General features: G+C 34.7%; 22 protein-coding genes, 3 long non-coding RNA genes and 1 pseudogene across 33 annotated transcripts; 10 read left to right on the top strand and 16 right to left on the bottom strand.

Annotated features, from left to right (window-relative positions):
• The first annotated feature begins 420 nt into the window (after positions 1-420).
• On the top strand, positions 421-4,249 carry LOC108811251 (protein phosphatase 2C 32). Its single transcript, XM_018583292.2, has 5 exons — positions 421-1,021; positions 1,155-3,355; positions 3,442-3,555; positions 3,632-3,896; positions 3,973-4,249. The coding sequence occupies exons 2-5, from the start codon at positions 1,322-1,324 to the stop codon at positions 4,122-4,124; spliced, it is 2,565 nt and encodes an 854-aa protein (XP_018438794.2). The 5' UTR covers positions 421-1,021; positions 1,155-1,321; the 3' UTR covers positions 4,125-4,249.
• A 142-nt stretch (positions 4,250-4,391) lies between these two features.
• LOC108811252 (uncharacterized) lies at positions 4,392-8,388 on the top strand. 3 transcript variants are annotated; one of them, XM_056988136.1, is made up of 14 exons: positions 4,392-5,062; positions 5,135-5,434; positions 5,522-5,701; positions 5,889-6,024; positions 6,109-6,443; positions 6,654-6,783; positions 6,877-7,008; positions 7,101-7,145; positions 7,230-7,309; positions 7,399-7,495; positions 7,570-7,659; positions 7,746-7,862; positions 7,945-8,104; positions 8,248-8,388. In XM_056988136.1, exons 1-13 carry the CDS (start codon positions 4,644-4,646, stop codon positions 8,095-8,097), a joined length of 2,214 nt encoding a protein of 737 aa, XP_056844116.1. In that variant the 5' UTR covers positions 4,392-4,643; the 3' UTR covers positions 8,098-8,104; positions 8,248-8,388. The 3 variants fall into 3 exon arrangements, with proteins under 3 accessions (XP_056844116.1, XP_018438795.1, XP_018438797.1); XM_018583293.2 differs by lacking the exon at positions 8,248-8,388 and having other exon boundaries at positions 7,945-8,240; XM_018583295.2 differs by lacking the exons at positions 7,570-7,659; positions 8,248-8,388 and having other exon boundaries at positions 7,945-8,240.
• LOC108811255 (probable plastid-lipid-associated protein 10, chloroplastic) lies at positions 8,106-9,721 on the bottom strand. 2 transcript variants are annotated; one of them, XM_018583299.2, is made up of 8 exons: positions 9,501-9,721; positions 9,301-9,420; positions 9,089-9,223; positions 8,915-9,010; positions 8,766-8,846; positions 8,604-8,690; positions 8,449-8,510; positions 8,106-8,361 (listed from the first exon to the last, which is right to left on the bottom strand). In XM_018583299.2, the coding sequence occupies exons 1-8, from the start codon at positions 9,645-9,647 to the stop codon at positions 8,244-8,246; spliced, it is 846 nt and encodes a 281-aa protein (XP_018438801.2). In that variant the 5' UTR covers positions 9,648-9,721; the 3' UTR covers positions 8,106-8,243. The 2 variants fall into 2 exon arrangements, with proteins under 2 accessions (XP_018438801.2, XP_056844119.1); XM_056988139.1 differs by having other exon boundaries at positions 9,528-9,719.
• A 1,792-nt stretch (positions 9,722-11,513) lies between these two features.
• On the bottom strand, positions 11,514-13,895 carry LOC108811253 (uncharacterized). Its single transcript, XM_018583296.2, has 3 exons — positions 13,637-13,895; positions 12,047-13,437; positions 11,514-11,958 (listed from the first exon to the last, which is right to left on the bottom strand). Exons 1-3 carry the CDS (start codon positions 13,802-13,804, stop codon positions 11,676-11,678), a joined length of 1,842 nt encoding a protein of 613 aa, XP_018438798.2. The 5' UTR covers positions 13,805-13,895; the 3' UTR covers positions 11,514-11,675.
• A 142-nt stretch (positions 13,896-14,037) lies between these two features.
• Positions 14,038-16,270, top strand: LOC108811254 (uncharacterized). 4 transcript variants are annotated; one of them, XM_018583298.2, is made up of 7 exons: positions 14,038-14,329; positions 14,404-14,788; positions 14,862-15,162; positions 15,260-15,496; positions 15,590-15,753; positions 15,844-15,886; positions 16,027-16,270. In XM_018583298.2, exons 2-7 carry the CDS (start codon positions 14,567-14,569, stop codon positions 16,113-16,115), a joined length of 1,056 nt encoding a protein of 351 aa, XP_018438800.2. In that variant the 5' UTR covers positions 14,038-14,329; positions 14,404-14,566; the 3' UTR covers positions 16,116-16,270. The 4 variants fall into 4 exon arrangements, with proteins under 4 accessions (XP_018438800.2, XP_056844118.1, XP_018438799.2 ...); XM_056988138.1 differs by having other exon boundaries at positions 14,039-14,329; positions 14,411-14,788; positions 15,844-15,921; XM_018583297.2 differs by having other exon boundaries at positions 14,039-14,329; positions 15,844-15,921.
• Positions 16,271-20,422: 4,152 nt separating this feature from the next.
• Positions 20,423-21,456, top strand: LOC130496196 (uncharacterized). Its single transcript, XR_008935263.1, has 2 exons — positions 20,423-20,623; positions 20,949-21,456. It is a non-coding gene; the product is annotated as an uncharacterized LOC130496196 (long non-coding RNA).
• Positions 21,457-22,202: 746 nt separating this feature from the next.
• LOC108806753 (uncharacterized protein C594.04c) lies at positions 22,203-23,623 on the top strand. Its single transcript, XM_018578939.2, has 3 exons — positions 22,203-22,479; positions 22,567-22,830; positions 22,955-23,623. The coding sequence occupies exons 1-3, from the start codon at positions 22,255-22,257 to the stop codon at positions 23,438-23,440; spliced, it is 975 nt and encodes a 324-aa protein (XP_018434441.2). The 5' UTR covers positions 22,203-22,254; the 3' UTR covers positions 23,441-23,623.
• A 315-nt stretch (positions 23,624-23,938) lies between these two features.
• Positions 23,939-25,616, top strand: LOC108810150 (probable inactive purple acid phosphatase 14). Its single transcript, XM_018582281.2, has 4 exons — positions 23,939-24,248; positions 24,509-24,915; positions 25,070-25,347; positions 25,433-25,616. Exons 1-4 carry the CDS (start codon positions 23,975-23,977, stop codon positions 25,614-25,616), a joined length of 1,143 nt encoding a protein of 380 aa, XP_018437783.2. The 5' UTR covers positions 23,939-23,974.
• Positions 25,617-28,215: 2,599 nt separating this feature from the next.
• LOC108809175 (B3 domain-containing transcription factor NGA1) lies at positions 28,216-29,747 on the bottom strand. The gene has a single exon (XM_018581308.2). The coding sequence runs from the start codon at positions 29,331-29,333 to the stop codon at positions 28,437-28,439; it is 897 nt and encodes a 298-aa protein (XP_018436810.2). The 5' UTR covers positions 29,334-29,747; the 3' UTR covers positions 28,216-28,436.
• A 6,100-nt stretch (positions 29,748-35,847) lies between these two features.
• Positions 35,848-37,738, bottom strand: LOC108809874 (soluble inorganic pyrophosphatase 3). Its single transcript, XM_018582009.2, has 9 exons — positions 37,700-37,738; positions 37,468-37,603; positions 37,354-37,382; positions 37,211-37,276; positions 36,794-36,901; positions 36,636-36,701; positions 36,416-36,536; positions 36,245-36,326; positions 35,848-36,177 (listed from the first exon to the last, which is right to left on the bottom strand). Exons 2-9 carry the CDS (start codon positions 37,601-37,603, stop codon positions 36,135-36,137), a joined length of 651 nt encoding a protein of 216 aa, XP_018437511.1. The 5' UTR covers positions 37,700-37,738; the 3' UTR covers positions 35,848-36,134.
• Positions 37,739-38,125: 387 nt separating this feature from the next.
• LOC108813185 (protein CCA1) lies at positions 38,126-41,169 on the bottom strand. 2 transcript variants are annotated; one of them, XM_018585663.2, is made up of 8 exons: positions 40,966-41,169; positions 40,792-40,896; positions 40,537-40,648; positions 40,392-40,453; positions 39,933-40,127; positions 39,717-39,845; positions 38,741-39,634; positions 38,126-38,659 (listed from the first exon to the last, which is right to left on the bottom strand). In XM_018585663.2, the coding sequence occupies exons 2-8, from the start codon at positions 40,828-40,830 to the stop codon at positions 38,315-38,317; spliced, it is 1,776 nt and encodes a 591-aa protein (XP_018441165.1). In that variant the 5' UTR covers positions 40,831-40,896; positions 40,966-41,169; the 3' UTR covers positions 38,126-38,314. The 2 variants fall into 2 exon arrangements, with proteins under 2 accessions (XP_018441165.1, XP_018441166.1); XM_018585664.2 differs by having other exon boundaries at positions 38,741-39,628.
• A 780-nt stretch (positions 41,170-41,949) lies between these two features.
• Positions 41,950-42,810, top strand: LOC108810770 (uncharacterized). The gene is made up of 2 exons (XR_001943177.2): positions 41,950-42,357; positions 42,507-42,810. It is a non-coding gene; the product is annotated as an uncharacterized LOC108810770 (long non-coding RNA).
• A 1,165-nt stretch (positions 42,811-43,975) lies between these two features.
• Positions 43,976-45,578, bottom strand: LOC108806556 (protein CURVATURE THYLAKOID 1B, chloroplastic). Its single transcript, XM_018578699.2, has 6 exons — positions 45,240-45,578; positions 45,009-45,148; positions 44,826-44,912; positions 44,667-44,729; positions 44,342-44,379; positions 43,976-44,258 (listed from the first exon to the last, which is right to left on the bottom strand). Exons 1-6 carry the CDS (start codon positions 45,397-45,399, stop codon positions 44,201-44,203), a joined length of 546 nt encoding a protein of 181 aa, XP_018434201.2. The 5' UTR covers positions 45,400-45,578; the 3' UTR covers positions 43,976-44,200.
• Positions 45,579-46,493: 915 nt separating this feature from the next.
• Positions 46,494-48,697, bottom strand: LOC108811465 (transcription factor bHLH70). The gene is made up of 4 exons (XM_018583512.2): positions 48,125-48,697; positions 47,273-47,815; positions 46,867-47,196; positions 46,494-46,778 (listed from the first exon to the last, which is right to left on the bottom strand). Exons 1-4 carry the CDS (start codon positions 48,155-48,157, stop codon positions 46,707-46,709), a joined length of 978 nt encoding a protein of 325 aa, XP_018439014.2. The 5' UTR covers positions 48,158-48,697; the 3' UTR covers positions 46,494-46,706.
• Positions 48,698-49,311: 614 nt separating this feature from the next.
• Positions 49,312-50,763, bottom strand: LOC130496251 (metal tolerance protein 1-like). Its single transcript, XM_056988183.1, has one exon. The coding sequence runs from the start codon at positions 50,576-50,578 to the stop codon at positions 49,481-49,483; it is 1,098 nt and encodes a 365-aa protein (XP_056844163.1). The 5' UTR covers positions 50,579-50,763; the 3' UTR covers positions 49,312-49,480.
• A 516-nt stretch (positions 50,764-51,279) lies between these two features.
• LOC108812716 (uncharacterized) lies at positions 51,280-52,627 on the top strand. Its single transcript, XM_018585052.2, has one exon. The coding sequence runs from the start codon at positions 51,390-51,392 to the stop codon at positions 52,530-52,532; it is 1,143 nt and encodes a 380-aa protein (XP_018440554.1). The 5' UTR covers positions 51,280-51,389; the 3' UTR covers positions 52,533-52,627.
• A 1,090-nt stretch (positions 52,628-53,717) lies between these two features.
• LOC108812715 (meiosis-specific protein ASY3-like) lies at positions 53,718-55,652 on the bottom strand. Its single transcript, XM_018585051.2, has 6 exons — positions 55,451-55,652; positions 55,172-55,372; positions 54,945-55,090; positions 54,724-54,849; positions 54,521-54,642; positions 53,718-54,399 (listed from the first exon to the last, which is right to left on the bottom strand). Exons 1-6 carry the CDS (start codon positions 55,505-55,507, stop codon positions 53,894-53,896), a joined length of 1,158 nt encoding a protein of 385 aa, XP_018440553.1. The 5' UTR covers positions 55,508-55,652; the 3' UTR covers positions 53,718-53,893.
• A 2,170-nt stretch (positions 55,653-57,822) lies between these two features.
• LOC108812720 (uncharacterized) lies at positions 57,823-58,821 on the bottom strand. Its single transcript, XR_001943495.2, has 2 exons — positions 58,686-58,821; positions 57,823-58,179 (listed from the first exon to the last, which is right to left on the bottom strand). It is a non-coding gene; the product is annotated as an uncharacterized LOC108812720 (long non-coding RNA).
• Positions 58,822-60,259: 1,438 nt separating this feature from the next.
• LOC130496252 (meiosis-specific protein ASY3-like) lies at positions 60,260-60,923 on the bottom strand (annotated as a pseudogene).
• Positions 60,924-61,269: 346 nt separating this feature from the next.
• Positions 61,270-62,600, top strand: LOC108812718 (uncharacterized). Its single transcript, XM_018585053.2, has 2 exons — positions 61,270-61,302; positions 61,390-62,600. The coding sequence occupies exons 1-2, from the start codon at positions 61,286-61,288 to the stop codon at positions 62,495-62,497; spliced, it is 1,125 nt and encodes a 374-aa protein (XP_018440555.2). The 5' UTR covers positions 61,270-61,285; the 3' UTR covers positions 62,498-62,600.
• Positions 62,601-62,853: 253 nt separating this feature from the next.
• LOC108812719 (ABC transporter B family member 4) lies at positions 62,854-64,152 on the bottom strand. Its single transcript, XM_018585054.2, has 3 exons — positions 63,553-64,152; positions 63,411-63,466; positions 62,854-63,313 (listed from the first exon to the last, which is right to left on the bottom strand). The coding sequence occupies exons 1-3, from the start codon at positions 63,661-63,663 to the stop codon at positions 63,178-63,180; spliced, it is 303 nt and encodes a 100-aa protein (XP_018440556.1). The 5' UTR covers positions 63,664-64,152; the 3' UTR covers positions 62,854-63,177.
• A 494-nt stretch (positions 64,153-64,646) lies between these two features.
• Positions 64,647-66,577, bottom strand: LOC108812714 (metal tolerance protein 1). Its single transcript, XM_018585049.2, has 2 exons — positions 66,384-66,577; positions 64,647-65,939 (listed from the first exon to the last, which is right to left on the bottom strand). The coding sequence occupies exon 2, from the start codon at positions 65,906-65,908 to the stop codon at positions 64,739-64,741; it is 1,170 nt and encodes a 389-aa protein (XP_018440551.1). The 5' UTR covers positions 65,909-65,939; positions 66,384-66,577; the 3' UTR covers positions 64,647-64,738.
• Positions 66,578-67,140: 563 nt separating this feature from the next.
• Positions 67,141-69,225, bottom strand: LOC108807065 (two-component response regulator-like APRR9). Its single transcript, XM_018579303.1, has 6 exons — positions 68,859-69,225; positions 68,602-68,763; positions 68,361-68,491; positions 68,153-68,257; positions 67,829-68,076; positions 67,141-67,755 (listed from the first exon to the last, which is right to left on the bottom strand). Exons 1-6 carry the CDS (start codon positions 69,010-69,012, stop codon positions 67,242-67,244), a joined length of 1,314 nt encoding a protein of 437 aa, XP_018434805.1. The 5' UTR covers positions 69,013-69,225; the 3' UTR covers positions 67,141-67,241.
• Positions 69,226-72,713: 3,488 nt separating this feature from the next.
• LOC108806374 (uncharacterized) lies at positions 72,714-74,940 on the bottom strand. Of its 2 annotated transcripts, none has more exons than XM_018578467.2 (7): positions 74,789-74,940; positions 74,465-74,685; positions 74,212-74,350; positions 73,967-74,117; positions 73,821-73,857; positions 73,390-73,741; positions 72,714-73,307 (listed from the first exon to the last, which is right to left on the bottom strand). In XM_018578467.2, the coding sequence occupies exons 2-7, from the start codon at positions 74,660-74,662 to the stop codon at positions 73,192-73,194; spliced, it is 993 nt and encodes a 330-aa protein (XP_018433969.1). In that variant the 5' UTR covers positions 74,663-74,685; positions 74,789-74,940; the 3' UTR covers positions 72,714-73,191. The 2 variants fall into 2 exon arrangements, with proteins under 2 accessions (XP_018433969.1, XP_056844164.1); XM_056988184.1 differs by having other exon boundaries at positions 73,967-74,108.
• Positions 74,941-75,970: 1,030 nt separating this feature from the next.
• LOC130495883 (uncharacterized) lies at positions 75,971-78,294 on the bottom strand. The gene is made up of 6 exons (XM_056987459.1): positions 78,225-78,294; positions 77,697-77,964; positions 77,384-77,510; positions 77,009-77,296; positions 76,697-76,927; positions 75,971-76,429 (listed from the first exon to the last, which is right to left on the bottom strand). The coding sequence occupies exons 1-6, from the start codon at positions 78,292-78,294 to the stop codon at positions 75,971-75,973; spliced, it is 1,443 nt and encodes a 480-aa protein (XP_056843439.1).
• A 13,351-nt stretch (positions 78,295-91,645) lies between these two features.
• Positions 91,646-93,967, top strand: LOC108811694 (NAC domain-containing protein 43-like). The gene is made up of 3 exons (XM_018583784.2): positions 91,646-91,965; positions 92,305-92,591; positions 93,181-93,967. The coding sequence occupies exons 1-3, from the start codon at positions 91,779-91,781 to the stop codon at positions 93,784-93,786; spliced, it is 1,080 nt and encodes a 359-aa protein (XP_018439286.1). The 5' UTR covers positions 91,646-91,778; the 3' UTR covers positions 93,787-93,967.
• The last annotated feature ends 18,268 nt before the right edge of the window (positions 93,968-112,235 follow it).

The following is a 112,235-nucleotide window of genomic DNA, read 5'->3' as shown; positions in this document are numbered from 1 at the left end:
ATTCTAAAAGCTTTCATTGTGGTTTTGTAAAATCCATACTCATTCCGTTTTATAAAAGATATTATTTTAACATTTTTCACAAATTTTTTAAAATTATATAATAAACTAATATATTTTTATTTAATATAAGATTAATTAAATAGTGATTTACATGAAAATCTATTGGTTATTCAAAAGGATATAACATAGATTAATGTATAAAATTACAATAAAATTTTGTAATGATATTTTTTTATTTAAAATGACATATTTTATTAAACAGAAAAGTATAGTCTAAAAAAAAAACCCTTAAAAGACGGTCTTCACTTTTTGCATTTTTCAACGCAATTGCTAGAATTTTTACTCTGTTTTTTTCTTTTCCTTTTTCCTATTTGTTTATCCTCTTTCTTTTTTTCCAGCGTTATTGTTTTTATTTTTCTTACCCTCCCAAACCATTTGAAAACCCCGAGAAATAGAGAAACACACCTCTTTTCTTCTCCCCTGCTTCACCGATGAGCTAAATAATAGAAATTAACAAAGTTTGAAATTAACCACTCTTAATCTGCTCAAAGATTTATCGAAATCAAACCCATTGCAAGTTTCACACTCCTTCTTCTTCCTCCTCCTCCTCCTTCTCTTTTCAGCTCCTTGGATTCTCTTCTTTGTCGATTCTGAATCTCGGTTTCTCCGTACATCTCAAACAAGGCAAAAAAAAAAAAAACTTTAAAACTACGGTTCTGGGTTTTAGCTCCTTTTTTTTTCCTGAAAAGGTTGGATCTTTAACAGCTGGTCGTATCTGCATGGTTCAATCTCAATCTGGGTCTTCTCCCTTCTTCCTTTTTTTTTTAATTTATCATTTTTAAAAATGGGTACTTTTTGTCAGATTCTCATAGAAACCCAAAGCTCTTGTTTTTAAGTCTCTACTTTTGCTTCCGATGTGTTCTATACACTCTCTCCTCTCTCCCGCTTCTTTAGATCTGTTTCCAGATTCCGCTTGATCCATCTCCCTTACTCAAAGCTACTGAAACAGTTGTGATAAAAGGTCAGATCACTGTTAAAGTCTCTCTCTCTTTAAAACTCCTTTAAGCTTCAATTTCAAAGAGAGCTCTGAACCAAAAGAGTTTGGGAACATTCAGCTGATTTTTAACTCAATTTGATGCTTGTTTGTGTTTCAGATGTCCAGAGATTGAACCTCAGATGATGATGATGATCTTTGTAGGGTTGTGTTTGTCATGTGTTGTGGTGGTGGTGGTTGAAAATTGCTGAAACTCTTTTAAGAGTTTTTTTTAATTGTCAATGGGATTGTGCCTAGAAGGTGTTCGTCGTATTGCCTGAGTGAGTGATGGGAAACGGAACTTCCCGTGTTGTCGGCTGTTTCGTGCCGTCTAACGAGAAAAACGGCGTCGATTCGGAGTTTCTGGAGCCTTTAGATGAAGGTTTAGGGCATTCCTTTTGCTACGTTAGGCCGAGCATCTTCGAGTCTCCTGATATTACTCCTTATAACTCGGAGAGGTTCACCATTGATTCAAGCACGCTTGACTCCGAGACTCTCAGTGGTTCTTTCCGAAACGAGGTCGTTGATGATCCTTCTTACTTGAATAGACACAACAGCAAAGGCTTGGGGGAGACAACCTTTAAGGCAATCTCAGGCGCTTCGGTTAGTGCCAATGTGTCCACGGCTAGGACTGGGAATCAGATGGCATTGTGTTCAAGTGACGTGTTGGAGCCTGCTGCTACGTTCGAGAGCACGTCTTCCTTTGCTTCGATTCCTTTGCAGCCGGTCCCTCGTGGTGGCTCCGGACCGTTGAACGGGTTCATGTCAGGGCCTTTAGAGAGAGGTTTTGCATCTGGTCCTTTGGATAGAAACAACGGTTTCATGTCAGGGCCTATAGAGAAAGGAGTCATGTCTGGACCTCTTGATGTATCTGATAAATCTAATTTCTCGGCGCCGCTTTCTTTTAGACGCAGAAAGCCTCGGTTTCAACGGTTTATGAAAAGTGTGAGCGGACCAATGAGGAGTACATTAGCGAGAACGTTTTCTAGACGGTCTGGAGGTTTAAGTTGGATGAATCGCTTCTTCTTGCATCCAGAGACTAGGGTGTCCTGGCCTGGAGGGAAAGAAGGTAAACTACATGGTGAAGACCACCCGGAGAGTTGTCTAGAGAGCAACCGTCACTTGCAGTGGGCTCATGGGAGAGCTGGAGAAGACAGAGTTCATGTTGTGCTTTCAGAGGAACAAGGATGGCTTTTTATAGGGATATATGATGGGTTTAGTGGACCAGATGCTCCAGATTTCGTGATGAGCCATCTGTACAAAGCTATAGACAAGGAACTGGAAGGTCTTCTCTGGGTTTATGACGAGCCATCGGAAGATAACCCATTGCAGCCAGACCAGGAACCTCATTCCACACAGAGTAACTTGTTTGTTCCAGAAACTATCAGTGAGCAGCATTCAAAGTCAGTGCAAGAAGGAAGTGAAGATGTTATGACTGATAGTAAAAGTAGCCTTGAAAATGCAGACACTCAGATTGCTGATGGTCCACCTGGAAACTTAGCAGGTCCTGGGAAGAAAAGCACGAGACTTTACGAGCTACTTCAATTAGAACGGTGGGATGGAGAAGAACATTCTCATGGAGGGAGTGTGGCTGCAAATGAAATGACCAACCAGGTTGAAAATCCATCTACTTCAGGTGGAAATGATCCGTGTACCAACGAGAATACCGTTCTTGATGAGATTCCAAACTCGGGTCAAATCCATGGGACTAAAAAATCGCAGATAAGCTCAAAGATAAGAAGAATGTATCAAAAGCAAAAGTCTTTACGGAAAAAGCTGTTTCCTTGGAGTTACGACTGGCACAGGGAAGAAGGGACGACGACTTGCGTTGAAGAGAAGATAGTGGAGTCATCAGGACCAATTAGGAGACGCTGGTCAGGAACCGTAGACCATGATGATGTGCTAAGAGCAATGGCTAGAGCACTAAAAAGCACTGAAGAGGCTTACATGGAAATGGTAGAGAAGTCTCTTGACATAAACCCGGAGCTTGCTCTGATGGGTTCATGTGTTCTTGTAATGCTGATGAAAGATCAAGATGTTTACGTGATGAATGTTGGGGATAGTAGGGCTATCTTAGCTCAAGAAAGGCTCCATGATCGTCATTCTAATCCCGGGTTTGGAATTGAGGAAGGGATGGGGCATAAGAGTAGGTCAAGAGAATCACTAGTGCGTATGGAACTAGATAGAATATCAGAAGAATCTCCAATACACAATCTAACCACTCAGATTAGTGTCTCAAACAAAAACAGAGATGTGACTTCTTACCGGTTAAAGATGAGAGCCGTTCAACTCTCAAGTGACCATAGCACAAGTGTGGAAGAGGTAACTACGCTTATGATTTGCTGCCAACTCAATCTTTGCTCTTGTTTGTCAAAAAGCAGAGATGTAACTTCTTAATCTGTATTCAGGAAGTTTCAAGAATTAGATCCGAACATCCAGAAGATGAGCAGTCCATACTCAAAGACAGAGTCAAAGGTCAGCTCAAAGTCACTCGAGCTTTTGGTGCTGGTTTTCTCAAAAAGGTACCTCAAACTTTCATAACCAAACTACTTTTGTTATGGGACTCGTCCATCTTCTGAATAGTTGATGTTGTTGCAGCCGAGTTTCAATGAAGCTTTGCTTGAGATGTTCAGAGTAGACTACATTGGAACAGATCCGTACATCAGCTGCGAACCGTGCACTGTCCATCACAGGCTGACTTCAAGCGACCGGTTCTTGGTTTTATGCTCTGATGGATTGTATGAATACTTCAGCAACGAGGAGATAGTTGCTCACGTGACTTGGTTCATAGAAAACGTACCTGATGGTGATCCTGCTCAATACCTCATTGCAGAGCTTCTGTCTCGTGCAGCCACCAAGAACGGTACAGTTTCAAATGATCGTCGGTTTTGTTGAAAAAATGAAACCAGCATTTCCATGTGATGTGTGTGTATTTGCAGGGATGGAGTTTCATGATCTGTTGGATATACCACAAGGGGATAGAAGGAAGTACCATGATGATGTCTCAGTGATGGTTGTGTCTCTTGAAGGAAGGATTTGGCGATCGTCTGGACAATATTATCCAGAGAGAAAACCAAAATCCAGTAGATGAATTTAACAAGCAAATGAACCAAAAAAAAAAAGAAGTTAAGGTTTAATTGGGTTATTGTTTTCAAACAATCTTTCAATTTCCAAAAAAAAAAAAGTAAAAGAAGGAAAGGCCTAAGTCTATTTATATTGCTTCCAAAATCTGATATCTGTTCTCACTCAATATGGAAAATTGGTTTAATGTAGTGGTTAGCGAATGGTTATAGTTTCTGTCTAAATCTATTTCCAATTATTCTGCATCCGAAAGAAAGAGTTCTCTTTTGCTTCTAGAGTCTCTGAGAGAGCAAGAGGGTTTCTTTCTCTTTTGCTTCTGGAGTCTCCGAGTCAGAAAGAGGATTTGTTACTCAACTTAAGCCTCTTGATCTGTTATAGAGTAGAGTCGTTGTGAGCCGTTAATTCACGATTTCGTCTGTATTCGTATTGACTTGTTTGGGCGGAGGAAATGAAAAACTCTTTCTCCAGCCTTCTTCCTTTATTCAATCAATGGTCACCAACCTGAATCTCTCGTCTCACCAAAGTCAGTATGTTGTCTCTTCGAAGCGTAACTAGCTTCGTTGCTCTTCCATCGCGATCCAAACCATCTCCGTCTTTGTCTTTGCGTCGTCCTCGATCAGTTTGTTGCCGTCTCACCGAGCCTGCAGCAGCTTTTGATGTAGTAGTAGTCTCTGGAGAATCAGACGGAGCGATTGCTAGTAGCTTCACTGAGCTTCAAAACGGTGGCTGTGGCTGGAAGGTGGAACCAGAGCAGCTTCCTCCCACGGGTGAAGGAGGAGTTGAAGAGGATGATGATCCGGAGGAGGAAGAAGAGAAGATTTCGAGTGTCCATGTTCCTCGTGAGAAGTACATCAACGTCTCCAAGTCTGATCTCGTTAACTCCATTGTAACGACCTTACTTGATTCACAAGACGGAGGAGACGCTGATATCTTTCTCCTCCTTGCCTCGTAAGCTGACTTTTATAAATATGCTTAAACCTAAAATTTCATCTCGTTAGTTTAAAAACTCTCTCTATTTAGGTGCCTGGACTCTATCCTTCACGCGGAGCACAAGAGGGTTTTAGAGCAAATGAGAACCGATTTCGTTGCCACTCAATCTCTTGAGAAGGTAAACATTGGTGGTGACAGCGAAGAAGAAAGCTCTACTTCAGGTGGAGAGATTTACTCGGACGAGGAAACTAACTCGGAAGCAAAGAAATCTGAACCTGAGAGTGTTGTTAACGGATACGAGGGTTTATCATTCCCTTTGGCTGATGGTTTTGACATTTGGAACTTTTTGATTTCTACTGGCAAACAAGCTAAGAGACGTTCCGCTGAAAGGTATTTAGTATAAATATAAATTGGGATATTTGAGGATCACTATGACATGTAAGTCTTAGTATAGATTGGTGGTATTTTTCAATGCAGTGTTAGTGCTGCGACCCGGTTCCAGCGTTCCTTTATTCAGCTTCTGGACAATGCCGGTTTTGAAGAACTTTCAGCTAGGGATCTGGCTTTGACTTCGGCTCTCAATACGGACTACCTTCTTACTTTGCCTGTTTACGTTGATTGGAACAAGGCATCAGAGTCCAATGCTATTGTTTTTAGGTAAATTTAATTGCTTTTGATGCGTTTGTACATTGTGCTATCTAGTTTTAGATACATAGCACTTTTATTACCTCTTGGGTCAGTGTAGAGCGTCTTTCCTGGTTGCTTTTGAGTCATGTTCGGTTTGCAAAACTTGGCGTCTTGTGCTCCATTGGAGAACCTGTTTATGAATTTATCTTATTTACAGGCGTGGATATGCAACTGAGAAGCAGAAGGGTTTGTTGCTTGTGGAGAAGCTAGACTATATCCAGTCTATTGTTCTACGAGGAATCTTCTCTACTATTTCAAAACCCCTGAGAAAAGTTGGAAAAATTATAAACAAGGTCTGATGCCTGTTAAGTGAGGCAAATACTATGTTATTTAGTTGATAAACTTCACTAAGATTTTTCCAAATTTTTTATGAACAGGCATTAAGTGAGGCTTCTCAAACTCAAGAAATTCAACATCTTTCAGAGAGAATGAAAGTTTGGCTCAAGGAGCTGTCTCTTTTCAAGGAATCATATCTAGACCTACCCCAAACCTCTGATAAATTCTTGGAAGGTGAGTCCCTCTCAGATTCAGTACTACCGATGCGGGTAGCAGCAAAAAGAGCAGTCAGTCGGTATGAGGGGCTTCTCACACCTGTTGGTCCTCGAGAAAAGCTCTTCAGAAAGTTGCTCACCTGGATTGGTCTCATTTCTCCTGCTTATGAAACACCATTTCAGCTACCTAATGATACTAATGCATCTGAACCTTATCTGAGGTGTGTGTCTTTCTTATTCCCAAGTCATCTTTCTCGCTAAATAATGTGTTTTGGTCTCTGGTTGCTGAGCCTTTAAGAATCTATGTGTCAATAAAAAAAGCATGAAGTTTGGCATTTGATTGCTCAAATGAACCTAAAAAACAAGTGTGAAAGTTCCTTCCATATGTATTTAAGACTTAATTTATGCCGGTGAACTTTTGAAATTATCAGGCCAATATCCTTGTCAAGGATGACACTAGGTGATATATGGAAACCAGCTTCAAAGAAAGCTTGCGGAAATGATATGTGGAAAAGGATTAAAACTTCTATTTCCATTCTTTTATCACCTTCAACGCTTCAGGTATTCATCCGAATGAATCATGAGCTATGTCCACACACATGATCACAGTTTTTAGATGACTCTTTTGTTTGTTTTTGACTCTTTGGTGAATAGGAGCCTGCCTTTGAGGAACTGATATTGCTTTACACGATGGATGCGGGTGAAAAAGGGGATAAGAATGAAGATGAAACCAGATCATCATTACAACTAGAGATATTTGAAAGAATCCCAATTCCTGATTTACCTGTAAGAATATTACATCTACATCATGACTGTCTCTTCTCATAGCTTTTTTTACTGTAGTTTTCACCACCATTTTTTTGTCTGTTTTAATCCAGGTTATTTTCCCTCACAGGAAGCTTTACTTTCGCATCATAGATACAGTAAGTGTGGTTTGCATGATTGCACTCAGTTTTTTACTGATCTTTATATCTCTGTTGACTAATTACTTAGGAATCTTTTGTTAGGTACGTCTTGATATCGCCAGTATTTTGGGACTTACGGCATACTTTGTGAACTACAAGTTTGAGAACATCTCATCATCTCCGTATGTCTTCTTTATACACACTCTTCTCTATGTCGCTTGTCATACGACTTACTTCCTTTTTTTTGTGCATCACATTATTTGTAATATAGATCAGCATTTTTTCTTGATGTGATCGCCGTAACTGCTCTGGTAATCTACGCAACACGTGTGGTTTTGGGCTACAAGCAGACATGGGACAGATATCAAGTGAGTTTGTTAGGAAACCCAAGTTCATACTCCCTTTACTACTGTTCTGATTTTGAAAAATCTCCCTTCCTCAGTTGCTAGTAAACAAGACGCTTTACGAGAAAACCTTAGCCAGTGGCTTTGGCTCTGTTCACTTCCTTTTGGATGCCTCAGAGCAGCAACAGGCAAGAACTACGCCTTAGAGAGGGGGGGGGGTTCTATAGTATCTTTAACTTTTTACTTATCATTTCAATTACTCGCTTATCTACAGTACAAGGAGTCAATATTGACATATGCAATCATCCTTCAAGCCGGATGCGAGAATATGTCATACCAAGGAGTTCAAGATAGATGCGAGAGATTCTTGTATGACAATTTCAAAATAAAGGTCTCTGTATAAAACTTTGAGCTCTCTCTCATAGCAAAACATTACTAAGTAGCTGCTGACTAACTCACTAAACTACTTACAGGTGGAGATGCGAGTAGCAAAAGCTATAAGCACGTTGGTGAGACTTGGTCTAGTAACAGAGACGCTAATCGATGGCAAGACCAAGCTACAAGCTGTTCCTTGTCCTCAGGCTTATGTCTCTCTTAAAGAAATTTGGAACGGTCTGCTTGGTTGATCATCCAGTAACATTTTTTTTTTGCTTTGTTGTAACAATATCTCTCTCTAGTAAAAAAACCCGAATAGGTTGTTTATACATAAACAGAATCAGCTAACATAATAATGTTCAGAATCTGAGTTTTATAGATTTTTTTCTTCTAATTCTCAGAGCTGAAGGGGTTGAGATTTAGTAAAGACAAAGACTCCTCCACCTCCAACGGATCGACCCAAGAGCATGTTATTATCGAGATAAGAGAGGTAATACAATCCACCTACAGACCTCCTGCAATAGAGAGGAACATCTTATTAGCATACATAGTCTTATCTTGAATTAAGTTATGGAAACAAAAAACAATACTCTTTTATCTACCTTCCTGGACTGGTTGGTGTTACTGGAATTTGAGCATTGAAAGTACGTATAAACTGCAGAATCTGAAAGAAGAAAAAAAAAATCGGTAAAGAGTTAATTAGCTTTTGGTCTAAATCTTGGTTTCTAGGGCAGAGAGGGGTTTCTCTCTAACTAACCTGAAGGTTTAAAAATGAGCGTGGAAGAATTGCAGGTGCGAGAAGAGATTGAACCTGCTCGTTTATATTAATGTTTCTAACACTTATCTGCAAAAAGTTAAGTTCAGATTACTTGTGGCGATAGGCTATAGTGAATTGAAAGCAGACAACCAAGTAACCAACCTCTTCAAACTGAAGGTAGATGTTTCGACTAGAGACCTTATCGAACTTGGCAGTAACAACGAGTGTTGCACCTTCTTGCTCCTGCCATTTGGATGATTCATTTATATCAAATGTGAAGAATTGAAAAGGGTAGAGAAGAAGCAAGAAACCTCTAGCAAGCTTGGAAGACTCCACTGAACAACGTTCCGGATGATCCCACCGTCTGATCGATCTCTGCACTCAAACTTCTGAAAGATCTGACCAACCTGATCCAAAACAAACTATTAAAAACACAAACTCAGAACAATGTCTCTATCTGTTCTATGTTCATCAACAACAAACACCTGAAAGAAGGGAAATCTTGAGGCAGCTTCAAAGAGAACAACAACATCAGGAGCAGACGTATACTGTAGCCTCCATGTTCCATCTAACTTCATTAGATCAATGGCTTCACCGCCATTAAACCCTTCCACAGTCACCTGAAAAGTTCCTACCCAAATCCAAACTCATTAGATCATACAGCAACCATATGTATCCTCACACGCAATTACTGTACCAGAGCCTCCTCGATGACAGAGCGTTGATCAGAAGTGGCAGTGAGACCTCGTTGAGTTTCTTGTACAGCTCTGAGTAGATCGTGTTTCTTGTATTCTAAGTCAAGTTCACTGTCCACGACCTGAGTGATTATTTACCCAAACATACTCAAATCAATTTGTTTCAGACGAGTAAATGAAAATGTGAAGAGACACAACAAACCTTAGCTGTCGTGTCTCCAGAAGCTACCTGACAAGAAAATCTCTTTCTATGATCGGTATTGAAGTTTAGAGCAAAAGGTTTGCTTCTACAAACACGAGGCGTTGAAAACAACGCCGGGCAAGAGATAGTCACAGACGCAATCTCCATCACTACACAAAACCTGCGATGGTGAAAAAAGAAAAAAAGAAGAAACAAACTCTGTTTTGTTTTTTTTTGTCAATACATTGTATTATTTCTCTCTTTTTTTTCTTTAATTATAAAAGATACTAGATTTTGACCCGCCCTTGAAAGGGCGGGTATTATTTTCACTTTTATAAAATATATCATTTGTTTGTAATTATTGAATGTTTTTATCTTATTAAAATCTTCTTTATAATAAGTTCGACATATAGATTCTCTCTGATAAACTATGTGTTTTTGGCTTTATTTTATTCTCTCTCTAATAAATATATTTATTTGGCTTGTTGTTAAAATAAATAATTTTAGAACGCAAATGTATAATATTTTTATATTGATATTTTGTCTAAACAATGTGACATATTTCTATATTAATTAAATATTTACATTGTAATTTAATTTTTTATACAAATAAACATATTTGTGTAGTTTGTTGTTAAAAAAATGATTTTGAATGCAAATGTACAGTATTTTTATATTGATTTTTTTGTTATGTGAAACCATTATTTTTTGTTCAAATATAAATCATTTTCAAATACTTTCGTTATTTGAATATTTTTAGTTTCCTATACATCAGAACAAAATTCATGCAGATCCGGGGGATTCAATTTGAAACTCACACATAAATTTATATCCAAACATGGCCTAATATCAAAACCAAAAAAATTTATACCCGAAAAAATTGACCAGTACTTAAATGGGTACCCAAATATTTATTTCTAACGGATTCTGTAAACAAATAAAAAATATTTTATGTGTTCGACTAAATTAAGTGAAATATAAAATTTTATTCAGTAATATTTGTAAAATATTAATAATGATCAATATATGAATATCGATTTGTTTCAATAAGTTATGGAATTGTAATTAATGAATTTAAATTGATTTGAAATGCAGTGGTAGAATCTGTAAATACAAAAAATACAAAAAAGAAGTGCCTAAAAAGAAATATCAAAACCCAAAAAATATATACCCGAAAGAAACGACCCGTACCTAAATGGATACATGAATGTATATGCCTAACTGATTTTGTAAACAAATAGAAAATATTTTTATGTGCTTGGCTAAATGAATATTTACTAATATTTTTACAATATTAATAATGATCAACATATGAATATCGATTTGTTTAGATAATTTTTGAAGTTTTAATTAATCAATTTAAATTGATTTTAAATGCAATGGTAGAATCTATAAATAAAAAAACACAAAAAGGAAATACTAAAAAGAAATTTCAAAACCAAAAAATTTATACCCGAAAGAAACGACTCGTACCTAAATGGGTATCAGAATGTTTATGCCTAACTGATTTTGTAAAAAATAAAAAAAAAATATTTTTATGTGATTGGCTAAAATAGATGAAATATTTTTAATAGTAATTTTACATATTAATAATGATCAATATATGAAGACATCAATTTGTTTAGATAACTTTGGAATTATAATTAATTAATTTAAATTAATTTTAAATGTAGTGGTAAAATCTGTAAATAAAAAAATTACAAAAAGGAAATACCTAATTTTTTATAAATGCAATGACTAAATGTGTAAATAAAAAAAAAGTAAATATACTGCTATCCATGTTTCCAAACAATTCTCATTTAATATTGTTATCCATGTTTCCAAACAAATCTCATTTTTAAACTGCAATTCATGTTTCCAAACACTCCAATTTTGTACTTCAACTTTAATAATATAGATGTACTCATTTGCGGGGGAAGTCGTGGCCGTATAACAGCCTCATACTGAACCAGTTCGAGCTAAACTGAGCAGAGGATAATCTCACTTTTGATCAATGTAAACCGAAAAAGCTATCAATGATTCCACGAGAAATAAAAAAAAATCAAAATGACTCAAGATTTTTATCAGTATCAAATCTTAGGAGAGTAGTAAGAAACATGAAATTATGACATGCTTAAAAGACTAATAAACCAATCATAATGGCAAATGTACAACAAAAGTGTATCTCTCTTCTCATCTATCAGCATATAACAAAACTTAGCCATTGTTGTCTGGTTGGTGATCAGCATCATCAACATCATCTCCCTCTCCAAGATTAACCCAAGGAAGCATCGACTCTAAAAACACAGCCAATGGATTCCTGTTCGCCACATCACGTACCGGCGGTGGTGGTGCTTGCTGGTGGTGCCCTCCTCTTCCTGCAGCCACTACTTGCTCTCCTCCTCCTCCCATTCTCGGATCAGCCACAAAGTTCTGTAAGTTGTCTGGAGGCAGAGTCGGCACCGAATCAGAGAAATCATGTATTGATAAATGAGAGTACCTGAAAAAACAAACCATATGCGATTGATCATCATCAGCTCTCTAAAAGCCCAAAAAGGAAACTTGAGAAACAAAAAAAAAACACTTACTCGTTATGCTTAGCAGGGAAAGCTTCTTCCTTCACCCTCAAGAAGTCCTCCGCGTCGCTTTCCTTCTCATCCAGCGACTTAATGAGTAACTCAGCAGCACTCCTTAGCAGCTTCTGAACATCTGGAAGCCTCCATATAAGGTAGTTCCTCTCCACGTATATGCTGATAAGATGATCCAAGGAAGGGTTCTTCGACTGGTCAGATCTGAAGTAATAGTGTTTAAGCATCTTCGCCCACGCCTGGTCTTTCAAAGGCACCTTGTCCACAAGCTTCTTGAGCACTGTCGGGTGAAGCTTCAAAGCCTGCATCATGAGATCCAAAGAGCTCGACTTCGAAGTATCTAAAGAAGAAGACGGAGACTCCGTCTTCTTCTCGAGGTAAACCCTGGCTATAGCAAGCGAGTAAGAGAAGTTGGGTAACAGCCACAAGGAGTTCTCGCTATGATACTCCTCAGAGAACTCCTCCAGCCACGCGTACTCCTCTGCTCTCAGAGCGAAATAGTCAACGCAGAACAACGCACCAACAGGATTGTCTGTGTCAAGCGAAAGCAGCAGCTTGCAAACCTCCAACGCTGATCTATGACAGCCGCGCCTGTCCATGTTCCTCATGTGAGAGAACAGCGTGGTGAAGAAGGGCTTGTTCGTGTCGTGAGTGAACTTCAACCGGCAGTTACCGTTGAAAGGAGTGAACATAGGGTGCCACGCACGCTCCAGACCGTACAAGCATTTCCCGATGGCGTCAGCAGCCATCTGATGGTCGCCAGCGAACTTGAAGTAGTCTGCCATGGTTATGAGGGAGTCGATGTGGTAAGGGTGGTTGATAAGGACGCTAGCTACACCGTTGAGATCGTGGAGATTCTGCGCGGCTTGGAAGGATCTCTGAGCTTGCTCGTATGAGGATGAATGGATGTATCTGAAGTAGTTGTAACCGTCTTTGGTCTCGAGAAACTCCATGGAGAAAGAACGGTCCCAGCGAGCCCAATTCTCCATCGGAGTGATCAGAACCGTCTTTGTGATGTGATGGACTCCACCACGTCTTCCCCCTCTACCACCACCTTGACTGCTGCTACTCTCAAGCGATCTAACAACCTTTGAACCATACATTCTCCTCAACTCGTTTTCAAGATTCAGATACTTGGGATCTATCTCCAACACTGGTCGTGAAGACGCAGCAGGTTTTGTTGTTTCCTGAGCCTCTTCTTCTTGCTTAGAGTTGGCATCCAGAGAGAGTGCTGCTAAAGTGATTTCAGGCTTCACCACCACGACGTTGGAACGACTTTCTTTGCTTTTCTTCTTTTTCTTCTTCTTCTTCTTCGACTTGTTCTTTGAAGGTGGCTGCACGTTATCATCAGCATTTTCGTCCTTCTTCTCCTCTTCATCTATCTCTGTCTCCTGCAATCAAACCAGTGTTAAAAAAAAATGATAACTTTAAGCATTTATGGATTAGCGACCAAACCTTTTACACTAGTACAACATTAAACATTCAATTTGAATCATTTAATAACAACCAAAATCCAACAATCAACACATACATACAGGCACGATGATTCCAGATACTATATAATGGGAACAAACAATCTAATAAACAGACCTTTTTGAATTCAGGATCTTCATCGCCTTCTTCGTTCAAGAGATCGAAAGGATTAATCGAAGAAGAACGCCCACCAAGATCCTCTTCTTCTTCTTCTTCATCGTGATGATTCTGGTGCTTCGATTCTTCATGTTCCTTGAGCACCTGCTTCAACAACCTCCCAGACATGTCTTCTCCTCCTCTGCTTCGTCGATTTAAGACGGCGACTAGAGTAGATATAATATCTCTCCCCCCGACGAAACCTTTACAAGTAAAGAAAAGGGGTATCTTTCCGGTTTATTACTTAAATTGATTTATGATGGTTTAATCTTAATCTTAAAAGATTGGATATTAGGTAGGTAAAGCCCACAAAATCCATTTAGGCCCATTGGTTTGGTGTATATTATTAAGGAAACCCTAGTATTAACTAGCGAAGGAGGACATTGTGAGAGAGAGAGAGAGAGAGGATGTCGGGGAACGGCGATGGGGCGAAGACAGCTAAAATAGAGGTGTGGTGGGACATGAATGACTGCCCGATACCACGGGAGGGGTATGATGCTCGTCGGGTCCGTCCAAGTATAGAAAGAGCGTTCAAGGAACTAGGCTACTCTGGTCCTGTCTCCATCACTGCCTATGGCGACCAAAAACAAACCCCTTGCCACGTCTTGCGAGGGCTCTCTTCCACTGGAGTCACTGTTGCACATACCAATTCCGGTTAGTTAAAGGGACCTTTTATTATTATTATTATATATATTCTCATCATCGACCATTATTCACTCACTCAACAGAAAGCAGGCGGTCAGTCATGTATCGGGATATGGTGGAATGGCGAGGTCAAAATCCACCACCGGCTACAATAATGATCATATCCGATCAGTTGGAAGGTGACTTGTTATGGGATCTGACCCGTCTGCAACAGCGCACTAGATACCACCTTTTCTGGCTTATTCAATGAAACCTTGGAGTGATTCATTGCTTTTCCGTCAAGCAAATTGGCGGTGGGAACAATTACTAAGCGAACCATTACTACTTAATGTTGTGGAGGAGGAGGAGGAGGGTGGAGGATTATCATTATCTCCTGCCTGCATGTTTTATTGCAAATCGTGTGATTTTAATTGCAAAAGCCTGAAGAAATACAGGAAGCATCTCTCGAGCTATGAGCATGGACTAAAAGTAAGCAAAAGCATCCTCTCTCTATATATTATTTTGTTTCATAATCTGATCATCAACCAACTTGCTCGCTCAGGAGGCTGTAGATCCTCCGTACACACGACTCTTATGTGTAACAAAGAATTGGGCAAGGAACCACCCGGCCACCCCTGAACACGCCACAGCTAAAATACTGGTCTTGTGGAGCATGAAAGACTGTCCGATTCCTGAGGGGTATGATGCTCGTAGGGTCCGTCCAAGTATAGAAAGGGCGTTCAAGGAACTAGGCTACTCTGGTCCTGTCTCCATCACTGCCTATGCCAACCATAACGAAACCCCTCATCACCATCTTTCAGCGCTCTCTTCCACTGGTGTCGATTTTGCACATGTCCTTCCCTGTTAGTCCCCCTTTTCCCTCCCTCTCTCTTATATATATATATTAATTAATAATTAGGGTTATTAATTTTTAAACTATCCAACTTGTTTCCTTTTCAGGGGTCGCATACAGTAGCATGTATTCAGATTTGGAGGAATGGAAATTTGATAATCCTGCTCCGGCTTCATTTATGATCATATCGGATAAAGTTGCTTCCTGCAAGAACCGTTCATCAATTTATTGCACGGCTCTACAAAGGAGCAACTACAACTGTTTTTTGGCTTATTCAGTTAGGCCTTTTGAAATGCCAGTCCTGCTCACTTCTGCAGAATGGCTCTGGGATAGCTTACTTGCAGGTGTTTTGTTCTCTCATCTTCCTTCCACTACTACTACATTACACCACCAAACTAATTATTATTCTGAGCTTTTTTTATTTGTTTCCTACCCAGTTTCAGAGACAAGAGGAGGAGGACACACTCTTCAGAAGTGCAGTGGAAGTGAAATGGTTGTTGCATCTGCCGCCGGTATGTTTTGTTGCAGATTGTGCTACTGTGATTGCAAAAGCCTGGATGCTTTCAATAAGCATCTCTCAAGTTATAAACATACAAAGGAAGTAGGCATCCTCCCTCCCTCCCTCTGCATCAATAGATCCATTTGAGCAACAACCTGTTGTTTAACTCTTTCTGCTCGTCTTGTCAAACAGGAGCACAGAATGCTTTCGCATATGCAATCTCTACCTCGCGAGGGTATGCTCTATAGAATATCCAAGTACCATGATAGGGCAAGTTTTTTTTTTTTTTAATTAAATGATATAGATTTTCAACAGAGAACAATGTGACACATGTCCAAAATACTCATATGTTTCCATTTCATATACATATTGTAGGTAGGATATCCTCCCAAGAAGACCATACGTATGAAGAAGAAGAAAGCAACGTGGAAGGGTTTCGTCCCAAGACCATTACGTTTTACTAGACGTTGAAATTGTGTTTACTAAAGTGAAACTCGTATCTTCCTTTCTAGTCTTCTATGTTTTCCCTTTGAAGTATTTATTTCTCGTTTCCCTGTTGTTTGTTCTCGAACCAATGCTTGCTTAAATTTAAATAAAACTGAATGGATTTTTTTTTAGATTTATTGAATTTCTGTTTAGTAGTAGGATTATGTTTTAATGTGCAATTTAATCATATTTTAAGGTAAATCAAAAAGGTCTCCCCAGTGAACTTCTTTGATGAGAGCGTTCTTGCGTATCAGACTCGGAGTGCGTGAGAGATATGGACACGACACCGAGGTTGTCTTTCACATAAACCATATCCACACACAGTTACTGTACCAGAGCCTCCTCGATGACAGAGCGTTGGTCAGACGTGGCTGTGAGTCCTCGTTAAGTTTCTTGAACAGCTCTGAGTACATCGTGTTTCTTGTATTCTAAGTCAAGTTCACTGTCGACGACCTGAGTTATATAATTTTACCAAAACATACTCAAATCAATTTGTTTCAGACAAGAACCAAAATTGTGAAGAGACACCAAACCTTAGCTGTCATGCTCTCGTGTCTCCAGAAGCTACTCGACATGAAAATTTCTTTCTATGATCGGTATTGATGTTTATTAGGCCAAAAGGTTTGATCCTACAAACACGAGGCGTTGAAAACGACGCTGGGCAAGAGATAGTAGCAGACGCAATCCCATCCATCACTACAGAAAACCTGTGATAGATAAGCTTAACGAAGACCCAGAAAACAAAAAAGACTGAAGCTTTTAAGGAGCTTCTAATTTGGACCGCAGAGAAAGTTGGTTCATTTTATTATTATTATTGAGAATCTGATTGATTAACTTAGAATCCTATGCTTTCTGCTAAGCTAATAATTAGAGTCACTGCTAATTATCTCCTCCTTTTACTTGTATAAAGTAATCTCAATCACGAATTATTCACTTTGATTATGACTCTCTTAACTCTCCCCCCCCCCACGCTCTGTTTTTTACCACTATTTTGTCATCTTCTCTGCTTGAGAACAACTTGCATTTATAACTTTGGACTAGGTGATTCACCCGCATATATATGCGGGAATAACATTTTTCTAAAATCTAAATTGTATTAATATTTATTTTTGTTTTGATTTAGTTTCATATTTTATATTAATTTAGTTAAGCATGTTATTTGTGAGTTATTGAATTGTATATACTTGCTTTTACATAATATTTAATTATGTTATGATATTCGTTTTGAAAATTCTAGTTTGATTTTAATCTAGTGTAGTTAGTTTTTATTGTTTGTATGGTTATTTCAATTGTAATTTTTATTTTTTTTATTATCACAATCACTTATAGAATTTATAAACAAACAAAATTGAAAGTTAAAATTTATTGTTTGAAATCAGTTTAAAATTGCATTATTTAAATTAACTTTACACTTAAAAGTTACAGATAAACATAAATTCAATTCTAGCTACCTAATGTTTTAAAAAAATTTCTTGTAAATCACATATTTGGTTTTCTTTGTGAAGACAAGACTAAATAGAAATTGCATGCACTGCATTCCAAACTGAAATATCGATTTAGGCGGAGTAGCAAACATTACAACATTAAATTTTTAGTAGGCTCTATTACATGTTATAAATGTTTCTTAGAAAAAATGTTTAGTTAACTAAGTTACTTGAAGTTTTCTTACATTATACATTTTACATTATAATAAACATAAATTCAATTAAAGTTACCTAATGTTTTAGAAAAATTTATTGTAAATCATGTATATATTTGGTTTTATTTTGTGAAGCCAAGACTAAATAGAAATTGCATGTACTGCATTCCCAACTGAAATATCGATTTAGGCGGAGTAACAAACATTACAATACTAAAGTTTTAGTGGACTCTATTAGATGCTATAAGTGTTTCCTCGATAAAATGTTTAGTTAACTAAGTTACTCGAAGTCTTCTTACATTATACAGTCTACATTATGATATTATTTGATCTTTCTATACCAAAATAATAGGAGTGCATTTTTATAGAGAAAAACATATTTTTTTTTGTGAATAAAATGGAATTTTAGATATTGAAATATTTATTTTGATGGTTCCAACTTAAATATTTAGTTGTTTATTTATATAAAGATATGAACACCCATGTATTATTAAATTGAAAATTTTTAATTATAAGAAAAAATATTGTAGAAACTAAAAAGTAATTAAATAAAATTTAATAGTAATTATGATGTTTAAGTAAGGTGAAAATTTATAAATAAGATTCTTTAAAATTATATCCTTAAAAATGTTTCTAATTAATGTGACCAAATTTCTAAATAATAAAAATGTTTTTAAAATATATTTCTTACTAATTTGATGTATTTGTTTATTAATGAGATATTATAAATTATAATGTCATAAGAAAACTGATTTATCCAACGTTATTTATGAAAATAATTTATATTTTTTATGAATTTGAGATTTTAAAGGGTATTCATTTTTAATAAAAACATGTTATAAATACAAAAACTGTTATATTGTTATAAATTAAATATATTTCCTTTTTGATATTATATTCTTTTAATATATATAAAATAATTAGTTTTATTAAATTATAGTTTTATATATTTTTAAAAAAATATTTCTATTAAAGATATTATTATTTATATTATATTCCTTTTTGATTTACATAAAAATCGTTTTATTATATAAATGATATTTATAGATTTATATTAAAGATATTGTCTTTTATATTAGATTCCAATTTTGAGTTATATAAAAGGAAATTCTTTTTTTTTATTAAATTACATGTTTAAAAGTGTTGTATATTTATTATAGATATTTCCTTTTTTTATAAAAAGTGATTTGAAAAAACTATTAAAAATTTAATTAAAATATTAATAATGATATTTTAATAATAAACTTTATTCCAGAGTCAATATGAGTCTGTGTGTTTGATGACAAATTTTTTTTTTATTCAATAAGTTTATCACTGTAATACTGATATTTTTCTTAATATCAAAACTATTTTTGTTAACTTTCCTTTTTTAATCACATTATATATAAATAAATTCTATTATTATAAATTCATTTTAAGAAATTTATAAATATTTTAGTTATATATGTTTACTAAAAAGGAAACCTTTAATTAACAGAAATTATGAAAAAGGAAAATCAATTCTAATATAGTAATTATATGTAATATTTTCAATTCATTAAGGGTATCATCGTAATCAACCGCCATAGAAATTAACGTGAGCGCGCCACGTAGAAAACTGACTTCTCAAATAATATTATAGAGATTAAACTAACCATTACTCTCATTTTTATATAGTTAATAGTCACAAATTTAAAAACCATCATCATCTATTAATAATATGAATCCAAATTAATTCCAAAGGTTGTGTTGTTTCATCTAAAAAGTTGCATTTGTTGAAAAGAAGTTGTTATTATATTTGTGTCTTTTCAAGATCATTTCTCAAATATATTAGTTTTAATTAAAAAAAAAATTATTAACATGTCTTTTTTTTTTGGCAAACAATTATTAACATGTCAAAGGATGTGTCTCCTATGTTGATGTATTCTTTTGTCATGAAATGGTTTTAAAATAGTTTTGTGTAACAATTTGTTTTTTTTTACGATAAAAGTTATTATTATCCAAGAAAGGGGAATGTGTTGTTCGAACTTGTTAGCTGTATGATTCAAGAGGAAGCTTACAAACATTGTTTAACAATTTGTTTTATGATTCTTAGAATATGTCTTTGTAAAATCTAAAATAAATGTTTAAGGATATATTTTTGATCCTAAAAGTAGAATTAGTTTAAAAGAAGTTGTTAAAGACATATTCTTAGATATTCTAATAAATTTTAAAAATAAATAAAGTTTTTTATAAATACACAGTTTTTTTTGAAGAAGAAAACACAACTTTTAGATAATTTAGAATGAAACGTTGCAACTGTTAGTGATGAACAATTATAATTTTTGGTGATGAACCATTATAATCGTTGGTGATTATAGTTTTTGGTGATGAATCATTGTAACTTTTAATGTTAACCATTGCAATGTTTAATTGTCAAAAGTTACAATCTTTAATTAGTTTCTTATATAAATAATTGTGAACAATGACAAATCCAAAAAAAAAACCTCACCACAATCACAAATATATTAGAAACTAAAGATAGTCTTTGTTCAAAGACCAGTTAAAAGGATTAATTTTATGCTGGGAACCAGTAAACTTCAAATAAACAGGGATGCGAGTATAATATATAGCTTTTTCGAAAAGTCTTTGTTTCGAGGAGATTGTCGTTGATGCACACACCGACACAAGCATCGACCAAGTCAATCTAACCGGGGGAAATCAAGATGTTACTATTATTTTTTTTGATGCGTAGGTCGGAATTTCAGACAATCTGATGAATGGAAAAAAAATAATGATAATAAATTTGGAACGCTCAATCTCACTCAGATTTGTTATGGCAATACTTACACTTAAAGATTTTTATTCTAGATTTCCAATTTTTCCCTAGTAAGCTATTCTTTGTTATTGCCGAATCATATCTTTGCTATTGTCATGTTTGTCCTGATGAATCCTCTCTTATCTTATGTTTGCTATTCTCTCTTATGTTTGTCCTGATGAATCCTCTGTTTGCTATCTCGATCTTATGTTTGCTCTATTCTGATATCAATCCTCTCTTATCTTATATTTGCTATTCTCTCTTATGTTTGTCCTGATAAATCTATAGAGTATGTATGAATAAGATCATTCAGTTCCATAAAACTAAAAATCCTCTCTTATCTTTGCTATTGTCGAATCCTTATTTTATTGTCGACTTCTCTCTATTTGGTTGCAGGACCTGCTGGTGCACACGGCAATTAAGCCGCTGATAAATGTCTCAAAGATTTCATTAATGATTTGCCTCATGATATGCCTCCGCACAACATGCTCATCATTAGCAATGACCATGGCTTCAAGCCTTGGTTGGATAAGTTGAGAGCTAGAGCTAGAGTTAGAGAACAAGAAGCTAGCGCTCGCGGCTGAAAAAGAAGCAATGAAGTACTTAGATAGCTGGAAGGTGCACACAAGGAATGGAACTGGAACAAAAAGTTCATTCCTTTTCATCGTCTTCTTTATGAGAACCAAAAAGATGAAGAAGAAGAAGATGAAGATGGCCAAGAAGAAGAAGAAGACCAAGATGAAGAAGATGATGAATAAGAAGAACAGGCCAAGAAGAAGAAGAAGGAGAAGATGAGTAAGCTTAGGAACAATCTTTTGTATCTCTGCTATCACATGAGACTTGTTTATCACAGTTAAGTCGGAAGGTGGATTTGGTCAAGTCATAGATAATATGGTTTTTGCTAGTTGTGGTCAAGAACAAATACTAACGGAATTTTTAAAATTTACAGAACAAAAAACATCAAGAAACCTAGTCTTTTGTTCTACTAACAGATGTCATTTCCTTCTTTAGTTCACGATTAGTGCATAATCGAACTCGTCCATGGTTGCAGGCGTAAAGATGTAGGGTTATTCAATCATAATTTGGACCGCAGAGAAAGTTGGTTCATTTTATTATTATTGAGGATCGTATTGATTTGTTTAGAATCCTATGCTTTCTGCTAAGCTAATAATTAGAGTCACTGCTAATTATCTCCTCCTTTTACTTGTATAAAGTAATTTCAATCACGAATTCACTTTGATTATGACTCTCTTAACTCTCCCCCACGCTACTCTTGAATTTTTATCATTTATTTGTCCTCATCTCGGCTTGACAACTTGCATTTATAACTTTGGATTAAAGTGACCATTACTCTCATTTTTTATATACTACTTAATAGTCACAAATTTCAAAACCATCATCATTACGACAGAAAAAAATCACATACCAATTGATTTGAATAATTTTGTAATCACCCTTTAACGAGCTTTCTCTATAGTTTAATTCTATATTTTTTTTTTTAAAGTTTCCGCCAAAAGTAGAAATAATCAGAAGACACTAATCATAGCAGTGATCAAAGTGGGCCCATACACGCCACACAGAACCCAGCCCAAAAGCCCAAAGAGATTCTTCTTTGCTCATTTTATAAAACTGAACTCTCCTCTCCTCTCCTCTCCTCATCATCATCGTCAACAACAACGTCTTCCAACAATCTGCGAAGAAAATGAATCGTAACTTAAGAAACGCCATTATTGCATTCCTTGCTCCACTCCCTTCGATCGTCTTCTACCTTTCCTTTCTCCGTAGCTACTCTTCAACCTCCGAACCCGAGCTCTCCTACATTCATTCATGGTGTTCGAATCACCCGCTTCTTCTCGCAAACCTTCTCTTCTTCTTCAACGTCAATTTCCTCTTCTGGGTCATCGGTTTACTCCAATCCAGCCACTGGGTACTCATCAATTCTCCTCATTTCTCAAAGTTTTGAAATTTGATCTCTTTCTAAAAATGTCAGTTTGATTCTTCAAAATTTTGGCAGATGATCGATGTGTATTGGACTGTGATACCCGTAATGCTGGTTCACTACTTCGCGACGCATCCGTTGGGACAGTACAACAAGTGGAGATCCATGATTGTCGTGATCCTGACATGGGTTTGGAGTGTTCGGTTGACTCATAACTACTTCCGGCGGGAAAATTGGGAGTGGGGTGCGAGAGAAGACTGGAGGTTCAACGACTTACGGAAACAGTACGGGAAACACTGGTGGTGGCTCTCGTTCTTCTCCGTCTACGTTTCTCAGCAGGTAAAGCAGTTTATCCACAAACTGTTCGATGAATTGCCTCAACGAGCTTTGGATAATGAGTAGATTCTTTGTAGTTATAGGCTATAACTATTGTAACTTATACTTTTTTGTGAAAATTGATCAGATCTTCCTCATTGGGATTTGTCTACCTTTATACACCATCCACGCCGTTGATGCGCCTTTGAATATTTGGGACTTCGTTTCCTCGGCTATCTGTTTAACGGGTATTGTCATGGCCTACTTCGCCGACACGCAGCTCCACGAGTTTGTAACCGGAAACCAGAAGCTGAAGGAGCAAGGGAAGCCCAAAATCCCCAATCTAGACACGGGTTTGTGGTATTACTCAAGGCATCCTAATTACTTGGGTGAACAGTTGTGGTGGTGGGGTTTGGTCGTGTTTGCTTGGAACCTTGGGCAAGGATGGACTTTGATAGGTGCGTTGGTCAATACTCTGTGTCTAGTCTATGTAACAATCCTTGTAGAGCGTCGGATGGTGAAACAAGAATACAGAGCTGAAGCTTATAGAGCGTATCAGAAGACAACTTCTGTGTGGATTCCATGGTTCAAGAAGTCTCAGGTTACTGCGGCCAGTAAAGATAAGAACACTTGAATGTTATTGGCATGATTAGTCTGTTTCAATGGGGTCTCGACCGATCCTTCAATTGTGTATTATTGGCATTGTTTTTTTTTGTCTTTATTGTGTCTTTGTGTGTTGTCTACGAAAATTTGTATTAAAATGGGTTTGGAGATGGGTCTAAATAGTGTTATTTATATATGGAGTTTATTTAATTTATTTAGCTTGAATATTTTTTCAATAAATAAGTAAATAATATTTACGATTCTGTTTGTAACCGATAATGATAGTCTAGTTGTTTTTTCGTTATATATTTTCAGCAAAACTAAAATTAAAAAGCATATGCCAATAACGATATTCTAGTTGTGTTTTTTCGCTATACATTTACAGCAAAATTAAAATTAAAAAGCATATGCTAAATCAGTTGGATATTGATAACTTATACATTAGAATATACCTTAAGAATATTTTATCAAAATCTTCGTAAAAATCAATTCAAGACTCTATAAAAACAGAGTCGAATGTGATTAACTTCTTTCGTATTCATTTAATCTTAAAAACACACACGCAATGGAAAGAACACTAGCCTTTTTATGTGTTTCTTTGATCTGCCTAAGTCTCTCGGTTTCACCTGTAGACGCCTACGGTAGAAGCCAACTTCGGTTTAATTCAAATGGCCGGTTTAAAATTCTGCAAGTGTCAGATATGCACTACGGTTTTGGCAAAGAGACGCAATGCTCAAACGTAACACCGGAAGAAAGTCCTTACTGCTCTGATCTCAACACCACCTCCTTCATACAACGCACTATCGCTTCCGAGAAACCCGATCTCATCGTCTTCTCCGGTACAGACTCATACACACAAATCAACTTTGTTTTTGTTTCATAAAACATTCTCTCGCGTATAGTGTGTATTCGTATTTTCAATGTACTTATATATATTTCGTCAAAAAAAAAATGTACTTATATATAACATAATTATATTTCTATCAATGTTATTTTAATTTATCCATGCACAGTTGAAATTTTTTTCTTATCATTAATGAGTATATAGGATACATATTGTATTATGTAATTATATCATTTGTTGGTTCTCTTAACGCAGGAGACAACGTAAATGGAATGTGCGAGTCGGGTGACGCGGCGAAATCAATGGACATGGCATTTGCTCCGGCGATCGAAGCGAAGATTCCATGGGTGGCCATTCTTGGGAATCACGACCAAGAATCAGACATGACAAGAGAAACATTGATGAAGTACATCGTGAAAATGCCTTACACGTTGTCTGAAGTTAACCCTTTCGGTTCTTGGCTATATCCCATCGATGGCTTCGGGAACTACAATCTACAAATCGAGGGTCCTTTTGGGTCGCCTCTCTTCTTTAAATCCCTTCTCAATCTTTATATGCTTGATGGTGGAGATTACGTTAAACTCGATGGGTTTGCTTTTAGTTATGATTGGGTTAAGTCCTCTCAAGTGAACTGGTATGAGCACGCTTCCAAATGGCTAGAGGTAAGCCACAAAATATGTATTTGCTTATTGAGGATATGTGATGACTTTTAGAGAAAAATAAATAAATGCTATTTTTTATGTATAAAAATTATAATTTATTTTATATATCACACACCTCTTTGAATGTCAAACCGAGTTTGCAATTTTGTAACAGATGGAACACAAGAAATGGCCATTTCCACAGAATAGTACGGCACCGGGGTTGGTTTACCTCCACATTCCAGTACCCGAATTCAAACAGTTCAGCACACCGTCATATGGAGTGACTGGAGTGAGACAAGAACAGACATCTTCTCCACCTATCAACTCAGGTTTATTCACCAAACTTGTCGAAAGAGGTGAGGTCAAAGGTGTTTTCAGCGGTCACGACCACGTTAACGACTTCTGTGCCACACTTAATGGAGTCAACCTTTGTTACGCTGGTGGTGCCGGGTACCATCATGACTTAATTTGACTCAAAAGCTTTATAACCATTCTTATAAACCCTATTTTTATTAATTAATGTGACACACTTTAGGTATCATGGGTACGGAAAGACTGGATGGGCAAGGAGAGTAAGAGTAGTTGAAGCTCAGCTTGAGAAGACTAAGTATGGAAGGTGGGGAGCCGTTGATAAAATTACAACGTGGAAACGACTCGATGATAAGAATCATTCTTTGATTGACACTCAACTTCTTTGGTCCAAGAACACAAGTAAGTAATGTCATTTTATTAAACTATTCGACTTTATTCTACCAAGAATTCGAGTTGGTTCTCTGATCTTAATTTGATGTTTTTGTTTTATTGCAGCTGCTGATAAAAATTATAGGTTTAAATGCAATATGATAAAACAGCACTGATCATTGATTAAGCGGAGGACATCTTGTAGACTATTATTAGGTTGCTTTTGGTTTTATTATTTTATTTTTGTTCATTATTATGATTTTATCTGAAATAAGACAATTCAGCTTCTAATTTCTTCATTTCTGCTACATTTTACGTTCTATTATTATTAATACAACATTTGATTTTTATCTATCAACACGAGTCAATGTGAACCTCCCTGAGGTCAAAATCAGGCTAGAATTTCAATTCACTTTAGCTCGTCTAAACGACTAGACATTTGACTGTTTCCATTAAAGACGGCATGTTGTTTTCTGAGTTGTTCGAGAAGGCCTGGCCTCCTCCAACTAGGGTTTCCGTTTTGACATTGTCTGATCAGTATAACTTTTTCACTCGTTTCGAGTAGTCTTCATGCACATCCACTAATCCACCAATCGAGATTTGATGTTATCTTAACCAATCTCTAACGATTTATATAATCGACCACATCATATCAAATTGAGATAAACACAGACATCAAATCAAATGTATATTTACAACTCGCTAAATTGAAAACTAACAATGATGTATTTATTTAGAATATTTTTCCCACATATTTAAATTTACAATCAATGATTTTTTATATACTACTAATTGTTTTGTTCGAATTTGCGGGCTTAATATTTTTTTAAAAAAATTATAAATAGATATATTATCAATTTAAAAATCATTAGAATAAAAATATTTTTATGTTTTTGAAATATTTAATAATTAATTAAATATTGATTTTTATGTATAATATTTTTTATTTTAACAAAACATCTTTTATTACATGAAATCAACTTGAAATATTCATATATACATAAATATATTTTTAAAATATTACGATATAAAATATTTTTGGAATAATATAATATATAATCTTTTAGATAATGATTGAATACCATACTAATGAAATTCTTTTTTAATTCATGAGTAATTATATTAACAAATATAACTTAATTATTTATTAAGAATAATAAATACTTTCAACTTTTTAAATTTGGAACAGAAAAAATATTTTATAAATAATAGTATAAATAATTTTAAATATTTTGCCAACTTTTTCAGAAATTATCACAATGAATGATTTTGATTGTCCTAAAAAATTATTATAAAAGATAAATGATTTATGATATCTTATGTGATATATATATATATCGATTTAATATTATTAAACCAAATATAATATAAACATATATGTAATACTTTAATATTACTAAATTATTGTATATAAGTTTGGTTGTCTTTAAAAGATATTAAATATTTTCAAAATAATGATAAATTATTAGTTAAATCACTAAAATTATTTACAAATATTAATAATTAAGTATAAAATCTGACTAAACATATAATTACAGAGAAATGATAAATAATCAAATTCACTTCTCAAATAATAGTATAGAGGTTGTTGCCAATCTTTTTAATTAAAAAAATCGGCAATCTCTTTAATTTAAAGTTGATAATCGTTAAAATTCTACTAAACAAGTGTTTGATGATAATGTATTGGTAGTAAGACGTAGACGTACATATATATATATGCGGCCATATGCATTTTTGAAACGTCACCAAGTAATTTCCAAACCTTTTTGCGATTAATTTAGTTAGCTATACTATATAAACCCTAAATTTAAAGCTTCAGAGTAGCGAATGTATGTTTATAACAAGACCATGTCATAATTAACCAGGATATAAAACTAGTAGATGCATCTATGTACATGAGTATTATAAATATAACATTCATTTGCATTAATTGTGTTTCTGCAGTGATATCTAAATGTAGATTGCAGCGTCCAGACCAAGAGACGAAAAGAGAGACCCAAAATACAATATACATACCTGACAACAATTTTATAATTTTCATAGCCTTTAGCTTTTATATATGGTATATTAATTACTGCATCAGAAAAGATAAGTGAAAACAGATCATACTTTTTTCAATCGCCCCAAGATGTAAAAGAAAGAAAAACTCTTCTCTTTTCTCGTTTTGCTAATTCAGACATCACACAATTATATATAGATGTACGTTTTTTATTATTGCTTTGGCACTGCCCACCTCCTGCAAGTCTGCCTGCCTAACTAATATCCAGCAATGGGTTCAGAGAAAAGCAGCAGCAGCCATATTTACCAACCAAACATAGAAATCCATAACCAAATTAATTGCAGGGACAATAATTAGTGATGCACATATACCTGCAAATTGCAGCAACGTATCTATACAGAGAATTCACTTTTCCAAAATAGCCCATCAAACTCTGAAACTTTCTGACCTTAGAGAGATGCAAGAGAGATATGGGTTTACACTGATCCCAATCATATTTCATGTCTCTTCTTACACATCTCACTTATTAGGTATCTGTGTCCAGTTTTTTTCACTCTATATACAGCCTTTGCAATACTACATACCATAACCTATGGTATGTTTTGCAAATGTATAACAGACTAGCAATTGATATATGATATCATGAATGTAGATGCATCTATGTACACAAATCAAATATTCTCAAGAACAACTTAACAGAAGACTATTAGAGTCCATATAACTTATCTACATATGGACAAACATACCATTTCTCGATAAAAATGTATAATCAAATCAATGCATTATATATGTTGTCATATATATATATATTTATATAGAATTTATGTTTAATTTTAAATACCAACTAATCTCATCATCATTACTGATCCAAATCAAAAGGCAGTGAGGACTTTCCTTTCTTAGAGAAGTGATCATCTTCACTGCTGCTTCCAAGTCTCAGCTGAAACAAAGAGGAGGACGGAGAATCACCGCCACGTGGCAAGCTCCTAACGGAAGATGAAGATTCTTCCTCCATATCTACTCCAAAAAGCCTCAGCCTCTTCCCGGCCGTTCCAACAACCGCCTGGCTAACCTGAGCTCCTCCGTGCAGCATCACCGGCACAGAATCAATCACCAACGGATCAGCCACCACCGCCCTTTGATCTACCAAGTACCCGTATCCAAATTCTCTCGGAATTTGAGGATAATTATAACCACTGTGATGATGGTGATGATGACGTGGCTGCTGATAGTTGTAAAGATTGTAACTAGTCGCTGTCGGAAAACCGTAAAACCTAGGAAACATAGATCCAGCAGCAAAGTGAGCAATCGATGTCGGATGGTCAGGGACTTTAGGTCTTCTCCTCCAATCGATAAACAAGCGGCTGTCTCTTCCTGAATCTCCGACACATCTCTGGAAAGAGACAATATCTCCGGCGTCTAGCTTCTTGTCTTTAACGAAACGGCTCCAACCTTTAGTCATGACATAGCTCTGGCTACTGTTCCAGTAAGAGTAACGGAACCTCCATGACTTCCCTGCGAGATCTTCGAAGTTTAGAAGCAAACCTTTCTCGTTTGAGGTTGAATCTAAAGGGAAGTATCTCTCTGCGTATTGCTTTGGGATCACGAGCCGGTTTAGTTTCCCTACGTCGCTTGGAGTCACCACTTTGTCGAACATGTGCTCCCTCTCTACTTCTTCCATGGGCTTCTTGGCTTCTTCTTGTTCTTGTTCTTCTTCATCTTCTGCTTCTCTAGTAAGAGACAAGTTTGTCATCATCTTCTTTTGATTAATGAATGGTATGGTGTCAAGATTTGGTTTCTGACTTGAATTTGATGATTCCAACAGCAAGCGGATGGGGGGGGGGTGACTTTGGGATTGAGAAATGAGGAGAGAAGCAGCAAACCCTAATTTTTGAAGGAGAGGAGGAGAATTGGAGGAGCAAAAAAAGGTTAAACTAGTGATGTGATTGATCTAATTATTCATGGATAGAAAGTTGGGTTTTGCCTAACTGATGATCACCACGATCTCTCTTTCTCTTATCTATGTTTCACTGTGTTTATGCAATAGCTATGGCTCTCAGAAATTTAAATGAAGAAATCAAATCAAAAAAATATTGTTAATATTTTTAGAAGAATGGGAGGAAATTTTTTGATTGATATAATGTTACAACTTACATGATGTGAATGATGGAGATATGAGCAAGTGAGAACCAATTTTAGAGGGACCCCTTGAATAATCTGGTTCAGTTCATGTGACCATTGTTTCTTTTTTCTTTTCTCCTTACATAAAATATTCTTTTAATCAATTTCTCATACACTAATATCTTCAGTTTGCCAAATTTTAAAAAGAAATCAGATTTGTCCAACGAATATATTTTGTACATGGTTGGGATATGAGGAGGAAAAGGAGATGGTAACGTCAAGGGCTTAGGAAGAAAATTTTGTTTTTTCTTCTGAATAATTTGTAATTTTTTAAAAATTAACAATCATTAACAATTAAAAAATCTAGCATAATAAATGCTAAGCATCGAATGGAGAACTTTTTTATGGGTTTGCTGCGCCTTTTGTTTTTTTTTTCACAAAGACAAAGATTAGCATGTTGTTTTAGCCGTGGTCTTTACTGCTGACTTTTTGTTATGGCTCTCTTTCTCTTAATTTCTTCTTGGTGTGCATAACATTGTGTGTTTGTTACATGTTTTTACTACTACGTCTAGGCATAGACGTTCGGATTGGACCGGTTTTTTTCAGGTTTAGGTTTTTGAGATTTTAAATATTTGGATTCAATAGGTATTTTTAAATTTTTGGTTCAGATTCAGGTCGGTTCTTCTCAGTCCGGGTCAGTTCAAATTTATAATTAAAAATTTGTAAAATACCTATAATTTTTGGATTCATATCGGGTCAAGATCGAATTCGGGTCAAATTCCGATATTTAGGATCTGAAAATATAAGAATACACAAATTTACTCAAAATCATGTATATCTAAAATTTTATAAAACAATTTTAAATAAACTATTAAAATATTTTTAAATTCTAAACTTTACATTTAAAACTTTATATTACTTAAAAATGTTACAAAATAATAACAAAGAAATGCTAACAAAAAATATTTCAACGAAATCATAAAATAAAATATAGAAAATAAACACAACAAAACATAGTTTTTAGAGATTCATGTTTTAAGTCGGGTATGAATTGATTTTTATCGTATCAATTTTTGGGTTCAGATCTATTTAGATCGGTTCTTTTCGGTTCCGTTCTTTTGGATAGAAAAACTTTAAATCCAATAACTACTTATAAATTTTTGGATTGGTTTCGGTTCAGATATTTTCACGGTTCCAGTTTCGATTTTCGGATCCAATTAAAATGTCCACGCCTAACTACATCCGTATTGAAGACTTGCTGTATACTTTTCTCCACTTGTAAGAGATTCTTTTTATAATAATCACAAAGTTATATCTTCTATTTGTTTTTAAAGTCCAAATAGATATACTATCCCGCACATATATGTAAACATTAAAATAATTCATAGATTTTAAATATATCAATTACAACGAACTATTAATCAGTGTATCAATTGTTATTTATGTCAAATATAATTTATATTTTATTATTTTAATATATTTTCTTGGTATGCTCCTTGTTATTTATATATAAAACTTAATAATAATCAAAATTCAAAATTATGGACTTGATCATATATATCATTCTTGTAATGATACGAAAATATTAACAAAGGAAAGAAGTCTATCGTATTTGTGAGTATAATGTGAGACTGAATTCTTGTTTTGAGTTCGAGTGCGAGACTAACAAATCTTACCACAAGAAATCTATGTTCTTTTTTTTTCTGATCGTCAAAAGATTAGAAAAGCTTAAAATGAGCATTAAACCTAAAATAGTTATATAATTTAGTTTTTGCCTAAGAAATATTTTTAAGGATTCTTAAAATCGGCATGGACATATATTATCTAGCTATTTAAAGTCAAATAATTTTTTAAGATATAAAAAGTGTTCACTAAGTCACTTTTCATTTCTGGATTGAGAATATATTATTTATTTTGTTGTTGTATCTTTTCAAAGTTATGAGGTTAATTAAAAGTATCTATCAAGTATCAGTCGCCATCTTATTTGGTTCGGCCGATTACTTTTTTTCTTCAAAAAGAACAAGCCTGGACAGTTTAAACTTCGGATAAACAAGCTTAATCACGTTGACAATTTTATTCTGAAAGAAAGAAAGTTTCATTTTAAAAATAAAACAGTGTATATATAAATATCTGTAAAAATTAAGTTACATTGTAGCAGAGCAGACCCTGAAACTTTAGGAGTTTGTGACAATATCTATATAATTTTTTTAAAAAATTTGGGAATCTAAATTTTTTTGGAGAATTTATATGTGTGCAATTTTTTAAAAAAATTTCGGAAAATTATTGCAAATATTTCACGTAGCATGGTTGAAGACCTGCACAGTAGTAGTTTTATTTGTTCTCTTGATTTGAAATAGTGATTGTTTGCAGGATGATTAACAAAAATATATAAAATATCAGCAGAATTAGCAATAAAATCAAAATTAAAATATACATATATGACTTAATATTTTATTATTTAGAATTTCTATTAAGATAATTATAACCAGAATATTTTTAAAAAAATCATAATAAGCATCCAGGGGAGAGAGAAACAACAAAATATAGGAACCTCTTCAGTCAATCAAAAACTAATAAAATAGACTTGGTATCATATTGACATATTGTTCTCGGACCGGCCAAAGAATCTTATAGAGTTTATGGCTCAAGATATATAACTTTTACGTTAAACGATAATAGATACACTTGTTTGTTCCAGCGCATCGTGCTAACATCTTGTAATGACGTTCTTGTTTTATCCATGTGACACTGAGCATAGTAACAATATTACATGTTACTCTAGAACATGATTCTTGTCAATCAGACCCTTACAAGTCCTTAGCAATTAGATATATATTAATTGTTTTCCGTATAGTTAATCTTACATATAAGGTTCTTACATACGTGGTCCTGACAGAGACTAAGCACCCTTCGTGTCCAGTCGTCCAATTTCGGTTAACACTTAACAGTAATCAACGGCTAGCTGGATACAGTTAAAGTTTAGACTTTATTAAAATAGAATTATAAGTCTATTTCATGTTAATGGACGTTATTATAGTCGATGACTACTTAAACCACTTTTTACTATCAGTATCTCACAGAATTTAATTGACGGTTTTTAGCTTTTTTTTAATGCGATCATAGAATTTGATTATAGGAAAATTTAAAAAGTTGAAATTATAAAGCATGCAGTAGGTAGTGGACATTCATAAACGTGGTCCAAAATCTCATCCTTAGTACATAACTGGCTGGACACAAAAGCCTCTAGTCGATACATTGTTTTCTTCTGTTTTATCGTGTTATTGATTAGAATTTTAATCAACACTACATGACTTTTCGCATCTTAATCTGAATTACTATAATGGTATAACTAATTGTATTTGATGATATAAATTTTTATATATAATTAAGTATCTGCATTGCTTATCGTCTTTCTTTGTAACTTTCTATATACAACGGATTGTGTTTTCTTTAGTGTGCATCTTATAATATCACACCATGATTAATATATAATTGATTGAAATATTAGGCTGGATGTTATATATCAGCAAAAAGAAATACTACTCATCAAATTATTTCAAGATTTGCAAAAATAGCGAAGCACAGCAAAAGGCAATTCGATTAAATCCTTCTTTATATAAATGAATACAATTCTTTTTGTTCTCCTTTCTGTCAATGAACTTAATATATTACCATCTCTCTATGTCTATAGTTTCTTGTAGAGAGATAGAGAGAATAATATAATAAATATCAGGAAATTACGAGGAAACCATAACGTCGTCCTTTTAAAAGCTATGCCCTATTAGCCAAGGGGACCTCTCTACTTCTAGACACCCCCACTCTTCAATTCCTATCAACCTTTTTATAAATTGTAAACATGAATCTAACTTTAAACTTGTAGGGGGAGACTCAGCTTTTCAAATGGTTAATGCCTTAACGAATCATATATTTGTTATGCTATACTAAAATATCAATAGCTCAAAAAATTATCAATAGCTCGAGTAGTGTAGCTAGAGACTAATGAAAAACGGAACAGATTGATAGTTGTACTACTGTTACAAAACATATTGTTGCTTCTTTTGACAGAACAAAATATGTAGTTTGGTTTAAATTGACACACAAAAACGATCGAGGTAGTTTGCTACTCGTTGTTTTGTGGGATTAAACTTGTATCGCTAGTGAACCAGATTAGCTTATGATAATGATGGAGAGTAGGTATATGTATACATATATAAAGCATATGATAATGAAAAAAGGAAAATATGGGGCTTAGGGTTAGGACCACTTTGTAATTGTATACCTAAAAATCCAGATCACTCGGACACTTATGAACTCTTTTCTTGTTTAAACAAATGTCCACTCGCCTGGAAAACTCTTTTTCCCTCAGAGTCTTCCCCTCCTTTCAAATGGCAAGTCCAATCTGTATACATATATACCTTCCTTATTTGTAAATTATCTCAAATCCCAAGCGATCCTCTTTTTCATTTAAATAAAAGTTTAATATTAACTCAAAACCTTCTTTATCTACCCAACCATTTATAGCAACATACATAAGTATCCAGTCTATACAATTACTTTCATGTGTATGATGACCTTATTGATCATTACACATGGCTATAAATAGTTTGATCAGTCGCTTGCGATGACAAGAAAGCGCATAGCCTTTAGAAAATTAGGGTTTCCCTGTTTTTATAAAGAGAATTATAATATAAATAAGTTGTATGCATCTTGGACCGACGCTATTTCCGTAGAGTCACTCGTGTTAATATAAATCGACCATTATTGATTATGAAAAGGGTATTGATGATAATAATAATACATATAAGATCGGTCGCCATCGAAGAGGTAGTGGTGAAGTGGAAGGCGGTCCAATTTCTTAAATGAAATTATTTTGGTTAAACATAAAACTATAAACAATGGAGAATCGGTGGTACGCTAATGGCAACAACATGCTCCAGTTGTCAATTTGCCCCAGAGTCTGACTACGACTATCTCTCTCTCTTGCCGGCCTTCTCTTTTAAAAGAAAAGGGTTAAACATAATTAGTCTTTTAAGCATGCATCTTGAAAAGTTTATATACAAAAAAATAAAACGAATAGACTATTGTTCTCAACAATATTAGTATTATTTTGTGGTTTATGCGAGTAGTAAACTGCAAACCCAAATAAATATCAATAACATTTTTTTGACAAAGAAAACCAATTAGTAATTCATATATAGCCTCTTTATTATGTCATCATGTTTTGCTTCCCTTCTCTAACATTTCATTATTTAGTGATAGTGAAAATGATAGATTTTGTTTACGATGTAAATGCAAATATATAAGGTGGGGTAGGTTTGTAGAGAAGGATGGATACAAATGAAATCAACCCGCTCAGGTTGTCTCAACTCTGAAGGCCAAAAACACTATTTATTAATTTTGGATGCTTCTTTTTTGCAAAAGGTTAAAAAAAAAGAGAGACAAGGTTTAGAAAAAAAAAAGTAAAAAAAGAATTATATATTTTCACATTATTATGTATAGTAGTATACATTTACAAAAAAAAAGTAGTATTATACATTTATATTACTAATGAACTTTTGTATGTGTATGCATTGACTCCATACTCCACATATATAAAAAGGACTCTGCAGTAACTGCGATAGTCAGCTTCCCTGCAGCTCCTATACTCACAATTAATCATTCATTCAATTCACTGTTCATACCCTTAGACCTTGATGAGTGTATACGTATATACACACGTACAAATGTCGGTCCATATTGTACAAATAATTTCGTCATTTAGCTGATTAAAAATAAAGTGAGGGGACTCTATAACATATAGAGTGGTCCCTAACAAAGAAAAAGTGAGGCCCAAAATAAATACGATATGATGATAAATGGAAAAGCCCATTCTCTGTCTATATATGTGCACCTCATGTTTAGTCGCTTTCTCATTTGGATCCATCCACACACGATACGATACTTTGCCAACTAATTAAAAACTGTTTGTGTTCTCTGTACTCTTTTGTATACTAGTAGTGTACAGAGAGAGATCTTTCGTTATGTATCTTATTTTCCTCTCCTTGGTATTATTATCTTTTACGTTTACGTGTGTCACTGAGTCTAGTGTAACTTTACTTTCGGTTCACGTATGTGGTTTTACTTGGTTTCTAAATACTCGTTCGTTACACTGGTTATTAAAATATAAAAGAGCCAGTTTATTTGGGCCATATGAGCTTATAAAGCCCATTAGTATACAAGTTAACATGACAAGGAAAGAATGAAAAATACATTCGTCCTTGTATCAGTTTCAAATTATACAATATAACAAAATTGCAACATCTCAAGAAAGAACAACAACAAAAATAACAAAGAGAAAACTGTAATATTCAGATATAATTATTTAAAACAATATTCTGCTGCCAAGAATGATCCCTTTTGCCGTATGGGAATATAAATATGCAGCTTGTGCGTACGTTCATCTCCTCAAGCTATGGAGAATGTACTCAGCGTATAGGTCCCTGTGTATATTACATTAATTCATTTCTACAATCATTCATTCATTTGATAAAAGTTTGCGAAGCTTACATGGAGTACTGGATTGCTTCATGTGCCTTTTCCGATGGCAAGAAATCGTTGACAGCCACCTCCTTGTGCTCGTTCTTCTTGTCTAAAACCATAACACAATACATGAAAACTTTAGTTATTCTTTTTTCTTCTTACAATTTGATCAAACTAAATAAAGAAAAAGGATGTTACAGTCTTCAAAGAAACGACGAATCTCTGAGAGACGGTGAGGAGCGAGTTGTTTGATGTCAGTGAAATGTCTGTACTCAGGATCATCAGCACACACCGCTATAATCTTGTCGTCCATCTCTCCCTGTAATAATATTACTAATTTAGTGAAGAAGTTTCTAAAATAAGAAATAAATCTTGTTAAATAAAAATGTGTGCATCTTTTGATTGAAGAGGAGGGAACCTGATCAATCATGGGCATTAATCCAATGGCTCTAGCGCGGAGAAAACATCCTGGAAGCACTGGTTCCTACGTACACAAAGTTTAAACAGGTTAAAAACTATATGAGGTAAATGAATGATACATTAATTAATTTCTCTGGTGATTTTTTTATTGTGTACCTGCATGAGGACAAGAACATCGAGAGGATCATTGTCTTCACACAATGTCCTTGGGATGAATCCATAGTTGTGAGGATAAACAACCGATGAGTACAAGATCCGGTCAACCTGAGATTGAATTGGATGTCATCAATCATAATTCTTGGTAGGCATGCAGTTATTAACCGAACCAAACCTGCCAAACTGAACCGAAGTGTTTGGTTTTGTTCGGCTCAGTTTGGTTAGTTAACGGAACAAACCAAAAACCGAAATGAAATGTTTGGTTTTTTGGTTCAGTTCGGCAAGTTTTCGACTAGACCAAACCGAACCAACCTAATTTTGAACTAACAGACCGGAAAACCGAACTAACCGAACCGCATGTCTAATTCTTGGTTAGAAAAGAAGATCAGAATCAAGGGATCATTTCATTTCACTTACCTTGATAAGACCGGTCTTTTTGTCAAGTTCATACTTCACTTTGCTTCCCTTTGTGATCTCAACCACCTGACCGGAGAGACTCTTGTTAAAAGACTTAATATAGAAACGCAATAAAAGGTTTTTATTAGGTGTAAGAGACATACCACATTGAAGACCAATGGAGCTTCAGGACCTGCAAGGAAACTCACAACTTGTGTTGAGAATTAATGTCGAATAATAATCAGATATGACTAATTAACGGTTGTTTGAAAAGATACCGATCTCAAGGTCGTGCCATGGATGTGCAGCTACAGATCTCTTGGACAGAGTTGAGAGAATCCTCTCGTTGAGTTTTGGAGCAGGACGAGGAGACCCGTTTGATTCCATCGTTTCTTCATATGTTTCTTCACTCATCTGTTGATGATCATATGTTATAGAACACGATTTTCCAAAACCATTGAACTTAACGTTGAGATCTAATAAATCAAGAAACAATAGTATATACGTTACCTTTGGATCTTTACAAGGGACCAATAAAACAAATGTAACTTCTGCGAAAAACAAAGCTCGCGTTTAAACATATATATACACGAGAAAACAGAGGTTAATAATAGCATATAAGGACTTGGTCAACATCAAAATATTGAGATACCAGAGATATTCTTTCTCTGCCTTTCGATTCCTTTGCTCTTTGCTCCTCACGTTGTTTTAGTCGTGATTCGTGACAACCAATCACAGTCACGTTTTTTTCTTTCCAAGTGCACGATCTCGTAATTATTTATAAAAAATAAAACGTTTCTTTACTCTCACGCAAAGCGTTTTCGACCTACATATATGTTCAAAACCATCAAAAAAAAACTTAACTTCCTCTGTTTTTAAAGTCACTATTCACCAATATACTTAACTTCTCTGCCAAGTGTCATAGGGTTTTTGAAGGAGAAATTAAACAGTTTATGATTTGTTTGATAATACAGAACTACAGAGTCAAACGTTACAGGAACACTATGGACATGGGGAAGTGTGTGTGTGGACAAAATACAAAAGCCCTCAAAGACAAGATGAAAATGTATCAGTTTGAATTTGAAACAAGAGAACAAAGCACACAAGAGAGTTACAACTTTTTTTTCATGTTGAAGTTTGTGTTTCCAACCGTATCCGCTTGGGATCTTTCTGTTCAACATGGATGGTGATAGGGTTGGTGTTGATGACTCTACTACTCTCTTTGGCTTCCATTGAGCATCTTTTGTAAGGTTTGAAACCTGTTCTTCCTCTGCTTAGCTTTGAAGCACCCAAAAACGCTATGTTTCTGTTCTCTTCTTCATCATCAGCTGGAGTTAGTTCAGCTGTTGAGTTAAGATCAAGCTCCATTGGATATCTTTGTTGTTGGCCATCCTCTCTGTTTTCTCTCTGATATGAGAAACTCTGTGGCAATACTTCTCTTGCAAAGAGAGCTCGAAAAGCGATTCGACCCTGAAAAATACATATATTAACAGATTAGACTGAGAAAAAGGATTTGAGGAAAGTAAGTTAAATCAGTTTAGTTAAAGGTACCTCATCTGATACAGACTTCCATGGATCAGCTAAGTTAGAGCTGACTCTACCGCGACGTGCATTGGACTCTGACGTTTGTGGATTGTTAGTAGTGTCTGCATTCACTTCTTTCACTTCATCATTGGTGGTGCCATCATTCTCTTGCCTCTCCAAAGCATCTGCCTCAACATCATCACTACTCGAGGGAGTGTTTGAGCCACACGAAGACCTGTCAACTTGTTTTCTATCTCTCGCTCCATCTGATCCTTTCGCATCAGTCTCAGTTGCTGCTGCTGCTGCACAAGGATGATGATTCTCATGACAATCTGGTTTACTCCCCCCATTTTTAGTCTCCTCTGATTCCAATGAAGATCTAGCCTTTGACGCCTCGGAGTGCTCTTGATCCATTGTCTTTGTGACGTTTACTTCACCGGAAGAAGGTCCATAAGTAGTAGCTGGAGGGTGACAGGTCAAACCACCTGAACTAAAAGGAGGAGCACAGAGAGGTAGCAGTCCATTGGCAGCCCACCAAGCACTTGCAGCTGCAACAGTGGCTGCAGCCATGGCAGCCAGATTCCCTTGTGTGCCACCACCACCACCACCACCACCAGTACTAGGAGGCCAAAACGTTGAGGCGAAAGTTGCAGCTGTATATAGAGCTGGTGTCTGTAAAAGGCTTGACATAATATGGTCAGGAAACGACTGATGATGATCATTGCCTGCAACAGTGTGGGGATGATGATGATGACTAGTCTCGTCTGGCTCAGAAGGAGCATGTGACAGAGAGGTTGTTATGGAGCTCCCAAGTGGAAGTAGCATAGGGATATGGCTTGGATAAGTCTGAGGTGGTCCTCCTGCTTCTATATTTTCACTGTAATTGGCTGAGTTTGACTCCTTGTTGTTATTCCCCTGTTCCTTCCCTCACATATAGTTTCATGAAAAGTACTAATACTCTTTAAACCTCAAGTAGCTATGTAAGATTGTTTTTTTTTTTTACCTCTTCTCGTGAAGGTAAGAACTCCCTGAAAGTGCTCGCTTTTGATGTCTTTATGGAAGATGCAGCAGAGAGGTGTTGATGAGTGAGACAATCTGAACAGTTGTCTTCCTGCGGATATTCATTTTCCATCTAAAAGAATAAAAAAACAAAAGCACACCAATCTGTATTAAATACTACAAACAAGATGCCAATGTTGATTGAGCATGAAGTTTTCACCTGAGGAAGCGAAACATTTGCTGATCCAGGGGAGTCTTTACCATCATTGAGACCAGGTTTTGAGATGGGGAGAGATGCAGATCCGGTCTTTCGAGGATAAGGATTGTTAGGTTTACGTTTAGGGCGTGGAGGAGGGATAGCTATGTCTAGTGCTTGAGCCACTGGTACACCTTTAGCTTCAGCCTCTTTCTCTACCTGGAGTTGATCAAGAGAATATATGGTCTTGTTACCCTCTAGACAAAACCCAAACAAACATATATACATATACCACATGTGTGGGATTCACAACATATAGGGCAAACAAAACGATTTAGACTCTCTAAATCTACTGCTCTGTTACCTTTCATCTCTCATTATTTTTTTCCTCGCCAAATCAAATAAGACTTATTATTTCTCATAACTAGTACGCAACCTATCTCTTTGACAAAAAGCAAGAAAAGCAGAACAGAAGAGAATTACCTTGGAGAAAAATTTCTGAGCATGGCTTCTAATCTGCACAGCAGTTTTCGTTGCCACGTGTTCTGTCCAAAAGAAGCAAAATCAGTTTGAAGAAACAACAAAACAAAACTTCTACGAGACAAGAACATTTAAAAAAAAAAGCAACCTTCGATCTTCTGCCAGGCTCTACCATAAAGCCTCAAGGCATCAAGGAATCGGTTATGTTCTTCCTCAGTCCATCGTTCCCGTTGCTTTGTTATCGTATATGGCTTCCTCGTCTAATATTCATTTCATTTCATTACAACACCACACAATAAGAACCCAAAAAGAAAAAAAACTCATACAAAACAAAAGTTTCCATATTTGGTCTTTTCTAACCTTAACAAAACGTTCGCCTACTAAAAATTTAAATTAAAGTTACCTTAACAAGCAGATCTTCTCCAGACGAATTAGTCTCCATCACTATTCCTTAGAAGCTAATACAGACACAGCTTCGGATCTTATTCGACTTCAGTAGTACACAAATCTGACAAACGAATTGATTTAGAAACTAGAAGCGCTTGAAAGACAAAAATAAAAACAATCTTGAAAGTACCTCAGCGAGATTGATGAGAACACTTGAAAAGAACTAGCAGAGATCGGAGACTCGAAGAAACAAGCTCAGCCTGGAGTAGCTGAAGATCCCATAGTTATCTGAAAATTTTGCTTTCCTGATTACTCTTGAGAAGAAAACAGTAAGAAGGAGAAGAAGGAAGCCAAGACTCTCTCTGCTGCCCCTTTTGATCAGAAGAAGCTGTGGGGGGGAGGGGAGATTGGAGAAATCTCAGCCACTATAATTGATTTTTCAGATTTTTTATAATCTCAGATTTACTGGAGGCTACAAAAGAAACTACCACATGTCAACATATTAGTGGCTGATGCCTTGATACAGCTTTTTATGAGTTTCCAATCTCGTCCATCTTATGCCCAACTTGTTCACAACTATCTCCGCTTGTAGGCCACGAGTTCAGGGCTGTCGGAAAGGTTAAAAAGGTCAAAGCGCTATAATATCTTGATATTGTGGGACCTGCAGATACCATATCTCTCTCCCACAAGTTTCTCGACACGTGTAGACTAGAATCATCTGTGGACCCCCTTGGTTGGGTATCTAGAGAGTCGGACATAACTTCTCGATACGCGCATTGGTTGCTTCACGGGCTATATACTTAAATGGGCCGGACGCTTTGATGGACTTAGTTAATATTTTTATCCCTTTTATTAGAGATAAATGTTCTTAAGTTGTTTCAAAAAATACATTATTGTGTTATCTATACAAATTTTTTTTTTTTAAATTAGAGAGTAATGATAAAATTGTACTTCGAAAATAGTTATTACAATATTATTGGTTCAAAATTACAGAAAACAGTTAATTCCAAAATAATCTATATATATAAAGTTGACAATTCTGGCACTTTAAGCCATCCACGTTTCTTTTTAGAGTAGGGGGAATGATGACACGTGTCGACTTGCTATGCTATCTGTGATTTTCACGCGTTTCCGTTTCTTTGCGCGAGTGACAACAAAATATTCTTTTCAGTGGGCCTCTTCGCTCGACTACAATCATTCTGATAAACTATAACCAACAATTAAGTATGGCTTCAGACGAGTGATTATTTGGGCTTCTTCTATTATTAAATAAAGCCCACAAGTATCAGCTTTCTCTTCAATAATCGATCAAAAGAGAACTCTGTTCAGAGCCGCCGTCAAAGTACACCTCTTCTTTATACAACCGCCTATGACGATCCGTAAACATGTGACAGCTAACGTCTGCTTATTGTCGATTGGAGTTCTTCTTAGGTTTCAAAAACTGGCACCATTACGGAAGTCGAGTGCATTTAATCATCATCTTTAACGCTTTAATTAATTCCATCTCCCCACTCTTCATACGATCTCTCATACAGTCCATTCTCTTTTGTCTTCCATTGTGTGAATCTGCAGCTATAAATATGTGAGTTTGTTTACTTGAAATTCATCAGCTCATTCCTCTCAATCATTATCACCCACACCTAGAATTTTTTCTGTTTGGTAGAAGATTTTTTTAGCCTTCAGTTTTTGACATTTTACAGGCCACTTTTATTTGGTTGAATGTGCTTTCAGTTAGTAACCTATTTGGATACACTTGGTGAGGAGGGAAGCAAATCCAGAGGTAACATGTGCTGGAAAGAGAACCGAGAAGTCTACGGTATCAGTAAAATGTATATGCTTAATCTTCAACCATATTGTGTTCATCATGTAAGCATAATCACTCAAATCTCTTTTGATTGATCAGTAAAGGCATTTAGTAACCTATGAATCTAAAGTTATGATTTTTTGACACAGGAGAGTTGTGTAGATTTGAAAACTTGGAAAACTCTTTTTGTGACATTTTAAATGATATTGGGTTGACTTTTGTATGGTAGAAGAGTTGTAGAGTCATGAAGCTTATATCACTTTTCAGGAACGTTCATACTTGCAAACGCCAACCTAAAAAGTAAACTGATATGTGCAAAGGTGTTCAATAATTGATATGAAAAAGCCATCATGATTTTAATTAGTTAATTATATATGAGATATCTAAAAGGTAATTTGTCATTTTTATATAGTAAAGTATGATTTTAATTAGTTAATTATAAATGAGAAATCTAAAAGGTAATTTGTCATTTTTATATAGTAAAGTATAATTTTATTCTACACAGTCGTAACTGCAATCTCACAGATTGATATCAGGAAAATATTCTTGGACAATCTAGAGTGGAAACAAATTAAGAAAAAAAAAAGATAAATGAGGAAGTGAGGAAATGAGGAAATGCATTAAAATTACCCGGAGTAAAAGTTATCATGCTTATGTGATACTTGACATTGACAACTTTATAGCCTATGAAAAAAATTCTACATGTCACCGTGACAACCTATAAAACATATGTATCTTATGTTACTACTATAAGTCACAACCTGTAAAAGTGTATTCATGGTGTAAATAGCACAGTGAGGTTATCGTACCAAATAAAATGTCAGTAACCAGACCTTACGTACTCAATGAATAAAAATATATGAAGTCTTCCAAAGTATATGATTGTATACTATGAACGACATATACAATATAAAACAAATACAAAAAAAAAATACAGATGAAAGAAAAAAAACATATTGAATATATAAATATTTATATATCTAAGATAAGATCCTAATGCAGATACAAGGAAGATATGATCAAACTAATACGAAGATAATGATGTGCTTTCACTTGACTAAAACTAACAACGAGAAAGATAACAGTTAAATTAGTACAAACGTAAGAAAACATGTTTGATAAGAAATACAGGCATAAACATATAAACAATCTCAAAAATAAATCTCAAAAGAAAACATATCAAAATTATTTAATTAAAATGTCAAAATTAAATAAATAAATATAAAGCTGACAAAATATACGAACCCGGCGAATACCACTAGTATATTTATATTTTCTATGTAGGTGAATTTTTTAAAATATAAATCATTTTAAACTAAAGAGAATTTGATTAGTCTATGGGGCTGTCCATCTCATAGACAGTTTGAAGGGCAAAAGTATGAAACCTCTGTAAAAATGTACCAAACATCTCATATATATATAGTCTGAGGAATTTACAACATCGACACAGATGGATGTATGGATGATATATTTTTGAGCTAAAAAGACACCTGAGACAAAGAGGATGTATAATTTATTTAGTTACGAGAAGGGAGATTGAATGAAGGATGTGGGATGTGTTAGATTCATTCAATTTATGAATTGCCCACCCTAAAAGGCTTCTTCTTCATCATCATCTGGTTCAGTTGCTCCCTATTATGTCTCTGTATGTGTCCTTCACTTTCTGAAACAGAGTCTCCCTGAAACATTACCATAGATTCCATGAGTTTTATTTTAACAAAAACTAAAACAAACAGAGGTTACATAAAGGAGTTTGTCTGACCTGTCTGGCTTGAATATCAGGTTCTTGTAAGCAAACCACTGTGTTAAAAAACAAACACACACATTAAGGTCCATCACATAAAAAGAATAAATTCTTAAAATTTAAGAATCACTCATGAGAAGTAGCAACTAAAATCAATTAATAAAATCAGATGTCAATGTTGAAAACACAAACTTGCATACTCCAATGAATCAGAGGACTAGACCTAAACCCAATAGTAAATGATTACAAATTGACTCTAAATCTTTAAAAAAGGTTCGCTAACTCTGATACTGATTCAAAAATTGTATAAAAAAAGAAAAAGATGAAACAAGTAGAAACTCACCCCAGTGTAACCAATGCCAACAACTTCAAGAACACCAGGAACCAATGGAAGCCTGTCGATAGCCTGTTTCACCACACAATATTCAAAATTTGGAACCAAATAAAAAAGGAACTGAAACACTAAAGAGTTTTGAAGATGTAATGATGATTCTCTCCTCACCGAGATGACACCAGCAGTTCCCCAAAGAGCCACAAAACCAGAAACTGCGAGAGAACTAACTGCATACTTATCCTCCACTTTTTCCCACTTCAACAACAACAAAAAAAAGAAAAAAAAACAATCCAATTCAAGTTCACAAACCAGAATAAATTAATGGTTTATTGTAAAAGAAAGAGTCATTACAGCTTCTTGAACGGTCTTGACGATATCCGGTAACTCTGTACTCGCAGCTTCGGTATTGGCGGCAGGAGCTTCGACTTGGGTAGTGGCAACAACTTCAACATCGGCAGCTCGTGTCAAAACGTTCCTCACTATCTTCCGACCTTTGCAGGAAAAAAACAAAACCCATTTCGAAAGTTTACATTTAAAAAAACTCTAAAACAAATCAGATTTAATCTCGAGTGGAGAACCGACAGTAAGCAGTGGCTTTGGCGGCGCGGGTCTGAGACTGAAGCGGCTGAGGAGGAAGTGTCGGAAGGGAAATACACGAAGGAGAAGATGCTTGTCGAGAAGGAAGAGGAGGAGCTCTTGAGTCGATGATTGTCGAGGAAGAAGAGACTGAAAGTGAAGCCATGGCTTGAATCGCAGCAACAATGTTGTTGATCAGAAGTAATTAGTATTGTATTAGTGGAGAAGAAGTGTTTTGAGAGATTTTTTTTTGTGTGCAGGTTGCTTGTGGAGATGGTTTCTCTGTGAGTAGTCGGGAACGATTCCACCACTCGTTTTGGGTTTCTCGATCAGGATAGTGCTCACGTGGCGGACGTATAGGTGAAATTGGTGTTTATGTTGGATAGGAATAGGATTTGGTTATTTTCAAATTGGGCCAAAAGTTTAGATCGTTTTCTTTTGGAGGGATAAAGAAAATAATTATACAAAATCATCACTTGATTGGATTGTACAAACCCAGTAAGTTATTTTCTTCAAACCAATGTGAGTATACAATCTTAATTTGTTGTTTTATAACTATAAAACCACTAAGCCAAATATATAACATTAATTGTGTCATCATTATCAGCGAAGTGTTAGCTTATTAGCTTATTCCATTATTTCAACATACATGAATATGTAATGGTTTTTCCGTATTTTCTTTCTTATATGCAATGATATTGTGACAAAAGAGTTTGATGTTGTGGAAGAAGCTGCATATGAGAGTTTGATGTTGTGATAGTTAATTTAGTCTTAATTTTGTTATGTGTAGCCTATGAAACTAAGATATAATTTTTTTTTACAAAGAATATGTTTTCCAAATAATAACTAAATTCAAATGGTTCAGATTTCTCATTATTGAAAATGTACATATCGATTTAAAAAATTTAGTCATTCGAAAAATTAGTGTATTATTATTATTATTCATGGGAAATGCTAGATGCTGTTTTATATTTTTGTACAACCTTAGTGGCGATTGAAGGAGAAATTTGGTTATTTGTACACAGCTTGTTTCTGAATGTCAAGAAATTTGGTTTAAATTTAGGCTAAGTTACAAGTTGGAAATGTATGATATGACTAGAAACATCATGAAACGGGCCTTGTTTGTATATAACACAAAGACATGTTGGCTTTTCAATCTTTGGACCGATCAGTTACTTGAACATTCACAACCCAATGCCGTATGATGTTTTTGTCAAAAGGAAAGTCAAACCCCAAAAAAAGAGGCAAAAGCAAAACAAGAAGACAATGAATCATGAATACGAAGACACGAAGGTCAAAGTTGATATACATCTATCAAATGGGTCCCTAATACTGTAGAGTACCCCCTCTTAAACAAAGTCAAAGTGCCATGCCGAGAAGACTCCAATTACATACCAACAAAAAAACACAAAACGAACTGACTATTATGAAAGAACGTTACTTTTTTGCTTTTTGGGTTTCTTTGTTTTTAATTCAGCAGTCGAATATCTGACGAACCGCCGCCGTTATCTCATCGGTTGACCCCAAAACGCAGTCGTCCTCCATCTGAGAAGTAACAAACAAAACAAAAACAAAAGATTAAATCGTTGTTTCTCATTTGTGTTATAAGATGTTTACCTATTCAGTATAGTACCTTGAGGTTGAAAGAATAAGAGACAGATGCATTGCATGGAGATGTAACGTTGAGATGAAGCACAGTGAGCCTAAGCTTCTCTAGCCAAATGATTGATCTAAGAAGCTGTCCTTGTTTCTTCGGGCATTGTATCTTGAGATTGACGTGACTCTCTATCACCGTGGCATCTATTCTCAGTTTAGTACTACTTTGCTCTTCGTCACACGCACGCAACGAAACGTCTTTGGTATCAGTTTGTTGAGTTATCTTTTGAGCTTCAAGTGATTGCAACTGTTGCTCGAGGATCTTCACGAAGTCTATAGCTCCTCCTACTATAGACGCTTGGTCTCCCTATGAACAAAACTTGTAAGTACCATAATGTTGTTGATAAAAGGTTGAGACTTTGTAAGTAAGTTATATATAATACCCTAAGGATGTAGGAAGATGGGATGAGAGAGCGGAGTGAGTTGAGATAAACGTTCATCTGGCGTCTGCGGTTGCGTTCAACCGTAATGTGCGTCATCCTCTGACTCTCCATCTCTTCCGTGTTCTTTGCTGGTTTGGTTCTCTTTCTCTTTCTCTTCTCTCTGCTCACTGATGATGCTACCGAGTTGTTGTTTCCGCGCTTGCGTTGTGGGTTTAGCTGAATCTCTTCTTGGGTTGAGATCATGGCTTCGTTGATTCTTTCAAGAGATGGGTTCTGATAGTTGTAGTAGTTGGGTGAATGAGACAACTCTGGAACTTCATGTGGGAGATAGTTTCCTAGTCCCCAAGGCGGCTTCTCTAGTGTCTGAAGAGAGAGTAGTGCTAGAAAGTTTGGGTCTTTGAAGGGCAACACCGCAGCAGAAAGGTCTTCACTTTGTTGCATCTTTTGTAAGAATTGATCTTCTTCCTCAAGTTCAAATCTTTGATCCTCTCCTGATCCTTGAACTTCTAAGCTTCTTCTCACAATCACTTTCTGATTCAAAGACTGCAAGGAGAAAAGTAAAAACAGAGGAAAGTGAGTTAAGTGAGAGAGAAAAAGAAAGAAGTGAAAACTTTTAAGAGAGAGTTGCAGTGATAATTGGTTAGTGGGTCAGTGTGGAGAAAACAAAACTAGAATGAAAAATGGAATGTTTCAAAGAGAGGGAAACAGTTGAGAGCAGATTTGTCAAGTGTTTTAGGTATAACAGACATCCACAGCATTGAATGCAAAACCCATTCTGGACTCTCATTTTGGGAAGAAAGAAATTAAATAAAAACGTTCCAAATTTGAGGTAAAGATAAACATTACACTTACACAGAGCTTGTTTTGTCCTTGAATCTTCTCCATAAACAAATCTGAGAAACCTCCCCTATTATCAGTATCACACTCTTGTTTGTATCTCTCTCTTTCTATCTAAAAATAAATGTGAGGAGTTTTTAAAGAAGTAAAAAACAAGAAACTCATGTAAAAGCTAAAGCCGTTAGCTTTATATATAGAACAGTGGTGTTAAATTGCTATGAGGATGTTAAAGAGAAAATGGGAAAACTGAAAGTGAGATATGAGAGAGAAGAAAGGGAAGTAAACAAAGAGGTAAAAACAAAAAGGTAAAAAAAGAGATGCCAATAGATGTTTGTTTTGAGGAGAGTGAAGATGAGTTGGGGAGTCTGAGAAGATGAGAGAGAGAGAGAGAGAGAGAAAGAGAGAGTCTCTGACAGAAGAAAGGTCCCTCAGAACAACATTATTGGCTGTAGCAGTTTTGTCTGGCAGCGAAGACAGACAGTTGTGGGGACTTTGGTTAATACTCAGAAGATGATGACGAAGATGAGAGCTTCCATTTGTTTGTGTCTTTACCTAAAGCTAATGAATAAAAATTGAAACTTCGAGTGTTTGCTCATTCTATCTATTAACGCGTGAATCCTGGCTTCTTATCTGGTAAGCATACAAGTGTTGATGCCTTGTCTTTGAGGGTCTTAACTAGTGTTTGTCACTAAAATATCTTTATACGCTTTCAACAAGTTTATTATATTAAAGTACTACTATGCATAGTTAACTGCAATATCTACACGTTTCCAGATAACTTATAGTAGTTTGTTATGGATCAAATCATCTTCTTTTGAGGACAAACAAGAACGTAGATAGCAGCTCACATGAAGAAACCTTATCCATGTTCTAGTCTCAGTTGTGGCCTCTGTTTACCTCACGTGTTAAGTCTAACACAGACAAAACTAGTCTCTTTTTTTGCTCGACGAGATCCTCAGATCCAAAACACAAGATTATCAATCTGTCTGCATTCTGTAGATCTCGTTCATACTAATAAGAACCAGAACGGTCTAAGCAAGTTAAAAAAGACCCAACCTTTACATATAGAAGCCTTATCAACAACTAGTTAGGTGTTTTGAGATTTCATCTCTCTGCGTGTACTTGCTGATGTAACTTACGAGTTCTTGTTACCGACTCTTAGGACAAACATGGCCCCCACTTGTGACATTTCATTAAAAACTCTAAAAAGTCAATCAGATCCTGCTTCTATCACACATTTCACAAGTCCCCTCCTGTGAACTACTAGGAAGATGATGAATCTAACTAAACGGCAGAAAAGTTGAGTTGACATCTCTTGTTCTAAAGCAAGTTGTGTCCTTTCAACACTTTATAAAGAGACAAAACTAATACCTAAAGCAGAGGAAAAAAAAAAAAGATAGAAACTTTATTGTTATTAATATAGAGAATACTGAATACAAAAAGACTCTTGAGATGTTGTTTGCATTTTTGCATATGCTTTAAGCGTTCGATTTGTATAGTGACATGACTGATATTATACTCTCTCCTGATGTAATCAATGACCTTGTTGAGCACCATATCTGCATCTGCTTCTGGTGTGATGTTGACATGGCAAGCAAGCAGCACTTTCCCCACTGTGATAGCCCAAATGTGAAGCTCATGAACAGCCACCACTTCTTCCATTTCCAGCAAACCCTTTTCCAGCTTCGTAGCGTCAATCTCTCTCGGTGTGCTCTCCATCAACACTTCAAGAATGCTTCTAATCATGTTGATGGTTGTCCCCAAGACAATAACCGAGAAGACAAGAGTGCAGATCAGATCGACTATCTTCCATTCCGGCTTGTACCAAATGATACCTCCTCCAATCATAACACCAACGCTCTGTATGGAGTCACCAAGGACGTGGAGGTAAGCTCCCTGGACGTTGATGTTCCTCTTTCTCTTCTCTGATTTGTCCAGCAACTGCTCAGTAACATCCCCATGGCCATGAGCGTGATGATGCTTGTCCTCACCATGACTCTGATCATGATGGTGGTGGTGATGGGTGGTAACAGTCACCCCACCGTGACTGTGATGGTCATGACCATGGCTGTGTCCATGACCGTGACCATGATCATGTCCGAGCAGAACAGCCATTATGATATTCACCAACAGCCCAAACGCAGCGACAAGGAACATAAGAAACCCATTAACCTCACTGGTCTCAGTAAGAAGCCTGAGGATGGCTTCATAGACAAGAATCCCTGTAAGCAACCAAATGAGCTGGATAGAGACAAGAGCTCCGAGAATCTCAATCCTGAAAAACCCATAAGTCTGCCTCGGAGTGGCTTCCCAGCCAGCAGCCCACAGGGAGATGGCAAAGGCAGCAACATCAGAGAGAAGATGTGCTGCATCGGTCAGTATAGCCAAGCCATTGGCTTTGATCCCACCAAAGACTTCAACGGTCATGAACAAAAGACACAACACAACGGCGATACAGAGCTTCCTCATGGAAGCATTGCGTTCCTCTGCATCACCAGAAGCATTGTTGGGGGCTTGAAGGCTCCATCTGAAAAGTTTTTTTTTAAGAAAGGCCAAGTGAGAATGAGACAATAACAACAGTACTATTAAAACCACAAAATTAGTTACCTTTGTAGTAAGATAGAGGAATCACAATGCGTGAGAAGCTCAATAAGTCGCTCTTTTTCTGTATCAAAAAAAATAAATAGTGAATAATATCAGACTTAACAAAAAAAAAAACTTGGTGGGCAAGGCTATTTCTCTGTATTAATGGAGATGTATTAGGAGGAGAAGATGGAAGATCATTAGTTCTCTCATTTGCTAACTCGTTCTCTTTGTAACACCGTATACACATACAAAAGACTGAAGTTAGTAGAACTAATAGTTTCAGCTTGGGCTTGCATAGCTTTATACTCTTGCCCCTTGGCTGCAAACTGAGTTTGCTTTGTCCCGTGCTAAAAATCACCTAGTTATAATTTAATTTGGAACAGTAAAAATGAAACGTATTTATTAAGCTGTTTTGGTATTAATAAAATCAGGAGGCGGGCAAAGCTATTTTTCGGTATCAATCCCGGCCCATAAAAATAAATAGTGGATATCCTACCAAAATCTTGGTGCGCAAGGCTCTTTTTCTGTATCAAAAAAAATAAATAGTGAATAATATCAGGATTAAAAAAAAAAACTTGGTGGGCAAGGCTATTTCTCTGTATTAATAACGGAGATGTATTAGGAGGAGAAGATGGAAGATCATTAGTTCTCTCAGATCTCTCTTGGCTTTTTGTTTAACAGCAGCAGCGCACTCATGTCTTTGTTTCTCATCAGCCGTAGTCTCCGCCTTGGAGTGAGAAGATCCTCCTCCTCTGTTTCTCTTCTTCTCTCTAACGCCTTCTCAACTAATTCCTTGCGGCAAACCCCTCCTTGTTCCATCATGGGCGTAAGTGCTAATGAACACGGCGGTCTAGGAAGACTCGGAGTTGCCTATGCTAATCATGAACCTCCCGTGACTGAACTGGACAAGATGATACCTTTGGAGTTGGTGTTTAAAGAATATGATGATGAAAAAACCCTAACGATAGGGGCATCTCATGGGTGGGTAGCTACTCTCAAGGAGGATGGAATCCTGCGTCTACAAGATGATTTTAACCCTGTGGCATCGGATGCAAATCCGAAACGTATCCCTCTGCCTCCTCTTGTGACTCTTCCTCATTGCCAAACCAATATCATCACCAACGTGTCAATGTCATCATCTCGTCCAGAGGATGATGAGGACTGTGTCGTGGCTGTCAAGTTCTTAGGGCCTCAGCTCAGCTTTTGCAAACCAGCTGGTGGTCAGAGTAAACCACCGGAGTGGACCAACATTAAGATCGAAAACCCTTGCTTCTTCTCCTCTCGTGTCATGTATTCCGAGAAAGACAACATGTTTCGCATTCCCGGAGCTGGAGGTCACCTCATTGGGTCATGGGACCCTTGCAATCCCAGCGACGACCCCAAGCTGCACAAAGTAGTGTTCCAAAACCTTCCTAAGCATCTTCGCATGGCTACACGTCAGCTTATGGATTCGTGCTTCACGAGCGAGCACTTGGTTGAGTCAAGACCCACCGGTGAGACTTTCTTGGTTAAGCAGTACAAGAAGACAGCCAAGAACGAGGACGGTGTTTCCATACTGAAAACAGAATTTTTATTGGTGCTCAAGCTAGACGAGGAAGGAAACGCTGTCTACACTCAAGACATGGGAGATCTCAACATGTTCCTCTCAATGTCTGAACCTTTCTGTGTCACTGCTTCTTCCTTTCCTGGCCATGGCATGTACGCTAACAAAATTTACATCTATGATTATGATGATATGGGAGTTGTGTGTCTTGATAACATCCCCTTCCAATTCTATAGTGTAAGTGGTCCACATCGTGTCCCTTATCAGATTCCACCTCAAGATATCGAAAACTAGTTTTGTAGCTTTCATTATCTCTGTGAGATTGTTATATGTATTAATTCTCTTTGGAGAAATTTCTCCTATACTACTCTCTGAGACATATATTACTTTTGAACTAATTAAGGAGCCATATATACATATGGTGACTTGAGACTTCCATGTTGGACTCTATTGAGAGAAAGAAAATCAAGAAACTGTTATATGTAGAACTCCTTGTTAGTGTCCAACTACAAACACACTAAACGACATCTAAACTAAATAACTTTATATATAATTGTAGCTTTTAGGTACCACGGGTTACTAAAATTGTTTGCTAATTGATGTACGTCATGGTAAATTCGCATACATGTAATTACTATATGAAATTTTAACAATACATTTGTTTTAAACTTTTTCTAATTTGGTTTATAATTTGCAGGTGCGATTCTCTGTTTTGTTGCTTCCTTAAACTTGCAATAAAGCAACCTAAAGTAATTTATATTTAATTATATACAACAAAAATTCGAAAAAGTTAATGCTATCATTAAAAAAATGAACGTAATAATCTGAGCCTCAACACCACATATATTAGAGAGCCAGCATCTCAAAAACAGAGATTCAAAAAAAAAAAAAAAAAAAAAAAATATATATATATATATATATATATATAAAATACATCATAAATTATAAATCCTCTCTCAGGTTAGATGACAGAAGGAGAGGAATATACTCTGGCGAGAATGTCAGTAGATCCCTTTCATGACCATGAAGAAGAGCAATCACAACAAGAACAGTCAGAGAAGGTTTAGTGAGGAGCAGATCAAATCACTTGAGATGATGTTCGAGTCAGAGACAAAGCTTGAGCCAAGGAAGAAGGTTCAGTTAGCCAGAGAGCTTGGCTTGCATCCTAGGCAAGTGGCTATATGGTTTCAGAACAAGAGGGCTCGTTGGAAATCAAAAGAGGGTTGCAGATGAAGCAAGAGAAAGGTGACAAGCAATAATAATGAAAGTTAAAACACACTATGAAAAGATCACCTGGATAGATAATTCTTTAAGCTATCCCTTAAAATCATATAATGCTGTACGTGAGTTGTTGAATTTTGATTATAGTTTGTCTTGAAGCAAGAGGGAAACTTTAGTTTATTTTAGAACATTTTGGAACGTGGAGTTAGTTTCACAATTATAGCTGCTAAATATTAAATATTTGATATGTGTTTCGCATTGAAAATGATTGAGCCCACTTAGTCAATCCTATTGAACATTGGTTTTAAAAGCAAGAACAGAGGAGTCTCTTAAAAAAAAAAAGCACATGCATGAAACAAGAGAAAGCAAACGAAAGCTGACTAGCGAAGGCATGAAATAGGGACCAAAGCAAATCATATCAGGACGCAGAGCAACTACTGATTCTTCTTCTTATTCTTCTTCCCCTTCTTATTTTTCTCCTCCTCCTCTTTCTTTTTCTTCAGATATTCAGCTTTCTTCCCACGCCAGTAAATTTCATAGTCAGCCATCCTCTTCGCTCTACCAGCGTGTTCCTCAGCTTTTTCTCCAGCTTCAGATGCTAGCCTCTCATACTCTTCAGCACCCGCTGTATCGTTTCTGTCACGTGCCGCTTGTGCCTTGGCACTATATTCCTCCTGCAGCTTCAGCTGATATGCCTTCTCTTTCAACTCATTATTCATGTTAGTTATATTGTAGTCAGAATGGTATTGCTGCAACTTCATGACGAAACCATGGACATCAGAGAAATCCTCAGGTTTGATGTGTGTGGGGATCTCAGGTTTCACTGGTTTGTAAGGAGGTGATGAAGAAAAGGTTCTCTTGCAGATCTTGCTGACAGAGTTGTTGAGCTTTGTGTGGATGCCTCCTTCAAAATGAGCGCTGAGCTTTTGGTGTGAGGTTCCTGTCAACAAAGAGATATATTAGCCTCAAGTGAGTTTAGACAAAGACTTGTTATCGTGTTTACGCAAGACACATGTTAGGATTTGTTATTGTGAAAAACAAGAAACATTAAGGGAACTTACTTTGCTGGTTTGCTTCAAGCCCTCCAATAGCACTCTTGAAGTCTGCAAGATGGTTCCCGACATCATCATCCTCAAACTTCTCGTGGATCATTCGCATAATCTTCTCGTTGCTCGTCTTTTCCCTGTAGCGTCGTAGTTTAAACAAATATAATTGACTGAAAAAAAGGAGAGCAATATTGCTGAATCAATTTAAAGAAACATACGGTTCTGTTATGATGTGAGACTTGACATTCCCCAACTCCAAATGTGTCTCCTCGGACTTGTTTTTAGCTGCAGATTTGAGCTTTTTCTCAAAGTTTTGAAGCGCCACAGGAAACAATGCAACAGCCCTGAGACATGGCAAGAGTAATCACACTAAGGGACACAAGGAAAGAAAATATGAGGATAGAAACGTAAATATATATATGATGTGCCAACAAGAGACCTTCCCATACTACTGTTGTAGTGGCCCAATGCGGGTGAGTCTTCTATTGATCCATCTGAATCTTTCTCATCAGACGACGGATCTGACAGGACTAAATCTTCATCTTCTCTGCCGAAAGAGTAATCTCCTTTCTTCTCCAAGAACTCCTGAAAGAAAATAAGGAAACACATGTAAAATCAAACATGCATAAAGTGAAATAAAGCCCAGGTTGAGTTCAGGAATGTTACCGGCAATCTCTTATCTGAGGCTTGGCCTTTTACCCCTTGGGAGGTTATCTTAGTACCGAAGAAGCTGAATATTGTTGCTTCAGTCTCATCAAAAGCGGGACTAATATTCCTAGGATACAAAGGAGATGCTTCAGGAGAACGTTGAGAACTTTCCCATCCGAACGTTGAGAACTTTTCCTTGAGAACTTCACTCGTCCTTTTCTGTTCATCGCCAAATCAATCAGGGGGGGTAAGTATACCAGAGAGAGAGAGAGAGAGAGAGAGAGAGAGAGAGTTAACCTGCAGCCTCAAAGACGACCACCAACCAGTTCCGGTACGGTTGAGAAATCGCATCATCTCTGCTCTCGGTGAGGATGAGTTCAGGAAGGTTACCGGCAATCTCTTATCTGAGGCTTGGCCTTTTATCCCTTGGGAGGTTATCTTAGTACCGAAGAAGCTGAATATTGAACGTTGAGATTACACCCCTTTTTGACAAGTTTTTTTTTTCTTTTGGTTTGTGTCTAAATCCAAAACTATATAATATAATTTATAAGGCTACAATCATTTGATCTCCAAGCAAACATGATCATTGTTTCCTCGGATCAAATGATAAATAAATAATAAAACTTTCTTTTCACTCCTTCTTTTAGTACTAATTAATACTACTAAACATTAGTTATCCAATTACTAATCCTTGTTATAGTACTAATTAAGTACTACTAAACATTAGTTATCCAATTATTAATCATAGTGGGGACCACTGAGAGAGAGAGTGTGTAGGCCGAGAGAGGAAACCATAAAGCAATTTTTGTTATTTTCTGTCCCCGACATAAGGGACCCACGTAAATAATCTTTGGGATTCGAATTTTTGTTTAAACAATGCAAAATGCATTTAGAGTGTGACAACACCCGTTGTGGTTTTATCCTCACGTGACAAGATCCGTTTTTATTTTCTTTATAGGGTCGTACACAACGCGCACACTAAACGGCGCGTGCCAGTCGTCAATTTTGGATTTAAAATCAGAATCTTTTTTACATAGTATTAAACTCCTATCTTTCTCTTGGCATCTCCACTTTGCCGAGATACGCGTCTTCTAGCCCTTGTCACCCCGCCGTCTGAAACTTTCCTTTTTTGGCTTACGGCTTGTGACAAGTAAGAAAGAGGCGTGACCATTTTTTTAAGAAAAAAAACAATGCGAAAAGAAGACAATAGTACGTTGCTTACCTATCAGAGCATTAAGTTTAATGAGACAAAACGTCTAGTTTCTCTATCTCAAAAATATCACACGTTTTCTGCTACTGGTCCCGGTCAAAAGTGATCATTAAACCCATATATGTATGAACCAACGAAAAAGTCAGAGAAATTTTTATATTTTAGTATTAAGCATTCATAAAACACGCTTTAACATACAACAATGTATTCTATTATTTAAATCGTGCGGGTTCGAATGCATATATAATAACAAAAATAAATAAGTGAAAAACTGACCTTCCTATAACGTACGTTCGGCTGGGTCTGATCAGTAGATACCAAATTAGGGCTTCTAAACTTTTCTAATTTCCCCAATAGAATTTTTTCCCAGTGGTAATGAAATTAAACAGCTCCGAGAACATTGGCTTGATGGGTTTTTTAGTGGACTACTTTTTTATTAATATTCTTTATTTAAGAGTTACGAAACACCGAAAACAGAGGAGTCAAGTGATAGTACATTAACATTATCCAATGCGTTTGAAATTATTGTGAAGATTCTTTCTTCAAAAACGATGACTTTTGTTTCTAAAGTTAACATGATATCATGTTTAGCCAACAAAACATGATACTTCAAGAATTGAACTGAACCAAATTCTTTTAGAGTAGAAAATTTTTCTAACTACTTTTAAAATATGAAGCAATGCAAAGTAACACACAAATAGAAGACTCCACGTCTCTTTTAAAAAATTTCTAATATTACTAAGTAACAGTCTATGCCGTAGACGCATTTTGAACAACATGTATGTAAGTTTACTTTATTTAACTAATTACTTTTTCAAAAATGGAAATGAAAAGACGTTTGTGCTTACTTGGCATGTCCACGATAGAAGTCACTGATTCACTCTTCACATTGTTTTACAAATTCAAAGTGTAGAATTTATATATGTATGTCATGTATAAGCCTTTTAGCACACTAAACAAAAAAAATATATACATAACCCAAAACAATGCTTGTTCTTTCAATGGAGATCACAATCCCGCTTGAGTTGATCCTATTTTGGGAGTTGTCTTGCTCCCTATTGTTCTCAAGATATTCGACGCTTTTGTGATCTTTGTTTGGCAGCCATTAATGGTAACCATAAGATTCAAGAAACAAGGAATCTCAGGCCCAAAATACAGAATCATTTACGGAAACATAAGTGAGATAAGTCATAAAGAAGATGAAGATAATATCTCATGTTTCGATTCTTTGTAGAAGTTCCAACGATGTTTTTCCTCGTATATTTCCTCATTATAAGCAATGGATATCTCTATACGGTTTACCCCTAATAGTCCAGGCCTGTGGATGTCTAAATGAAACTACTTATCTCTCCCTTACGTGTCTTACAAGTCTTCAAATTGGTCAGCCATTGGAAACCATAATGGGCTTTAGTCCTTCCTTATCAAAGAATTGGGCTTTTGCAGTCATAATTTGAGAGCCTTCGTGAAAATATTAATCTATTGTGCATTAAGCCAGTGTAGTAGTGATGTGTGCTTGCTTTACACTGCTAATTGATATTGCTTTAAGTTGCTTAGCAGCTAAAGGAGAAGCAAGACTATTGTCACTAACATAGATAACCGAAAACTATAGTATTTTCATCTTGATCTTATCATGAAAATCGGCTACTGTGGTTGCTTTCAACTCTTCAGCTCTACCAATAGCATCTCCAACAACCTTATCTGGACAAGGGGGGTTTCTCTTGGGTTGTGAGTCGGCCATAACTCCAATAGACATCTTTCGAGATTGACTTGATGGGTGATAGTTACTGCCGAAGCTTCTGTATTCACTCATCTTTCCCTGAAAATTAGCAGCGAACAACATGAACATATGACAATTTAATCCTGGATGGTATCTTAGGCATATTGCTAAAGCATCACAACACCGGCGATGAGAATCGATGAGAATGTCAAATTTCACATTTCACAACCCAGACAGAGAAAACAACACAACGAACTTCGTATAACCTAATTGAAAAATTATCAGATGAGGAGTAACTCCGTTTCCAGATTATTCCCAAAAGGATCGATCGAAGCTCTGAAATAGACGCAGATTACAGAAGACAAATTCGAACCAATGAATACATATTGGAAGCTAAACATCGTTAGAGACGAGATTACCAAATCCTAATCATTGCGACTACACACATTCATGATTTTGCAGGACCACACTATCATACCAGGTCTCGGATCCAGAAACCGAGACGATATCTATGGAAGTTGACATAAATCGCAGATCCGAGAGAAACACGCAACGAATCGAAAACGAAAATCAAGCGACGGTATTAACAAGGAAGAAGTGCTTACTTCGAATTGAATTGCGAGATCCCTAACTCCTTGATCGCCGGAAAATTAAATGGAAGTTTGAGTCTGCTCTGAGTGTGAGAGAGAGAAGCGAGGAGAGGAGAGGAGAGGCGGGCAGATTGAAACTTTTTGATTTTCGCAAATGCTTAACCGTCTTTAGTTGAATCCGCGTGTTTACGGCTCAAACAAGTTGACGCTTTTGACCCTACTATTTCTTCTTAATTACATTGTTCTACCCATTATCGTACGACTGAGACGAAAACACGTGTCTTCGTCTGCTTAATCGCCCTCTCAGATATTTTTCAAACGGAGACGTGAACAGTTTCTAAGAAGATCCGTTCCATATACTGTACATATGGCGATGAGCGTTCACATGCATGTCACGTAACGGATCGCTACTCACTAGTTTCAGTAATATTCACCAAACATTTTGAACCATGGTTGGTGGTGATACTTTTTTGAAAAGATTTATTAAACAAAATCCGTATTGTCTCCAAGCTTTACTAAACAATGATGGTAATTGTTTGCTTCTCTCCGTACTCACTCTTCCCTTTGCACTCCTTTTCCCTGAGAAAGCTACACTCCTTTGTTCTATTGTTTTTACTTTCTTTTTTGCTTAAAACTTTCATCTACTGTTTATTTAACTATTATATCATAAAAAGTTTAAATGCAACAAATATTATCGCATAATCTTTCTTATAGTATGTATAATTCGCTTCTGTATAATTTGGAAGACAACTCAACACTCTAAGACAACGCGGGTGAGTCTTCTATTGATCCATCTGAATCTTTCTCATCAGACGACGGATCTGACAGGACTAAATCTTCATCTTCTCTGCCGAAAGAGTAATCTCCTTTCTTCTCCAAGAACTCCTGAAAGAAAATAAGGAAACACATGTAAAATCAAACATGCATAAAGTGAAATAAAGCCCAGGTTGAGTTCAGGAATGTTACCGGCAATCTCTTATCTGAGGCTTGGCCTTTTACCCCTTGGGAGGTTATCTTAGTACCGAAGAAGCTGAATATTGTTGCTTCAGTCTCATCAAAAGCGGGACTAATATTCCTAGGATACAAAGGAGATGCTTCAGGAGAACGTTGAGAACTTTCCCATCCGAACGTTGAGATTGGTGCTTTATATCCTAACGTTGGACTCTGGAAGTTCACTCTGGCCTTTCCTGTTCACCGCCATTTTTAAATAGTCCACGGAACAACTCTGGCGTAGCTCCTGTTTCAGCCCCTGGTGATGGCTGAAAATCTTCTTCCCTTGTGCTAACATATCTGGTTTCTGTTTTTGGGCTCTGGTGTGTTGATTAAACTCAAGGAAACTTCCTTTTTTTGTCTGATAATTAAGACCTTTTGCCAGTTCTGGTACTCTCGGAACTGTTAAACTATATAATCTAATCTCTCCATAATACATTTACATAAGTTAGTTATTTGTTAGTTATTACACAAAGAGTTGTAACTCTTCATGAAGAGGTGTGTCTCTTCTATTGTATTGATTCGATCTCTATATAAAAATCAATCATTTGTTGTAAACATTATTACAGAATCTCAATAAATACAAAGTATTTCCAGACAAGTATACAAAATTCGTAATTTGTTGAATAAGCCTAAAGCGTCTATGTTATTTCTTATTCCGAACTCGTGTGTAACACACTGCGATCTTTGTGTAACACAAGCGGTTGGTAAAAGATTAACAGGAACGTGTTGGAGTTTTACTCTTGCTCGTCTCCTTCAGAATCCCATCAGCTTCTTCCTTTTCACGAGACTGAACCTTACGGCATTTGACAAGAGTATTCTTCTTCCTACCTTTTTGTTTCCTCGGGATAACAGCGGTGCCATTTTTACCGCGCCAACCTTCTTCAAAGGTGAATACATTTGTTCACTTCTTATGTGCCTTTGCCACCACCTAAGTTTGGCACCAGTTTTGGTTCTCTTCTGAGTACCTTTGGCTCCTACCCTCCTCTGCAACAAAGATCTAGTTACCGGCCTTCTGGTTGCAACTTCAGGGCTTTCAGAATCAGTTTCATCGTTTGAAGTCTTTGTCTTGATTCAACTTGGAGCTTGTCTTAACCACCACCTCTGGCTCTGGGGTCTCAGAGTTCCCCAATATTTCCCACAGCTTGGATCTCAAAACATGAGTACTTTCGTTTTTTTATCCTTGTCTTCTCTCTGTGACGCAACCCTTGGCGGAAAGACCACAGATGGAGGTTCTTGAATCCTCTCTGGACTCTAATCCATATTTTTTTTTTACCGTTCCTGCCACTGATCAGCTCATCATCACAGCGGAGAGGAGTAGAGATGGGATTGTTTTGATACTTTGCTACCAGACAAGCTAGACGGTTTGCCTACAAAGAAGAAGAACGTTGAGAACTTTTCAGACCTCAAAACTCGCTTCTGCCCTGTGGTGGTCATCTTACTGTATTAAGGTTTTTTTGGTATTAATAAAATCAGGAGGCGGGCAAGGCTATTTCTCGGTAAAAAAATAAATAGTGAATATCCGACCAAAAACTTGGTGCGCAAGGCTGTATCAATAAAAATAAATAGCGAATATCACTCGGGCTAGAAAAAAACTTGGTGGGCAAGGCTATTTCTCTGTATTAATGGGGGAAGATCATTAGTTCTCTCTCTCTCTCTCACAGATCTCTCTTGGCTTTTTTTTTTGGTTTAACAGCGTTTACTCTAATATGTCTTTGTTTCTCATCAGCCGTAGTCTCCGCCTTGGAGTGAGAAGATCCTCCTCCTCTGTTTCTCTTCTACTTCTCTCTAACGCCTTCTCAACTAATTCCTTGCGGCAAACCCCTCCTTGTTCCATCATGGGCGCAACGCCTTGTGAACAAGACGGTCTAGCAAGACTCGGAGTTTTCTATTATAATCAAGATTCCGTGACTCATTTGGACAAGATGATACCTATGGAGTTGGTGTTTAAAGAATATGATGATGAAAAAACCCTAAGGATAGGGGCATCTCATGGGTGGATAGCTACTCTCAAGGAAGATGGAATCCTGCGTCTACAAGACGATTTTAACCCTGTGGCATCGGATGCAAATCCGAAACGTATCCCTCTGCCTCCTCTTGTGACTCTTCCTCATTGCCAAACCAAGATCATCACCAACGTGTCAATGTCATCATCTCGTCCAGAGGATGACGAGGACTGTGTCGTGGCTGTCAAGTTCTTAGGGCCTCAGCTCAGCTTTTGCAAACCAGCTGGTCAGAGTAAACCGGAGTGGACCAACATTAAGATCGAAAACCCTTGCTTCTTCTCCTCGCGTGTCATGTATTCCGAGAAAGACAACATGTTTCGCATTCCCGGAGCTGGAGGTCACCTCATTGGGTCATGGGACCCTTGCAATCCCAGCGACGACCCCAAGCTGCACAAAGTAGTGTTCCAAAACCTTCCTAAGCTTCCCATGGCCATACATGAGCTTATGGATTCGTGCTTCACGAGCGAGCACTTGGTTGAGTCAAGACCCACCGGTGAGACTTTCTTGGTTAAGATGTACAAGAAGACAGCCAAGAACAAGAAAGGTGTTTCCATACTGAAAACAGAATTTTTAATGGTGTTCAAGCTAGACGATGAAGGAAACGCTGTCTACACTCAAGACATGGGAGATCTCGCCATGTTCCTCTCAATGTCTGAACCTTTTTGTGTCACTGCTTCTTCCTTTCCTGGTTTGTATCCTCACTGGGTTTACATATATGATTATGATGATATGGGATTTGTTTCTGTGGCTGATTTCCCCTTCGACATTGATAGTGTAAGTGGTCCACATCGTGTCCCTTATCATATTCCACCTCAAGATATCGAAAACTAGTTTTGTAGTAATGTTGTCTCTGTGAGATTGTTATATGTAATCTCTTTGGAGAAATCTCTCCCTAGAGACATATTGAACTATTTATCCAAATTGTTATCTGCTCCTTTGAAATTAGTTTGATTTTACTTATCTTGTGATAAGATGAAGCATCTCTCTGACTTTTGTCGACATTCTATTGCCAATTAATCGATCGAGAATTAGCAATCCCATAAAAATTAAATAGTGAATATCCAAATTGAATCATTTCTCATGTGTAGGTCGGAATTGATCATTGTTTTTTCTTATGGTTTAACTTGTTTCTGTTTAATGTTGTGACTCTTTGCTTCATCAATAAAGATTCACAGATGCATGAAAAAAGGTAGAAGACAATAAATTTATCCAAAAGTACAAATACCTCAATGAGACAATATATACAAACCCACGAACCACGAGGAGGAGTAATGTCAGGGTTTACTTGACTGAAAGCGTACTATCACATTCACATTATTATGTATTGGGAATACATATGTATGCGGGAGACGACGCATCCTTATTGACCCGATAAGCACTATCTAAAACAATCATATAGCAAAACGAACTGAAACTCTTTTCTGTTTGGTATGAATGTGAAGAAAACCAACTGAGTCTTTCCGAGTAGCCCATTACTTATTGAAGATTCACAAATTGATATGTAATGCTTTCTAGATAGCCGTTAATTTCTCATTGACAGATCTAAATCTGTCGCCTATAGCACGCCAAATCCAACTGCCTCTATTCGTAGGATCCAAAACCCAAAAGTTCTCCCGTCCAATTAGGTTTCTTCTAACCCACAGAGACCTAATTTTTGACAGATCCAAGTTAATCAACAACGTTAAAAACTCTGTTTTGCTTAAGATGTACGTTAACTAAATTTTTGACAGATCCAAGTACTTACGGAGAAAAGCAGCGGCAAAAGTACCGATTCCAAAGCCATACAAACTTAAAAGATACCTGTGAGTGAGTTACCAAACTGTTATTACCAAAAAGTCAACTCTTGAATATCTCGTTAAGACAGAAAAACATCCATGTGGACTTACTTTGTCGGCAACATTTGAGTCCGTCTGGTTCTCTCCAAAAGCATCTACTAGTATGGTCATAATAGGGAAGCGAAGACCGTTTCCAGTAGATCCAAGCGTCCCCAGGATCATCAAAAGGAAGTCGAAAGAATCTGCAAACGCAAATAGCTTGTAGAACGGCACCGTTTTTGTTTCCTCATGATCTTCTTTCTTTCTTCTCTGTTTTCTTCACTTCTGCTTCTTTTACTATATTTGAATCTCCGTTTAAGCCGCTCTCCGAAGCCATTGGTTTAACACAGAGTCCTTATGATATCCTAAAGAAGAGAGGAGGAACTTGATAAGTTTCCGCGTTTCGAGCAAGAGTCTTAGGATCCGTTTGATATCGGTGATGGTCACCGCGACGCCAGCTCGGGCCCACTTGCTCGAGTTGTTTTTTAGCGACGATTTTAAACGGCCAAAGCGTTCGGAGGAGGCAGAGTTGTTGGTATCGGGAGAGGAGAGTGAACGTGATCAGATAAGAATTCATCATATGTGTGTGTTTTGTTTTGTTTATAGGTTTAATATTAGTAGAAGACAATATCCAAACTTGTAAGAATATATTTTTAGACTGAGAAAAAAATAGAGCTAAGGGACTATATGTAGTATATATAGACGAAAGGACCCGCGATGGGATTAACTTTCGTAATTAAGGATTTTAAGTTTTTAAATCAAGATACAACAACAACAAGGACGTGGAACTGAAGTTTTTAGAGCATGGAGGGGGCGGTCCATTTGTAGTAATCTAAAAGCTATAGAAGCCTTATCAACAACTACTTAGGTGTTTTGAGATTTCATCTCTCTGTGTGTACCTGCTGATGTAACTTACGAGTTCTTGTTACCGACTCTTAGGACAAACATGGCCCCCACTTGTGACATTTCATTAAAAACTCTAAAAAGTCAATCAGATCCTGCTTCTATCACACATTTCACAAGTCCCCTCCTGTGAACTACTAGGAAGATGATGAATCTAACTAAACGGCAGAAAAGTTGAATTGACATCTCTTGTTCTAAAAAGCAAGTTGTGTCTTTTCAACACTTTATAAAGAGACAAAACTATACCTAAAGCAGAGGAAAAATAAATAAAAAGATAGAAACTTTATTGTTATTAATATAGAGAATACTGATACAAAAGACTCTTGAGGTGTTGTTTGCATTTTTGCATATGCTTTTAGCGTTCGATTTGTATAGTGACATGACTGATATTATACTCTCTCCGGATGTAATCAATGACCTTGTTGAGCACCATATCTGCATCTGCTTCTGGTGTGATGTTGACATGGCAAGCAAGCAGCACTTTCCCCACTGTGATAGCCCAAATGTGAAGCTCATGAACAGCCACCACTTCTTCCATCTCCAGCAAACCCTTTTCCAGCTTCGTAGCGTCAATCTCTCTTGGTGTACTCTCCATCAACACTTCGAGAATGCTTCTAATCATGTTGATGGTCGTCCCCAAGACAATAACCGAGAAGACTAGAGTGCAGATCAGATCGACTATCTTCCATTCCGGCTTGTACCAAATGATACCTCCTCCAATCATAACACCAACGCTCTGGATTGAGTCACCAAGGACATGGAGGTAAGCTCCCTGGACGTTGATGTTCCTCTTTCTCTTCTCTGATTTGTCCAGCAACTGCTCAGTAACATCCCCATGGCCATGAGCGTGATGATGCTTGTCCTCACCATGACTCTGATCACGATGGTGGTGGTGATGGGTGGTAACAGTCACCCCACCGTGACTGTGATGGTCATGACCATGGCTGTGTCCATGACCGTGACTGTGGCCATGATCATGTCCGAGCAGAACAGCCATTATGATATTCACCAACAGCCCAAACGCAGCAACAAGGAACATAAGAAACCCATTAACCTCACTGGTCTCGGTAAGAAGCCTGATAACGGCTTCATAGACAAGAATCCCCGTAAGCAACCAAATGAGCTGGATAGAGACAAGAGCTCCGAGAATCTCAATCCTGAAAAACCCGTAAGTCTGCCTTGGGGTAGCTTCCCAACCAGCAGCCCACAGGGAGAACAAGGAGATGGCAAAGGCAGCAACATCAGAGAGAAGATGAGCCGCGTCGGTCAGTATAGCCAAGCTATTAGCTTTGATCCCACCAAACACTTCAACGGTCATGAAGAGAAGACACAGCACAACAGCGATACAGAGCTTTCTCATAGAAGCAGTGCGTTCCTCTACATCACCGGAAGCGTTGTTGAGATCAGAGAAGCCACAGGGTGCTTCTCCACAGACTTTAACTGTCCCAAGTGTTGTTCTCTCTTCATCGGATTTTGATGCATTAACCTCAATGATGTGACTATGCTGGGTGCTTGAGGGCTCCATTCACAATAGGTTTGTGGCGAATGTGGTAACTCTGTTTAGAGAAGAAAAGAAAGCGAACTTTATGATCCACAAAAGAGGACATGTATGCCACTACTAATCTTAAAGTAGACAGAAGGAGGAAAAGACTCTTCAAACGAAAGAATGTAGTTATATAGTACAAATCAAACAAAGTCAACGCTTACACATGATATAATAATCACCATATCAGAGTCAAAACCCTATAAAAAATTACAACTTGAAGCCAACACATTCAACAACAAATAATAAATACAAAAGAGAGGGGAATGAAAGTGTCACATTCAGACCAATTACAGATGTCACAATCAGACCAAGTCCAGAATCTAACAAACGATTTATAATAAGCTAACAGAGATGCATCTCCACAAAGAATGATTCAAGTTTAAACTATATAATAAAGAAATCGTAGCAATAAGACCAAATCCAGATATGACCAAAAAAAAAAGAAGAGGCTTACCAGAAGAAGAAGAGAGAGGAGGGTGAAGGAACTTGGTGGAAAATATTCACCATTGATACGAAAACCCTTTTTTATATAGAGAGATAGATTCACTCGTGCCCTTTGCTCTCGGCTTAAAGGAGGAGTCTTTTTATAGAAAGAACGAGAAAAGAAAAAAAAATCGGCCGCCACCGATGGTCACGAGATGCACCCACCTAACCCTTTTCTTCTCTTATCTCCAAATCTCCGTGGTTCCCTCTTTGACGGTCAAAGCAAGATACACGTGGCCTAACACTACTGACAGTGACAGACCCTGTCATATTTAAACCGAATCATTGGTGCACATTACCTACTAACCGGTTTAGTTAAATGATTGGCGGTTTTTTACGGTTAGGAACCGTATCTTTTGTGGCATTTTCGAATATCCCATTCAAATTTTAACTTTCAGAACATAATTTGGCTCAGTGTTGTAAGAACATTTTTTAATTCCAATTTTCAAGCGTTTTTAAAAAAAAACATAATAGTTATTCAACTTTTTGATTAATTTTTAGTATGGAAACTTAACTGGAAGAAGCTTAATAATATTATGAATCAGAAAAACCTGAATTACAGCTTTTTTTCTTTTTTTTTTTGTAACCAAGGCTACAGTTTTATTTTTTCATCAAACGGCTAAACTAGAATTACAGTTTAACGTACCTATTTTTTTTTATCATTTGCATAATATACAATGGGGGAAGGGGGTCGGGGACATTTACCCCCAGTTCCTCAAAACACTCAATATAGACAAAAATCACACTTAGATATAGTTAACAAGAACAAGTCTCAATTATACAAAAACCAACATATATAATACTACTACAAGATTTTTTAGTTATATATTTATTTAGATGCATCAGAGTTAACGGCGCGTACGAACTGGCCTTTCACTCGTGGACGCTGTTCTGCTAGCTTCTTCCTGCTCTGATATCTCACCTTTTTGTCAAAGCATCGATCTTTCCTCTTCAACCGAAACTTCATCAGTGCAGCTTCTCTCTGTCTCCGACGTTCCTCTACACTTCGACCACCTTCTTCTTCTTCTTCCTTTGCTTTCTCTGTCGTGCTGCTCCTGCTCTGTCCTGCGATCACATCATTGGTGCTTTCAGAACCAACTTCCATTTCCTTGGTTGCTTTTTGGTGTTGAGGAACTTGGTTACTACGGAAGCTTAACTCGTTGTGTCCGCTTAAACTTGATGATACATGGTTGCTGCTCGTTGTAGCGCTTCCGTGATCAGATCTTACTCTTCTTAGCTTCTCATGTGATTCGCTTGGTGTCTTGGGCTCACCTGAGCTACTCTGCTCCACAGCAACCTCTGCTTTCTCTTCTGGCTCTGGCTCTGGCTGTCTATTCTCATATCTGCAAGTTGAAGTTTAATGTTAGTGACTGATAAAATATTTGAGGCATTTTTTCTATATCGAGCAAAACCAACCTAGAGAAGGCAGATGCATCCCTTTGATCTTGGTTCTTGAAACTCCCAGAGCAACTTCTTTTCAGAGAAAGTCCTAGCTCTGGACCAGCACACTCATCACGACAGTTGTCTCCGTAGAAACACTCAAGCCGTTTATCGATTCCACCGATCAAATCCATTGTCACATCAAACGATTCAAGCTTTCTGTCAGTTCTACCAGAATCACTAACATCCTCCATTAGCTTACTGTCACCGTTGTAGCTGGTAGCCTGCGTAATTTACAAATTACAGAACATCAGCATCTATATGAACAAAAGGTAGCATCCAGACCTGAGCACCACTTACATGGTCAGAATGATATCTAGAATCTGCACTAGTTTCATCAGTATCTTCGAGGTTCTTCTGTGAAGCTGATAAGCTAAGACCTTGAGCCTTGTGGCCATCACGCAGCTGATTCATAACCAAAAAAAAAAAAGACAACAATAAGTCTTTCCAAACTTAAAAAACCAACACAAGGAAACAAAATTAGAAACTTAACTAAAAAGTAACTTACAGTAAGTCTCCTCCAGACATGTTGCCATAGATTCTTCAACTCGTTCTTCCTCATGGGTTTAATCAGATAATCAGCAGCACCTCTAAGCATACACTTCAACACCAACGTCATCGAGTCTTGCGACGACATCACTGCAAACACACACAAGTAAAAAAAATCATCAGAACAACAAAAAAAACTCAAGAGAAGCTTTTTAAAACAGAGTATTAAAGAACGGGACTTTAGGGGATCACCATCGTACTTATGACAGGAATGTTCTTGCAAGCTTCATGCTCCATCACCAACGCAAGCAGAGCAAAACCAGATATAGCTGGCAAATCAAGCTCCGTTAGTATAAGGTCAATGTCATGTGACTTCTCCTTAAGAATCTCCCACGCAGCTAAACCATCGGACACAGCTACAACTGTTTCGAAATTCAAAATCCACTTCTAACTTCAAAATCAAGACAAAGAAAGGAACTTTAAAAACATTAATATAAAAACAGAGAAAAGCAATGACCTTTGTAAGAGCAGTTCCGAAGAAGGGCGGTGATGATTTGACGAGTTGAGTCATCGGACTCGACGAGCAAAACCCTAAGCACCGTTTTGGGAAGATACTTCTCCCACCGGACAACCTCCGACGACTTGCCTCTGCTCGTCATCGTCTCCGCCATCGATTAGAGCTCGAAACAGAGAAAAAAAAAAGAGCTCGGTAGCAGCAAATAAACTCAAAAAGATATCTGATTTCGATCTTAACCCGCCTGATAAAATCGTCTCCGAACGAGGATTGAAGAAGAAAGAGAACAACTTTTCGATCAGAGCTGTTCGAATCGCGAAAATGTCAGAAGACTTTTGTATGTTTGTTTTTTATTCAGAGGAAGACGAGAATAGAAATAAACAATTTGGGAAAAATCTAATTAACGGTGAGTATTAATGCGGGCCGTCAGTGGGCTGACGTGGCTTAATATGGGCCATTATTTTGATTTTTTCTGTATCGTGGCTGATTCGGTGGAGATAGCGGTCCATAGTACACGTGTCGGAGTGGTATTGTTTAACAAAAGTGGAGCCTTGGAGTTGCCACGTGAGAAATGAGATTAGTGGTTTTGTGCAGGACACGTGGGATTCTGGTTTATTTGTGTGGCTGAGTTTGATCATAGGGATGTTGATTGGTTTCAAAAGCAGATATTTATACTTTCACCAGCTCTGTGTATCATTCAAATTGGATGGTGTATTTGTTTTTCAAAAAGCATAGGATGGATATGATATATCGTTTTTAATATACAGTTTTTATGACTCCAACCCGTATTTTGTTATTTTGCATAAATGTATTTTGTGAGAAACAACAGCATTAGCATCAATATACTAAAATGACAGTAAATCGCATTTGGTGGTGACCTGATAATTTCTGAACTCAAATGAAAACTGAAAGAAATATTTTATAATTTGGAACTCGTTTTCATTACGCAAAGCTAAGTTAAAATTACCTCCTTCTATATCAATCTATAAAGTTTTCTATGCTCTTCTGAGAAAGGGATGGTAGAAGCTCTCTCTTCTCTCTTCATTTTTTAAAAGAGAAAAAGAGTTTTGCGGTGGTCCCTTCCTCCTTCCTCCTCTGCCTTGTGGCCTTCTAGTGGTGACTCTGGTACACGGTGGTCTTTTTTGACACGGTGTAGCTGGCTCTGACTCCGGTGGTTCGCGATCCCTTAGACGGAACCATCCGGCTTTGATGTACTCCGGTGGGTTAAGATCAACCGGTCGTGTTTCGTTGGTGTTGTTAAGAATAACAAAGAAGTGAAGATGGATGAGCTCTCGATTCAATCGGTGGAGGCTCTCTGAAAATTAAGGTGAGTGATGTGGCTGAAGAACTCCTATACATTCGATACAGTTGTCGGAGGTGGGTTTTTGCGGCGGTTGGGATTGAGTTTCCGGAAGATTCCGGAGATAAAGGTGCTTTGTTATGGTTCGGCGGCGAAGTTTGAAGTCGGAAAAGATGATGAAGACTTGTGTTCCGAGATGGTCGCGGTGAATCGGCGAGGAAATTCACCGGAGATGAAGGTTTTCCGATCTGATTCCGGCGGTGGTTACGATGCTGTGACCGTGAGACGCGCGTCTCGGAGTTTCGCTGCGTTGACAACACGTGGACACGCCCTCGCGTTTTTCTTTGGACGCGTGTAATGTGGGCGGTTTCGGAGTTGGAGTTGGGCCTAAGGTTGGGCCTCTAGTTAGGTTTTTGTGGGCTTTTCTTTTTAGCCTTTTGTATGGACGGTTGGGCGTTTGTCCCAAATTGGTCCTTCTGTAGCTGGCTTTTTTGGGCTTTTTGTACTCTTGCTGGGCTTTATGCCTGTTTTCAATAATATTCTCAGATGGAAAAAAAAAAAATCTATAAAGTTTTCTTTGGTAGGCAAAATGTCCCATCAAAATAATACTAACAAAATAAAATATCTATTGGTCTATGATATGGACAATTAATACGTAAACAACTTGACATATGCATGCTTGTTTAACTATAAAAGGCTGCAAGCTTGTCACGTGGTTACACATATGTCTACAGATTACCAAAAGAAAATAATGGGTTTTGTAAAAAGTTAACCTTACATTTGTGAAGGCCCACCTTTCTTGTATACTACCACTCATAACATCTAAAATCATATTTTATTTGTGAAGCCATATAAAATTAGGCCTTACATTTGCAAAGGCCCATAAATTTTCATACAAGACTAACTTCTAAAATCATATTATTGGTGGTCATGTATCTATACTATTAAAGCAGGATCCTATTGGCTTTTTTACTAAAAATACCCCTTTCTTTAATAACATTGCATATTTCATTAAGGGCAATCAAGTAATATTAATAACAAATCTATATTGGATCTTTTTTTTAAATCCAGCCCATTGCCCACATCATCTCTTTTGGGCCATTTGGGCCGATTAACAAATCAGATTCAATTTTTATTTTTTTTTGGATTGAGTTCGAGTCGGATCTTTCCGGATCCGGGTGGGTTCGGTTCTCATGCATAAGAATCTGAAAAATAACCAAATAACCAAAATATCTAAAACGGGTTCGGTTATTTATACTCAGAGTAACCAAAGTATCCGATTCAGTTCAATTTTTTGTATCCAAATTACTCAAAAGTAACCAAAAGTAACCAAAAATATTCATTCTATACAGTTTTTTTGGATAAACTTTTATCCAAACTATCATATTTTATCCAAAAATACTCAAAAGTACTAAAAATGACTACTATAGTTAACTTATGATATTAATTTAAAATATTAAAATAATTATAAATATAATTATAACATATATTTTTAGATATATATTCACATTTCGGGTATCTTCGGGTACTCATTTGGTTCTCGGTTCGGATCGGGTTCGGATCGGTTCTTCGGATATAGCAATTTAGAATTCATTCGGATATTTACCCCGGGTCTGATCGGGTTCGGGACCCTGATTTTTGGGTCGGTTTTGGGTTGGTTCTTCGGGTCCGGATATTGTGATTAGGCCTATACTCATTTAAAATGAAACACGATAAAGAAAGATAAAAAGCTTAAGTCTTTTATAAAAAAACAAATATATGAAAATATGACACTTATTAAATATTTGTCAATTTAAAAAAAAATAAAGGAAAATAAACCCGCGCTTTAAAAGCGCGGGTCAAAATCTAGTTAGGCCTTAAATTCGTTTGCTCATTCCCCTATTTGTATTGCAAAGGCGATTTTTATGTTTTCCCTTCTGCCTAAAACGAAAGTTCACAATTTTGAAAAAAATAATGAAAGTTCACAACATCAACAACCAATAAAATCTGAAAACCAAAAGACTCTTTAAAATCACAAACAAAAAGAAGAAGAAGATCAGTAACGTAAGTCACCACAAACCAGAAAACTTTATAAACTAATTATTGATTTATAATATTAATTGGACCATAAATTAATTTTGCTCAAAAAGAATTGATGAGTTTATTCAAAACTACATAAACAAATAATCTAGAATTTGTTACAAAAAAAAACTCGAATTTTTGCTACAACTGTTTTGTTTAAACTTTTTATTGCAAGGTTATTTAAACAGTAACATTCATGAAATTTTATCATAGTAGACAAAGATCCGTTTTCTTACAACGGTCTTTTGACTCTTTTGACCGGTACTTTTGTCTTCATAAGATCCCCTTTGGAATCCAAAGACAATCATCATTTTACACTGACAACCGTTAAAAGAAATAATCATCAGAATTTCAAATTAACAAATTGGAAAACTTCAATAAGAAAATAATCTAAAGAGCTACTGTGTCATATCAACAAGTTGACAAAAAAAAAACAATAAAATTCCAGCTGAAAGCGAACTATGAACTGCTTTTGTGTTTCCCTAGAACCAACCAGATTAAAGATCTTATCTTCAAAATGAAGAACAAGAACAAGCAATGAGATTTGAGGTAAAACAATTTCAAGAATTACAAATGTGAAAAGGGACTTTTAAGCTTATCCAAAGCTTCAAAATCCATGTTTGGGTTCAAAAGAAGACATAAAAAAAATTCTTCTGAACCTGAAAATAAATCCCCAAATAAATGTAATTTTTGAATGATGCTTTCTGCATCAATCCAAGAACCAAAGAAAAGGCCACCAATGCCTTCTATTTGATTCTTTTAACCTAAAATGCAATGTGAATCTTGAAAAATTAAACAAAACAAAGAATGTAACTGATGGCTGTTTCTTTCTTCTTCTTCTTCAGCTTCCTCCTCCTAGGTACTACTGATTTAGATTCTAGAATCCTAAAAACGATATGAATAAATGTTTCTAGAACATGGTGGAGAGATTGATGATGATGAGTTAGTCCCTTTCTCCGCTACTGTGGTACTGAATCAATCCTCTATCTTGATGGATGATGATGCAGTAGTTTCTTCATGACCATCTTTGTTGCTGCTAGCTTCAGCTGCTGGTGTAGCAATAACCACTGTTTTGGTTGCAGTTGTTGCAGCTAAACACAAAACAAAACGAACAATCAACAAACCAAAGACGGCTTGAAAAAAGCAATAAAGATCTGAGTAGTGTAATCAAACCTGAGGTGGAAGCTGAAGAGGAGGAAGATGGAGCTGAAGATGCCAATGATAGAGCCAAAGAGGTTGGAAGGGAGAGGATTGGAGGCGGAGGAGGCTGAGAGCTGAATTGCTGATGAGGCAAGTAAGGGTATTGCAACAGAGGAGGAGCAGGAGGAGCAGTGTATTGAAAGGTGAAACCTTGATGATGAGTATGAGCTTGAGCTTGAGCTTGAGCTTGATTGCTGCTTTGTGCTGGATTGTATTGAGGATAGTAAGGATAGTAACCATGGAACATTCCTGTTGATCCTGATGATGGAGGTCCCATATACGGTGAAAACTGTTGTCCTCCATAGAGATGATGATTGTAGTAATTCTGCAAAAAAAGAAAAAACATTCAGTGAAAAATGGAATCAATCAGACAAGTAAAAGAGCAGTGAAATTTTTTAACTAACCATTGGGTACATTCCCTCTTGAGAATAACCAGAGAATCTGCAGAAGAAAAGAAAAAAACACATTTTGTCACAAGAAAACAAAAAAAAAAGCAAATAAACATGATCACTGATGTGGATGTGGATGTTGATGTGATGATAATACTCACCCATAAGCAGAGTAAGGGATTGGGAATTGACCAGCGTGTTGTTGTTGATGGTGATGAACAAAAGCAGATGAGGAAGAAGAAGAAGAGCCTCGGAACTGAGGAGGAGCCACTAATCCTGCTCCTCCTGGTGACCTAAATCTACCTGTTGTTCCTGCCATCAAACACTCATCAAAATGACTTCTTCACGTGCTAATCAAGTAACAAAAAAAAAAGATCTAAAGACCTAAAGCATTCTAGAGAGAGACCATGATGTATAGGAGAAGTAGGAGGACGAGGTTTGTTAGCACCAAGAAAAGCAAGATTGCAATTAGCTCTTCGTCCATCAATCACAGGATTCATATTCTGACAAGCTCTCATCGCTGCTTCACCTTCCTTAAACGTCACCTGATCAAAACCAAGTAACCAAAACAAAAACAAAAAAAAAGTAAACTTTTTTTTTGTCATAAAACTTTTTAATCTAAAGAAACAGAACAGAGTAAGGAAGAAGAAGAAACATACAAAGCCGTAGCCTTTGGATCTGCCAGTGTTCTTATCAGAAATAACGACAGCCTCAACGATTTCACCAAACTGTTCGAAGTAACGTCTCATTGTATCTTTCTGCGTCTCCCAAGCCAATCCTCCCACGAAGATTTTCGTCAGCTTCGTATCACCACCACCTTCTCCCATCTGAAACTGTCTCTGCTGCTGCTGAGCCATATCGATTGATTATTTCTCCTCTCCTAAAAATCAAAACCCACATCAAAAGTTTCAACCTTTCTTCTCTCTAACAAAAGAAAAGAAAACACTACGCAAAGAGTGAAACAAGAGAAGAAGTGCAGAGACCTCTGTTTTGTGTTGATTGGACGAAAGAGAGAGAGAGAGAGATAGGGCCAATGGAGATGGAGGGGGAGACAAGAAAGCTGCTAGTGGGATCCCACGACAATGGCTCTAGAGAGAGAGAGAGAAGGTAATTGAAAGAAAATAATGAGACTCGACTTAACCTTTTTCGCTGTATATATAACAACATGGGGTCCTCTGCAGAAACATTTGCTTCGCTGTCTTCAACCTCCTCTCTCTCTCTCTCTTGAAATCTGCAGATTAGAATGTAATTAATAATTAAACCGAGCTTTGACCGTTCGTCTCCCGAGATTATATAATTAAATAGCCGTGTTAAAAGTTTTTTTTCTTTGCTTTTCGGTCTGATCGATTCGTATTTTATACTAGTAGTTTTATCACGCATAAAAAGGTTTTCCAATTTTTTTTTTTTGTCTTGGTGAATATCTGATTTTTCAGTATAGTAGAGATATTTGTATAACTAAAAAGGGAAATATACAAGTGTAATTTATAAAATAATGTGAAATCTGCAATGTATACGAATTATTTTTTTTTTGTGTGTATAACTCGACTTTGTGGCACAACCACTAGTAAAAAACATCGCTACAGCCACGAAAATTTTCGTGGGTATGACCAAGATTTCGTGGCTATATAGAGTAAAAACCACGAAATGCTACGAAACGCGAAACGTACGTATACGCGCGTAGCAAAAAAAGCGCGTATCAAAAGACGTAGCAAAATGCCACATTGTGCTACGAAATTTTCCGTGGCAAGCTTTGCTACGAACTGTATAATTGCTACGGTTTGATACCAAATGTGATGTAGCAACAGGCACGGTTTTGCTACGATTTCTTTTGTGACACTTGCTACGTCTTAGTGACGAAGAATTTCGTGGCTAGTTTAAATAATCATAAAAAAATAAAATCAATTATAAAAAACAAATTCGAAATATATATATATATATATATATATATATATATATATATATATATATATATATATTTTTTCTTTTTTTTTTAAAACACAAATTTGAAATATATATAAAATGAAAAAAATGTGAATAAAAAGCCAAAATATCATTGAAACCAAAATATATTACATAAAAGTTGCAGTTTTAAACATTCAAAAGATACATGAACTGGAAACAAAGAACACAAAATATGGTAGCTTAATACATGAACTGACCAAACCTTACATACCAAAATCTTGGCACCACCTATCTAAGTCAGATTGGTTATTGGTCGTGAGATGTTGTGGAGCTGTAGATGGAGCTTGAGATTGAACTGGAGCTTGGGGCTGACCTTGAGGCTGTGACTGAGCTTGAGGCTGAAATGGTTGTGCAGTTGAGGCAGGAGTGGAAGCTTGAGATTGGAGAGTTTGCAGAATCATGTTGAGAGTTGCTTGGCTTGCTGACATCCCCCCAGTGACTTCAGTCTTGAAAGCATTGATCTCTGTCTTCAAAGCACTGAAATCTTCCTTGACTCCAGCAATGTCTTCCTTGACTTCAGAAATGGTGGTCTCGAAGCCAGACATGCGCATATCCACATCAAGGTTGCGCTTCAGTGAGACAGGAATTGGAACAGAAGGACTGCTGTTCTTGTACTGAACACTGCCAAGGCCGTAGACTGTACCCTTCTTTGTCGTTCCTCTCTGCAAAAAGAAAGGAAAAATAATCATAAGCAAGCATTTCCACTCACAAGCACCATAACTAACTAAGACAAGTCACAAGCATTTCCAATCACAAGCACCATAACTAACTAAGACAGTCACAATCATTTCTAATAATTAAATTAGACAATCACAAGCATTTCCAATAACTAAATTAGACAATCACAAGCATTTCCAATCACAGTTGAATAACCAAGTATTAAACCAGTAAGCTGAAATAAATAAAATGAGGATGAGAGAAGAGATGACCTTGATGTATTCTTGGTTGAGAAGATAGCGCTTTGCATTTGAAGCAGCAGTGGAGTCAGTTGGACTGTCGCCAAGTGGAGATTCCTCTTCTAACATCTCTTCAACGGCTTGCTCAACCTCCAGCACAAGTTCCTCTGTACGTTCGTCTAGGAAGGAACCATTTTTACCTGTGCGAGTCTTCCTTGCAAGGGCTGTGTATGAAGGTAGTTCATCCAAACCTTCATCAACCATCTATAAGAAAAGAAACAGATGGAAGTTAGACAGCAATTAAGAAAAAAAAATTATGAAAAAAAAACTCAAGGCAGAACTTACCATTTTATAATGAATGCCAAGGAAACAGCATGGCCCTGCACCGTGCTTGTGCATCTTCTTCCCAACTGGAGCAGACTTACGAGATTTTGCAGCTTTTGCACTCTTCTTTTTTGCATGCTCAGTGCTGTACTTCTCAAGCATTGTTGCCCAATGAGTGTTTGACATGTAGGAAGGTTGCTTGTTATCTCTCCTCTTCTGGCTGATGCGGCCACAGACAGTAACCTGAGTTTGAGTCTTCCATTTCGAGTAGATTTCATCATGGAATTGGTCATCCCAGTAGTAGTGTTGCTACAAAAGAACACAAGACATTATAGTTAAACACTTATAGTTACTTATAGTTGAGAAAGGGAAAATGAGAATGAAAAAAGCACTTACAATGAACGCATGCCACCACTGATCAGGCTTCTCAGGTGGAAGATCGGTCCAGTTTGCCCACGACCCCCAGAAGTTTCCCTGCCATGTTGCTCGCATAAAAGCATGGACTTCAGGATCAATACCAAACCTGAGACAAGACAATGGCAAAAAGCAAACAAAAATCATATATTAAACTCTACACTTAGTCTACTTATACACGGTTCATCAAACAAAAATCATATATTATACTCTACACTTAGTCTACTTAATCATATTTTTACCTAACTAAAAATTTACAACACAACATTAACACAGAACATTGAGTTCAACTTACCACAATGCTCCATTGAGCTTGTCAAGATGAAGGTGTGGCTGGTTACGTCTGGATGGCGCACGGAGAAGAGCTTCTTCTCTTCTCCTGACATAAAGAGCAGGAGCCGCAGACACTGCGCTTGAAGAACCGACAGAAGCGTGAGGTACAGCTCCAGGAGGTACAGCTCCAGGAGGAACAGCTCCAGGAGGTACAACTCCAGGAGGAGGAGGAGAAGGGGCCATGGCAGAAGGCTCCGATAAGGTCAATTGAGGTCTCCCTTGCCGCATATCTGTAAGACAGACAAAAAAAAAACAAAACTTTTAAATTTAAACTTGAAATGGAGACAAAACCGAAAGCAAAAAATGTAAACATGTAAATCGAAATTGAAAAAAAAAATAAACTTTCAACCTTTCAACCTTTAGATGTAAACCCTAGCTAAACATATAAATCTAAACTGGAAAAAGAAAACCCACAGTTTAAGATGTAAACCTTAACCCAATGAACCCTAGATGGAAGAGGAATCGAGACAGAGACGAGGGGCTCACTAACCTGGGAGCTGTAATCCGGTAGAGCGGGCCCGACGACGGGATTCAGTTGGGATTCCGGTCGAAGGAGCCATCGCTAAGAGAGAGGGAGATGAATCTGTGAGAGACAGAGAGTGTGAGAGACAGAGAGACAGAGAGTGTCGAGAGAGAGAGAGTCTGTGAGAATGAGAGAGGCGGCGAGGGTTTGATATTGTATAGAGGGAGAGAGAGGGACACGTGATGAATTGATGAGGGGGAAGGGAAAATATTTGCCTAAGTATAGAAATTGGGCTTTGATAAGAGGGAAAATTTTGGGTTTAGAGGGAAATGGGTTTTGGGTTTTGGAGGGAAAATTTTGGGTTAATTTTGTGGTGGGAAATGTGTTTAGGGTATAGATAGGGTTTAGGGTTTAGTTAGGTTTTAGAAAAAATGTGTATTTTTTATGAAATCTCAACCAATTCATTTTTTATGAAATCTCAACCAATTCATTTTACAAATTATTTAAATTTCATAAACTACAAATTACTAAGTGGTTACTTATTTATATTACAATTTTAAAAAACTTCATAAACTACATATTTATTTTACAAATTATTTTAATTTCATAAACTACAAATTACTAAGTGGTTACTTATTTATATTACAATTTTTAAAAACTTCATAAACTACTTATTTATTTTAAAAATTATTTAAACTTCATAAACTACAAATTACTAAGTGATTACTTATTTATATTACAATTTTTAAGAACTTCATAAACGACAAACTTACTAAGAATTTTAATCAGATTCCGAATCCGAATCGGTACAAGCCTCATCTAAATCATCTTCTGAAACGTATTCGTCATTAGGAGGAACAACTGGTGTGGATTCATAATCTGAATCATCTTCGACAATATACGCCTCAATGCGCAACATCCCGCTATGTGCAACAACTTGGTTGTGTGTATCATCTTGTAACGCAACAAGAGCATCCTCAGACGTTTCCCGAACCCCTCTAGGTATAACTTTTGTACATGTCCACCAATCGTTGGCTGATGTATGTCGTACCCGCGGATAAGGAATAAAACAGACTTGATCACAATTACCAGATAAGATAAATGGATCATACTTCTCATACTGCCAGCGCGGAGACACATCAACGATTCCCGATCTATGTTTTCGAATTCCCCGACCTTCAGTTGTATCAAACCACTTACATTTAAAAACCATGGCCTTCAGTCCAACAGAACCAAAATACTCAACCATCATTATCTCCTCGATCAAACCGTAATAGTCAGTATCTGTGGTTCCACGAACCTGGACGCCATAATGTTGGGTTTTCTTATCTTGGCCATGGCTATGTGTGTGGAAGCAGTAGCCACGTGAATGGTAAATCGGCCAAGATTTATACTTACGTTGCGGACCTTGTACAAAATCCAACATCCACATCGGAAACTCATATGTGTTACTCGCTTGCACAACCTGTAAATTTATCTTTAATTGATAAGTTTCATTCAAATTATAAATAAAATAATATCAAAAACTCACATAGTTTTTCACCCATTCGGCAAATATTCTCTTTTCATACACATAACAGGAGGTAGGTTATACGGGGTTACGATGACGGGCCAAACCGAGTGGGATTCACCGCTCATACCCACTGGATTAAATCCATCTGTTGATAATCCTAGATAAACATTTCGACTTTCCGCAGCGAAATCAGGATATACCTTATTAAAATGCTTCCACGCTGCTGCATCAGAAGGGTGGTGCATTTCTCCATCTGGCGACTCATGTTCTGTGTGCCATCGCATTTGTGCTGCAGTAGCCTCTTGTTGGTAAAGACGCTTCAACCTCTCCGTAATAGGCAAATAGAACATTCTCTGTTTTGGACGCCTTTTCCCCTTTCCGTGGTTATTCTGGTGATATCTATCTTTTCCACAAAACCGACACGCCAACAGCTCGCGATCTTCTTTCCAAAATAACATGCAATTATCCTCACAAATATCGATCTTCACAACAGGGAGACCAAGCGACTTCGTCAACTTCTTCATCTCATAATATGACTCAGGAGCTATATTTGGTTGTGGCAAAACATCTCTAAAAGTTTGTGATATCTCATCCATACATGACTCCGCCAAATTATGATCAGTTTTTACTTTCATTAAACGAGATGCCAAGTAAAGTTGAGAAATACCTTCAACACATCCATCATATAGTGGTTGATTAGCGGCTTCGAAAGCTTCAAACACTCTTTCTTCATATTGCTCTTCATTAGGTTCTTCCATCAAATTTTCTGGTATTTCAGTTGACCCAAAGTCTCCTCCCGAAATATTCTCTTCATATGGCCCGTCTGCATATCTTGCTTCATCTCCCATAAATTGACCTCCCGTCGATGATTGTCCAACGTCATAGTAAGTTTCTCCATGGCTTGACCATACATAATAATTACTTTTGAAGCCGACTCGGTAAAGATGACGAGATACGGTTCTTACATCACGTTGCTTTCGGTTTCCACAAGTTACACGAGGACATAACATGGTTTTTCGCTCCATGAAAGAATTTTGACTCGAGGCAAAGGCGATAAAAACTTCAACACCTTCGCTAAACTCTCTCGAAACATTATTATCAACTGGATCAATGTGTCGATCCATCCACTCTCGATTTTGAAAATAATAAGACATTGAAATCTCTCTCTTTTTTTTTGGGAAAAATGGTTTGATATCACGTTTTGATTGTTGTTATGGTTGTTGCAAGTGATTGAACTCTCGGGTGTTCGCTTGTTTATGTAGAAAAAATCTTGCCACGTTTTTACCTCGATTTGCCACGAAATTTGCTACGCTTTTTGCTACGGCATGCCACGAATTTTGCTACGGTTTGATACGATTATTTTCGTGGCACTCTTTAGAATCTTTTCTGCACCCAATCAGACGGATGTGATACCACTGAGAAAGCTTACCATGAAATTACCCACGAAACATTTTCGTGGCTTCAGTTTTTGTATTTTTATCTCTGTCCTATGTGCAGGATTGGATTGACGGGATTTTTTTTCGGTGGGCTGCCACGGGTTTGCTACGAATCTTTTCGTGGCAATCGTCTTTTTTGTTTTTCCTGACCGACTAAGTTAAAATAATAATATATGTCAATACCCACGATTAAAATGTAGCAAAGCGTAGCAAATATGTGTCACGAATATAATCGTAGCAATTGTCGTATCAATCTTTGCTACGTTTTGCCAGCAAAGTGCCACGTTTTAATTTTCGTAGCATATCGTAGGTATATCGTAGCTTTTACGTTTTTGCCACGAAATTCGTGTGGCATATTCGTGGCTGTGGCCCTGTTTTTTACTAGTGAACCCTCTAAATTCTCTTTTTCTTTTTTCGATTTTTTAAAAATTTAAACAAAAATGTAGGAGTATTTGTTTGGAGCAAAATAGGAGTGTTTATCATAAACATTTTAAGATAATTATAGTTGTAGGACCTTTTCTTTGGACAAAAGATAGTTATAGTTGCTAGGACACAACCTAGTTTAAACACTAAAAAAACCAGATTAAAAAGAATCTATTTTAAACCTAATTTTCCGGGTCTTACATATTACATTGTAAACTTTAATACAATGTATATTTTATCGTAAATTTAAAAAGTTTTTTATCCGCCAAAATATGGATTCAAAGTCGTAAAACTCAAATTTTTAATTTTGTGATATTTATAAATGTCGTTTGAATAAAAATATCATGTAAATTATTTAGTTACCCGAATAAACGATTGATTAATCAACTTATATATATGCACGTTTGTGAAAGTTTGTATACTCATTTTTAAATTTCTATTAAGTTTATGATAGAATAAACATTATATTAAAGTTTTTGTGAGAATAATCACGACTCGGAAAGTTGGGGTTGAAATATATTTTTTCCCCGTAACCAAAGCCAGGGAGGCAATTCTTCTCATGCCCCTATATCTCACTCCTCAATCTCTATTAGATAGTTTTCTTCTTTTAATTTTATATGTCTAACGAAAAATCATAAAATTAAATTGGAAACATGAATATTTTTTATTTGATTTATAGAATTTGATAAAAATATTTCAAAAATAAAAAAAAAACTGTTTTTTTCATATTTTCACGAAAATCACTAAAATAGGGTTAAAACGTTTTTAAAATATTTTTTTTCAAATTTGAAAGGTATAAAAGTTAAATACTTGCCCATGGGTTCACTAATCCATGGAGGGGGGGGGGGTTAAGGTTTAGTTTTGAAGAGGAGGGAAGATTTGATTAGGGATTAGTGTTTTGATCAAAAATAGAATTATGAAAAAAATGTATAGAATACTAAAGGAGCCTATAGGAGATTGTGTGTAGAAAAATAGGGGTACAGGAAAAGTTGTCTAAAAGCCAGGTTGTCTTCCTAAAACATTTCAGAATTGCCCTTCTGAGATATTCCTTCTAATTTTATTTCAAATTAGATTGTACTCTATTTTAATATAAAGTATCTTATGACTACTACTTTCTTGTTTATTCGATACCAGCCGTCAAATGGAGTACTATTAAGAACTAACGGTAATTGTGGAAATACATGCATTTTTATTTTGTTTTACATATTAATATACCAGCACAAAAAATCATAATTCACTAACTAACCAAAACTATACCTTCTATCTTAGTTTTGAAGAAGAGGGAAGATTTGATTAGGGATTAGTGTTTTGATCAAAATAGAATTATGAAAAAAATGTATCGAATACTAATGGAGCCCATAGAAAATTGTGTGTAGAAAAATAGGGGTACAGGAAAAGTTGTCTAAAAGCCAGGTTGTCTTCCTAAAACATTTCAGAATTGCCTTTCTGAAATATTCCTTCTAATTTTATTTCAAATTAGATTGTACTCTATTTAATATAAAGTATCTTATGACTACTACTTTCTTGTTTATTCGATACCAGCCGTCAAATGGAGTACTATTAAGAACTAACGGTAATTGTGGAAATACATGCATTTTTATTTTGTTTTACATAATAATATACCAGCACAAAAATCATAATTCACTAACTAACCAAAACTATACCTTCTATCTTATTTTTTTCTTCCTATTTCTCTTTATACTCTTTCTACAAAACTAATTTTATTTTTTGGTTATTTCACTAATAAGTCTTATAAATTATTTAGTTGGATATACTCTCTCAAATTTGGTGGAAATGTCTCATCAAGGCATGAATGGTCGGTGTGTCCACCAATCATTAGGTATAATATTTTTATAATTCATAATTCAAATCTTCCACCGCGAAACAATGTTTTTTTGTAACAATGTCACTTTGAACATGCAAAGAGAACAATTATTACATTTCTATTACAAAACTACTATAATTAGTGAAGAAATATATGAATTTGTAAGTATCGTGAATATGAGCCATTGTAGCACACTCACATGCATTGTCAGACCAATGTGTAAAGTCAACTTAACATTTGAGAATTTGCCAGCCTCGAATTTTATTATTTCCCTAAATAATAACATCCGTCAGTGAATACCGGATTATCACCTTCAAAATAATATGTTCTTTACCTTTATTTTGCACCAATTAACACATTTTGCATTATTAGTAACTAGTTTACTGCGTTGATTTTGAAATGTAGTTTAAAAGGAACGTATATTTTCCTATGAGAAAGTGTATATGATATGAGTTATTTTGGTGATGGATAGTGTGGCACTGATAAATCCACATGAAGGCTGCAAGATACAGGCAGGCATGCACATGTTTGTGGTCAGCCACTTTCCAATATTATTAAAAAAACTATTCAGATGGATTTTTTAACTTCTCTACTTGCACAAGAAACGTTAGATGTATCACACTTTTCCATCCAACGGTAGAAAAGATATTACTTTCTCACGCGCACTGTGGTCCCGCATGCATGCGATTATTTTTCTCGGTGGTGTTAATTTTTAATAAAGGAAAAAGAGTAATTGACGCGTGACGTGTCCAGCGATTTTGTTTCCTTAAAGTCTGAAAAATCGTTAGAAACGCTGTTGATTGGTTTTCTTGTGTCGTGGCGTTTGAACGTGACAGCGTGTGATACGGATTCCGTTGTTTTTGACCGTCAACGTCTCATGCCACGTTGTGGAATATTCCTTCGCGGATCGGAACTTAATAAAAACTTGATCATGAAGCGCGGGATATTTTATGATTCAAAATTTTGTTAAAAATGTTACAAATATTTAATATGTAAGAATTTTGTCTATTTAAAAAACTGCGTTTGAATCAATATTTTTAAATCCAATTTAGATCGTCGAGCCAGTAAACTCGGTAATCCGATATATAATCATGTTTGAATTGGTTAAGGAGTAATATATTGTAGGGTGATCATCGTATAGATTTATTGGATGGTGATTATGAAATCTCAAATTTAACATTACTGCCTATTGGTTATGAAATTAATTGGAAAAGAAAATATTTTTTTTTTAATAGAAAAAAAATGGACCAACTGATAAAATAAATGTATATAAGGTATTAAGTTAGCATAGAATAAGGAAATAATTTACTAACATTAATTGTTAGTTAATAGGATCAGAAAATATATCATATCTAATAGTAGGTCCAATTTAAAAATCCACCTAGAAAAAGTCACAATGTTTATGTTTTAATAAGATAGATGGGAAATTCGTTTATTAAAAAAAAAGAAGAGGCTTTGTATGGGCTTCAATCCATCTGTTATCACATAGTCTGAAGCCCATTAAACTAGATTTACGCTCGTTTAAGGTATTTTATGCAGGTATCACACTAGGCCCGTTATATAAAGACTCATTTAATACATTTTATTAGGGTTTCAGTTTCACTTACAAAAAACAGTTCTCTTTACCACACACATTTTTGACAGAGAGCCAGCATTACTGGGCTGAGATTCAGACAAAAATTCACATGAAATGCGGGTAGAGTATAAAAGTCGTATTAAACAAAATTGTTAAATGTTAATATATATTGGCGCCTTAAAGCTCTAATTTACTAGAGTTGATTCAGTTAATTAAGATTACGTAAAGCTATAGGCTAAATCTAGCCAAAATCATTTAGGTTAAGTTTGGTTTGGTTAGAGGTTGGTTGCCTTCTTTCAGTTGTGTTTAATATGTTGATAGACTAAAACAAATAGCAATTTAAGTTAGCTAGTTAGATGAATATGACTTAGATTAATGTGTGGTAATTAATAAAAGATATACAAAATATTTTTTTGTTTGCTGGATTCAAAATTCTCAATCACTGATCGTAGAAAAGCCCCAATGTGTGTGTGTGTGTGTGAAACTAAGTACACCGGAGATAAATATCTCAATCAATGCAATGAAAGACAGTTCCTTATTTTGATCCTAAAATATTCAGATAACTAAAATGTGCCCATGACTCTGTGAACGATATTTTGAGTGATCATTGCGGGCCTGCGGCTCACACCTCGACCAGAATTAGCAAACCGCAATGCTCTAGCTTAGGACACCTAGTTATACAAATTACTATATTCTGCCAGCATATAGGGACACAATCATCACGAAGAGACAAATATTCTATAACCATTCAATGGATGGTGATATGATTAAGAAATGAATGCACAATATAATACGCTGAAAACGTTTATACTTTAGCTTTTGATATCATTTTACAATATCGATATTTAAATAGATATTTTGTAATAAAATAAGACAAAAACCAGAGAATTTGATAATGCATGGTTCAAAATTTTTAATAAAAAAAAGACACGCTTGCACCATCCTCTCATGCATGCAATTAATTACTACGGAGAGCGTCAAGAGATACTCATACGTAGAAGAACACAAATATTAGACGACAAATATTTTATTAAAAATCTAACAATGATTCGGAATCAGGTGTCACACCAGCAAACTTTGAAAGGTAATAAGGCTCCCTTATTATAAGGTTTTCACTACAAAAATAAAATAAAATAATCTTTTAATATTGCAAGTGTCATGTAACTAAAAAAAAGCATGTAACTATTTAATATTGAAGATATATTATACAAGATTAATCAGGACAGTTTTTTACCTAATTTGTTTTTAAGTATGCACCGTTAGTTAGGTAGAAAGTATTATTTTATCTTTACTCTATTAAAGTTTTTTTGTGAAAATTAAAAAAGTTTTGGATAAAATTAAGTATATTGAAAATATCTAGAGATATTTTTTCTTGAATTATTTCAACATAATATAAAGGGTTATTAGCTTGCAAGGGTGTATATTGTTTGATTATCAACTTCTCAGCATGATGTTAAAAACTTATCATTTTATATCATTAATTGTGCTAAAAACTAAAAGACGACCCGTTGTATGGTTCTCTTTCGTTTTGTGCTAATTATAATATAAATCATGCTAAAAATTATCATTATCGAGGTACAAACTTCAAATTATTATTGATATACTCCTTCTATTTCGTGAAGATTGTCATTTAAATATATTTTATGCGGATTAAAAATAAAAAATATATTAGTATATCCTCATTTATTTTATAATTAATTAAATAAAAATAGTTTAATTAAACATCTATTGGTTATTTAGAAAGATAAAAAGAAATTTTGCTTAGAAATATAGAGTTACGCTTATTTTGAGATAAAAAAAAAATGATATTCTTTATGAAACAGAAAGAATATATTACTCGATATTGTCAATTTTTTTAATTTTTCGAAATAAAAATGCCATTTATCGGAGAAAACAATAAGAGAATATTCATTTTAGGCAGTTAGGTCTTAGCTACGTACGCAATTACACATTATAAAATGACAGATCATCCGTCCACTTCACATATGATTCCTCAGGATTTTCCCAACAAATTATACATTTGTTTTTTTTTCTTAAAACAAATTATACATTTGTTTTCTTTTCTTAAAACAAATTATACATTTGTTTTTTACACAAGCTGACAAAAAATTATACATTTGGACGGTCTCCCGTCTCTCCAATCCGCTGATAATCAACAGCAGAACTCAAATTCAACAAAGAAACGTCATTTGTTTTGAAAATCATTGTGTTAATGGTTGTGGTTTTTTATATCTTTTCTATCTAAGTGTTTATATATATATATATATATATATATATATATATATATATATATATTATATATATGTTTAAGACATCTTCTGATCATGCATGTCTCTATGACCTTTGTTCTAGGCATGTAGAGAATTTAAATTCATTTAAATTTGCATCATTCAAGCTAAGTTCAAAAGAAAAAAAAAATCTGCATCATTCATTTTGTTGAGCATAGAAATAGTCATGGACGGACTCACTTGAAGAGCACCGGACACCACAAAAAACATGATAAAATCTTTTTAAAATAGGAAAACATTAAAGAGTTGTTAGGAGAGTTGGTTAAATATAGTGTCTTGTTCCACATAACTTAAGTTCGAAGTTCGAAGCCCTGCTGCAACATCTTACATTGTTTTTGACCTCAGTCAAGTTCACTTCTGGTCCGCCACTGAAAATAGTGTTACGTGTAAGTCTACAGATTTATTCTTTTGGTTTATCTTATTATGTTTGAAGGGACAATAAGGACCGACCAGATTAAGGAATTAAATTAACGCATTATTTCAAAAAAAAAAGAGAAGAAGAAGATAGACATATATTGGTCATGTTTCTAAAAAGTAAGCCTAGATGCTTAAAGACTAATATAATTGGTTTTCCCTACTACAGTACTTCTCATTACAGGAATAGAGCTCTTTAATTTGTGGAAAAAATTGCTTCTTCAGTTTCAAGCAAATAAAGGAGAGAACATTCCGATTTATACATAGCCCGGATCGTCTCTTGAAACTTTCCAAAACAATCCAAGGACATACAAATTTATTAGACGTCAAGGTTAAACAGTTTTTTTCCTGATCATTGTAAATAAATCCCGAATCTATTTGTTAAAATGTGGGTATGTAAAAATATTATTCTCTATCTTTCAATAAAAAATATTGCTCTTCTTAAAGAATAATTTCTTATTTTACCAAATATGAAGCAAAGAAAAAGGAATTTCTTATTTTAAAATTTTAAAATGTTACGACTATATATTATGTCGAATCAACGTTAGCTAATCATTAAGTTGAGTTGAATCCTATTACAACGCAATAAACATTAAACCATGTAGAAGAGTATTCTGTGATATGAAACACGTGGATATCATATGAAAGGTCCATATTCTATAGAAACTATAGATTTCCCCTCTCGCCAGTCGCCATTAGAGAAAATGGAGTGTGGAGTCATGACAGCTTACCATTAAGGCCTTAACAAATTTTGACGAAATTCACCAAACTCAGATTGCTTCCCATGCAAACTTTCTTCATCTTCTATAAAGTTTTTCTTTTTTTTCTTTTTCTTTTGTTATCATTTTACCACCAAAAATCACTGTGTATAAATGTATTGAATAGTATACCAAAAAATTCCATAATTTCTCTCTTATTTTATTCACATTTACTCATCCAACATATTATAAGAAAATACACTTATTCATCCATAGCGCTTAAAAATGATGAAAAGGAAATTCCCAATTTCTTTTGGAACTAGGCTTGTAAAATTTAAAGCTTTTCCAAAAGAAAATCATGCTTTATTAATTATTCGATTGCTTCTCTAATACAAGCACGTTCATTCATGTCCATTGTCCAGGAGGATTACTTTAAGATAATTTATCTTCATTCCATAATTAACCGGAAATCAGTAAAACTATGTGTTTTATCATCTATAAATTATTCCATAATATAAAGTGTGATTGGAAACACCTTAGAGTAACTGAGAATAAATTAAATATATTTATTTATTTATATCGTTTACTCCAAGTTCGACTACAAATAAGAGGGTGAAAGTTTTACTTCCAAACCATAAAAAGACAAAAGAAAAAACTAGAGTAAAATGGAGTAAATGAGAGTAAAACACGTATACTCTAATAATTTTACTCTAAACGGTCTATACAATCACACCCATAGTAGATACTATAAATATCATTTTAAAAAGAAAAATTATAGTTTGAAATTGAATGAAAAATAATTGTCTGATCAGTACATCAACACCTTTTTGAACATGGCTTTTTGCGACGACATCAACTTGTAAGCCAAATAATTGACAAATGCATCAAAGAAACTACAAATATTAACGAACGTGCCTATGGAAAAAACACCAACTCTATATACGTAATGCTCCGAAACCTACCTACGTAAAGATGCGCATAGCGACGGTTATAAAAAGTGAGATAATTAATTATAAACTAAACTTTTAAAGTCACATATCGACGGTTTTAAAGTTCTCACGCAGAATTAATTCAGTAATTTGTAATTACTTATTATACAAATTAAAGTTCTCCGACATGATGCGGGTAGTATCATGTATTTGTAGTAATAGTTTTCTGTTTATCTTCCATCTATTATATAAAATGTTGTTTATCAAAGTTATATTTAGGTCTTTAGATTTACTTACCGGATCTGAAAATCTGAAACGAACCGATCCAAAGATATTTGACCCAAAAATTTACAAGTACTATAGAGTTGAGTCCACAATTTTTCTATCCAAAAGAAAACAAAAAATGACCCGATAAATTTGGATCCGAAAGAAAACCGATGTAAATAAACACGGTCCGATAAAAACAATCTATACCGATCTAATAATAAATACCTAAGACTATATTTTAATTTATTTTCACAAAAAGCTTTTAAAGAAGAAAAATAATCAAAAATATTTCATTAAAAAGTAAATATACACTTATAACCTTAAGATTAAATCATTTAGATTTAATATTTAGAATTAAAGGGTGAAGTTTTGGAGGTAAAGTTTGAAATTTTTAAAAAAATTAAAATTTCAAAATAAAAAAGGCTATTTAGTTATTTTCTTTTTAGGACGATTTTGGTGGTAAAAACTTAAAAATAACTATTTGAAAGAATTGTCCATAATTTAATGTGAATGTTAATATAAAATATAAATACCCAAATGATAACTGTATGAGATATCAGTTTTAGATTTATCTGTGGATATCAGTTTAAAATTTGTAAATGTATATCTGACAGAGTCTAATTTATCTTATTATATAAATTTTGAAATTTCAAATAAGTAATATGATCCCGAATCCGATAAGCGTCATATCATTAGATATTGATACATATGGAAAATACTCTTGAAATAAAATTGTTTTTAGTTTTTGCAGTTTTTATGTTAATCAATTAGAATTTAAGAACTTTATAGCTCTTTCGATCAAAAAAAAAAAAGAACTTTATAGCTCATGCTAAAATCGGGTACAATGTCATTATTCAGGCTAAAAATAATGATTAAAAGCATGGAATTTCGGAGTTGAAACAAACAAAATGATTCTGGGTTCAGAAAATTGCAAAAGAGCCTCTTAACTAATCTAAACAAAGTCTAGTTCCAACCCACTGTTAATAATCGCATTAACACTACTTAACTCCATTAACTTTGTTTTTTTTAGTTAAGTTTACTTTCCACCCGATCGATAAGTAAGTACACGTACTAAATTTTACAGTGTTTGTGATAACTGATAACTACGTGACTTTTGACGTCATCGTTACTTTGCAATAACCTCACCTTTACGTAGCCACCTTTGGTTTAAAATAACAGAAAATAAACTTTTGAAGTGAAGCGTTTAATCATAGATTTATAGGTGAACAAAGGCACATCTTCCGGACAGGATGGAAACTTATTGCAAACCCTTTGAAAAAAAAAAAAACTTATTAACATGCCATATTCCGACTTTTTTTGTAAGAAACATGTGTGCAGATAATTCGGCAGCTCATTTATAAAACATCAATAAACTTAAAGAGAACAAAAAAAGAAGAAGAAGACGATGCATTACTATTACGATGACTGTGGGTTGTTAATTTGTTTAAAGGGAGCTTTTCTATAGAGATTTTTAAGGTCGAGGGTCATCGTTAGGATGTGGGCTTGCTTCCTACAATCTAGTTGCTTATGGACCCTACTGTTTTTTGCCTTCTGATAATTACATCACCTTTTTTTCTTTTCCATTTTATTTTTTATTTATTCCCAATATATTCTCGTCGCCATAGATGTAAATTATATACAGAATATGGTCTTGAACACATATAAAATAGATGGAGATAACAATATCAAAATATTTACATATCATGGTTTTAAGTTACTTATCTCGGTTGATGTTTTAATTTCTTTTCTAGTTACAGAAAAATAAGTAAATGAACGAAGATATCATTCACACAATTATACACTTGATGATAATAAGTTATTGACAAAATCATCTAGAGAGAGATCCGTGTTTTAATTTGTAAACTAATTAATTAATGACAAAATAGCAAAACTATTACAAAAGTTGAAACAATAATTGACAAAAAACAAAAGAAATAATAACCATTAATTATTGAAAAGTGAAATGTGAAGCGAAAATATCATTGGAATGCTTATATTTATGTTATACTAATCGAGAAAAACAAAAAAGTTGTACAAATAGACACATGCGTTTTCCTCATGCATCTTGTTCTTAGACAACAATATATATATTGGCTCATTTTCCGCTAGCTCTCTCATTCTCCAACTTTCGTATTGGTAGTTAAATAAACACTATATGCTCTGTTCTCTTGATCTTAATTCTTGATTTAGTCAGCTTTGAAATCTGTTGATCATGATGTCCGAATCTATGAGCATATCAGTGAACGGACAATCTCAAGTGCCTCCTGGGTTTAGGTTTCACCCCACCGAGGAAGAGCTGCTGCAATATTATCTCCGGAAGAAAGTCAATAGCATCAAGATCGATCTCGACGTTATTCGCGACGTTGATCTCAACAAGCTCGAGCCTTGGGATATTCAAGGTCTTTTAAAATTGGTATTTTGGGTGTATGATGATTGATAAATAAATTCCTTGTGTGTTAAGTTTCTCTCTTTTCATAATCTCCCAATTCAATTTCTGAATTTGATAGAAGGCTTGCTTTTATATAAATGGTAGTCTTGTTTATACTACTTTCGATACATGACGTCCTCATCATGTATACTTTTACGAGAATATATATATGACTAAGTACAAAGAGACTACACCTAGTCGTTGTTTTTTGCTTGTTTATATGAGGAATTAGTTCCTACAGATATCCTATATTCTTTGGTTAATTACATAATTTGTGTTAAAAAATTCTGATTGTTTTGTCGTTATGCAGAGATGTGTAAAATAGGAACAACGCCTCAAAACGACTGGTATTTCTTCAGCCACAAGGACAAAAAATATCCCACGGGAACCAGAACTAACCGAGCTACGACGGCCGGATTCTGGAAAGCAACGGGCCGTGACAAGATCATATATAGTAATGGCCGTAGGATCGGGATGAGAAAGACTCTTGTTTTTTACAAAGGTCGAGCTCCTCACGGCCAAAAATCTGACTGGATCATGCATGAATATAGACTCGACGACAACATCATTTCCTCTGAGGATGTCACGCTTTGTGAGGTATATATCAGTCTCATTACATTTAAACGGGTTATATACTGGTGACACAATCAAGTGTCACTTTACATCAGTCTCGATTTTTTTAAAAAAATTGATTACGAGCCATTGACCCTTATTAAAGTTATCACTAATAAACGAGTACTAATATTTTCTATAAAATATTTCTGTGATTTTCATTTGAGAATGAAAATTAGCATCAAAACGATCATGCGTACATATTATATAAACATATTCCTGTTTATCATTTTTCATTATAATTATAAAATTTATATTTATATATTTTTCTATAAAAAGTTATATAAATATAGAAGTATTTCATAATTTGGCTAGGAGAATCTTAAATTAATCTGTTTATCTTGATGACAAAAAATACAGAAATATTTCATATACAAAGTAAATATACTATTTCAATATCTTTTGATATTTTCTGAAAAAGCACACAAGATAACTATGGTGAAGCATGAACTCACTCGAATTGCAAATGAAGTGATGAGGACCTAGAGGGATTAATTAAGCAAGCTCTCTTGAAAACAAGATATGAAATATGAATTTCTCTGATATATGCTATTTTTATTTTGGAATGTTTAAGGTGGTGACTGTTACTGGGGAGGCATCACAGGACGAAGGATGGGTGGTGTGTCGTATTTTTAAGAAAAAGAATCTTCACAAAACCTTAAACAGTTCCGTCGGAGAAGCTTCCCTTAGTGGCGGCGGAGACATGGCAAGGGCGACGTCCTCATCTCAGATGTCCACCGATGATACTATCGAGCAATTCCTAGAACTTATGGGGCGATCTTGTAAAGAAGAGCTAAATCTAGACCCTTTCATGAAACTCCCAAACCTCGAGAGCCCTAGCAGTCAAACAGTCAACAACAACTGCCACGTCAACTCTCCTGACACATATCATGACATACACGTCAACAACGTGATCGACACTAGCTTCGTTACCAGCTGGGCCGCTTTGGACCGGCTTGTGGCCTCGCAGCTAAACGGACCCATATCATACTCAATCGCAACCGTCGATGAGAGCCACGTGGAACAAGATCATCTTGCCTTGCCTAGCATAAACCGGTCTGGTTCGTACCACGCCGGATTAATTCAAGAATATACACCAGAGATGGAGCTATGGAACACGACGTCCTCTCTACTATCATCATCTGACTCATTTCGCCACGTGTCTAACGGTAGTGGATAATGGAAATGGAAGGAAAGAGAGGCACACAAAAGAAAGTCGATTTACATGTGTAGAAAGATATAATCATACCATATAGTTGTTGAGACAATAAAAGGGAAAGTCATATTTGTGATAATTACAGTGGTTATGTGAAATATTGTAAAACAGAATATTAAAATTAAAGATTTTTAAAAGAGGACAATAAAGATTTCAAAAGGAGAAATTTCGTTATAGATGGGTTCGCGTTATCTATCATGAACCAAAATGTCTTCCAGTTATTAATTATATGGTTTTCCTTCTAGAAGAAACAAATAAGCATATTCCGAGAACTATAATAAACCCATGTGATCATGGAAAGAAATTATTTTTTTAAACAAAAAATTGATGTGTTTTCCATGACACTATACATAGTAGTATATATATTTTTTTCTTTTTTTTTTGACGGCTAATTTTTTTTTTGTTCTTATAAACTAAAGAAGGTTAAGAAGAGAAAAAATACATAATCTATTGATTGATCTAAAACATAAAATCGAGTGATATGGTACTGAAGATAAGGGTAGCCTTATTATTCCCCGTCTTGACTATAATAATGTATCGCTTAAACACATGTGCAACGAAATTATTTAGCTAAGAAAGTTCAACACTTAAGAGAAAAAAAAACGATTTTGCATATGTAAACACGCCTTTTATATAAGAAAACTGTTTTTGTTTTTTTACGTAGTGACCGAGAAAGTGAGAAAAGAATCAAAACTATATACTAAATCGATGCTTTGTTTCTTCTCCTTTTTTCGAGAACAGTTTTTATGGTCGTGTAAGTGCTTTCCCGTCTACTCAAATATCTAGTATTCACCCTAATCTCAGAACATTATAACTATCTTATTTTAGTTTTTATTATAAATATAAGTTCCTAAAGTTCCTTAAATGTTTGGAAATTACCACAGACTTGTTGTTCAATAAGAATTTTTAAATTACCCTCTTCGTGATTACAAGGTACTCTGCAACATATTTTATATCTGTTTCTAAAATATAGATATTTTAAAATAAATTTTTGTAGTTAAAAATATGTATATTTAATTTTTAATGAAAATTTTATTAATTTTGAATTTTAAATTTCAAATAAATTAGTTGCACTTTTTAAAATACTATTGGTTTAGAATCATAAAATTGGTAAAGCCGAAAATAGCTGATATAGGATCTTGTGGAACAGGATTTGATAATAATTGTTTAATCCAATTTTTATGTTATTAATACGGGTAAAACCATATAAACAAACATCATTTAGGAACATAGGAAATATAATTTAATGATTTGTGTTTTCTTTTTTTTTGGCAAAGAATGATTTGCGTTTTAACCTTTTTTTTTAAGTTTAGCACAAAATCATCGTGGTAAATCATCCAGTGGTATACTTTTCACAACAATAATTATTTGTACTAGTAGGCCTTCAAAATTAATTTAGTTTTAAACTTATATTTTACACAAAGTTTCATAAATTTATAGACTAAAGATTCAGATGCCATCTGCTATGATAACTAGTTACTAACTGCTTCTGCACTTAAAATCCAGAAACAAAACTGATTGTACATGTGACATGGAGATAAGCAATTAATATGAGGATTTTTCTCAGCTTATTAATGAATAACCTTCCTTTTCATATAGTATAAAATTATATTTTAATGATAATTTTAAGGTATGGGTCGATAGATTATTTATCCAAGTATTTCGTTCCACAAAGTTGACGATTTCACACCTTAACGACATAAATATATACACATAAACATATCATTGATTAAAATTCGAAGGGTTAATAAGTATAGTAAAAGGCATGTATTAGCTTTTAAAGGGATGCAAAATTTCAACAACGTACGACTTAAAAAGTCATGTATATATCTTCGATGGCATTGTTGTTGTGTTGGTGAAACGTTCTTATTGTTTTCCTAATTTGTATACATAGGAATTTGATTTCTTTTCTTTTTTTTTTTGAAAAAGGCATTCAGACTAAAAACATAAAACATACAAGGTATGATTTTACAACCACAAAGTTTGAGAAAGAATGATGAGAGAGATCTTATATTAAGCTAAGCATTAGCATAGAGAAAAGAAACCTATGGAACATAAGCTTAGTTAACACAAGAAAAGGAAGAAGCCACTCTGTGGAGTTAGATTACCTTGTTTACCTCTTCCTCTCATTGTGAATTTCATGGATTACTAAAATTGCCATGCAAAGTTTCCAAAAGAAAAGAAAAGAAAATTGCCATGAGTTTCCAAAAGAAAAGAAAAGAAAATTGCCATGCAGCTTTAATCCAATTTTTTTTTTGCCATGCACGTATTGTTGAGTGTTAGCTTTATGTAGTAACATTGGTTGGAAACAAAAACGTTAAATTAGATGAAAAATGGACCTTAAATTACGCCACAAAAAGTCTCTTAAAGTTAAGACTTAATTATTTCAATATATTAACAACAATAAAAAAACACAAACAGATTAATACTCAAAACGTAAACTTCTCGATCGAAAAGCTGATTAAATTTCAGTTTTTCATCAGTCAACCCCAGAAAAAGGCAAACTCAAAGATTAAAGAAGAAAGAATACAGTTTTGTTCGACCAAATGAGAATATAAAGTTAATAATTAATATTGATTCTGTTGATAAAATTAACAAATAAAACCTTTGTGAAGTCTCTACAAGTAAATGAAACTATTAGACCAGTGCCTTCGGTCAAAAAAAACTATTAGACCAAAAAAGTAAATAAATATAATCGTTAGCAAAAAAAGAGAATAAATAAAAGTAATCGAAAAGAATTAGAAGAAAAGGAATATATAGTTAGCAAAAAAAAGGAATATATTTTCAAAAAAAAAAGGAATATATACTACGTTTCATCTTAAACATTTAACAAAAAAAAATCTTAAATACATGCACATATATATACTTTTCTTGACAAAAAACATACACAATGCAAGATACACTAACATACAAATGATGATTCTTACGCACCCTCTTTTCCGATCGCGACCCTAGAAGCTAAATATCGCTTCAAAAGGGAGACAGTCCGAACATAACGGATTTGCCGACAAAAAAATTGACAAACTAAAGTTTATCACTTTCTGATCACTTCTCTTTATTAAAATTTTCCTTTATTTTCCTGTCTTTTGTTACTTCTTTATATTACACTAAAGAATTTCAAAGATAATTAAGCACTAATCCAATTTTTAAAAATAAAAATATAGGCATGTTAAATTTTTTTGTAATCTATACTATTAAAAGTACAGTTTTGAAGCACCAGAGAGCGTCCACATCAGCTGAAAAAACTTCTCCCGAAATAAGCCATGTGGCAAATTAAATAAAAATATAAAAAGTAATATAAAATATAAAAAATGGTAATGTTAAATTAACATAATCTCTGAAATAATATATAGTTTACATTTTTGAAGTACAGTTTTGAAGCACCAGAGAGCGTCCACATCAGCTGAAAAAACTTCTCCCGAAATAAGCCATGTGGCAAACTAAATAAAAATATAAAAAGTAATATAAAATATAAAAATGGTAATGTTAAATTTAACATAATCTCTGAAATAATATATAGTTTACATTTTTGATATCTTATACTATAATAAGCCACGTGGTAAACTAAATAAAAATATAAAAAGTAAATATAAAATATAAAAATGGTAATGTTAAATTTAACATAATCTCTGAAATAATATATAGTTTACATTTTTGATATCTTATACTATAAAATATAACTTCAAGCTCTGGGCTTTCGCCAAGATTGAATTATTAGAAGTCATACTAATTAGGTTTAGTTGTCTTCTTCTTCTACGTCTCGCAGCCGTAAGTTCTCTGGAACAGAAACACCGAGTAGCTCACCTAACGTCTTCGGCTCCCATTAATATCTACTTTATTTATGTGCGTTTGGTTGTTTGGTGTCGCTGCCTGTATGGGATTGTGTGTAGTAAGAAGCGAGAGAAAAAATAAGGGATGAACCGAAGGAAAGAGAACATCCAATTTGTATTATGCATGCCGTTCATGCAATTTGTAATAGGGATTCCTCGAAGGATTTATTTTAGTGTATTCAGCATGTGCTTTCTCGGGTGTGTATATGCACTACATGTAATATTATATTTAGTTGGTCATACTAACAGCTTTTATGAACTACATCAGATCAGCAAGGCTGTATTTGGAGCAGACCAATGGATCTCAGGAGGAAATTCTTAAATTCATATATGATAAGGACAATTCATATATTCTAAATTCCTAAAGTCAAACTTGAATGATTCATGGTTCCATCGGGACGTCGTTTCAATGTACAAAACGGAGGAATTGTGGCGGAGGAAGAGCTTCAGCTATTGAACAAGCCTAAATATGTATCAAAACCAGAGGAGGGCGAGAATCAGTGTGGGAAGCTGGCTATTGGCACGTCCTGCATGAGCCGTTTCTGAAATAGCTCAAGCATGAAGGAGATGAATCGAAGGTTTCTTTGAAGACGGAGAGACTCGCCATGGAGTATTACGATCCCAAACCAGGTGATTTGTGGTTGGTGTTGAGGACTTGTGGTTTCTGGTGGCGAGAACAAACTCGATGTGAGTATAGTTGCAATATGTAGTAAGGAGAAACTTCCATTGTACGACAAAGAATTTGATTACTTGGCTCTATGATTTTCTTGGTTCATGGTAAAGTGGGGATTGTTAAGGATGATGATGAAGTTGTGGAGTTTGCAAGGCAAGGCCTGCCTGTGGTGGAGATAGGGAAACAATGATATTTGCAGAGGTTTATGGAGGACGTTGAGGGGAAGGAACCAAGTGAGGCAGGTCTCTTTTTCTTCCTTGATTTCAAGAACTGTTGTTCTTGGTTGATGTTTCAAGAAGATTCTAATGAAAGATAAGTTGTTATGCGGCAGATTAAGCAGTTTAATGAGCCCACTGACGTTAAAATAACTGAATATAATATTAGCAGGCTTCTCAGTAGACTTGAGATAGACTTCACATGTTTGCTTAGAGTTCATGCTAATTTAGTGGATTAATAGCTTTTAAACAAAAAAAAATCAGGGGGCTAAGAGGTTTTATCCCAAAGCATGAGCTCATGAAGATAGTGAATAGTTCTATAGAGCTGAAAGAAGAAGTAAAGCAAAAGTTTCTTTGGTTTTACTGTTTCTATAGAGTTGAAAGAAAACGTAAAGCAAAAAGTTTTTGAGAAATTGCCAAAAATACCATTTTCATAATACCACTTTTCATGTTTACACTAACCACTTTTACCACTACTTTTAATAAAGGGTCTAGATTTAAAGGTTTAGGATTTAAGGTTTAGATTTGATGTTTTAGGGTTTAAGGTATATAGTTTAGGGTTTAGAGTTTAAGATTTAGGGTTTAGAGTTAAGGATTTAGGGTTTATAGTTTAGACTTTAGGGTTTAGGGTTTATGATATTGAATTTAGGGTATATAGTTTAGGGTTTAGGGTTTAGAGTTGAAGATTTTGGGTTTAGGGTTTAGAATTGGAGGTTTAGGAATTAGAATTTGGGATTAGAATTTTGAAAAACATATAAAACAAAGATATAAGAGTCTTTACCATTTTAATAAATAAGGTATTTTGAAAATGTGTCTTTAGTGGTGGTAAAGATGAATAATGGTACTTTGAAAGTGGTTTTTTGAAAATTCCCCAAAGTTTTTTTGGTTTTACTGTTTTTATAGAGTTGGAAGAAAAAGTAAAGCAAATGTTTCTTTGAGAAATGGTTTATGATGGCAATTCCGGGAAAATTCATTGCAAACTTATTAATTGTCTTCATTTTAACTATGTATTGAAAAATTAAAATATCAACCTTAATTCTGATCTTCTTCTCTTATAAATATTTTGCTTTCGTATTATTCTTTTAGACTTCTTCATTTTCAATGATTTACATTTAAGTTTCTAAAAGAACCTACAAATAAGTAATATATAAGCAAAAGCATATATATATTTGATCTTAAAGTAAACAAAAGTAGTATACCACATTTCTACATTATAAACACATAAAATAAAGAGTAAGAAAAACTTACCTGATCAAGTTAGGCCTTGATCTAAACATGACACTTTTTCGCATTCTTTAGACCATCTCCAATGGGCGGGAAAAAAATTCACTGAAAGATACCACGTGACATTATTATTAAAAATATAGAAAATAAATAATAAATAAATATACTATATAAGTAGAAACAAATAATAAGTAAATATACATATAAAAATAGAAATATTACATTAAACATATATTTGAAATAATGTATGTTTTACATTTTAATTATTTCCAAGTATTTTTAAGAAATGGTAACATTACAATATTAGTAAATATTATATTAACATATATTTGAAATAACATATAGCTTTAAATTATTTCGAAATATTACATCCATCTGAAAAAATAAGAAGAAAAAATATTACATTGAACATCTATTTGAAAAAAAAATTACATTAATATTTATGACACGTGGTATTATTATTAAAAACAGAAAATAAATAATAAGTAAATATACAGTATAAGAAACAGAAATATTACATTAAATATTTATCGTAATAAAGCAAGAAACTAGAATAAGTAAATATACAATATAAGAAAAAAGTAAATATACAATTAAGAAATAAAAAAACTAAATTAAAATTCTATATGAAAAATATATAGTAAAATAAATAATAAGTAAATATACTATATAAGTAATAGAAATATTATATTTAATATTTATCATAATATTAGAATAAGCAAATATGCAATATAAGAAAAATAAATAATAAGTAAAACTAAAATATAAGAAATAGAAATATTACATTAAACATCTAACGTAATATTATCATATGATAAAAAATAGAATAAGTAAAGAAAAAAATATAAGAAAAAAGAAAATATACAATATAAGAAATATAAACTTAACTAAGCATCTATCTGAAAATATATGGTAAAATATATAATAAGTAAATATACAATATAAGAAATAGGAAAAATTAACATCTACCTGAAAAACGTATAGTAAAATAAATATACAATATAAAAATAAAAATATGAAATTATTTATAATATTAGAATAAAAATACGAAAAAATAAATACTAAGTAAATACACAATAAAAGAATTAGAAAACTACATTAAACATATATCTGAATTTTTTATAATAATAAAATAATAAATAAATATTCAATATAAGAAATAGAAATATTACATTAAACATTTATTGTAATATTACAATTTAATATAAAAGAAAATCAATAGGAGAAATAAATATAAAATATAAGGAAAAATAAATAATTAGCAAATATACAAAATAAGAAAAAAACTACATTAAACATCTATCTGAAAAATGTATAGTTTTAAATTTTTATTATTTTCAATATTTTTATAAGTAAGTATATAATATAAGAAAAACAAGCTTACATTATAAGAAATAGTAATATTATATTAAGCATTTATTATAGTATTATCATCCCTATTAATAAAAGGAAGCATTTATTTTTTATGAGTAAATTACAATATAGGAAAAAGTAAATATACAATACAAGAATCAGAAATATTACATTAAACATATATAGGTAATATTAAAATAATTAAATATACAATATAAGAAAAAATAAATAATAAGTAAATATACTATATAAGAAATAAAAATGTTACATTAACCATATATCAAAATATTATCATTTGATATAAAAGCAATAAATTTAGAATAAGTAAATACACAAAATAAGAAAACTAAATAATAAGTAAATTTACAATATAAAAATTTAAAAATTAAACTCAACATTTGTCTGAAAAATTTATAGTAAAATAAATAGTAAGTAAATATACAATATAAAAATATATATAATACATTAAACATCTGTTGTTATATTAGATACGTAAATAAACTATATAATAAAACAAATATTAGTTATATGTACAATATAAGAAAGCGAAAAACTATATTAAACATCTATGTGAAAAAATTATAGTGAAATAAATATACAATATAAGAAACTGAAATATGACATTAAACAACTATCGTAACATTATATTTGATATAAAAGTAAGAAAAATAAAAATAGGAAACTATATTAAACATCTATCTAAAAGTGTATAGTTTTTGTTTTTTCAAAGGAAATATGTGTAAATATACAATATATGTAGCTAGATATGTTTTGCTATATGTTACTCCTTGTGCTATTGTTTTCAATTTCTATTAAAAATAAATATTAATTACATGTACAATAATTTTAACGTAAAAATATGAAAACTCTCTATTATGAAAACCATAAATACAAAGCATCCATGTATTCATGCAAACATTCAAAAATACAATGTGAAAAAGAAGAGATATATAGTTAACATTTGAAAATCAAAATGCATAAAATATAAATAGAAGAAATCATCAAATAGTCTCCACGTCTGAATACAAATCCCAATTCCGCAAAAGTCATGTGGCATTACATTATAAAATAATAATAGGTAAATATGCAATAGAAGAAACAAAAATATTACATTAAATATCTATTATAATACATTCGATACAAAAGCAAAAAAATAGAATAATTAAATATACAATATAAAAAAATAATAAATACAAAAAAGAAACACTATATTAAACATCTCTATAAAAATGTATATGTTTACATTTTAAAGTAATTATACAATATAAGAAATAAAAATACTAAATTAAACATTTATCTGAAAAATGTATAGTTTTACATTTTTATTATTTTCAAATATTTTAGATGAAAAAACTGCTTATCTCGCTCTCAAACACATCATTGTAAATGTTTTTTGCAATGAAACAAGGAGCCAGTGACATAACCAAATCTATCATAAACAAACACATTCGGCATAAACACACCACGATTATTAGTTTGATGTGTCTTTATCAAAAATAGTCGATGTGACATATCGTTAGCATCTAAATTAAAATAAACTTTGAAAATTTATATTTTATCATTTGTAATTGATCTGTAAAATGATTATATTCTGTTTATATAAGTTTATAATTTGTAAAATAAATAAATAAATTTTGACTTGATAAAAATTAATTTATTTTTTAGATAGAAATAAAAATATTTTAAATAAATTTAAATTATTTGTATATTATTGTCCCGTCCGTAGGGCGGGTTTAATCCTAGTCAACACAAATAGACTCATAAAGACTCTGCAAACCAAGTTGACAACTCTATATCCATATGAAAGTCAAACACAAATTGTTTTCCTATACTACGTACGAGATTGTTCGTTTTTGTATTCTACATCCAGGATACATGAATGATATTTGAATAATTGAATTTTTTTAGGGATTTTGATGTCTTCCAAATAATTCGTAAAGACAAACAATTTTTCTGGTTCCAAAATTATTTTTACCAATTTAAAATTATTCGTTACAAATGTGACATGAAACTATCGTAAATTCTTCATACATGATATTGTCCAAATGAGCATCTTTATTTCAGAATGAAAAGGGAACTCTAGTATTCTTTTACCCCATCAGTCTACCAAAGCTCTCTAGCGTACTATACCAAATTTGTTTCCAATGATTTTTTTTAATCTTTTCATAATCCATCTCGTCTCTTCTGTTTCTTTCAATTGAACGAATCTCTACGTGATTGAAGTAAGTGTTTCAGTCCAAAATAATGATTATATTTCCGCAAGTTTAAAAGTATCTATGGAATCAATATCTATATTGTAAAAAAAATTGTAGTTTCGTTTCTTTAAAATGTACTATAAAATTCACGCAAAATAGATAATCCTTGCGGAAATAAAATAATGATTCTATTTTTCGTAAGTTTAAAAATATCTATGGAATCAATATCTATATTGTTAAAAATTTTGTAATTTCGTTTCTTTCAGATGTACCATAAAATCCACGCAAATAGATAATCCTTTGTATTAAGATCTTTTATGTTGATGCTTTGTTTGATTCACTGTCATTTAGTGTGTATCGCTTACTCATTTGCTCTTTCTACCTTTATCAATTTCTCAGCATTAATCATACATAAATCTTATCCTTAACTAACCCACAAGGATTATGGAGGAAAAAAACTAAAAAATCATTATTAGAAAGAGAGAGACACTCAATAAACCCTCTAATAACCTTGGAATGAGTTGCTTCCGTAACCAAACAATACATATTATCAACCAAATCTCAAACTAATTTTTCTTTTGAAACTAAATTAATAAATCTCAAACTAATTAATTTTTGAAAAATAGAGTTCAATAGTTTATGAAAAAACTAATGCTTATTTATATATCTTTGTCATGATAACCAACGTAAATGTGATTATGGGTATGTGTAAGGGGATTTTTTTGTTTTAACAAAACTTTGTTTATGCAAAAACAAAAAAAAATGTATACAAAATATTACTTTTAAAATTTTTTGACAAACTTTTATAAATTTTTATTTCATATGAATATAATGATCAAAATTTTAAATTTAATTATGAATAACGTTAGTTAAATACTTAAATTTATAATTTATAATTCAGTAAGGCTATATATAAAATAGATATATAATAAAAGAACAAATAATAACATTAAGAATATATAACTGTTATAAAAAACACTAACAAACTTAACACAACATAGAAAAATTATTGACAAAATAGTAATGATTAAATAGAACTATACTATTGTTTTCTTTGTGGTTGTGAAATTTTACTAATGTAATAAATATTTCATTTTAATAAAGTTAAGGTTTAGTTAAAATTTAAAATTTTAAAACAAGTGAGTATGATTTTTTTTTGAAATTTTACTAATGTAATAAATATTTCATTTTAGTAAATTAAGGTTTAGTTAAAATTTAAAAATTTTAAATAAATATATTAAGAAATAGGGGGGGGGGAATGCAAAACCTATGGGAACAAAATTCATACTCAAAATAAAAAGAAAAAAATGAGGTAAACTATTGGAGATTTTTTTTTGGTTCACTGAAAGCCATTAGAGATGATCTAACAATTTCGAACCTAGATGGATAAATATATCGATTAAAAGCAAAACTGGTCAAATTTTATATGTAAGATTCTTTTAACAATCAAGCAGCTGATTAGCGGTAGGTGCGATGGGATAGTGCAAGCTCGTGCCACAAGGTCTAACATCTATGTCGAATTTTATTTATATCCGACGAATCGTGAAAGACTACTTTCGTGGTTCTAGCGTGAAAAGAAATAAATCAATAAAAGGTGATTGGAATCTTCGGTTCAGTTTTTCTCCTTTTTGAATTTAATTTCACATCATTTTGATTTGATTAGTATTTGGTCAGAAAGCTATTAAGCTTTGAGCTTTAATATTTCCACTTTATGGAGCTATATTCGAATTTTTAATTGATATGATTTTGTGTATTCGAGATACATCATCACATTGATTTTTCTAGGGGTTGATCTATTAGATAAACATCACACTGAGTTACTTTGGTAAATACCAAATCAGTATCTGTTTAATTTATAATTGTTTTATCTTTATACTTTTCAACCAAAAATAAAAATCTTGTTTTGTGTTGAGGCTGATTGCTTGTTTGACACTTACGGTTACGGAGAGTACTCATCTCCAATTTCATATTCAGCCAAAGTAAGAACTATTTACCATCACCAAATTCCAGTTCTACAAGTTAAACAAGATTGATTTGGTTCACTAGTTAGTAACTGAAGAGTAACTTCGTTGGTCAATAATTGTATGCATTGAAAGCAATATAATGATATGATGATTTTTGTCTTGTATTTTCTTGGTCGTCTAATCTTTAGTTGCGCTGTCTATAATTATAGTTAATAGTCGTTTCAGTAATAATCATATAGTAGTGTAGATGTTGATTATATTCGTGATTGTTATTTTAAACTTTACCATATATATCCTACCACTTGCAAGACACACAAACACAAATATATCGAGCGACTTGGGCAACCCCTTGATCATGTTTTACCTTATCAAGAGAAAGCGTCATTTTCTTTATATCAAAAAGTTGAATTGAATGAAGTTTCATCGTTGACAACTCTATAATTTTGGACCGAACTGGACCAGGAAAAAAATTCATTCCCGGTTCATATTAACATAGAGGTCTATTAAAAATCCAAATGGTGTAAATCGGCTGAAGGCCCATGTAATATTATCCGACTACATTTTTCTGGTATTTCTCTTTGGTTATATTTTTTTCCATCTATCTATATTATTAAAAGAGTAGTATAAAAATAAAATACCCTTAGTTTTCAATTTATTTATATAAAGTTATGCCATTGAAATTATAAATTAACCTATTTTTTAGGATTTTTATCTTTTTATGTTTAATCAATGTACTTCCAAAATCAATTTCTAACTAAAAATTATGGCAAGAATAATTAATAAATCTAGATTTAGTATTTTTGTCTTTTTATATATGTATGTTTGGAAATAATTAATAAACCTGGCTTTAAATAGTTAATGAACAATATTGTTTTAAATTCTATATTAGTCAATATAAACTATAAAGTTATTGTATTTACATATGTCATATTAACCAATTATTTAAATAGGTAAATTTTAAAATATATAGTATCACTTATACAAATAAATATTTATTTATAAAGTAAAAAATACACTCATGCGGATGCATTTTTTTGATGTTTGATTTACTTATATGATACCGATAAACTGTTAATTACTGCAAAAAATAATTTAATATAATACAATTAATTTTGACATACAAACAAAAAAACTAAAATAAAAATAAATACCTGTGCGGTTGCACGGATCAAAGATCTTTTCATTCTTTCTATAAGAGATATATTTATGTAAAAATGCCAATCTGTGAAATTTGTTTTTTTTATCAGCTTGTAACTCACTATTCTCCATATACAATTTTATTCATAAATAATGATCAATCTACTAAATTAAAGAATATGATATATCAGGATCGTCATGAACAATAAACTCTCCATGATAAATAATTTTATCTTTAAGATATGAGACCATAACGAACAAATCTACTCACAATATACTAGAATAATCAAATTGTTGGGAAAGTAATCTTTCTGTTATCTTATTTCATCGTAGAAGTGTTCCTTATATAGGAGTTACATGTCGGTTATGGGTTAATACATAAAAGCCATGAATGGTCCAAGACTACAAGTAAATAAACTAATGGGCTGGACATCCACATAAGCAATTATTCATAACACTCCCCCTTGGATGCCAGAACCATATAGAGCTCGTAGTGTGCTAATGCTGCCTCGTTAAAACCTTACTCGGAAAACCCAGTGGGACAAAACCGAAGTGAAGGAAAAAGAGTACAGCACACACTACTCCCCCTGGTTTGGACCTCTGTGTGGGTCTCTGAACTTGTGCATCCTAATCTGGTGCACATGCTCCTCGAACGTCGCGGTCGGTAGTGTCTCGGTGAAGGGATCAGCTGAATTCTTCTATGAATGAACTGGTAGCTTCCTGAACGTCTTTATGTCTTCTGGAACTCCATTAAGATGTGGTCAGGATGTACCTTCTTGTTGCTGATCACTCTATGGACGGATGACACTTGACTGGCACACGAATTTGGTTGGTCATGGACCATAACCAAACGACCTCGCGACTTGCCTGGTGGGGGTCTGAAAGATATCCTGCATCAGTAAAAACTAACCAAATTCTCTTTGTTTGATTAGTATAAATAAACCAAAATCTTTCGTCCATTTCATAAATATGGTCGGACTTGTTCTATGATTCTTGACCAGAACATATGGACTTTCAATACATGGGAATATTACATTTATTCTCATCCATCTACCATGGATGGATCTCGACCATAAATTCTTTCAGAGATTCATGGTCCATTCGGATCATACAGTTGTCCACTGTGTGTCCCGTCCATAACTTTTATGAATGACAACCATATTATAGTTTTGATGTTTCTCAAAACTAAGCCTCTTTTGGGTCAACAAGCTGTTCGTCCCATTTGGACGGTTTGGACCGGAACAAGACCAAGGAGGACAGATCGAAATGGGGCCGGAACGAGGCAGAACATGCCTTGGTCGATATGGACCTTTGGCTTGGATCGGATGGTTTCATTTTCTCTTATAACCATCTCATTTTCCCATTCTCAATTCGTTGGACCAGTAATCTCAATACACAAAGGATTTTCTTTATATACTATATGCATTGACTGATCTGGATCATTCTTATAGAACTCCTTTTACTAAGTATCACTTAGTCTTATCCTTTATATGCATTATATGCCTTATACGCAGCTGCCTTTCATTTCAGTCCATGAATAGCTTAGGAACAAAACTATTCTATGAGAATTTCTTTTCTCATCTTTTTGATACTTTTATCATTTCTTTATCCAGTGATCAATATGCTACTTACTACATTTCTTTCTTACTTATATCCAGACCTTTTCGAATTTGTAGTAGCATCCACCACATAGGAGTATATCTCCTTATAATATGTTCCTTTGGTCTCTGTGAGTATCCTTTGTGTAATCAAGCCATTCCTTGAATACTTTAAATAGGAATATGAACACCTTAGTCTATGTCTCACGATTTCTTTTCTTTTCCCACACAGAACCTATTTTTCACTGGTTTTATCTTATCAGATGGTGTTTCTATATATGGCCAATACACCAATCTCTTTTATAGATTCTTTGAATCTTTCTTTGAACCCCACGGTTTCCTTTAGTCTATGAATGCATTCTTGTATTCTCGGGGGTTCTGATCCTCGCTTATATCTTTTAAACTCAAGTGCTATTTCCTTATGCATCTTTATCTTTTATGTGTCGACACTTCTTTTATAGTGTTCCATTGTGTTCCAGACATGAACTAATCGATTAGAGATTTCATTCTTACTAAGAACCTTCATTTACCTTGCAGTTTGGCGTCCCAAACTACATGGTCTGGTATCTTAGATGTTTAGCTGCGCAGCCTTATCTCAATGTCTGGTCTGGTTTCTCTTATGACCTCGGATATGTCATTTCTATGCACCTTTCTTTTTATTTCCGAGGTTCCTTATCTTATGGAACACATTGGTCTATCTTTAGACTTTATAGCAACTTGATTATGTCTCTTATAGGACATTAACTTCGTGGTGCTTAAGCTGGTATGACTTAGTCATTCTTTTTCTTTTCTTTTCGGGTCTAATCTGTCTGGCATTCTTTTAGCTAGCTTTGTATGATCTTTCTTTGGACGTCTTAAATCATATTCTCTGGTCCGAGGATCTTGCCAAGACAAGGATGGTTAATACCATTCCATTTCTCTTTATACTTGTACCAGCTTATTTCTTTCTCCCCCTGATGTTGGATAGTCGGATTCATCATGTAATCCGTAAACCTGGCCTTAATCTGATCACCCATATTTTGGCTCAAGGTCTCTTATAAAATCGTGGGAGGAAGACATTCTCATATCCAACATATATTCCCAATTTTATCTCATCTTCTTATGAGGTTCCATCCTAGACGGCACATATTATTGTGGTGGTCTAAACATAATCTCTTAGGATGGTCTATGTCTGGATCATGACCCTTTATCATTCTTAGATGGGAATATCTATGCTCACTTTATATGGCCTGATGCATATTTTTATTACATGTAAATCCATGTGTTCCCAAGCATTAGCTAGTGATCTTTGTATCACAAAGAATTCGGCCAAGTTCTATCATGGTCATAGACCATCTCACTCGGATTTTTAGTGTTGTTCATGTACCACGGGAGTGTCATTTCTCCCCCTCATGAACATGCTTATAAATCTTTTAGATACTTGGAACATTATAGCCTATTGAGTTTTCCTTGTGTACATGTTACACAACGTGAGATTTTATGGGATAACTCTTTTGTGCCTTTATTTGATATCAATCTTTGCATCAATTTTAAAGACCTGGATGGCTAGTCCAGTCATGCCATAAAGTGTATAAAATTTCGTGGTCAACCTATCTGGTTACCTAGGCCTTTTGCCTTTATCATACTGATCTTTTAGCATAGTTTAAATCAGCCGGGAGTACAATCTCGACCATTTCTATGCCTTGGGCAGTTTTTATTTATAATCTTGAATGAACTTTTTTTTTTCTTTGCTCATTGGTTCAATGTGGAAACCATTCATTTTCAAAACTTTATAACTCAAATGGGTCTTTTATTTGGGTGAATAATTCATGCCTCTTTTAGGCAATGCATTTGGTCGGACAATTTTAATTACTATATTCATTTTCTAAATTTTCATTTGTCATTTATCAATCAAGAAATTATCAAGCAAATCAAGCAAAATAATATAAGACCAGAATCAACTTTTATTATTGCTATAAATTTTATAAATGACAAGCAAATCAAATCAAAACATAAAACATGAAATCAGAATGTCTGAATCTTTGATTCTTTAATCAATGTGTAAGCCAACCTCACAATTTATATTTTCCATACGGCTTCCTCAGATTTTTCTTATATATCATTTTCATCCTCAATGTTTTCAGGAGGTTTCATATCACTTTCTTGTATCTCAATGTATGTTTACTGAATTTTATCTATCAGTTGATGGTATCTCGAATTTTCTGCTTTCTTTTCTCGGCTGCCAATAGGCATGATAATAAGTCTTTATAGGTCGTGAAACCTTTAGACTTATGTGATAACAACATATCCTTTGAATGAAATGTGGAATAGGTCATATAAAATAATTCCTTTACTATTACCACTTCAGCACATAGTTTAAAACTATAGGTGATTCTCATTTGAGCAGAATGATATTTGTCCACGGATTCAAAATCCTAGAACCTGAGAATCTTTCATTCATCCATGGCCTTTTGCCATAATACCATTGAGAATCTGAAGTTTTGTTTTGACCAGAGGTCATAAGGATCCCTAGTATTTTCATGCTACTCTCTCAGATCCTTAGTGAGATGATAGCACATAATTGTTATGGCTTTATTTTTTTTTTATTTTTTTTCACTTTCAGTTACATAATTATCTTGATTAATACACTGTCCGAGTCCTCTTGACATCAGGACTACTGAAGTGTTCATTTGCCATTTTCAATCAATTATTTCCATAACGATTTTAGGGTAGTATAATCTGAAGTTTCGAAATTCGACATCTGAAATCACATTATCCAAAACATGTCTTAATTTATGCTAAGTAATCTTTTTAGAAAATTTTATTATTCATATCAATACTTCTTATCACACGTACCCAACTTTTTTTTTTTTAATAAGTATTGATGCAAGCAAATAATCGAAGTTATGATGCAATAGGTCATACGACCATTTCAAATGATTACTTCTAGCAATAATAATTCAAAGTCACACGGCTAAGACGTGAATCAACACTTAATTGATTCAAACAAACATGAAAATCAATCATTCACCTTTAATCAATTCGGATTTAGGGTTTTCAAGGCTCTTTTTAATGATTTTCAAACAAAAGGTTTCAAGGCCTTTTACGGATTCCATTTTATGATGCAATCTTAGAAAACATTTCTAGATGATCAATGAATGAGATAAGTTTCCCATAAAATTCTATAAAAAGAAATTTCAGAAAAAAAAAATTTCTATAAAAGGAAACTTTCTAAAAATGGAAACTTTCTAAAAAATGGAAACTTTCTATAAAAGTAAACTTTATATTTTCGAAATTTTCTATAAATGGAAACTTTATATTTTCGAAACTTTCTAAATGGAAACTTTCTATAAATGGAAACTTTCTATAAAGAAAAACTTTATATTTTCGAAACTTTCTATAAATGAAAACTTTCTATTTTCGAAACTTTCTATAAATGGAAATTTTATGTTTTCGAAATTTTCTATCAAACAATCAAGTAGACAATCGAATTTCAGGTTAATCAAAAATTAGTTTTTTTTTTTTTTTTTGATGAAATCGATCAGATTTAGATTTTAAAGGGGATTGATCGATTTCTAGGTTTTATCGATTTGATCATTAAGATCAAAGAGGTTTTCGAGATTCAGCAAACCATTTAGGCTGTGATTTTAATTGATTTAACAATCTCTTGATCGAACTTTTGGTTTAAGAGCTCCGATTTACTCATGGATGAGTTTGGACTTATTAATCTGAGTTGTTAGGGGTTTTGCAAGATTTTAATTGTCGTAACCTTTAACACAAAGTCCAAATTCGATCTGTGAGTTTTTTTTTTAGAGTTTCAGATTAGTTTACCTATGTTTGAGAAGATCTGAAACCGGACCACCAAAAAGAGAGAGGGAGAGAGCTGCGGACTGGTTATTGGACAGCTGACGGCACGTACTGTGGCTGAGCGTGGGCGCGTCTGGGCTCGGACTGACACAGGGTTTCCGTCGCTGGATACGTCTCGTCAAGGGCTTCGATTTGATATTTGGATCGTCGTCTGGTTCCTTACGGGTTTGAGAGAAAGATCGATTTGAAGTTGCAGCCCGAATTAGGGTTTTGAATCAAGTTGACGGCGCTCCTTGTAATAGACCTTGTGAGAACGCTTCCGAGATCGGATTGAGATGAGGTCGACGGCGTTGGATTCTTCTCGTCGAGATCTTGAATTTGATAGGTGACTCGTCGTCTGAGTCCTCACGGTTGGAGAGATACGGCGATTTTAATTTT

Source organism: Raphanus sativus, chromosome 6, assembly GCF_000801105.2.
Source record: "Raphanus sativus cultivar WK10039 chromosome 6, ASM80110v3, whole genome shotgun sequence".
Lineage (NCBI taxonomy): Eukaryota > Viridiplantae > Streptophyta > Magnoliopsida > Brassicales > Brassicaceae > Raphanus > Raphanus sativus.
Note: the sequence above shows the minus strand (reverse complement) of the source record. Positions and strands in the feature narration are given on the sequence as shown.

Bases quoted from the DNA above. Each gene is read 5' to 3' on its own strand.
- LOC108806374 (XM_018578467.2), bottom strand. From the start codon at position 74,662: ATGGCTCAGCAGCAGCAGAGACAGTTTCAGATGGGAGAAGGTGGTGGT. The intron at 74,351-74,464 runs GTATGTTTCTTC...GGTTTTGATCAG, and splicing joins GATCCAAAGGCTACGGCTTT to GTGACGTTTAAGGAAGGTGA. The intron at 73,858-73,966 runs GTGAGTATTATC...TTTCTTCTGCAG, and splicing joins ATCCCTTACTCTGCTTATGG to ATTCTCTGGTTATTCTCAAG.
- LOC130496251 (XM_056988183.1), bottom strand. From the start codon at position 50,578: ATGAGGAAGCTCTGTATCGCCGTTGTGTTGTGTCTTTTGTTCATGACC.
- LOC108812716 (XM_018585052.2), top strand. From the start codon at position 51,390: ATGTCTTTGTTTCTCATCAGCCGTAGTCTCCGCCTTGGAGTGAGAAGA.
- LOC108812719 (XM_018585054.2), bottom strand. From the start codon at position 63,663: ATGATCCTGGGGACGCTTGGATCTACTGGAAACGGTCTTCGCTTCCCT. The intron at 63,467-63,552 runs GTAAGTCCACAT...ACTCACTCACAG, and splicing joins ACTCAAATGTTGCCGACAAA to GTATCTTTTAAGTTTGTATG. The intron at 63,314-63,410 runs GTAAGTACTTGG...GTCAAAAATTAG, and splicing joins TTTTGCCGCTGCTTTTCTCC to GTCTCTGTGGGTTAGAAGAA.
- LOC108809874 (XM_018582009.2), bottom strand. From the start codon at position 37,603: ATGAGTGAAGAAACATATGAAGAAACGATGGAATCAAACGGGTCTCCT. The intron at 37,383-37,467 runs GTATCTTTTCAA...GTTTCCTTGCAG, and splicing joins ATGGCACGACCTTGAGATCG to GTCCTGAAGCTCCATTGGTC. The intron at 37,277-37,353 runs GTATGTCTCTTA...CTCTCCGGTCAG, and splicing joins CTCCATTGGTCTTCAATGTG to GTGGTTGAGATCACAAAGGG.
- LOC130495883 (XM_056987459.1), bottom strand. From the start codon at position 78,294: ATGGCTCCTTCGACCGGAATCCCAACTGAATCCCGTCGTCGGGCCCGC. The intron at 77,965-78,224 runs GTTAGTGAGCCC...TCTGTCTTACAG, and splicing joins TACCGGATTACAGCTCCCAG to ATATGCGGCAAGGGAGACCT. The intron at 77,511-77,696 runs GTAAGTTGAACT...GTCTTGTCTCAG, and splicing joins AAGCTCAATGGAGCATTGTG to GTTTGGTATTGATCCTGAAG.
- LOC108810150 (XM_018582281.2), top strand. From the start codon at position 23,975: ATGGAAAGAACACTAGCCTTTTTATGTGTTTCTTTGATCTGCCTAAGT. The intron at 24,916-25,069 runs GTAAGCCACAAA...ATTTTGTAACAG, and splicing joins ACGCTTCCAAATGGCTAGAG to ATGGAACACAAGAAATGGCC. The intron at 25,348-25,432 runs GTACCATCATGA...GACACACTTTAG, and splicing joins TGTTACGCTGGTGGTGCCGG to GTATCATGGGTACGGAAAGA.
- LOC108806556 (XM_018578699.2), bottom strand. From the start codon at position 45,399: ATGGCTTCACTTTCAGTCTCTTCTTCCTCGACAATCATCGACTCAAGA. The intron at 44,380-44,666 runs GTGAGTTTCTAC...TTTTTAACACAG, and splicing joins TTGGCATTGGTTACACTGGG to TGGTTTGCTTACAAGAACCT. The intron at 44,259-44,341 runs GTCAGACAAACT...GTAATGTTTCAG, and splicing joins CTGATATTCAAGCCAGACAG to GGAGACTCTGTTTCAGAAAG.
- LOC108809175 (XM_018581308.2), bottom strand. From the start codon at position 29,333: ATGATGACAAACTTGTCTCTTACTAGAGAAGCAGAAGATGAAGAAGAA.
- LOC108811253 (XM_018583296.2), bottom strand. From the start codon at position 13,804: ATGTCTGGGAGGTTGTTGAAGCAGGTGCTCAAGGAACATGAAGAATCG. The intron at 13,438-13,636 runs GTCTGTTTATTA...GTTTGATTGCAG, and splicing joins AAGATCCTGAATTCAAAAAG to GAGACAGAGATAGATGAAGA. The intron at 11,959-12,046 runs GTAAGTGTTTTT...TTGTTTTTTCAG, and splicing joins TTCCCTGCTAAGCATAACGA to GTACTCTCATTTATCAATAC.
- LOC108812714 (XM_018585049.2), bottom strand. From the start codon at position 65,908: ATGGAGCCCTCAAGCACCCAGCATAGTCACATCATTGAGGTTAATGCA.
- LOC108811254 (XM_056988138.1), top strand. From the start codon at position 14,567: ATGAAACCTTGGAGTGATTCATTGCTTTTCCGTCAAGCAAATTGGCGG. The intron at 15,497-15,589 runs GTGTTTTGTTCT...TTTCCTACCCAG, and splicing joins CTGGGATAGCTTACTTGCAG to TTTCAGAGACAAGAGGAGGA. The intron at 15,922-16,026 runs GCAAGTTTTTTT...TACATATTGTAG, and splicing joins TATCCAAGTACCATGATAGG to GTAGGATATCCTCCCAAGAA.
- LOC108812715 (XM_018585051.2), bottom strand. From the start codon at position 55,507: ATGATGCGATTTCTCAACCGTACCGGAACTGGTTGGTGGTCGTCTTTG. The intron at 55,091-55,171 runs GTAACATTCCTG...ATTTTCTTTCAG, and splicing joins CCTCAGATAAGAGATTGCCG to GAGTTCTTGGAGAAGAAAGG. The intron at 54,850-54,944 runs GTCTCTTGTTGG...GCCATGTCTCAG, and splicing joins TACAACAGTAGTATGGGAAG to GGCTGTTGCATTGTTTCCTG.
- LOC108813185 (XM_018585663.2), bottom strand. From the start codon at position 40,830: ATGGAGACTAATTCGTCTGGAGAAGATCTGCTTGTTAAG. The intron at 39,635-39,716 runs GTAAAAAAAAAA...ATGTGAGGGAAG, and splicing joins TCTTACCTTCACGAGAAGAG to GAACAGGGGAATAACAACAA. The intron at 38,660-38,740 runs GTACCTTTAACT...TGTATTTTTCAG, and splicing joins GGAAGTCTGTATCAGATGAG to GGTCGAATCGCTTTTCGAGC.
- LOC108806753 (XM_018578939.2), top strand. From the start codon at position 22,255: ATGAATCGTAACTTAAGAAACGCCATTATTGCATTCCTTGCTCCACTC. The intron at 22,480-22,566 runs GTACTCATCAAT...AAATTTTGGCAG, and splicing joins TACTCCAATCCAGCCACTGG to ATGATCGATGTGTATTGGAC. The intron at 22,831-22,954 runs GTAAAGCAGTTT...AAAATTGATCAG, and splicing joins CCGTCTACGTTTCTCAGCAG to ATCTTCCTCATTGGGATTTG.
- LOC108811465 (XM_018583512.2), bottom strand. From the start codon at position 48,157: ATGGAGAAGATTCAAGGACAAAACAAGCTCTGT. The intron at 47,197-47,272 runs GTATTATATATA...TTTTGTTCATAG, and splicing joins CATCTTCCTACATCCTTAGG to GGAGACCAAGCGTCTATAGT. The intron at 46,779-46,866 runs GTACTATACTGA...GTTACTTCTCAG, and splicing joins CTTATTCTTTCAACCTCAAG to ATGGAGGACGACTGCGTTTT.
- LOC108811694 (XM_018583784.2), top strand. From the start codon at position 91,779: ATGATGTCCGAATCTATGAGCATATCAGTGAACGGACAATCTCAAGTG. The intron at 91,966-92,304 runs GTCTTTTAAAAT...GTCGTTATGCAG, and splicing joins CGAGCCTTGGGATATTCAAG to AGATGTGTAAAATAGGAACA. The intron at 92,592-93,180 runs GTATATATCAGT...GGAATGTTTAAG, and splicing joins AGGATGTCACGCTTTGTGAG to GTGGTGACTGTTACTGGGGA.
- LOC108811251 (XM_018583292.2), top strand. From the start codon at position 1,322: ATGGGAAACGGAACTTCCCGTGTTGTCGGCTGTTTCGTGCCGTCTAAC. The intron at 3,556-3,631 runs GTACCTCAAACT...ATGTTGTTGCAG, and splicing joins GTGCTGGTTTTCTCAAAAAG to CCGAGTTTCAATGAAGCTTT. The intron at 3,897-3,972 runs GTACAGTTTCAA...GTGTATTTGCAG, and splicing joins TCGTGCAGCCACCAAGAACG to GGATGGAGTTTCATGATCTG.
- LOC108807065 (XM_018579303.1), bottom strand. From the start codon at position 69,012: ATGGCGGAGACGATGACGAGCAGAGGCAAGTCGTCGGAGGTTGTCCGG. The intron at 68,258-68,360 runs GTAAGTTACTTT...GTTATGAATCAG, and splicing joins ATGTCTGGAGGAGACTTACT to CTGCGTGATGGCCACAAGGC. The intron at 68,077-68,152 runs GTAAGTGGTGCT...TAAATTACGCAG, and splicing joins CTAGATATCATTCTGACCAT to GCTACCAGCTACAACGGTGA.
- LOC108811252 (XM_056988136.1), top strand. From the start codon at position 4,644: ATGTTGTCTCTTCGAAGCGTAACTAGCTTCGTTGCTCTTCCATCGCGA. The intron at 6,444-6,653 runs GTGTGTGTCTTT...TGAAATTATCAG, and splicing joins GCATCTGAACCTTATCTGAG to GCCAATATCCTTGTCAAGGA. The intron at 6,784-6,876 runs GTATTCATCCGA...TTTGGTGAATAG, and splicing joins TATCACCTTCAACGCTTCAG to GAGCCTGCCTTTGAGGAACT.
- LOC108811255 (XM_018583299.2), bottom strand. From the start codon at position 9,647: ATGGAGATTGCGTCTGTGACTATCTCTTGCCCGGCGTTGTTTTCAACG. The intron at 9,011-9,088 runs GTGTTTGTTGTT...GTTTTGGATCAG, and splicing joins CAAGATTTCCCTTCTTTCAG to GTTGGTCAGATCTTTCAGAA. The intron at 8,511-8,603 runs GTTAGTTAGAGA...TTCTTCTTTCAG, and splicing joins GCTCATTTTTAAACCTTCAG to ATTCTGCAGTTTATACGTAC.